This window comes from Ptychodera flava, chromosome 17 (assembly GCF_041260155.1).
Source record: "Ptychodera flava strain L36383 chromosome 17, AS_Pfla_20210202, whole genome shotgun sequence".
Taxonomy (NCBI): Eukaryota; Metazoa; Hemichordata; class Enteropneusta; family Ptychoderidae; genus Ptychodera; species Ptychodera flava.
Window position 1 is genome coordinate 27,983,128 of NC_091944.1, and position 121,896 is coordinate 28,105,023.

A 121,896-nucleotide genomic window follows, 5' to 3' on the forward strand; every position below is an offset into this window, starting at 1 on the left:
TAGGTTTATAAAAAGTTGCCCTCCCCCTTGGATGTTATCTAAAACGTGGCCCTCTCCCAATCTCCCGGCCCACCCCCTGTTATTAGTTAAGGATCCCTAAAACGAATATGGCCCTGAGGAAATTTTGCGAGCTCGAAGGGGACATGATAAAGAATTCCCTAGCCTAGTGGATAGTAGATAATATGGTACAGTTCCGGGTGAGCAGGGCCTCAGGAGACATGTAAATTTTACGATCACTTGTAGACAGATGAACGCAAGCCCAATGGATCATTATGTAATACAATATGGGTCTTGGGAATTGGTTTAGGGGCAAGGGTAAGTCAACCGTTTGAGCCCATATCGAGACCTAGTGATGATGATTGGCGTGGACCTGAGCCCAGGTGGAGACGTGCAGTAGTGGAGACAAGAAGCTCAACAGAACACTACAAAAATGGGCAAAGGGTCCTTCAGTTAAGCTGCGGAGTGACATGGCAATTGCTGGCCTATAGCCAAGGTCAGACAACTGCTCGAAGCATGGATCCACTCTGGGAGGCCGAAAGTGTGTGAACCAAGGAAGATTACCGAGGCCCAAACAATAAATACTGAATGGATGTGCAGTGACAGAACAAAGCCTGATTGAGGCTAAGTGCCGTCTGCTTAGGAGGAGCTGGTTGACTGAGAAAATCTGGAAGGATCATGTTACAGCTGATGGTGACCTGGAATAAGACGAAAACAATGTGGACAGTTCCCAACCCATCGGTACTGAACATAGATTGCAGGCCAGGAGGTGAAGGAGGCGAGGGAGGGCGTCCTACACGTGAATTCCGCTGTATTTTTTGGCATTAAAATAAGACGCTGTCGTCCTTATATTGTAACTGGTCAAATTAAACCATATGATTTAAGTCCATATACACTAAGACTCATGCATTTGAGAGTATATTTCCTTTTGCCACGCAAAGTTTAACATGATGGTTTACAATGAAAATGGGCAATTAATGCAAGTAACTGTCCCTACGAACGCAGTTGCCACCAATAACATTTGCATCTTTTGACCATGGCACCAATTTATCTTGGCCGTCAGTCCTCAACTTACCTCGGCAAACTCCCTGCCCACCTGAATACGACCTTCTAATTAAATCTATCAGGCTAAAGTTCGATATACCAAATGAACATTTGGTTAAACCAGTCATACTTCCAAAGTATGTGATTCACATGTTAATCAAAGCCAAAAAGAATGAACGAAATAGTAACCGTTTTATGTTAAGCGAAGAAGTGGAATCTTGAAACTCTGCAAGCGGTGTCGTTGTGGCTAATTGATTGTAGGGAAAGTAATAAGTAATAATCACATCGATATCGTTTGGGCAAAAACAGTCTCTGAACGATTATTAGAAACATGGAAAAAGCTCATTTCCTGAAGTACAGCTGATCCGAATGATTCGAAATCGGCATGTCAGATTGTAGTTAGCTGCTCAATAACCCTAACCTCATACCGGTAATAATATTTTCATTTATATCCTGTCTTAGATAAATGTGATTTTTATCAACACACTAAAGGTAATGTTACATAATAAATCAAATAATATTATGAGGTAGATGAACAGTGAATCAATTCTGAAAACATTAAAAAGCAGAAAACACCAGAAATGTCATGAACAGAACTTTAATGCTAAATTTAAAATGTAAAACTTCGAACTAACGATGAATAAAGAGAAAATTACACTGCGAATATACCGATAAAGTGATAGCATTAAATCAATAATTCAAAGAACTGCCTGTAACAGGTTTCTTTATTGTATTTGAAAACAGAAAATTATTTTCTCGTCATTTGAATTTTCATTTTTGTGTGATATTGCTAGCAGTTATATACAGGACAGCTCGTAAGCAGTTAGTTGTTGTTTTGTTGCTGTATTTCAGTAAAGACTAAAATCATTCTCTTTTCCTCGATCATTACTGGTCGCTCGATTTACAGCACACTGCAACAGCCCACACGCCACGTGTGTTGTTATCCATGCTAGCTTCCCCGCCATTTATCGCTTTGCACATTCCATCGTCTGCAAAAAGAGAAACGCCACATTTACCTTCTCTAGGTAGAAGAAGTAGAGGTAGATGTCATTGTAACCACAAAGATCCGCAGGCACTCAGCTCATTGCTAAGTCCACCGACTATGCGCATGGTATCCCTCTTTGTTCTACGACAAGATAGATGCTCGGCCGTTTGGCTCAGTTCTCTCCATAACCGCTCGGCTCTTTCACTAAGTATTATTTAGTGACCGAGCCGTGTGAAGATTTTGTAAAACGAAAATGTGAAATTGGTAGGCAGATATTTCTTTTGTTCTACTACTTCTAGCCTACTACTCATCAGGTTTGGTTCTACATGTCCAAATGCCATTTTAGATTTGAACTCTATGTAAATCAAATTCGGCTCTCATTGTCTTTTGAGCGCTTTCGATAAAATCTCTTTTGGAATGTCTCATTTTTTTAAAATACCAATCAGCTTTAGTGAAGATTCTTACTAGTGACATAGGCTCCATCAGTAACGCCCCAGTACGTGAAAACACTACATCCGGTCATAACCCAGCCCTCTTCACACTGGACATGCGCAACAGCACCGGATGCACCGTCGCTCTTGTCAGAGTAAATGTGTTGACACTGCAGACCTGGTGCACTGCAGCATGAAGCCTCAGACCACACACCTGAAACATTTTATAGAAAGAGATCACCTTATCATATAGAAGGACGAAATCTGTACAGCTGTAAATCAAAACAGAACTATGAAGAATAGATAGAAAGGCAAACGATATCGCGCAATGTTACTTTTCTCTCAGCTTGGTCTTCCACTGTGGCTCTTCGATTGCGCAACCAAAGTGGCTCCCGAGTAGCATCCTCTGATCACAGCCTTCTCTTCATTGTTATTAACAGCCTTTAAATTAAAATTGACCGCATAAAATGATCTTTCTTTATGTTGTCAGGCCTGAACATAAACATGAGTTAAGAGGACACAATCATATAATGTCGGACTCTGTTTTCATCAGAATAATTTCGTGCTTTTTATCTATGAATTTGCTATAAGTATAAGATGTTCTGTTATAACGATATAAGGTTTCAGTTGGTTTGAGATGAAAGAAAAACTTGCAGTATGCCAACTCAGACCATTAGCACTTACAGATTATACATATCAAACGGCCCTGTCTCACGTTTCTACTATGACAGAAACATTACATTAACACGGTTACTACCGTGCACGAACTGACCATTGCCGTAATTGCCATTCTGTGCTAAACACCCACTCCTCACGAAGTCCAATTGGAAATTTGTCAAAAGGTCTTCAGAGTCAGTCCATGGCCGGGCTCCGTCAAGCCACTGCCCGTAAGTATACGCCATGCAACCTGTAAGAGTTCAAAATGTGGAATCAGCGAATCTTTCCTAGACTTGGTCTCTAATAGTAAATAGTAGATTTGGATGGACCAAAGAAGATCTTTGTTATACATGTTTAATGAACTTGCAGTAAAAATATATTTCAACCCCTAGAGAATGCAGAAAAGTCTTCTAAGCTCAAATAGGAGACAAGATTGGGGAGTAGATTGATTGACAGATTTGTGTCTGAATGGGCCTGATAATGTGAAAGATTCAGGATTTGATATATTTTTTTAATTTTAGTTTTACCTCGAGCCTGTACTGTGTCGATAAAAAGTGGCCATTGATAGTCCGGGTCAGAGTGTGATAACTGAAAATAATTATTTTCTTTGTAACGCTTGCTGCATATTTTAATTCCAAACTCTTTCCATGTTTCTGGAGTACAGGGATGTAACAAAGCACATCTTGTCAAATCTACCATGATGACCCAGCGAAATTTCTACTTATGGGAAAGAAACCGAAGGAACTTTCATCATGTCCCACACATTCTAACTTCCTCAAAGTATGTCGCAGTGTAACCATACTTCAAAAATAGCCAGCTGGTTTCAAACATTGAAGAATATTTGTTATGTAGCTATAAGTGACTCTTACCTAGAGTGCTGGCGGGCAAGTCGTTGACAGACATATCACACATGGCTTCTGCTACGTCGTCATCCCCAGTGCCAGACTTCCACACAGACTCGGTGTAGCGACATTGAAGACCCGACCACTTACAACACCTTGCCACAGCATATACACCTAGAAGTGAAAAGAAATCAATATTTGCTAACGTGTACGCTTAGTCTGTCTTCCAGAGTTTTACAGCCAGTGCCATTAATAAGAGCACAAGGTAATCTTTAAGTCGATATGGATGTCCTTGTAACATTCCTCTGAGGACTTTATCAACTTTTAAAAGTTTGCTCCTCTGGATGTCCTTAGGCAATTTATTGAAAGTTTAAAACTTTACATTTTTAGGGTACATCTTATGTACATCTCAATATTAGACTGTGGATTTTCTTAGGCAGATTTTATATACGATGCAATCAGTCTGATATTTGTCCCCTTTTGCTTTAATATCGTCGTCTTTTGTTTACATGCTACTGGGGTGGCCTTAATCGAAATTGCTCAAATTACCGTAAAATGAGTTGATGTTTGACGGTTTGTAATCTTCTGGTCAAAATATTTCTTATTCCTATCTTAATTATTAATTGATTAATTAGTGATTAATTAATAATAATAAACAAATAAGAAATAAATAAATAAATTTATTCATTAATATTTCATTTGGTGTACAGACCAGTCATAACAAGACTTCCATTTCATAGAATATTCTTTAAAAAAATTAAGTGTAGAATTGCTGACTTGATAACTTTAATCCCATCAAAAATATGCTGAATTTCTATCCTGGGTTGATAGCTCTGCTGATTGTCCCGAAGCTGTCCTTCTCCAAGTAAAGTGATGTATCCATTGCTTTGACAGAGTTTGTAAGCGAAGTGTGATGGCGAGTATGTGAGTGAGAGTGCTTCATTAACTCTACAGTGTGTCGAGGAATTGCAGTCGGAAAAATTGTAACAACTGAGCTCGGTCATTGAACCACAGTTTTTAGAGTGGGGATTTGGCCGAGCAGCTTTGACTGTGATGTATTCGCTAGGTGACGGTGCCGTAAATTGTGAGTTTGAATCTGATCAAAATCTGCTGACTTGAACCATGATGTCATATAAGAGTCTGATTTCGGGATTCATGTTTGTTTGTGACTTCAGGGATTCGTGTTTGTGTAGTGATCAATGCTTTGAAAAAGTACCCACTTTGAATTTAACCGTCGTTAGAGCTGTTCATTGTATCGTCACATGTTATCTTCTGACTTGATTGATTGATTGATTGATTGATTAACTTTATTACCTGAAAAATTATTTTTCCAAATCATGTTTAGAACAAAGAAAGGTATACAAATCATTCATAAGCTTACAGGTAATAGGAGTCAGAAAATAGCAATAATGCTAATCAAAGTCTGACCCCTCGATTCAGCTTAATAGTACATTCATGGATGTTAAAGAAATTAAAATATACAAAAATTCATCACATCTAAAACCCAGCTTCTATTGTTTAAAGTAAGTGGTGAGAAAAGTGTCTATATTATATATTCAGTCAGCAAATCCCTTTTAAGTGACTGTGAAAAACTATGTCTGTCAGTTCCTTTTCTTGTATTAAGTGTGATATTGTTCCATGTAATTGCACCTGTGTATGTTATTGATTGTTTTCCTATTGATGTCTTAACAGGTGGGATACATAAATTCCCTTGCTCTTTTTGTCGTGTATTGTATTTGTAATCTAACAACATGCAGTAATCTGTAATCGAATGTGGTAAATTATTGTGTAATAAATCATAAACAAAGATACCAATCAAAAACCTGTGTAACTTAAATACATCAAGGAGTTCCAAACTATTAAAGAGTGGAGACGAACTGTCCCTGAATGAGCATATGAGATTGCCCGCACAACCATTTTCTGGGACAAAAAATACAATTCATATAGGAAGTAAATGTATTTCCCCATACTTCTAATCCATATGATATGTGGGGTTGAATAAACGTCTTGTACAATAAAATAAGTACTGGTTTTGGAATAAAGCCTCTAAGTTTAAAAATAGCACCTTCTGACTTAACAGATGTTTTATTCACACAAGGAACAATATTGAACAAAATGGTCGATAAAATGACCAACGATGAGCAATAAAGGTCAGCGATAGTGGTCTACTTCAGCAAGGTAGCCAATTTGTATATCTGGAGCAGCTGCTGCCCTAACTTCTTTGGGGACGAAAATAAGACTGTCAGAATTGTTTCAGTCACCAATGACTTACCGAGTCCACCTTCTCCATTCTGAGCGACGCACTTTGGTTTGGATGTCACTTGGATGATTCTTTCTCCGTCCCTGGTGCCGTGCGATTCACTTCCATCCGTTACACTGTTGCATGACGTCATCACTTCGCCTTCTTCGCATTCGATCTCTACCTGAACGTCATCGCCAGGGCCGGATATTTCAGACCAGCGACTGACACAACTGGGGGCTATCCCAAATGATTACAAGTAAGTAAATAAACCTTTTCAGTAGAATATTGTGTCACAAAGAATTTCAGAGGTCGAAATTTCGGTCTTTTTAGTAGGCCTTTCTGCATATTATTCCATTTAATTTGTCGACGTTTGAGCACTGGAATGGCTAAGATTATTCAAAGTTGTGCGAGAATTATATGAAGCAAAACGCACTGGCGCAACTTCACCAGAAACTATCCGTTGATAATTGCATCATAAAACACATAAACTTCATTTTTACTTTCGAATGCAAGCATGGAGTGGAAACTGGTGTAAAACTAATGTCGTGATCGTTAATGTTCAGTAAACTTAACTACAACCTCTAGCGCACTGAACGGTAATATTACTACTTAAATAAAGAGCGAAACATTCTTGGTGTACCGGATCAATGTGTGCGTTAGTCTGACAGTGGTTTTCAAAATATCCCATGAATATATTTGACACCGAGTGTAGCAAAGTGATCTCCTGGGCACAGCCTACCTTCTGTAATGGTTGTGACCTCAAAATGAATGCCCAAATCAAGTCCGCTAACGAACTTTGCCCACAATGTTGAGCCAATATCCGTATCTGTGGTAATAGTCGGCAATGCACTGCTTTTGTATATCAAGATGACGTTCTCGTCAAACGCCTCGGCAATTAGGGTGAAATTTGGTTCAGGATGGGGCCATAGTATGTGCCACCATGTCGCCCTTTAAAATTATTGTTTGTGACACTTATGGCAAAATTGAAATAAAGGATATTTAAGCAATAATGCACCCCCTCCCAGCCCATAATGGACGAAAGCAAACTTTGCGCGACATAATGTACGAGGCGAAGCCGAATACATTATGGAGTGCAAAGTTTGCTTATGAGTCCATTATGGCCGGGAGGGTGTGCATTATTGCTATTATTTTATAGTTTTGGCAATGCCAGTGAATTTGTAGTTGTAGAAAACGAATAAAAAGGGAACTTTAAACTGAGTTTGAAGCCAGTGAGCGTCCTGACTCTGCACACATCACATGCACTCCACACTGCTCTGCACTGAACACGCACGTTCAGCACAAAAAATGACCAACACTTTCACGGTTCAATTTTGAATTGAAAGACGATGTATTTTCGAAGGAAATGAAAAGGAACTGCATCCCTACCGTCTATATCAAACTTGAAACATCATCTTTAAATATCATGCCATTCAAAAAGCCGACACGGTAAAATGCCAGAGATGAAGAAAACGGAATGTTCATGCATCCACATCATGATCAGCGAGCTGCACGCAATGGTATCAGCTGATCAATACGATCATTATTATGTCGCTAGTAGTACAGCATTCATTGCAAACGATATCAACAGAGTTCAACATTGTTATTCAAATGTTTATATTTCAATAATAATGGTGTCTATAAATTTAATTTTCGATGGCTTCTTGAGAAGAGCTATTTTATTTCGGCGAACGAGAAAACTTGACGTAAACGGGTGCTTGAAAGGTACAGTTGACAAACATACTGGAGGGTTTCCGTACCGTCGCGATATCGAGAACAAGGCAAGGTAAAACCACAGACAAGGAGAAAAAAACGATGAATGAAAGTTGTCTCCGATTACAGTCAGTGCATCAGAATTAGGTTGCCGAGATGTTAGATCAACGGAGAGTCCACGGTCGTCATGATTGTTGGTAGTAGCTGACCTTGGACCGAGACTTTGAATGGCTCCGTAGTAATTTCCGTAGACACTTCCGGTCAAGGTTGATGACAGCAAGCTGCCGTTGTTGGCCCGTTTACGGCTGGTTCGAGTAGCCTTTCACGCTTGCATTGTTTACATGGCCACTGACATACATAATATGTCATGTGTCAAACCCAGTATCGTCTAGGAGTTTGCAAACGTACTGATATCTGTTTCACCTATACGGCAACGAAGCGAACCATGTTGTAAGTTATAGTAATTGCACGAAGTAGGTGTGCTGTTACAGTTGTAATCACCACACTTATGGTCAGGAACTTGTAAACATCACGAGGCCGAAGGCCGAGTGATGTTTACACGTTCCTGACCATAAGTGTGGTGATTACAACTGTAACAGCTCACCTACGAGGTGCGATTAACGACTTATACCACGAAAAACAGGCCAATCTTCTCTAAAATTTGAAAATTACTGTCAATAAATAGTCTACTGTTGATTTGAATACCCACGATGGAATGGAGTGACCCATTGTACGTCGAAAGGTTCACAGAGGTCATTATGCACCTGGCATGCGAGTTTGGGAGAATGACCTATCCCAGACAAGTAGGACAAGGGCTCTGATCAACTGCAAATCTGCATTTGAATAAGGGCTACAGAGTGGTATAATGCACCTGTGTAGAAGGAAACTATTTTAGTCTGATTGGTTAAATAAAATGGCTTGCCTTACTCTATCTTTTTGGCTATTGGCTAGCGAGAAGGAATTCAATCTGTAGATGCATGTGATTGCCTCGTGGATGCATCAGGCTTTCAATACTATTTTCGTGTTTTCGACTGGTCAAGATGGACCTTGTCAACTTGTCTGATCTGATGACCCAAGAGACTTCCTAGAGTTCCATGGACGGCCATGTAAAAACAACCAAAGTGGATTTACACGGGCAAACTGCCCTATAAGAGCAGCCGCTACTACGGAGCGCATAAAATCCACGATGTGTACTTCAACTTATAAAAAAGTACTTGGCGATGATAACACCGGACGGGATTGTACTATCGATGACCCTTGCCAAGGGATAATCAAGTTCTCCTGCCAGAAAATATACGTCTTTACACAAAGCAAATGTGCAAGATGGCTTGGCCAGACTGCCAGCACACTGGATATTCTGGCAAGGTAATTTATTCTTTTACTAAAATATTTATACACAAAACGAATTCTGTAAGGTTATAAAATTGAATTCATTGACCAAAACAATTTGTTGTGTGTGCGGCAGTATCACAGAATTTCTTTCGACTATTCCACAAACGTTACTAAAAGGCTGTACTCATTTCCATGATATTTGTCACATATGTCTTGTGTTTGATACGTTCAGGTGAATGCGGCAACATCTCTGTACCATCAGGGATTCGATGAGCAGCTTATCAAAGAACAAACAGGTCACAGATCAGATGACGGTATACGCGCCTCAAATGTATGTCTACTGCACAACAAAAGCATGTGTCGAATGTATAACTACCACCTTCATCTAGTGTTAAATCAGAGGAATCTGTAAGTAAACCAGTTTCTCAAGTTACGACAAAACAATGTAACAAAACAGACAAGATTGGTCCAACCCAAGAAGACGCCGAATCTAAAGATGGACAGTCTTCATCAACAAATCATGTTGCTTACATTGAGCATGGTCCAAAGAAAGTTAAAATTGAATTATAAAATGTGATGCTGTAACATATCAGTTGAACAAATTGTCTTCATTTTGTTATTGAATGTGTGTGAATGCTTTAGACATCTCGACTTGACCTATTGTTCTCTTGCAAATTAGTAATCAGTCACACTTTTTTTCGTATTTAAATAAGTAATCACTACACTTTTATTGATATGATAATAATTTTCTTTCATTAAAGTGTGGTGATTACTTATTTACATATGAATAAAAGTATGACTGATTACTTATTTTGCATAAGAACAATAGGTGTCAGTCGTGTTTTCAGGGATAAATGTATGGCAAGAACAATAGGTCACATGACCTGGAGTGGTATAAACAAACGTAGAATACAACCAGCGTATCGGCGGGGACTGATGCTGAGGCACCAGCCAGCCAGACGACAAGTGCATGCGTGAGGACTCAAAAAATGTGATAAATCATACAGTAAGACATTATTATCAATATTGTGCACCATTATCAAGATTTATATTTTTGTGTATTACATGGTTTTATCCGATACTTTCCCTCCTTTGAAATGCGCAGTCCTTTTTTTTTCGTTTTCAAAAGAAAAACTTGCTCGCTGTGGGGCCCGCAATGCTGAATAAGGAATACATATCAGTAATGATGTATGGATATGACGTCACAAAATTCACTGGTATTGACAAAGCTATAATATAATAAAATATAATGGATTGAGAAGCATAGAGTCCCTACAGTATAGTGGTAACTTTACCAGACATTCTTTAAATCCCTTCAGAATAATTTAGTATGCAATTTAATTTGAGCTTGGTGATGAGGACAAACTTGAGTATGCCTGAGTATTTGAGGTGATACCACATTGCTTGTGACAAGCATTGTGCTGACATTGAAAAAATACAGAAACTTACGTCTTGACTTTGGCTTCAATGTAATGCTGAAGCCTTCACCTCTTTGGACTTGGCTGGAAGAACTGACAAACTGAATCCATACTTTGTTTGACTCCGCAACCGTCGATGTCGTCATCGTGTTGGTGATAGTGAATAACTCATTGCGTCTGAGAGTATCACCTGTTCCAATATAGACATTCGCACTGCATGTCTCGAGATCGACCTTGTTTACAGTAACCTGCGAGAAATATTGTTAATGCAATTGTCCGCTTTAATTGGAATTAGTTTCAATGTATATCATGGACATTAGGCCATGTTTGGTCCACTTTTAAAATATTTTTTTTACGTTAAATAGCGAACAAGGATGTTAGAGGAGCACACAATTGAGGAAATAGCATACACGAACGGTAGTGTGTTAGGATTTTAAGAAACACGATTAAGACTGCTAAGGAAAATAAACCAACCATATTTCAAATCCATCAAACGAGAGCATGTCGGCGAAAGATGGCATGATTTACCCGTTAAAACAAAACACAAAAAGCTGATACTTCATGTCTCTTTTCTAGCTGGTATACTTGTTGATTATGTATATTAATGATTTCACGTTGGATGTATAAACACATCTCCATACACATGAGTACACTTACACAGATATTTTCGGAGATAGATAACATGGTGGGCAGACAGATTAAGTAAATGGAAAGGTAGACGAAAGGATATATATATATATATATATATATATATATATATATATATATATATATATATATATATATATATATGTATGTATGTATGCATGCATGCATGCATATACATTGATATCGTATTGAGTACGGTGTTTATCACGTTATACATGGCAGCTATTAACAGCGCATACGAATCTCTGTTTTAGTTTAATTTCACTATCAATTTAAATGGTGAGAATGGCAAGAATGCAAATTCCGCTATACTATGTCACCGGTCTTGCAATGCGTCTACAAAATTCACTCGTTTAACAAAAGAGACCTGTACACCATATTACACCTTCTCTTTCTTTCAGGCAATATGTCCCGCCTTCACAAACAAATCGTAATTGCATAATTTCGGCCAGAAAATACATTACCTCTATATCCAAATCAGGATTAGCTGCTATGAACCACCGACAGTTTGCATAACTGGGATACAAATTTGGATACGCAGGTGACGTCACAGTCACCTCGCCATCGTCTGGAATGGTGATTCTTTTCGGTGCAGAACACGCATCTACTGGCGATTCGGTCACTATATTATGGAATACAAGACAGGGACTTTATCATATGTGAAGTTGTAAAGGCACATCGATGTAAATGCCTGGCTTAATTGACAGACATTATGAACAAAAACATTACAACGACAAACCACAAGATATGTTGTACAGAGTACAAGTTGTATACATAAGCAGTCAGTTTCTTTGATGCAAAATTTAGACATTTCTGAATGCAGGGTCAACCTCTTACACTTTTGTGCGATCAATCTATCCTTAGAATTTACAAGGAGCATCATGATACAATATAAATTGGACGGGAAAAGCAGTGGTTTATTCCCTGAGCATTAATATCTCCAACAGACAAACCAAATTTTAGTAGATGTTACGTAGGAAATTAACGTGTTATTGTAAGTAAATAACTAGATAAATTGGCCATGAAATATGAATAGGCGAAAATCTGGTTCTAAAACTGAAACATAAATTCAGCAATACGGTGAGGTTAGGCCTGCTAGTGCAATATATAGAGATATAATCGTTGCTTTTCCATGCCCCTATTATGAGAAAATTTCGGTTCGACAATTTACTCACCTCCATAGACTTCCCTGTAGTCAATGCATCCGTCACATTTACAATGATCATCGCTGATACCACACCAGTTGGCTGTTGAACAGCAGGGATAAATACCGTGTGGGTCACATTCTGCTGGTGACACACCATTTGGTGCCGTGAATCCTGGACCACACTGTACGTCCTCTCGCCATGCGTTGCCTTTGGAAGAATCACAAAGACCAAAAATCTTATTTTGCATATTTTGCTGTCTTTCGAATTGATATGCCAATATTTATGCTTTCAAGGTACCTTAAGAAAAGTACAATTTTGACATTAAATGAAGTTTTTCACACCAGGACACAGTTATCCAATACAGAAAGAAACAGTCGCTGTAAACAAGTGTAAATGGCAAGGAACATGACATATTGGTTCAAGTGTACAACAAATTTAGAAATCCTCCAATTAAAATATTTGATTGACGTTTTTAATCCTGCGAGTTTATGTCCTTAAGGCAAAATGAAAATAAAGGATTGTAGAATATAATGGATTGACAAGCATCGAGTCTTCCATAGTAGAATGGCAAGTTTATCATACATTCTTTAAATTCAATTTGCGGTGGATGGTCAGTTTGAACTGTTAAGCATGGCTGACCATTCACAGTGATACCCCATTGCTTTCTATAATTATTGTACTGACATTAAAAAACTAACAGCTACTTACCCCTTGGTTTTGCCTTCAGTGTGATGCTGAAGCCTGCACCTCTTTGGACTTGACTGGCAGAACTGATAAATTGAATCCACACTTTGTTTGACTCCGCAACCGTCGATGTCGTCATCATGTTGGTGATAGTGAATAACTCATTGAGTCTAAGAGTATCGCCTGTTCCAATGTAGACATTCGCGCAGCATGTCTCGAGGTCGACCTCGTTTACAGTAACCTGAGAGAAGAAATTACTAATGAAATTGTCCCAATTTAATAGAATTTGGTGTAACAATGTGTTACTTTGTAAGTATATCAGAGGCATTAGGTTGTTTGTGGTTCATTTCAAAACATTTCCGAAAACATGATATATTTAAATGTATATGCATATACAAAACCATTTTCTACGGTCTTAACAACCACAATTAATAATATATGTATGAATCTTGGTTCTTAATTGACTTTTGATTTTCCTCAGACAGTTTCTGTTTGGATGCAAATTAGATTACACTACATCGCCAGTCTGGCAACACAATTATAAGATTTATATGTTTAAGAATCTTGACTTCAATATGACAGTTACTCAACTCTTCCAGCCATGCCTACCTCCACCAACAAGCCAACATACGAACGATAAAAAGACAGAAGCTTCTTTTACCTCTATATCCAATTCAGAGTCAGCTGTTATAAACCACCGACAGTTTGCATAGCTGGGATACAAATTTGGATACGCAGGTGACGTCACATTCAACTCGCCATCGTCTGGAATGGTGATTCTTTTTAGACCAGAACATGCATCTACTGGCGATTCTGTCACTGTCATGTAAATTGATAAAATAAATTTCGTGGACTTTATTATTTTTGAAAATGTCAGTATACGTTAATTGAACATTCTTGTCCAAATAGAACTTTTAAACACAAACATCATAACGAGAAACCACAAAACTGGTTATAAAGGGTACGAGTGATAATCAGGAAACCACTTCAATTTCTTTGATGCAAAAAAAGGTTCATGCCTTTTCTGTAGGCATGGACAACTCTCATACGTATTTTTTCAATCAATGTATAATTAACATTTACAACAGGAATTGCTTACACCGAACGATTGCATTGGGAAAAGAACGATTTATTCCACATACTCTGCGGCTGACACATCGTATTAGGTTTGGGTATATAACAGTTAGATTTTGAAATTATAAATGACGTCAATTACTAAATATATAGGCAATAAAATGCCAATAGGCAAAAAACCTGACAAGTTTGACATTTTCTGCGGCTGACACATCGTATTAGGTTTGGGTTTATAACAATTAGATTTTGGATTTACAAATGACGTCAATTACTAAATATATAGGCAATACAATGCCAATAGGCAAAAGCCTTGTTTGACAAGTATGTGAAAATAATCGATGTGATGAAGGGAGGCCAGAGAGGGCAATAGGTACAGATATCACCATGGCTTTTCCTCTGTCTATAACATCAATCAATTTCAGTTCGCCGATTAACTCACCTCCATAGACTTCCCTGTAATCAATGCAGCCATAACATTTACAATGATCATCGCTGATACCACACCAGTTGGCTGTTGAACAGCAGGGATAAATACCGTGTGGGTTACATTCTGCTGGTGACACACCATTTGGTGCCGTGAATCCTGGACCACACTGCACGTCCTCTCGCCATGCGTTGCCTTTGCAAGAATCACAGTTATCAAAAATCTGATTTTGCATAGTCTTGCTGTCTTTCGAATTTATATGCTAATATGCATGCTTACAAGGTGGTATAGGTAAAAGTACAATTTTGACATTGTTTCAACTTTTAGACAAAAGGACAGGACTCATTAAACACTATACAGAAAGTAATGGCAATTGAAAACAAATGCAAATAGTAAGGAATGAGGAATAGTTCACGTGTACTAAACTTTAGATATCCTCCGTTGGAAGTGTTTGTTTGAAGTTTTCAAAGTTGCAAGTATGTCTCTTTTAGTCAAAATTAAAATAAATTACAGGATATTAAAATATGATGGATTGTTTTTGAAAAGCATCGAGTCTCCCACAGTATAATACAATTTATCAGACATTCTTTAAATCCCTTCAGAATATTTCAGTGTAAAATTGAATGTGAGGCTGGTGATCATTTTGAACTGTCGAGCATAGCGCTGACTTTTCGAGTTGTTACCACATTGCTTGTTATAAGAATTGTATTTTCACTGAAAAAAGCCACTTACCTGTTGACTTTGGTTTCAATGTGATGCTGAAGCCTTCACCTCTATGGACTTGGCCGGCAGAACTGACAAACTGAATCCACACTTTGTTTGATTCCGCAACCGTCGATGTCGTCGTCATGTTGGTGATAGTGAATAACTCGTTCTGTCTGAGAGTATCGCCTGTTCCGATGTAAACATTGGCGCAGCACGTCTCCAGATCGACCTCGTTTACAGTAACCTGAGATAAAACAATTACTGTTGTGATTGTGCCTTCTCGAATTTGGTGTGAATATTGTGTGACTTTGTATCGTATATAAGAGGAATAAGTCCTGCATGGTTCACTTTAAAATTCATATCTGAGTTAAATCGGTAGGGAAAGTATTAGATTTGCAAATAATTGATGAAATAACATGTCATTTGTCGTCTGTCATGATTTTTAGAAAACTAAAAAGATAGATAGTGAAAATATTCAAACTGTACTCCAAATCTATCAAACGCTAATGGCCGAATATCACATGATAACTCCGGTGGGAAAATGTTGCTTCTTATTTTTGTCTCTTGTCTATTATGCATATTTCACTGATAACGTCATTATTTCTTCTAAGTCAGGTGTATAATTAGATATTATTCCCTAATATTTTTCTTCGTTCAGCGAAGGAAAATACGAGTGACGTAATGACCGTGTCACTACGAGTCGAAGACGAGTGGTGACACGGTCATTACGTCACCGTGACGAGTATTTTCCGAGCTGAACGAAGAAAAATATTAGGGAATAATATACTTATCACATGCACAAGCCAAGAATTCGTTATTTTTTTGCAAAATAAAAGTAAGTGTTCCATTACGATTCCGCGTTAAACTTTTGAACTACTTTAGAATAATGTCAGTACGCCGTGCACAAGTGTCAATCATTTCCAGTCGTCCTCGTGCGGCCACTGGCGTTGGCGCTGACGTTCGTTCGTGTGTGGAGCAAATGACAGTTGTCGGTCTACACGTAGGCTACCTCCCGCAAAGTTATACTCTATTTCAAAGATAGCATAGTCCTAGAAATTTATCACAGACGAAGATACACTTTTTTTCGGGAACAAATATCGACTGAATCTCGACGGCGCGAACACTGTAAACGTCGCGCCTGGGCAGATCGTCCATGTAGCCGACACGAACACGAAGTGTCTGATACCGGCTACCAAAAACTATGAAAAATAGTAAAGAATGAGCTACAAAATCACTATCAGTTTTAAGTTGCAGGTGGAATAAGTCTGTGCCTTTGTATAAAATACTATAAAAAATAGTAGAAAGTGAGCAACCAGCTGAAAGTTAGTCGAGGAGACCTTAACCGCATATCATTTGCATCTCATTGTCGGCTACATGGACTGTGTGCCCGCGCCCTGACCCTGCAATGTGTACGGAACCCACGGTATACGCGACCAGCTTCGAGTTCGTTGTTTCCGCAAATTATTCACTTCATTCCTTCGGAATATACAGGTGGTACACTCTTGTGTTTACATTGTTCGGATTAGTAATGTCGTGGTCTGTGAAAATAGCGATTTCATAACATGACTTTTCAAAAGTCATGTTATGAAATCGATCGTTGGAGAAACATGGGCCGCCATGTTTTTGTTTACATATTTACGAGCACACCGAAGATCGACAAAAAAAGGTCCGACGCACCAAAAATTGATGACATAGACGCGGATTGTCGTGACGTAGAACGACCAGAGAATAAATCCCGTATTTTTTGTTCGGAGACGACAAACTGGCTTGTGCATGTGATAAATATAGCTACACAGAGACGAGTAACCTTTACGCATGTATTTTCCTTAGATAAATTGCTCCATAGACACATAAATGGGTATATAGATACATACGTACGTATGTATCTATACACATGCATGCATGTATTCATGAATGTATTCTCGCATCCATCCATCCCTCCATTCATCCATCCTTACGTCCATCCATCCATTCATAGATCTATCCATGCGCGCCAACATACATACATACATACATACATACATACATACATACATACATACATACATACATACATACATACATACATACATACATACATACATACATACATACATACATACATACATACAGACAGACAGACAGACAGGCAGACAGACAGACAGACAGACAGACAGACAGACAGACAGACAGGCACACAAAGGAATACCTACCTATCTACATACATACACACATATAGACATGCATACACACGAATACAGAGCTATAAAATTAGAGCTGAATATGACTTTCCTTTTTAACAAGGGAATCGGCAGGTATTGAAAGTGCATAGGATCTTTGTCGATTGGTTATTAATCTTATTTGCAAAAAGACGACTCAATAAACCTAGCTTGTAAAACAACTAGTAGATTGACAATCACATGAGAGCTACTCTATCTTTCGAGACATTCATTCACAAATAAGCCAAAATTAGTTCGATGAAAAAAGATAGAATTTTTCTTTACCTCTATATCCAAATCAGAATTAGCTGTTATGAACCACTGACAGTTTGCATAACTAGGATACAAATTCGGATATGCAGGTGACGTCACATTTACCTCGCCATCATCTGGAATAGTGAGCCGTTTTGGTTCAGAACACGCATCTACTGGCGAATCGGCCACTGTTTAATGGAATAAATTACATTGACTTTATTAATTTTGAAAGTGTAAAAGTATACCTTAAAATGCTTAGCTAAATAGTTAGAAATGTAAAACACATGGAGACATCACAAAACTGGTTTTATACCCTACCAGTGATAATCGTGGTCAGCGATCAATTTCTTTGCTTCAAGGTCTGATCATGACATTTCTGTATTCAACATCAACCTGCTCTAACGCTTTTATCCAATTAATGTCCCCTTAAAATTCCAAATGAGCATCGCTGATACCCAAAAGATTGGATGGAGAGGGCAATGGTATGTCCCTCGTAGGTTTTCTTCTTTCCCTGACACACTACCTTTGTTTCGATGATGAGTACACATTAGATTAATATCAAATATTCGGTTTATTATTAAATATCGGGGTAATAAACTCTGCCGGTTATAATTGTAAGTGTCAAATGATCGACGTATGGAACAGTATTATTATGGTTTTGAACTACTCCTGTTATCAATAACTTCCTTTGCCCCAATCAACTCACCTTTATATACTTCCCTATAATCAATGCATCCGTCACATTTACAATGATCATCGCTGATACCACACCAGTTGGCTGTTGAACAGCAGGGATAAATGCCGTGCGGGTTACACTGTGCAGGCGATACACCATTTGGTGCCGTGAATCGTGGACCACACTGCATGTCTTCCCACCAAGAATCGCCTTCAAATGATTATATTGCATTTTATGAAATTGGAAAATTCTCCCGCAGATGTACGTAGCATTATACACATATCGACTGACCATGAGGGCAACAGCATACGTGCGTTTCCCGAGGCCGAACGCCCGAGGGGTTAAAGACGTATGCTGTTGCCATCATGACCAGTCAATATGTGTTTTATAACACACCTCATCCACAGTCATGCATAAGAACGTACCATACACAAAACTTGTCGCATGTAATATGTTGGATTTGTTCGGCAAGAAAAAGTTTTTTCCGACATTGTCGCAATACCTCTGCAGAACGTTCAATGCACCTTTGGTTATCGTTTTCGTCCGTTTCGAGTCCTTGTTGGCAAACAGAGCATTCGGTTCTTCTTCAGAAAGTAGGATAAACCGAAAACTTTCTCGACTATCGTTTCGCTCAGCCGCGGACGACATGTTATTTACATTCCAGCTGGCGCATGCGCGAGTGTCGTTTTTGACGTCAGCGGGCATCATTTTTCGGAACTGATTCTTGGCAGGCAACAGTTCCGACAAATGATGCCTGATGACGTCGTTTATGTAGATCAGCACAAAAAGAACGCATCCCAAGTGACTATCAACAGACTGCGGATGAGGTGTGTTATAATTTAATCTGAACCACGTCTGACCAATCCCTCTCATAGTTGTGTATAGTCTGATGAATTGCGTGCCTTGATCCTTTAGTGAAGATAAAAGTGAAGCTTGGTGAAAATAATCAGCAGGATTTTTATGCTGTTCTATTGTAAAATGGAACATCTGGTATGGTATAAAGGGCGGTATCACTTCTGTTTCAGTGTTTGTCTTCTTAGGCATGACTGTATTGCTTGCAGCGTTACCTTCACGTTTGTAAACTTCAACTTCACAGAGAGTCAGGTGGTCCCTTCGTCCTTCAAGCTGTACACTGACAACGTTACCGGTCACGCCATAGCACTTAAAAATGATCGGTGTGTGATAGGCATCGCCAACACTGAGAGTATCGCCACATTTGCTGTTTCGTGTGATGTTCTGTTCTGTACCAACACGCACAACGGCCCCCTGTAGTCGATACTCTGAAAGATCAATGAGGATATTTCAAGTAATAGCAATATTTCATTTTACTGACAATTTTCGATTGCACGCGATCATTTTAATGGGCAGGTTTTCTTGTGATAAGCCCAATCATTTTATGTTCTTTCACCTTAAAAATTCCTCGATCTCCACTTTTCTCCTGCTATGTTGAAGCCATGTTTTCGATCCCGGATCTACAATTCTATCAATGAGTTCGCTTTCATGCAGTTTACATGCAGTTTAATCGTGTGCTGGTAAGATGCATAAATCATAACCGAAGAAAACAAATGGATGACAAAATCCCTCCATACCTGCTTTATTTAAAGAAACGAGAGCTTAAGTGGTGATTTCGTAACTTACGGTAATAGTCTGCCCTGTTCGTGATAACTACTCGGTCGATTGGGTTGACATCACCAAGGTCAACCTTCCACCATGCGTCATCTTCCCTTAAAGTGTGTGTACACGATTTACCATCCCAGGCTCTGTTTTTGCGACCGTCAACTGCATTTGATGCTACCCCAATCTCAAAGACGCTACTTTGAGTGGCTTCCTTGAGAAGAGCAAGATTTGTCTCGACTGGAACAAAGAGAATATTTTCGAATTGTCACACAGCCTCAGCAAGAAAGTCAGATGAAGCAACGGTGCTAAGTATTTGCTCCTACTTCTAAAATGGCTGCTATGCAACTTCATAAAATCCCAATTCAATCAATTCAATTATATCTCAAGCGTTTGTAATTCCTTGAGGAGAGAGATATTTATGTCACAGCCCCTGGAGGAGGGACTGTATTTATATCGACAAAATAAAAGAAGATAAAAAACATCATGGACGGTAGTATGCTGGACAGAGACAGACAGAGACAGAGAGACAGAGACAGAGAGACGGAGACAATGAGTATAAGTCTACATTTTGGATTTCTTGATGGGCTTTAAGGTTTAATTTCAATGAAAGTCGGTGCCGCAGTCCCAGTCAGTCCCGCTGCCTCTGTAATTTTGTTTTGCTGTTTGGCTGTCTATCTCTGTCTGTCATTCTTCGCGTCCAACCGTTTGTGTTAATTTATACATCTCTGTTTGCCTCCACATCTCTTTACCTGCTTCCTCCTCTTCCTCCTCGGAGTCATCTTTCCCATAGACTTCTCTGTAATCAATGCAGTCAAAGCATCCACAATGATATGTCGAGCTGCCACACCATCCAAACTGCGAGCAGCAAGGAAAACCATCTGCTGGATTACACTCCCCGTCTATATTGGATAAGGTAGGATACTCGGGACCACAACGTTGGTCCGGTCTCCAGAGCATTGCTAATAAGAAATGGAATGGAACATTAAAAATGTTGTAAAAATCAAAAAAGAAGAGCCAGTCTGGTTTAGGAGGGAAAAGACAGCAAAGATGTAAAGATACGAACAAGCAGTATTTCTGAACTCTGATGCCAATTCAAGATCGAAATCGCCATGAGTGATGTCTTCGCTTTCAGAACTTTATCAAAATATTTTCGCACAATCGAATAACACATTTCAAACAGAAAGCTCATTACATAACAATACTCCATCTTCGCAACTGCGATGACTCACGACACTTTACACGGATGTAAATATAAACATATACAGTCACTGCTTCTTGGATTTTTCATGTAATGTAATTTTGCTAATTTGTGGTTTCCTTTTCGTTTCTTCAAACATTGAACAGCCTTGTGCTTTGAATGAGCATGTTTGTTACAATTAGACCCTTTTCCTTAAAAAATAGAATTTTGTTTGTATCTCATTGGGATGTCGTAAGATATTCTCGACCATATTCAGTGCATCTTTCTCCTTTTAGTTGTGTGAACCATCATGTTTCGTTATCAAGGCCAAATTTCGAACGCCAAATTTGGTATCGGAATAGCATTTCCAACTTTCGAACTCTCATTGTTGACTAACTTCCTCGTTTGACTAACTTCCACAGGTCCTGTAGCACTAGACAAAAGCATCTCACAGGAATAAACCGAATAATCCGATAACGTCATGTGACGTATCTATGACGCATTCTGACGTAGAATGGCCAAGAAGGAAAAACGTGCCTAAAGCATCTTAGGGTGCCTACACAAATACTGAAGACCGCTGAGAAAAACGTACGTGGTGCGACTTCCGATCAAAAAATGGGAGTTCGAAAGTTATGGGCACGAAAGTTGGGAGTTAGTCAAAAATGAGATTTCGAAAGTTGAAAATGCTATTACGAATCTAAAATGGGAGTTACGAATCCAAAATGGGAGTTCGAATTTCGGCCTTGATTACGAGTCATAGAACCACGTTAAAGTTTATTTTGCGAAGATACATTTCTACAGTATTTTTTTTACTCTATAGTTCAAGCTTAACTCGTGAGTTCTGCGCAAACGCGACAACACACAAAGCTATACTTTTTGCCTTTTACAAGATTTGCCAATACGTGCGCAAACACCTGACAGTCACATCAGATCTGTAAGATGATCGAACAAATCACGGTCTTTCTTTGATTATGTAGTTATACGTCCCCTAGCTTCTTTTTCACATGTATTTGGCTATGATTTCCTCCCAATATCTTTTTCAATCGAGTCTCGGACAGGTTTAACATATTATACTTACCACATGTTAGCGACAAACTGGATAGGGATAGCGGATAAAGATCAAAATAAGTATTTCGCGTCAAAGCCAATTTCGCTAACTGTGCACTTGGTTAACTCGATCACGGCGATATAGCGGATTAATTTACAGACTCACCTCGGCTACCATGGACTTCAACTTCGCAGAGCGAGAGATACTGGTTCTTTCCCTCCAGCTGAACACTGACATACCGACCAACAGTGTCAATAGCACACTGAAATGAAGAAGTTGTGAATTGTTTGGCCGTGTAAGGACTCACTGTCTCACCACACTGGCTGTTGCTTCCAATATCCGTGCTCATGCCAACACGTACCACAGCTCCTTTAAGACGCTCGGCTGTTTGACAAGAAATAGTTACATCACTGAACTGCCCACTTGCCTAATCAGATCAATCATGTCGTCATTCTCATAGGGGTAGTTCCATATATTGTTTTACTCGGGATATGAGAATACTGTGCCCACCAATAAAGGATGAAAATGTTAACATGAGAAAGAAATTTCGAAACAAATGCAATGGAGTCTATTGCACTGGTTGTAGTATTCATGATTTTCATCATTTTTTCTAAAAGAGATATAGATTTTCTTTGGTGAGTAGAAATCTATAGTTATCCATCATGACAATACATTGACACAAATAAGCGATTCTGAGCTATTATTTCCATTTGCTTTTATATGAAAATGTTGATTTATTTACAACTCTTTTGAAGAATACTAAATCAAAGTCATCAAACTTAAGACAGAAAAAGAAGTTAGTCTTCTCGATACTTACAGCAACAGTCTCTGCGGTTTGTAATCACAACTTCTTTAACGAAGTACGTGTATTCCAGATCCACCTTCCACCATGGGTCCTGTTCAATGTTCGTATGGGAACAAGACTCGTCTCCCCAGAAAGGGCTTGTGAATCCATCGACTGCGTTAGACGCAGGCCCTATCGCCGAATACACACTGCTTTGACTGGCACGTTTACTAAGGGCGATGTTATCACCTGTAAAGGTCTCGCCTGTGAGATGGTACATGTGTTGATCAAAGGTCTAAATATGTTCACCAAAACGCGGGTGGGCTTTTTGGACCTTACTTTTCCGACTTGCCATTGTACTCGAGAAAAGCGATAACCAAAAGGCAACAATAAAAACAAGGTCACAGTAGAGGTATCGTTAGAAATTCCATCCATAAATTTCTTTCTTATATATATAGTTCTAATCGGAAAATAAACGCACGTAAGTCATTTCGCCTATATAGATAACTACAGTTTACATCTACTAAAGAATTCTATAATCTAACATGTATCATGCACTGACGCTGCATTTCCCGAATAATTCACCTGCGTAAAGGGTTAACCATTTAAAGCTGTTCAAAGCTGTTCACGATGGTGGCCAAATTTTCAGATGAATTATTTAATGTAGCAGTTATGAACGCCTGATCAAAAATGATACAGAGCATCTCTATATATCTCTGTATCTCTGTATGTATCGACGTATCTGTCTATGTATATAACACACAGGCACATAAAGACACATACACATACTAAGCAGGAGCTAATAGAAACACTGCAGAGATATGAGATTAGCCATTATATAATTTGCAACAAAGTTAGTCGCTGGAATATGAGGATTGAAGAGCATATAATGACAATCATTTGATTTTTGCATTTTATCTGAAATATTCATTTCACTATGCATGTTTATCAACTGTTTTTATCTAGTGAGCAGTATATTTTGTCGCATTATAGTTATTTTTACATCGTCAGCACCAAGAAAAAGATTGAAAATGATCATAGATCTTCATGCCAATTTTCACAGTGATAGTGCCATTTAGAAATTTACTATGTGTGGCATTTTCGTCTAGTTTGACTGACCAACTTACAATGTCTCATGATCCAACCCCACTCCTTTTCAGTCACTAAATGTTAGCAGTATTCAAGCACATGGAATCATTCTTTAGGAGAAAATAATGACTTACCATCACCACAAACATCACAGTATTGCCATAGAATGTCAGGATCCGTTGTGTAACACCAAGGCCTGCTTGAATAATTTGGATTACGACAGTAATTATGTTCACCTAGATAGTCATCACCGCGGTATGAGTGTCGATGAGGGGTCTGTACATTCCAGCTCTGACAGGTCTTACCAGTTTCTGTTACACTGATATGACCCATGTAATCTCTTCCATCATACAGTTCAAAACATTCAATGTCATCTGAAGGAAAATTGAATTTTAAAAGCGGGGGTACACATGCATATATTGTGTTAATTTTGTTTCTGGAGGACAGAATTTGCTACTCTTCTACATAATGTCAAAAGATCGGTGTATATACAAATTTACTTATAGACTTATAGAATACGGTGGTTACAATTGCATATGTATAAAAGAAATTTGATTTTGGAATTTTACTGTAGATGTTCATCCACTTTACATTGGAATATTTTTCCCAATGTAAAACTTGCAATGTTTGCGCATATATAAACCCTGCACATGTAGACTCTGGATAATTGACATAATTGTACTTGATTAGACTAGAGTGGTTACACATGCATAAGTGTTCAAGAAATCTGATTTTGGAATTTCACCAAAAATGTTGATACATCGGAGCTTATGGAAAAACTATGAATAATATATCACAATACTAAACTACATAAATCTGTGCTTTTACAAGTGTTTGACAATTAATACAAAAGTACTTGACTCGAGGAGGGTGTTTGAGGGTTCAGATGCGGACAATAAATATGAAATTAGAATTTCAACCAAAATTATTTTTTCACTTCTCATTGTAATCTACATGCAAACTATTAAATATTTTATCTGACAAACGTTAGATTGTCTGTAATACGTGTAAGGACCGCAATTTTATTGATGACAAATTAATTCTAGTCCGGACTTGAACTAAATTTTCAACAATAGCAATGCTGACTGCACAAATATAGCTGTGCTGGACTTTTCATCATGCTTCAGTAAGTAGAACAAGTAAAACAAAACCACCTAAAAATTAGCCAAACGTTATAGCTCAAATTGACATTCTAACATATATTTCATAGCAATCAGAGACAGTTTTGTTTCTAGTCCCCCTTTCAGCTTAAGTCCTAGAAATTCTTTCAAGTGTCCCCTGCATGCAATTGATATGTTTAAGCCCCCCGGTCTATTCCCACCTTTCAGAGGCGTTTGTGAATTCAGCCTAGAAACAAAATATAACTAAAAAGTGTGCTATGATTTCCTTTTTTTATTTAGGAAAAACTTCGTATGATATGATGCAGAGAAACATCAGCATGCATCAGAATAGCCAAAATATATTCATAATAGTCAAAATAACATCAGCGGTGTAGAGTGAGTTTGTGATATATGTGATTTAATTTCATTTAAAAGCGTTACAACGCTTGTATGTATTTTTTGGCCTATGCATATATTCAAGACCAAAAGATAATTTCATGCAAATACATTCACAGTAAAAAGGTATTGCAATTTTCTATATTATATAATTAAATTTGTTTTTTGCATTTTTATTATGTCATTAATACTTAAAAACAATTTTCATATCATAATTGTTATTTTATGATTGTCATTTACAGTCGATGTACAAGGTTTTCAATAACGAGTGACGTTAACTTTATTAACGGCAATGTTTGTGATATTGCAATGGAAACATGTCAACTAACCTTTATCACATACCAACTGCGAATAACCGACTGAACAGTACTCCCATCTAGTGTCTGGATCTGTCGTGTAGCACCAAGGTTTATCACCGCTGCCGTCAGGATTGCGGCAGTAGTTGTGTCCTTTAAGGGATGGATATGGCTTGTGGCTTGTGTGGACATGCGGGGTCTGTTCTGACCAATACTGGCAGTCCAATCCCATCTCTGTAGTGGACACAGTGCCAAGGTAGTCGTGGCCATCTTCGGTTGTGTAACACCTAGAAGCAATACCTGTATTGCGAGGCAAGGTTTGGAAATTTCAACGGACATTCAGTGAAATTCTGAAAATTTTCCTACAATCTTAACCTATGCACCATTAACCCGACTAACCATTAACCACTATTCAGACATTTTAAGTTTCATTCTTCAACAATATTTGTTTAACTGTGTGCATTTGAAAGAATTAATAATGACGGTGTCTGCATCATATATATATATATATATATATATATATATATATATATATATATATATATATATATATATATATATATATATATATATATATTCGGATAGTTTTCAATCGGATTCGAACCCACAACATACGGCATCAGTCGCCTAGCTGGGGGCCACAGACAGAACCAGTCGGCTAAATCTCCACTCCCAAAAAAGAGTGGTTCAATAGCCGGCTAAGGTTGTTACATTTTCTGACTGAGACCGCTCAACACGTTGTAGAGTTCGTGAAGCACTCACGCACGCATTGCTCACTATCATACATCGCAACTACACACTTTATCGAAGCGAAGAAACGAATTTCATCGCTTTAACTGGGCGAACGATAACCTCGGGACAATTCTGTCCACCAGCAGTGTTACCTACCCAGGGTAGAAAATTCGGATAGTTTTCAATCGGATTCGAACCCACAACATACGGCATCAGTCGCCTAGCTGGGAGGCCACAGACAGAACCATATATAATTACTGCTGCTACACGTTTCCTACCTGTTTGGCAAATGAAGTAAATCTGACTCTCGCACCAATTGTCATTCCATTTAAAATACTGTCGCCTAGGAAATGAAAATTGAAGAAAATGCTGAAAAAAAGCAATCTTGAGACCAACACCCGTCAGTGACTTAATATCATGCATACAACCTTGAGTTTTAGAGTGAGCTAACTAGTGATGTTGAGCACTGTATCATGAAAGAGGACTGAAACAGTTTGACGGGCAACAATAACAAGTTTTACAGAAGTAGTTAAACAGTCTGAAGGGGCCAAGACAAATCCAGCTTACTAGGAAAATAATCGCAATCATACCAATCCATAATCCAATGACATTAGGTCAGAATTCGTACGACAATAGTTGTAAACATAGACACAAAACAGCACAGAACAGACAGTAATAGACGGTACACAAACAAAGTCATATTCGTGAAAGAAAGATATATGGACCTCTGGCCTGAAGACCAAGAAGTGATGTCAGGTGTTTCGAAAATAGTAAGCGCATCCTGCCCCACATGTGGCACCCGCCATATATCAATCTGTAAGTCAGATAGGTAGTGGTCACAAACTAAGGCCCAATGTCACCGATGCCATCAGCAATCATTTGTCGAAGACAGATATTGTATTTATCTACCAGCTTGCGATACCTGGCAAAAAAGCGTTTGAATGTAGAGACAAGTCTTGCTCTGGTGTAACCTTGTGCTTTGAATCAATGAGCTAGGAACCTTTGAATACAACTTGATTAAAGTAACATGCAGAAAGTCATACTCATTAAAGTGTTTCATAAACTTAAGAAAAAGATTATTAATTAGGCTCTTTGACCAATATTCTTTTGGGTGTATCTTGTAAATTGTCAAATTGAGCTCTCTATTGAGACCCCATCAGCTATCCAACTTTTAGTGCAGCGTAAAGTAACGATGTATTTGCACTGAATCTAGCCAGTGGATTTGTCGTCTTGAAGTTGTCGGCGTATCATAACCTGTGCTGACCCCCTAAGCAGTTTTAAAATATTAGTCACAACTGACAACTGCCGCTGTTTTTACTTAGTTTCTTTTTTTGGGGTTTGGTAGTTGCTATTAGGCCATGACGTCGTTACATCTCTGTGAAACATGTGCCTTTAAGCCATGTTTTTGCCTCACTTTTTGCCTTTTGTTTTTGCTTTTGTTTTTGTCGTTTCTGTTCCTTTTTTTTTTTCGTTTTTCCTGATTTCGTTGTAGAAATCAGGGTTCCTTTTCTTTTTTTCGTTTGTCCTTTTGTAAAACTCGGGAGCCATACAAGTTTTGAACGAGATTTGTGCATTGTAGTGTTACATTACTAACTAGTTTTGATGACTGAGAATTTCAATGTTATTTCCGTCAATGTTCGTGGTATAGCCAATTATAAGAAGAGAAAAGGGGTTTTTCAGTGGTTAAGTAAGAAAAATCCCAATATTATTTTTTTACAAGAGACCCACAGTGTCCAAAAAGACGAGTTAATGTGGCCTAGCTTATTTCCGGGCCATTTCATTTTTTCGCACGGTTCCTCTAATAGCAGAGGCGTAACCACTATTCTTAGAAATATCAACTTTTCGATTAAGAAGGTTAATACTGACGATGAGGGCAGAACTATTATTATTTCAGTTGACATTTTTGATAAGCCATTTTTGTTGATCAATTGCTATGGCCCAAATAATGAAAATGAGCATGCTTCCTACCTTTTGCACATTGGTGAAATGATTCGTGATATGAATATAGAACAAGATAGAGAGATAATATGGGGAGGGGACCACAACACAATATGGCAATAGATGTAAACGCAGATAGACAAGGAGGCAACCCCACGATATGGAAAAAGTCCGCTTCTTCTCTGACCGATATCTGTTCCAAGCACGATCTCACCGATATTTGGAGAGTCCGAAATCCTTCTATGAAGCGCTTTACTTGCGGAGACTGCGTCCTGAGTTAATACAGAGTCGCTTAGGATTACTTTCTTGTAAGTATTCTCTTCAGCTGGCTGTTATAGACACAGATATTATTTCTTGTAGTTATAGCGATCATTCTGCAATTACACTTTCCATAGGAGATAGTCGTAAAACCTTGGACGTTCTTACTGGAAGTTTAATAATAGTGTCCTTCAGGACGAGGAGTTTATAAATCTCATTTACAGTAATTTTGAAAGCTGGGTTGAAGAGTATCATTCACAAGATCCAATTCATTTATGGGAATTTATAAAATACAAAGTTAAAAAGGTTTCCTGTACGTATGGCCGGCAAAAGGCGAAAGCCAGAAAGGACAGTATTGAAGAGCTTGAGTCTAAGCTCACGCTTTTGGAGGCTGCGTTAGCGTCAGATTCTTCTAACTATTTAAGCAATGAAATCGAAGGAGTTAGAAAAGAATTACAGGTGGAATTGGATCACAGAATTGAAGGTAGTATAATCCGTTCGAGGTCAAACTGGTACGAGTTTGGAGAAAAGAACACAAAGTACTTTTTAGGTCTCGAAAAGGTAAACTCTAGAAAATCACATCTTACGCAGATTGTAAACAATGATGGCAAGGCAATTACGAATTTCCCCGACATTTTAGTAGAGCTCAAGTCCTTTTACTCCACACTTTACAGTAGCAGACAAAATAAGAATGACCTTAACTTTATTACTGACTTTTTTAACAGAATCAGTCTTCCCAAGTTAAGTGATTTTGAGAAGACATCCTGTGATGGCCCAATCACTGCTAACGAAGCCCTTCAAGCCCTGAACAGCATGCCCACAAATAAATCACCCGGTAACGATGGTCTTTCTGTAGAGTTCTATGTTAAATTATGGCCCCTGATCAGCCCGTATGTTGTCAGTGCTCTAAATATGGCATATGAAAAGGTGACCTTGGCAATAGCCAAAAACAGGGAGTAATTACTCTTATTGAAAAGAAAGGGAAAGATAAGCGTTACATTAAAAATGGAGGCCCATCACACTTTTAAATGTAGATTACAAGATTGCTGCTAAATGTATTTCAAGACGTATAGACAAGATTCTGCCCAAAATTATTAATGAAACCCAGTCAGCCTTCATCAAGGGGCGTCAAATAGGTGATTGTGTTCGAATTATTGAGGGCATAATGGATTACACACAGAGGGAGAACTTACCTGGTATTCTAATGGCAATAGACTTCGAGAAGGCTTTCGATAGTTTAGAGTGGTCCTTTCTGTATAAAGCACTCGAAGTCTTCAATTTTGGCCCCTCACTTATCAAGTGGATTCGCACTTTCTATTCACACCCTTCCAGTTGCGTCCTTAATCGCGGCCTATCTACAGGCTATTTTGAACTTGAACGGGGTGTTCGCCAAGGGGATCCCCTTTCTCCTGCGCTCTTTATTATTGGAATAGAGGTTCTTTTAGCAGCAATTCAACAAGATGACTCTATTCGTGGAATTGAGATTCTCAACAGTGTTATCAAAAACTCTGCATTTGCAGATGACTTGACGTGTTTCCTGGCAGATGAAGTGTCAGCTTCAAATCTCCTTTCTCTGCTTAACAGTTTTCATTCTGTTTCTGGTCTGTCAATAAATCGTAGCAAAACTGAAGCTTTATGGTTGGGGAAGTGGAGGTTCAGAAAGGACAAGCCTTGGGTATCAATTGGCCCAACTCTCCTATCAAGATTGTTGGTGTTTTTTTTTCGTACAACTCCGAGTGTGCCTACCATGATAATATTAGTGGCCCTCTAGATTCTATGTCCCGCTTGCTGAACCTATGGAGCTCCAGAGGTCTCTCTCTGATTGGTAAAATCCAAATAATTAAGGCATTGATTATTCCCAAGTTTTTGTATTTATTTAACCTTATTAACATTAAGATGGCTGATTTAAAAATCATTAACAGTGTCATTCATCGCTTCATTTGGAAAGGACCTGATCGTATCAGTAGAAATTCATTGATAGGCGATATCAAAGATGGGGGTTTAGGAATGGTTGACGTTTTTGCAATGTATAAGGCGTTTAAAGTTTCATGGATAAAACGTTTTTTAGCAGACGATGTACATCACCCATGGAAAGTATTTTTGAATTTTCTTTTGCTTCCAGTTGGTGGCAATCTTGTCTTTTGTTGCAATTTTTGCACCGAGCTCCTGCCTATTCATTTGCCTAAATTTTATAGAGAAGTGTTGGATTTTTGGAGCGAGATAAACCCGTGTAATTCTTTTGGTATTGCCCAACAAATTATCTGGAACAACAAAGAGATTCTTGTAAAAAGAGGTCGATTTTTGATAATTTCCTTTTCAAAAAAGGTATTGTATATGTTGCAGATATTTTCAATGAAGAAAATAAGTTTAAAACATGGAATGACTTATCAGCAATGGGTTGTAATTTAAACCACTTGTTACAATGGCAAGGTATTTTACTGTCAATACCACCGTTATGGAAGAAGTGCAAGCCAGAGTTAGTTAGACCGGAATTGCCTGTCAGTATTGTTATCAATGATAAGATAATGCCACTCAAAAATTGTACAGTAAAGAGTATCAGAAAACGTTTTACATCAGATTATTTTATCACACCGAAATGTAAATTGTTTTTTTTCACAATTTCTCGATGTAGATGAAAACGAGTGGACGGATATCTTTTTACTACCATTTAATGTAACCATGGAAACAAAACTGCAAGCTTTTCAATGGAAAGTTGTCCACAATATCCTTTATACTAATTATGTCCTATCTCGCATGAGTCCACCAAGAGTAATCAACAGCTTATGTTCATTTTGCAAGGAAGTTGATGAAACAATTCTTCATTTATTTGTGCATTGCAAATGTGTAGAATCAATATGGAAAAGCCTTTTGGGACTGTGGGGTGCTGCTCTCGAAGCACCATCCAGTTTCTCAGCTAAGCAAATTCTGCTTGGAGACAAGTCTTTCAACTTATTGTTAAATCAGGTGATCCTCATCGCCAAAAAGTCTATTTATGATTGCAAACTTAAAAATGCCATACCGTCTTTTAATCTTGTGAGAATAAATGTTAAAACCGCCAAGAAAGTTGAAATGTACATTGCCAAAAGAAATAACTGTATTGAAAGAGCTCTACTTAAGTGGGAAAATTTTGAAGTGTAATTATATTTATTAGGCATGAAATATCAGCCTTCATAAACCTTCAAAAACACTACTCAAGTTCTGTAATTGTAACATTTATGCTTTGATTGCCAATATATAAAGAGCTCATGTTTTTTTTTTGTTTTTTTTGCAAGTTATGTAATTAATATTTTGCTCGTATCTCCCGAAATAAAAAAATACATAAAAAAAAAAAAAAAAAAAAAAAAAAAAAAAAAGTCTTGCTCTGGTGTAACCTTGTGCTTTGAATCAATGAGCTAGGAACCTTTGAATACAACTTGATTAAAGTAACATGCAGAAAGTCATACTCATTAAAGTGTTTCATAAACTTAAGAAAAAGATTATTAATTAGGCTCTTTGACCAATATTCTTTTGGGTGTATCTTGTAAATTGTCAAATTGAGCTCTCTATTGAGACCCCATCAGCTATCCAACTTTTAGTGCAGCGTAAAGTAACGATGTATTTGCACTGAATCTAGCCAGTGGATTTGTCGTCTTGAAGTTGTCGGCGTATCATAACCTGTGCTGACCCCCTAAGCAGTTTTAAAATATTAGTCACAAAGGTCCCTGAAGGATAACGAGAAACCATGGACATCCCGGACATGCTTGCTAATGCTCCAGATCCATGACAATAGCATCAAAATTCGACGAATACCCCTGCTTTCCATTCAAGACACAAACCAACAACTACTTTGTGTATGATGTGTGACCTGCATTTCCCAAATTAAACAAAACCAAGTATGGCTATTAGGGCGATATTGACTGACACTTAACAACACAATGATCTTACCACAGATTTTATAGGGAGTTCTTAAATATGTGGTATCTGGATGGGCAGATTTATATCAGAAATAAGGTGAAGTACTACGAATAACGTCAAAATTAAGTTGTGGTGTCATTTTCTTGAAACTTTGCACAAACATTCTTGGAAGTTGTGCAAGTGCAAAAATAAAATAAAAAATGGGGGTCACCACGCTCGTTTCCATGGAAACGGACGTTAAAATGGCGTCGTTAGAAATAAATAAAAATGATATAATTCACTTAAACTAAAGAAAGCAATTATAAAAAGCTTAGAAAATGAATTAATTTTAATAAATACCAAGACTTAAGATCCATATCTATCGAATGTATAGTTTTCATGATGTTTGTAAAGAAATTTTTACATAAGTATCGATTACAAAATGACGATATCGAAATTATATCACTCCATAAATTTTCGAACTTTCTTCCTGTCGCTTTGAATGGTGTCATTTTGACCAAACGTGGCGAATAAAATCCTGACATAATACCATTTAGTTTACACTTTTAATAAAAGGGTGTCACCACGCTACTTTTTACAATATCTCCAGGTGAAGGTAATATGCGCCATGTAAAGGGAGAAAATCTTAATTTTTCGCTCATATTGAATAAAAACCAGCTTCCTAGGGGGTCAAAATATGACAAGGTTATAGGTCACATGTATTTCCAAGAGACTGGGTCAAAAAATTAGGTAAAAGCGCATTTCAACAATGACAGGTGATGTTAAATACATGCGCTACAAAATAACCCATTTGCGGCAGGCTGGAGTTAAAACTGCGCAGAAACGTTCTAAAGCGTGTGCGCGTCCGAATTCGTCGCCCTTTACCTTAAGGTGGCTTGCTGGTAAGAAAAAATGAAATCAGGATTTTTCTGAAACTTTGTACAGATGTCAAGCTGGGGTAGATATGTTAAATAGTAAAATAAAAAAATATGGTCCCCATGCAAATTTTGGAGATATGGCGCCCTCTATGTTGTCCCGCGAAAACATTTAGCTGAAATTGGTTAAAATGTTGTATTATTCGATTAACTAGTGTTATTGAATAATAAAACTGAAATAAAGTAAAAACAATTTGACAGATTTTATACAACACAAGTCCCCGTATTGTAATATATTAGTTTTGTGATCTACTTTTGAAAATATCAGAAAATATAGCAACGTTTCCATGAATAGTGCTTTTATAAAAAGAGCAAAGTTTGGCCAAATTTTGATATTTTCATTACAAATGTCATGATCTGAAATCTACGTTTTCTTTAAACTCTCGTAAATTAAGCCCAACAATATATAGATTTCGAATCAAACGAAAAAAATGGGGGTCACCGCACAATTTTTTAAGATATGGGCATTTTTAATACAAAAAATGCTACACTGAAGCGCCCTCTAGCGACAGATCCCTGTTTAGTTTGATATATTCGAAACTTTTTTAATAGGTATTAAATAAAGTTTAGTTCATTTAAATACTGCAAATAATCCCACATTTGTCACACTTAAAACGGGCCTGTTACACAGAGTTTGCTATCTTGGTGTGAACTGTTTTGACAAACAAGATTTGAAAGTCGCACCGCAAAGTAATTGTATGCTATATCGCGACAAAAAGACCACTTCCGGAAAGAACGCTCGCGGAAAGAACGTTCGTACGCGTGCGCAGATACGATGCGCAGTACGAATATTCGCGTTACCCGCAAGCTACGTTAATGGAAGTCTGGATGTTTTAACGTTTGTCAAAGAATGTATCCTATAATACCTTCAATCTTAGAACAGTACCAATAGGACCGTTGTGTTGAAACGTCCCTTTAAAGCACCTTATTTATAGTACACCTTGTGACAGTATAGGGCAAACCAGAAACTATAGAGAAATAGTGACCTGCCGATTGAATAACAATCGTTTGATGGAGATATAACCTTTATTCATACCAAGAGCATTTTGCGTCATATTGATCGACATCTTGAACAGAATTTCGAGTTCTACTGGAAAGTAAGCTTTGAACATCTGATCAATCTAAGCTCAAACTATGATAGTTTTACCAGATTATACCAGATATGAGCGGAAATCGCTCTTATGTTTCATTTAATATTGCAGTATATGTAAATTGAACCTTTTGCCACAGGTTTGCAACTTCATTGAAATTGTGCTTCAAAACATCATGAAAATTATCCACCGCAGATTAATTCCTATTACAAATATGTAATCAGCTTAGGAGGAAATAATTAATTTATTTGACTGCTGTTCTTGTGTCAGCCTTTTACATTGCCTTTGGTCAAGACCTTCACGCTCATATGTAAAAACTGTAAAAGCCCACTAAATATGCAAAATAAGCTAACACGAAAATGGAAAAACTTTAGTGATGTCCCTCGAGTTATCCCATTTTGAAAGTTTATTAAATATTCAATTGTCAATCACTTGACATAGCAACTTTAATAAACTTTTGTCAAATCCTTCCATTGTATGTGTTTAACTGCGAATTTTCAATGAAGTGCAAATTATCAAATACCTGACGCGAATATGCAAAACCTCTTTCACTGATACATATAATCATTGCCTTTTCATTATCCATAGAAAGTTTCATAAACTTTGGTCAAAACTTTGCAGTTTTATATTCCTTTTTTGGAAAGAACATTAAAATATGCAAATATAATAATTGTCATTGTGTTTATTACAATGTACACAGCAAGTTTTGTTAACTCTGTTGTAGTCAGTTCACATATATATCCCTTATAAGGAAATTTTGTTAGAAATGCATATTGGTAATTTGCCGAAATCAAAATGTTAACTGACTTTCAATAAAGTTATGTCGTTGTATCTTACATATTTATACCAAGTTTAGTCTATTTTGATAAAGTCAATTAAGATATATCCCTAATTAGAAACGTTTATCAAATATGCAAATTAGATATTAACTCGCATACCACCCTTTATATCTTTCACGGCCCACATATAGACAGAAACACACACAGACGTACACACAGACAGACATGAGAACGACATCAGCTCACGTGTGTGAATGTGTGAGCTAAAAAACAAATGAAAACATCCTAGCAAACATTAAAATCTGCTTTGAAAGCCACCACAAAGCACTTTTAATTTTCAATCCAACAAATATATATATATATATATATATATATATATATATAATATAATATATATATATATATATATATATATATATATATATATATATATATATATATATATATATCAATTATGGCGATAGCCAGGAGGGCACATTGTACACACACACACACACACACACACACCACACACCACACACACACACACACACATATATATATATATATATATATATATATATATATATATATATATATATATATATATATATATATATATATATATATGTATATCCTTTAGTACATTTGATAGTGATGGAAATGTTCCATATTTTTGACGAAATCGGGCTTTTTCAAAAACTTATTGGGTTGAATTGCCCCTTGTATTCTCCTAAGCCCATATAAAGGAAATGCTTTGTTGGCCGTCCTTGGATTTTTGAAAAACCTACCAGTCAGCCAGAAAAAAAACAAACACAGACAAAAACACGCATGTATTAACATAGGTTTTATTTTTGTTTTTTTGTTTCTTTTCGAACAAAAATATTTTTCTTAGCAATAGTGTTATCATTGTGTTTGTTATATTAATTTTCTCTGAAAACCTACCAGCACGCGGACGGCAAACAAATAATTTTATTTAAAATGCCTAAGTTGTTTAACTTCTAAACTATTGCTACAAGTAGGGCGAGGGTCTGGTCAATACCGAGTAAGACCATTATTAGGCATGCATTAAGCGTATAATAGTTCAAATAAAATAAACACTAACATACACTCAAACTCAGGGCATTTATGAACTTACCACCATAAATGAACACAGTTTTCGTCATGTTGCGAATAGCCGCCATTATTAGGCTCGTTCGGAGCCCAGGCTGTGTACGTCAGCTCGTTAAATTCTGAATCCACCCAAACACCCTCTTCATATTCATCATTTACGTCAATCCAGAAGGCCCCTGTGAAGCAAATTGCCATACAATTAACTTTAAATGCAATGTTTTCAAACCAAGTTCTCTGTTATTTGACAATATGATCGTTATTAGAAGTGACTATCAGACATGAAGCACAGAACCAGCATATCTCTGAAATTACCATATTTCCTGAGTTAGACATACTTTGAAAGGTTCGAAAGCAAGGGGAACACAGGGTTGGTACCCGTTTTAATTGAAAATATTCTTATATGTTATTCGAGGTCTTACCTTTTTTCAAGAGTCTGTCACTATTTAGGTGAGTGGTAATAACATCTTGAGTTTCTTGATCTGGAATCTTCGCTAAGACAGAGAGTTCCACTTTGCAAAGTGAGTATGCCTCCCGCCAGGTGACTTCATCGACAAACACGTGATATGTTATCCCATTATACTCTTGAAGAGAATATCGTATTACACATTTCTATGAAACACGCTGCAGCCTTTACAGACACGTGATCAACATGTTCTTGGACTGATTACAGTAATGCATAATTTTCTCTACATTCGTGAACGATGCAACATCTAGACACAACATTCGAATAAGACGTGCATCACATAAAACGTAAGTGTCCATCAGCACTAATGCGAAACCCATGGCTTGAATACTGACGCTTCGATGACTGAAGGAATAATTGACAGACATTCAAAACCACGAAGTTCTCGAATGTTGTAATTTGTGCATGTATGCAATAGTAAGCGTTAATTGAAATCGTACCCATATTATGATATTTATCATAAAATAAAGGTTCTGCTTAATGAAAAGCTAAAAGCAAATAATAAATAAGAAAATACAATGTAATTGTATGTACTGAATATATGGATGTCAAAGCCAACGCATAGGCAAATATTTCAAGTAATTGACAATTTCTTAATGTATCTTCTCTCGTTGAAGCACTTTTGAAGAAATTTTCGTAAGTTTCATGATATAGATTCACTTGATGTTGATTCATCTATGATGGGTGATCTATGAACTCAATTTTATTGGAAATGTGTTATCGGTCTAATATTTTCGTCATCATTTTGTATGTCCTGTGCATTTTCAAATGATTTTCTCTCCTCATCCAATTTTAAATTAACGTTTTTGATTTATTTTCTACACATACCTTTCCAAACAGTCTTTAATGTGTACAATATTTTACTTCAAGTGAAACAATAAACACTTCTTGACACCTGCATTCCTTGGCATCCTAATCAACGCCCTTCTTTAATTGTTTTTTTTTGTCTGGTTTATTGTGTTCAACCTCTCAGAGGTGCTTGAGACGAATAAAGGATCATGCTATGGCAACTCCAACAAGCTTGCAACATCTGATGATTTGCTGCTAGCCTTCAGCAATTAGTTGTATAAGTAAGTGCATCAATGTCGTTATAATGTAATCTGTGTCCTGATATTTTTAAATAGTGTTTGTACATAAAGTAGCAGTCAAAATTCCCTTGCAATTTATGCGAATGTATGTATGTGAATACTGTGCATATGTTTATGTGAATATACCAAATCAAAAAGTCTCCATCCAAACAAAGAGGATTTTTTAAGCCTAGGAAAAGATATATGACCTGTCGCCATTATCCTTAAACAGATCTGAAGGCTGAATCACGCGTGACCCTTGAAACTTGGACAACAGGACGACGACCTAGAATGCGCATACACGGACAATGATCCTATAAATATTGCTCATCTCCAGTGTTGATGGCAGACAAATCTTGTATCCCTAACTGAAATCACAGTCACTCAAAAATGATTATCGCCTATTGATCACCATAAGCTGTAAGAGTTCCGTCGACTTACCAAATGTAAGATAAGCGCTGTCACTTGTGCTGTTATCGACGACTGCAACAGATCGTGGAGTTGAAATAAGAAGGCAAAGCGCAATCAGTAAAGAAGACAAGTTATGTGGTCTCCACGCCATTATTTGTCTGGATGATAGAAAGACACAGAAAGGCAGGCAACTCAAAAAACAATGTGGAGAGAGCGTTTAGCCGCATTTACCTCAGTCGAACGATAGATAGACGGGGTAGGGAGAAGATCAGATAACTTCATCTTTTTATATATATAGAAGAGATGGGAAAAAAGCATACGGACTCACTTCATGTTAACTTTGGAATATGAGAATTATTACTGTATTACAATTGTTACCATTGGTCTCACTTCCTTCTCAACGCATGTTATAACTTAATATGTCGATATTCTATCGAAAATCTAGAAGCTCGTTATCTTTTATCGAAATACTAGTCTTACAACAAATCGGAGACTGGTTGACCAGTTACAGGCACAATGCCTTGACCCCTGAATAACCATAACCACATAATCTACCGATCACTGCAATGATTAAGCTTACAGACGGCGTTGTTGTTTATTTCCTGCGACACCCGGCTGCGACACCAACATTTCCCCCAAAATTTCGTGACTACCGCCACACGTTAACAAAGTTCATACAGAGAGTTTGCGATTTCACAAGGTGTGAGTACTAAAACTTGCCTTAAACTTGATTTTAGGAAAATTTGAACTTACCCGAGTGTTCAGTCTACTCAAGCCCTCGCACTCAGCGGTGGTAGTGGCGAGGTTATCGCAAGGTCCGCTAATGTTTATAATCGGCGTTATCTCTGAACTGCCAGCTCCATGCAAATACTTCAATGTCCGGCAATCATTTATAATTGTTGACGTATGTCAACTGGTCCTTGAGGCGCTTTCCGCTGATTAAATTTGAGATAGCAATTACAGTCATTCGACATGTTGTCGTCCTTCGTGAAAATGGGGATTTTGTGTTGACTCAACGTGTAAGCTTATCTCGTTCGGTCGTTTGCAGTTTTAGAAGCTTATCTATGCCAAAAGCCTACTACAGTTTTCTCTGCTACTACTAAAAGCGCATTGAGATATATACGAAGCATTCAGTTTTTTAATTCAGCCTCTAGTTCAGGATGCACACATTTGCAGACCGTATTGTTATTGTTGACAAATGAAATCTGGTCCAGACTGGAATTCAAATGTAAACAAAAAAACAATGCTTTCTGTATATTCACTGTTGGTAAGACAAATAATGGTGTTTCAACATGCTTTCAGGAATACAATGAGGAACTGTAGCTGACATTTGGAACAAAAACAATGAACAAAATAGCCAAAATCCATTGTCCCGTTTGTCGTTATTTTTATCACTGATTCGAAACAACGATTTCTTTGCGAAGTACTCAACACATATTTTCTTTAAAAAACTCTAGTAAGCTTCCACACACGTATGTTTACCTACAAAATGCAGTCCCGTGAGCAAGAAAGATATCTATATATTCAGTGAACTGTCATTTGTGAATACCACAACTGCAGTCAAGATAAACTGAGAATGCATTATTGCAAAATAACAAGCAACCATTGGAGAAAAAAAATGACATTGTGCAAGGAATGAAATGAAGACTTCTCTAAAATGAACCGATACATTACTAGCATTATTAAATATGGGATAGGGCTCATTCAGTCAATTTGGAAAGTGAAGGGCAGCTGATGACCTAGAGCTAAGATCAGAGAATTGACCAAGACATGGACCCATTCGAAAGTTACTGAACATAGCAGAGTACCCGAGTAATGGGGTCAGAATGGAATCCAAGGCCCAAACACAGGAAGAATGACTGAACTGACCTCCAAAAAGAAATGTGTTGAAGGGGTACAGGATATAGAATGGACTTCATGAGGCACCGGCTGATACATGCAGAGATGTAGACATGGAGATCTATCCCAGCCCAGAGGACGATACGATAATATGATGCAGATTATGAAAATGGTCCTCCATGGGGAGCTCGAGAGGGACATGACACGACAAGATAGAGTATACTGCAGCACAGTAGATATAAGAATGTATGGTACAGGCCTGGGTGAAAAGGGCCTCAAGAAACATGTTAACTTTACATTCCCAGTTGGACAGATGACGCAAGCCGAAGGGATCATTTGTAATATGATATGGGCTCGGAGAACTGGGGTTTTGCGGGGCAGGTAAACTTTGTGAGCCCATAAGGTGACATAGAGATGGCGACTTGGGTGGACCTGACCCCAAGTAAGATAGGCAGCGATCCGACGGAGACAAGAAAACTCAACAGAACACTGCAAAAGTTCGGAGAAGGCCCTTCAGTCAAGCAGTGGAGTGAAAGGGCAATTGATGGCCTGTAGAGCCAAGGTCAGGCAACTGCCCAAAGTTTTGATCTACTCTGCAAGGCCGAAAGTGTGGGAACCGAGCAAAATTTCCGAAGCCCAAACTATAAGAACTGAATGAATAAGGGTGACAGAACAAAGCCCGATTGAGGCTGTATGCATAAAGGGAAGCTACAGTAAACAAAAAACAAACAAACAAACAAACAAACAAACAAACAAACGCAAATAAAATAAACAACCACACAAACAAACAAACACACAAACGAATAAATAACCAAACAAAACAAATAAGTAATACATAACAAATAGATAAACAAATATTTGACATAAACCGAAATAAATAAATAAATAAAAAATAAAAGATACGAACAATACATGCCAGTATTTAAAATGGTCAGACGTATTACCCACTATACTCCAATAAGAGGTGTGACTTAATTGCCGCCCATGCTATCATGATACCGTGGTCGATGATAGAATCTTTCCAGCCGCATATAAAATAACTGTCTCAACACAGGTGATTAAAATCCATACCAATTGGGAAGAACATGAATGGAGCTCACGTAATTACCGTGTCAAACGAATGTGCTATCAATAGAAACGCAAATTTCCAGAGATATCTAAAGTCATATCGATACCAGTTCTAGCCGTTTCTGGTCTTTGGCATGCTTTGTTTATAACTACCGGGATGTATATCTGGCGTTGAGCGACGTCAGTCTATTGAAATCGTAAGTTGATCAATCGCGAAACCCGTTTCGCCCACTGTAACAGGGTCCTTGAAAAAATCGACTCTTAAGACTTCAACATTCTTTTTTATACATTTTTGACCATAGCACCAAATTAATATTGTCTTCTTAGCCCTCAACGCCCTTTGTCAAATCATCTGCCCAACTGAATACGACGTCGACTTCTTATGCTCAATAATATTAATATCACGAGGTAGGAGAACTGTGAACCGATTTAGTAATACAGTAAAACACAGAAAACACCAGAAATTTCATGAGAGGAACTTTAATGCTCAATTCAAAATGTAGAACTTCAAACTATAGATGAATAGACAGAAAATTACACTGCGAATAAACGATATGAAAGCAATGAAGAGACAGCATTAGATCGATAACTTAAAGCACTACCTATGATAGGTTTCTTTTATCATATTTGCATACATTGATTATATTTTCTCTGTATTTCTTATTTAGTTTCTTATGATACTGTTATCAGTTCTATGCAGGACTGGTCGCAAGCAGCTTGTCGTTTAGTATGAATCGCGTTGTTGTATGTTGGTGAAAACTGAAGACATTCTTCTCTCCTAAATCATTACTGCAGCTGGTCGCTCGATTTACAGCATACTGCAACAGCCCACACGCCACGTGTGTTGTTACCCATGCTAGCTTCCCCGCCATTTATCGCTTTGCACATTCCATCGTCTGCAAAAACAGAAACGCCACATTTACCTTCTCTCGGTAGCAGAAGTTGAGGTGGATGTCATTGTAACCACAAAGATCCGCAGGCACTCAGTTCATTGCCAAGTCCACCCACTATGCGCGTGGTTTTCCCTCTGTCCTTCGACAATAGAGATGCTCGACCGTATGGCTCAATGACCGCTCGGCTCTCTCCCTGAGTGATATGTAGTGACCTAGCCGAATGATCAGTGAGCGACTTCATCGATCTGCAACGGTCGAGCATCGCTACGCTCCCAGAACAGAGGGATACTCGACACGCTCAGTTTGTGCCTGGTCTTTTTCATTCCTCCATTTAACACGGTAAATCGACCTTCATAATATCTAAGTGCACATTTCTTGAATATAAATGCATTCGAACGGTTACGTTAAGATCGTGCACTTGGAAATCGATAAGTTCTAATGGTCACTCTCTGTTGTTAACTACACCGGTACATCAGAACAACATCAGGTCTAACCTTCGTTCTTGCAACATTTTCAATCGGCTAAATATTGCTTGTGTGTGTTGAGAAATTTTTCAAGTTTTAAAAATTTGGTATAAGGTGAAGAAATAATGTGTGTTCAACGAGCAAGATTGTTTCAAACTTGGATAGGTAGGTCGGTATTATTTTCCCCTTATATATATAGATATATATATATATATATATATATATATATATATATATATATATATATATATATATATTATATATAGATAGATGTTTACATATACATGTAGCAGTTTTATGCATTGATCTTTGTTTTCTTAAGAAGTTATAGCCGTATATTAAATTTTCGATAGCCGTCACAGACAAGCACAATAAACTGAAGTGTGGCAGAATCTACTATATTGAATATTAATGCTGACCTAGATATGGCCCTTCATTGTCCTTTAGTGCATCTGCAGTGATGAATATGGTCGGTATAATTGGATGTGTGAAGATCTTGGGAAACGAAAATGGAGAGGCCTTGGTCGGCATATATTTCTTTTGTTCTACTACTTTTATCTCATCAGTTTTGGATTCTACGTGTCCAAATGCCTTTTAGATTTTGAGTCAAATTAAAATTGATCTGAATAAATTAGATACGGCCATCGGTGCCTTTTAGGCGCTTGCAATAAAATCTTTTTAGCCATGTCTCATTTTTTAGATAGTAAGGAGTTTCACTGAAGATTCTTACCAGTGACGTAGGCGCCATCAGTAACGCCCCAGTATGTGAAAACACTACATCCTGTCATAACCCAGCCCTCTTCACACTGGACGTGCGCAACAGCACCGGATGTACCATCGCTCCTGTGAGAGTAAATGTGTTGACACTGCAGACCTGGTGCACTGCAGCATGAAGCCTCAGACAACACACCTGAAACATTTCATAGAAAATGTACGAGTTTTGTATATCAATACAGAACTGTAAAGAAGCGACAGACTGGCAAAAATATCACCCAATGATAGCTTTCTCTCAGCTCAGTCTTCAACTTTTGCATGTAGATAATGTAACAAACGTGGCTTCCAAACGGTAGCTTATCATTACAACTATTCATCGTTTTTCACAATTTTCAAATTGAAATTATCTGTGTAAAGGAATCTAGTACATGAATATGAGTTAACAGGAGCGTAAATATTTAATGTACGACTCTTTTTTATATAAGTTTAGATGATCGTACACTTGCGATGCATATATGAACTTCTTTATATATTTAATATGTTAGTAAGAACGGTATGAAGTTTTAGATGGTTTCCGATGGAAAAGGAACAAACAACCAGTATGATACTAATATCGATAGCACTTACAGATTATACATCTAAAGGCCCTATCTACTATGATAGAAACATTATATTCACTGACCATTGCCATATATGCCATTTTGCGCCACACAACCATTCCTTACGAAGTCCATTTGGGAATTGGTCAAAAAGTCATCAGATACGGTCCATGGTCGGGCTCCGTCAAGCCACTGTGAGTAAGTATGCGCCATACAACCTTCAAATATGACCAAAATCGATGAGTCCCATAGGTATATTTGGACTCTAATAGTAACAAGTAAATTTGGAAGCCTCATCAAAGTTCTTGGCTATATGTTACGTGGAATTGCAAAAACACGTATATTTCAACCCAAGCTCAAACAGGAGGAGAAAAGATTTTTGGGAGGGGTTGGTTGGTAAAACTGATCAGTTGATTTGCATGAGAATATGCGCGGCAGAGTGAAATATTTATCTCGAGTTTGTGTTGCTAAAAGTTGACATTGATAGGTAAAGCATTCTATATATGTGGAAATAATACAGTTTTGGTCAGAGTGTGTCAGGTGAGTAAATGTTCTCAAATCTACATATCGATACAGCGAAATATTAAGTTGTGGTGAACCAATTGCAGGAATTTTGATGATATTCCACGCAAGTCGACTCTCACAAAGTATACGACGCAGTGAAAGTATATTTCAAAAATAACAAGCTAGTTTAAAATGTTGAATACAATTTATTCACGGCGTTTTATTAAATGCCTCGTATAGTATATCAAACGTCGCGCGCAACATAGATTCAATGGTAACGTGTTTATGACGTCGCGGGCCGCAAAGTCATCATTTGACTGTAGGCCTAAGTGAACCGGAACTAGTTTCAACTTGACTACTTAAGAACTTTAGAAATTGTCAAATTACATGTTTTACATAGGAAATATTGTTTTAACACATTATGCAAAAACATTCGATAAACCGCATAACAGTAATTCAGATGTATCAATGCGCAATTCGATGATGAAAATCGTTCTTTTTTCAAAAGATTTTTGTCTACAATGGAAATAAAGTATATGATTGTAATTTTTATGTAAACCTAAAAATTTTGAATGAAAATTATGTAAGAGAGGTATGTATTAAATACATTGTGGCTCGTACAAGGCACTATGTACCCTCGAAGCTGGGGACCATATGTCCACCTCACGTCGGGTACATGGTCACCAACCCTCGGGTACATACTCCCGTGTTTGGGATCTAATATATAACATAGGGACTGTAACCTAGAGTGCTAGTGGGCAAATCGTTGACAGACATATCACACATGGCTTCTGCTACGTCGTCATCCTCGGTACCAGACTTCTGCACAGATTCGATGTAGAGACATTGAAGACCCGACCACTTACAGCACCTTGCCACTGCATATACACCTATAAATATGAAGATTTGCTTAAAAGTGTGAGTAATAAATCACTCTTCCAGAGTTTTAATTACTCTGAGGATTTCGTCAACTTTTAAAATTTCACTTTTCGGACCCAGTGGATGTCCTTGATAAACTTTTTTAAAATCAAAATGAAAATGGACACTTCATATCTGTGAAGGTACACCTTATGAACAGCTCAATATCAAACTGCGAATTTTCTTGGTCGGAGTTGAGCTATAACAAGGAATCGGTAGAGTAACTTTGTTTCTTTGTTTAAATACTCTAATCTTTCCTTTGGTTTGAAGACCATGAAGTGTCACATTTATCACAACTGCTCGGATATCATCAAATAGGCTGAATTCTATAACGTGTTGGCCAATATATCAGTTACTATAACGGAGCAAATAACAAAGACTTTCATTGAACGGCGTATTTTTATTATTATTTTGACCAACAAACTGTAAGTTGTAGAATGGCTGTCTGGATAACACATTCAACTATGCTGTAAAATACGATTTGACTTGGGGGATTCAGGTTTGTTTAAATATAACGAAAAAGTATCTACTTTGAACTTAACAATCGATGAAGCTGTTCCTTTGTCGTAATGTATTTATTTCGGACTCAAAAGATATACGCTGCAATTATGTTGCTTCAATTTACACACAGAAAACAATATCTAGCAAACAGATGTTCACAAAATGGCCGACAACCGACCGTAGAGGTCAGTCACCAATGACTTACCGAGTCCACCTTCTCCATTCTGAGCGACGCACGTTGGTTTGGATGTCACTTGGATGATTCTTTCTCCGTCCCTGGTGCCGTGCGATTCACTTCCCTTCGTTACACTGTTGCATGACGTCATCACTTCACCTTCATCGCATTCGATCTCCACTTGCATGTCATCACTAGAGCCTGATTTTTCAGACCAGCGACTGACACAACTGGGGGCTATCCCACCTGATATCAATTTGAAACAACAACACGATTGGAACTAATTTGGGATAATTGGACTTTCCCTATTTTTCAAATTTCTCAAAAGTGTGAGGTGCCCTATAGCTGAATGCTGCAATATTGCAAATTACTAATAAAAACAATTGTGTCATGTAAAAAGAAAAGCAGATGAGATTTCATTTGCAGATTAAATCTACATTACTTTACCATCCAATCATCCCAAATTAGTTCCAATCGTGTTCAAGTAAATTAACCTCTCTGGTTGGATGTTTTGTCACACAGAATTTCATAGTTCAAACTTTCGGTCTTCTTACGTATGTGTTAGTCGGCTTAGCCTCAGTGCAGTCATAATGTGCTTATCATTAGGAATTCTTTATTTCGTAGATCGATCAACGTGTGCGGACGTGTGCGGATGCTTCGCGCAAATTGATTTTTCCCGCAAATTTCTCACAATTTTTTTCTATATTCTACTACCTGCTGCAGCTAGGATTCAATACCTATTGCTGTACCAAAACCTACCATAGACATCGTTTAGGGTATGTCTTGGAAAAATAAGGAGGAAATGGGGTGACTTGCTTTTAAAGACGTATGCTGTTACCCTCATCGCCAGTCAAAATGTGTTTATAACACACGCCATTCACAGTCGTGCATAAGAAAATACCATATTAAAAACTTGTAGCAGGTGAACGTCATTTTCCCCGATAGCGCCGCAATACTTCTTCAAAACGTTCAATGCACCTTTGATTATCGTTTACATCTGTTTCGAGTCCTTGTTGGGAACCACAGTATTCAGTTCTTCTTCAGAAAGAAAGATAAGCTATCGTTTCACTCGGCCGCAGACGATTGCAGTGTTACATTCCCGTTCGCGCTTGCGTTAATGTCGTTTTTGAAATTAGCGGGCATCAGTTATCGAATTAATGCCTAAAGACATCGTTTACGTGGATCAGCACAAAAAGAACGCAGCCCACGTGACTATCATTTGACAAATCAGAACACAGACTGCGGATTAGGGTTGTTATAATACAAACTGTGCAGCAGATTGAGTATTAGATGTATCACAAATGTTGCGTTAAAAGCATTGCATGTGACAATGTAAGAAATGAGAGCAACTTACCCCTTGACTTTGGCTTCAATGTAATGCTGAAGCCTTCACCTTGTTTGACTTGACTGGCAGAACTGACAAACTGAATCCACATTTTGTTTGACTCCGCAACCGTCGATGTCGTCATCGTGTTGGTGATAGTGAATAACTCATTGAGTCTGAGAGTGTCACCTGTTCCAATGTAGACATTGGCGCAGCACGTCTCTAGATCGACTTTATTTACAGTAACCTGCAAGAAATGTTACTTAAAAAATTGTTTCCACTGTGAGTGGGATTGATGTAAGTATGCGTGACCTTGTAAGTACTATGAGAGATATCAGGTCAAGTATGATTCGCTTTCTAGAGTGGGAAGTATTAAATAATGCTAGATATGTTCAAAATGGACGAAATGCATTTGTGTCATCAAACGAGAGTATGTTTTGCCAAAAATGGCACAATTACACTCTTGAAAATGGCGTTGCTTACGTCTAACAAACACATATTGTTGATGAGTTCAAAGAGTTCTATTAAGTCAGTTGAACAAATGTATCCATTAAAAAACGCGAAATATATTGATTGTGATTGTTGTGGCAGTTTCTCTGTTTTGCCAACAGGGAAATCGGTAGCACTACCACTGCGAGCCGTAAACAGCCGGGTTGTCGGTCAAAATTGACGAATTTGTCACCAAACAAAAATCTATATATATATATATATATATATATATATATATATATATATTATATATATATATATATATATATATATATATATATATATATATATATATATATATATATATATATATATATATATATACAAAATGTATACAATGTGCCCTCCCGGTTATCACCATAATGGCTTTATGGCAACCTCTGAACTTAGGCACAGAGAGTACGGTATATATATATATATATATATATATATATATATATATTATATATATATATATATATATATATATATATATATATATATATATATATATATATATATATATATATATATATATATATATATATATATATATATATATATATATATATATATATATATGGACTCACCAGAGTGCTCTAACGGCAATACGTACCATGAGCGAAGCATAGTGCCAACAGTGAACGCCCCTTATATTACGCAAGAGGCTGCCCAACAATCTCAGAGTGCTCTAACTACTATTAAAGCAGTGAGCGAAAAACACAAAATTTATACAATGTGCCCTCCCGGTTATCACCATAATGGCTTTATGGCAACCTTTTAACTTGGGCACTGTATTTCATAAATTTCGTATGGTGAGTCATTTCAAATTTACGCTTCTTTGGCTTTGCATCATTCATATGATTGATCCTCATTACCAAAACCCGATTCCTAAGTTGGTGACTTGTGCGCGAGACCCTATTGAATCCTGTAGGATCTTTACGCTGAAAGGTTAAATGATGAGTTTAGCCGTCCTTTCCACTCACAAAAGAATGAAGAGTTGTCTCATCTAAGAGACAGGACCGCCCACGTTGAGCCGACTGATCCATTAGCTCAGTTAGTAGAGCAACCGAAATGTATTCGGGGGTGTGGGTTGGCGTCCCGCATGGGTCACTTTTCATTCGTCACTGTTTCGTCGACGGCTCGATTAGAGCTGCGGCCATATTCAAGTGTTTTCACAAGCAAAAGCTAAATCCAATAGACAATAAATGGCAAATGTTAAATACTTCTTGTTGCGCTTTGCTTACTGTGACTGTTTACGGTTTTTTGTGTCATTCATAATAATGACAAAGGATGATACTCTTCCTGTCATTTACAAACAGCGTTCCAGGCGCTGTGAATGTTATTTGGGTCATTTAATCTTTCTAGGTGCATTGTGGTTGCATGAAAACCTACGAGAACGATGTGAAGTACCATTCAATGATGGTTTTATTCATATTTTGTAACTGAAGTCTGGAAAACTGACGACTGCGTTGCATATTCTGCTCGGTCGTACTGTATAAACAGCGTACAAGCCCCGCTATGAATAGCAACATAGGGATTTATTTTGATGCTTTTTTACATAATCACTTTACTAAAAATGAAGAAAACACGCACTCTGTAATCGTCCTATTCATTCACGTTTTGTGCGAAGATCCGACAGACAAAGACTATGACGCATCGAATGGAACGTGCGTCAGTATGTAACCAGAACCAGCTAGAGCAAAACGACTTCATCCACCACTCTGACGTAATAAAGATCCAAATTGCATCACACGGGAAAATGAATTTTAATTAAATAAAAGAAGTGGGTCAGTCTATGCATATGATAAATGTATAATCTCCCAGTATTTCTCATTCTTTTGACGTCATCGCACTTACATACATACATACATACATACATACATACATACATACATACACGCTTGCGCGCACACACACATGACAGCTATTGGCAGCGGACACACATTTGTTTTTAACTGACGTTGAACGTGTAGTTTGAAAAATGACGGTAGATTTAATTCACCTCTCCACTGGGGAAGGTTTAAATCCGGATGCAAGTGTGATTGACACTTTGCCTTGATTGATTGATTTGCTTTTTATTGATTTCTTCAACAAAGGAGACCAACATGTTAAGGCTACTCTTTCTGTTGAGGCATACCCTTCTTCACAAACAAACCGTTATGGTACCATTCTGTCGACAAGACATTATCTTACAATACCTCTATATCCAAATCAGTTTCAGCCGTTATAAACCATCGACAGTTTGCGTAATTGGGATAGAAAATTGGATATGCAGGTGACGTCACGGTCACCTCGCCATCGTCTGGAATGGTGATTCTTTTCGGTTCAGAGCACGCATCTACTGGCGATTCGTTCACTATTGGATGCAAAACGAGAGAAGGAGTTTACAGTATTTGAACATGTCGGTGTATGGTGCCAAATAGGTTTGGCGAAATTAAATCTCAAATACAGATATAATATAGAGGAACCACAACACAGATTGAATGACGTACAAGTGCTAATCACAGTTTGGAGTCTATTTCCATCAAGCAAATAAATGACTGACGTTTTTGTATGTTAGTTCAACTTAACACTGCAATTACTGTATATCCTTAATATTTTGAGTCGCTGATACCCTAATAATTAGACGAGGATAATATTCTACTGCTGACACCCTACCCGTGCTTCGGTGATTATATATTAGCTTAGTATAACATATTGGTTTAATAAATAAACACTGAGGCAATAAACCTGCATTGGCCAAAATCTTATCCCAAAAATTGTAAAAAGAGTAGTGAAAGGATAAACTGTTGAGGCCTGAGAGACCAATATGCTTAATATATATACTCATTGTTGCTATCCTATTATTATTAGTAAAACTGTGTTCGCAAATTTACTCTCCTGTCATCAATAACTTGTTTTTCCCCAATCAACTCACCTTTATACACTTCCCTATAGTCAATGCATTCGTCACATTTACAATGATCATCGCTGATACCACACCAGTTGGCTGTTGAACAGCAGGGATAAATGCCGTGTGGGTTACATTCTGCTGGTGACACACCATTTGGTGCCGTGAATTCTGGACCACACCGCAAGTCATCCCGCCACGACCCACCTACGAAGGAAGAATAGCTTATGACGAAATGGGGAATTCTCCCGCAGACGTATATATGTAGTATTCTAATGTGAATCGCCCGAGACTGCACTTTCTTTCAGTTTTACCTAATCTGGTGTTTCAGAAAGAGGGTGGATGATGTGCCTTTTCGTGAGAATGTAATTGATCTCAGCTAAACTTTTTGGCGAGAGTTTACTGTACATGTATTCTGAATCAGACAACTGTTCATAAGCTATGAAGGGCGTTATCACTATAATTCTCTGTCTTTATAGGCTATACCGTATTGCTAACAGCGTTACCTTCAGATTTGTAAACTTCAACTTCACAGAGGGTCAGGTAGTCTCTACGTTCTTCAAGCTGTACACTGACGACGTGGCCGGTCACGCCATTGCACTCGAAAGTGATTGGTCTGTCACTAACATGATCAGCACTAAGAGTATCGCCACATTTGACGTTTCGTTTTATGTTCTCTTGTATTCCGACACGGACAACCGCCCCCTGTAGACGATCCTCTGAAAGGTGAAGAGCCGTGTCACAGATTACCAAAAATTTCTGATTGCAGTAGATGACTTTTGTCCATAGATGTGTGTTTATCGCTTTTCTACGTGCATTCATTTACAATATTTCACCGTAAAATATCACTTTACTGTATTCTTTCTGTGTTCACGGTAAGTTTTCTATACTGGATCTAATTGTGTCGAATTTATTGTATTTAATCATTATCATTTCGTATCACATGAAGGACAATACATTTTACCTACACCTTCAAGACTGAATTGTGTTATTAATGATATTTGCTTTCCTTGTATTTTAATATGTCAGATCATGAGAATTATGAATTTGTAAACATGCAGCGTCGTCGGCTTTTTTCACAATCATCTAAAAAGACCAAGTCAACTAAACGTTTAACAAATGGAGTCCTGAAGAAACAGCGACAACGCGTTCACATTGATGTTTGCAGAAATTGCTGTGGCTATCGTTTATTGGCAATAGTGGAAAGCATCACTTTCTTAGTCTGAATGATGCCGTGAAAACAAACGCCACAGTTATCCCTATACACCTAACAAATGCCTTTGTAACGAACAAAATGTGGTTGCTTCCATCGATGAACAGTGTTTTCATTTAAATTGATGATTATATGAAATGCGTTTCCGTTTTTATCCATTAAGCGATTGCATTTCAATTATTTTTGCGTACTTCATTTATTATCCAAAAGAGGAATACCTATATAGCTTTACATTGTATCCGATATTATATTTTTTACGTTTGTTTGTGGGTAGATGAATGGATGACCTCTTATCTTTTCAGTCACGGGATTATTCCCCGCAGACCGACCTATGAATGTCTACAGGATTTGTTGCACCATACAGTTAACAATATTCCGTGTGATGACTTAAAAAGAAGAGGCTGCACTGTATGATTGGCCAGTTGAAGATATGTCTATTTTCATTCATATAGCGATGAACGGGTTAACGATATTATAACATATATAATTATATAATTTGGGAACATATCATAGTTGAGATTAAAGCGTAGAAAGAAGTCCTGCGATCACTTGTGTTACACTGTTTATACATGAAATTTTGCTTATATTGTCTCTAGGATGGTAGCATCTTACCTTCGAATTTGTGTTAAAATTGAAGAATTCATACTACGTAAGGGAACCGCTGTTAATTTCCGTTGACCGTAAGAGTAAGAGTGAAACTCTTTTGACTTACTAAAATTATACCCCGATGAGATGTATAGACAACAACTAAAGGAAAGCGCAAGGACAACCTCGGCCGTAAAACCTGTACATTTGCAGATACAGTCGCTCACATGGCGATTCAGTAACTTACGGCAGCAGTCTCCCCTGTTCGTGATGACGACTCGATCTATCGGGTAAACATCACCTAGGTCAACTTTCCACCACGCGTCATCATCTTCTAAAGTGTGTGTACACGATTTGTCAACAAATGCACTGTTTTTGCGACCGTCAACTGCATTAGATGCTACCCCGGTACCAAAGAGGCTACTTTGAGTAGCTTCCTTGAGAATGGCAAGATTCTTCTCCCCTAGAATAATGAGGATATATGAGAATTGTTCGCATTATAACCATTATAACCATACGCATTATAACGCTTGCCATTCCTTCAGGATATGAGAGAGAGAGAGGAGAAAGAGAGAGAGGAGGAGAGAGAGAGAGAGAGAGAGAGAGAGAGAGAGAGAGAGAGAGAGAGAGAGAGAGAGAGGGGGGGGGGGCGTTGATGCAATAAGATACTTACTTTCAGTGATAAAGATATTTCGACCGAAATTAGAAATGCGGCCAGGAAAACGTACATACGCATATTTTACTATCATTTCGTCCTATACTAATGGAATCATTCAAAGGCAGCAACGAACCTAAAGTAAACAATCTGACCAACAGCTTTGCAGTAGAAATATTGGCTGTAAATATTTACTCATGCAAATTTCATGCATTTTGTAAAAAAAACAAGTCACTTCTCGTAATCTTCATCATACATTTGGTAGGAGTACCTATGTTGCAAAAAACAGTTGACAACGTGACTTGCCCTAACATTCACATACGCCAATTGTATCTTTTTTGAAGGATGATACTGATCGCATCGTTACCTTCATATTTGTAAACTTCAACTTCACAAAGTGTCAGGGCGTCTGTACGTCCCTCAAGCTGTACACTGACGACGTGGCCGCTGACTCCATTGCACTTGAAAATGATCGGTCTGTCATTTACATCGTCAACACTGAGAGTATCGCCACATTTGTTGTTTCGTTTGATGTTCTCTTGTATTCCAACACGCACAACGGCCCCCTGTAGACGATCCTCTGAAAGGTCAAAAGCCCTCATAGATTACCAACACTATCTGATTGGAGGCGATTGTTTTTGTCCATATTGATGTGTTTATCGTTTCTCTACAGATATTTATTTATAGTATTTGATCGTGAAAAATATCACTTTACTCTTTCTGTGTTCTACGTAAGTTTTTCGAACCCGAACGTAATTGTGTCGAATTGATCTGTGTCATTGATGATATTTGCTTCATCTGTATTTTAATGGGACAGAACATGAGAAATGTGAACTATTATACAGGAAGCGTCGTCGGCGTTTCCATAAACATCTGAAAAAAGACCAAGTCAACTGAACGTTTAGCAAATACAGTCCTAAAGAAAAAGTGACAACGCGTTCACATTGATGTTTGCAGATGTTTGTATGGAATAGTGGAAAGCGTCACTTTCTAAGTCTGAATGATGCTATGAGAACAAACACCACAAATATCCCTGTATACCTAACAAATACAAATGTTACTGAAAAAGTATGATCACTTTTCATCGATGAACAACGTCAATTATTTGCGTCTGCCTTTTTACCATCCTAATAAGGAATATACTTTTTTACATTTTAACCGTTATATGTGTATTATATCATGTAGGTCTTGTTCTTAGGTAAATGATTGTATTTTTCTCTTTTTTTTCAGTGATAGGGGTATTCCTCGCAAACTGCCCTTTCAAACTTTGTTTGCAGGATTTGTTGCATTATGCAGTCAACAATATTCAAAGAAATAACTTGAAAACTTTGTGTTTGAATTCGAATTCAATCCAGGTTAGAAAGAGTTAAACACTTTATGTGTTACTTAATTGTACACCATGAGATATGTAAACCACAACTGAAAGAAAACGCAATGACACAAACCGGCCGTTAAACAATGTGAAAGTTGAAGACACAATTTCGTAATGGTAATTCAGTAACGTACTGCAACAGTCTCCCCTGTTCGTGATGACGACTCGATCGATCGGGTAAACATCAACAAGGTCCACTTTCCACCAAGCTTCATCATCTTTTAAAGTGTGTGTACATGATTTGTCAACCCATGCACTGTTTTTGCGACCGTCAACTGCATTTGATGCTACCCCGGTACCGAAGAGGCTACTTTGAGTAGCTTCCTTGAGAATGGCAAGATTCTTCTCCCCTAGAATAATGATGATATATGAGAAATGTTACGTAGACATAACGGGGATGTCGTATGGAGCAACTCCACAAAGTGCATATGCTCAATTTTGATATAAATAATGGCCGTCTTGAAACTGCAGAAAATGCCAGTATAGCGGGTGTATTGTATCCCGAGCGCTTGCCATTCCTTTGCACAGACAGACAGACATAAAGATAGACAGACAGACAGACTGACAGACAGGTAGGCAGTCAGGCCGACAGGCCGACAGGCAGGCAGGCAGGCAGGCAAACAAACAAACAAACAGACAGACAGGCTGGGAAGTGGATGGTTATACAGACAGAGAGAGACGTAGATAGTCCGGCCTGTCCACGTCGTTGATTTGTTGATGATACTATCAATGAGATTTAGTGTCGCAGTCATCCTCAGTAGTTTTGTCTCTGTACTTTCGTCTTGTTGTCTATCTCTGCTGTTATTCTTCCAATTTGTTGGCTCTGTTAGTTTATGCCTCTCTCTTTGTCTCCATCGCTCCACTTACCTGGTTCCTCCTCTTCTCCTTGGGAATCATCTTTTTTATAGACTTTCCTGTAGTCAATGCAGGTAGGACATTTACAATGAGCAGACGACCGGCCGCACCATCCAAACGGTGAACAGCAAGGAAAGGAACTCCCTGGATTACATTCCCCATCAATGCTTGATATGATTTTATATCGTGGACCACAACGTTGGTCCCATCTCGACAGTTTCGCTGAAGTGAAACGAAAAGTAAACTGTATTAAAATTGGCGTAGAATAGCCAGTCTGTTTGTAGATAGGATGACCATTTGTAAGGAAGGCGGTAACGATGTTAGGGTAGAATGCGCCTCGGGGACAGATATTTGGACCCACAAACTTTTCCAATTCTTTTCTGTGAAACCCTTTGAAAAATAAAAACTTTAAGCGTCTCAGTTTTCTGATAATCGAACATTTAATTTCCCTCCATTGAGTTAACACAGGGATGGCGGCGATTTCGAATTTTAATAATCGGGAAATCTAGGGTGCTTTTTTTCTCTAGTACCAAACTTTGCTCGCTGACTCTCGATTCTTATTCTTTATTTTGAATGACGAATGTGAATGGTTGAAAGATTCCTTGGGGAAAATTTGAGCAAAAGTTTGAGTCTTTCACTTTCGAGGCAAATAATACCGTAAGCCCCAATCAAGTGGTAAAGTATTTGCTCTATTGCCTTACGCGAGGCAGCATTCAAGCTCAGCTGACAAATTTCCAATGAAAAGTCCAATATTATAGTAATAGTACATCTTTATACTGACCATAACATTAATCGATGACAATTGTAAAACATAAACATTAAGTTACCGCCTCCTAGATTTTTCCCGTAGCCTTTAAGATTCAATATCTAAAGTCCAATGCAATTGCGCAAATTACGAGTATAATATTCTGGTTGTACACTCAATCATGAAATTACCTTCAGATTTTGACTAAGTATTCTGTCAAACGTGTTTGTAACAGTTTACCATTTTTCATCGAATCTGACCTCGCCAGATATTGACGCCCAGACGTTTAACACCTCGGTTTCTTGTGGTGTGAAAAACGTAGGTGTTTATTTTTCTGTGGTGTATTTATATAGTTTAATACCTTTGTGAAATCGCAACACCACACCAACATGTACTATTTAGCTTGTCTGGCGATGAGCGCCCATTCGTGACAACACGACAGCCACATCAAATCTGCAAGTCCATCAAACAAATAACTGTCTTTCTGTTTCTTTGTCATAATACGTTTGCCAGCTTCTTTTTTCTGTGCATTTGATCAGGACTCCCACTACATAGGTCGTCATGCGTGTATTTTTCGAAAGCGGGGTTTCTCATATCATATTTATCACAATTGAGCAGCAAAGCGGGTGAAGTTAGGAGAAATTTATTCACTTTGAGATGATAAAAATCGACATTTTACCTCTCACCTCAAAGATAATTTTACCTGACAGTGTATTCGCTTTGTTAACTCAAGGGGATATGATGGACACATTTTGAGACTTACCTCGTTTGCCATGAACCTCAACTTCACACAACGTGAGGACCTGGTTCTTTCCTTCCAGTTGCACACTGATGTACCGACCAACAGTGCCACTAGCACATTTAAATGAAATAGATGCTAATTCGTTGGCCGTATACGGACTCACTGTCCCACCGCACTGCCTGTTACTTCCTATATCGATGCTCGAGCCAACGCGTACTACGGCTCCTTCAAGACGCACGGCTATTTTATGACAAAGAATTGAACCAACAAGTTTGTAACACAGAGAAATAGTGACGTCATTCATATATGGATAATTCTTTAGATGGGTATTCGAGAAATGAGAATACTGAGCCAAGCAGTGAAAAAGGTGGGACAAACAGTGAAACCATAAGAGATAAATATCGAACAAATGTAACATTGTCTACTGCACTATATAACTGTAGTATATGGACCTCTATTTTCATTCTTGATTCTAAAGAACAAATAGTCTAAAGTTACGTTTATGATAAAAGGTTTAAAGTTCGAATGGTCACATGTTGCCCAGAACGAGAATTTTTGGGTCGACAAACTTGAACATCATTTCGGAATTGATTTTCTCTGAAACAAAAATGTTCGGCTTTATTTTCTGAATGCAAATTATCAATATGAAACTGACCGCAAAGTAAATGAGAAATAGGTACTCTGGATGCTTACAGCAACAGTCTCTGCGGTTCGTAATTACAACTTCTGTAACGAAGTACGTGTATTCAAGATCCACCTGCCACCATGGGTCCTGCTCAATGTTCGTATGCGTGCAAGACTCGTCTCCCCAGAAGGTGCTGGCGAATCCGTCGACGGCGTTAGACGCTACTCCCCTCTCCGAAAATAAACTGCTTTGACTCGCATGTTTATTAAGGGCGATGTTATCACTAGTAAATGTCTTACCTGTAGGGACGTAGAAGCTGATCAAAAGCGTACCAAAATTGTCACCAAAATTCGCATGGGCAACTCTGAGTTCGTCGGCTTGCAGTTATTATTAATAACAGTGAAACTAAGGTAAAATCAATATATATACTAAACGTAGGCTTTTCTTTAAACCATCTTTCCATGATACGTCATAAAAACGCACCTGTAGTATTACACTTCAAGAAGAATGAACATGGCATTGATGAAGTTTTAATCACAGGTATCATACAAGTCAATAAACTCGACGATAAATTTCGCAAAGAACTTGAAACCTTCTGGATACATAAACTAAAGACCATCACACCACAAGGTTAAAACATCAGAAAATAACGTTTTCCCACACTCCTTTGCGTTTACATGTAGAGCGCCCTCTATACACCCCGCCAAAATGATTGAATTTGGGTTTTCCTTTGTTCTCACATACCTTTTTCTATCAATCGGTATCATCAATATAAGTACCATACTTATTAGGTACGTCTTTTCAGTATGTTAGACATTTCTTTCCAATCCACACTCGATTGCAATGCAATGTTTTTCTAGTCTAATCAACCTCTTTTCCGCATCACTCAATATATTTTCAAGTCTTCTAAACAAGGGATGTCATTTTCTTGCAACTTAAAAGTATACTGAGATCTGTACATTTCATTACTCTCTTTAGATGTACCTTAAGAAGCTCTAGCTAAAGAGCAAAACGTTGTACACAAGATATTCATCTTAGTCTAGACAAATGACTAGTGTGTCAGCGTGCTTTTTTTCAACGTTGTTTTTCGTTTATTAATTTATTAATCCATTGCACAATCCACTTGGGATCTCCTGCTCTACTATATATATATATATATATATATATATATATATATATATATATATATATATATATATATATATATATATATATATATATATATATATATATATATATATATATATAGGAGTAGTCATACAGTTTAAATTTACTCGGACGGAAATAAGTACAACGATGGTGTATAGTAACGTCATGCAAATGCAAATAATGGATCACTATGTGTTTCCTAAGATGGCGTCAGATGAATAATGAAGATATGACATCAACAGGATTAGTTTATAACAGTTATCATGTAGCAAAGAATGAACATCCTAAAAAAATCCACACCAGACTTAATTCGTGGGCGCCGCCATGTTTATTAGAGTGCTCGGATATAAAAAAATACGAAACGTGCAAGGTATTATTTTATAACATGCCATTAATAAAATATATCTCTTTTATTAGCTAATAAGTATTATTAATCCCCTTGTGATTGATATAAAATATCATTAATATCACGCTCAAAAAATAGAAAAAGAGAGAAAACTGTCGTGTATATGTAGGAGAGCATACGCAAAAAATGCTTAGATTGAATTTTAGAAAAGAGCCCCCTGTGTCAATACCTAATGCAAAAATTGCCAGTTTTTGTATACCTAAGGACAATCTGCTAGGTGAGAATGCACTTGCCTTGCAGAATCATCATGCGTTAGTGGTCACAAGACGTCAAAAGAAAGTACAAAACCAGCGCCGGGTTACAGATAAACAGGCCGTTTTCAACTTTAGACCATGGTACAAGCGGTTTTCAGGATAAAACTGACAATGGTGTCGATCAATCCTGGGATAGCTGCAGCACTTTTTGCAGCCAGTCCCATCAGTTGTCTAGTTGCTTGCCTGACCGCTCCTTTTGCCACATCGTATGCTTTCCCCACTGGGCCATCACCTGGGCTACAGCCTTTTTGCACCTGGTGGACCACCGACCTTTTGTAGACCGGAGCGAGTGCTGTGATCACCAGTCCTGTGTTAGTAAGCAATGATGTGCCCTTTCCGTTTGAACAGCTCTATCAACTTCGTTTTCAGTTCTAGTTCTTGACTCTTGAGAGCTTCATTCAGTGGCCATTTTCAAGTCATTCTTTCATAAACTCTCCGGTTCTTGCCATGGAGCCACTTGATGTGGTCGTCGATTTTCGCTTGTTGGGCTTCAAGCTCAGGCGTCAACTCGAGGGGGTTTGTATTTTGTCTCTCTAGGCATACAGCTCCCCCAGAGATTTTTTTTGCAACTGTATGGCTAGCTCTTCTTCGTAAACTATATATTCGGGATTGAGGTCATTCCATTCAGCAATTCTTTTCTTTATGGCCAGTATCTTTTCTGTATTGCCACTGGCGTCCTCTCTGAGCTCGATCAGATGATCTCACAACTAGCAAATGTCATCAGGGATGAGTCTATCGGCTTCTATTTCCAGATTGAGGAGTTGCCTTTCGTGGGGATACTGGCTAAAAAGTCATCGTCGCCAGGTGGGGTCTCACCCTCTGAGGCCTCTCCCAGAACAACTAATAAATTCTGTCCCGCCCCTTGCTCTCTTTAATGTCGAGTCTGCCTATTGTTCCCTTCCTTTGCTGTATGTAAGCCTCAAGTTCCTGTAGTAGAGCTCTCCATTTCTAATCCTTGCAATGATCCTTAAGACAATTACACCTGCTGGGCTGATGCCCATTTGCTTAGTGTAAGCATCAACCACCTGTTGTTCGAGATCTACCCACTGTCTTATTAGTCTTTCTAAGACCTCCACCAACTCCACTTACAGACAATCAATGTTCAACAAAACTGAAATTCTGGCAAACCATAAGTCATTGGATAATTTTAATTTTACAATGATGGATGACCACAATAAGTTGCCAAGCTTATACTGGATACCAATGCTCCACAAAACTCCACACAAAGCCAGCTTTATCGCAGGGTCTTCAAAATGTTTGACAACAGAGTTATAGAAGATACTTCTGTTCTTTTTACCGTTAAACGGTACCACATGATAAATTGAAAGAACGCTTGGAAAACATCATCAACCAAGCATTTTCTACAAATGGTTAATGCCGTTACAAATATGTAGTATTACGGTATAATTCTATTTATTTTGTTAAAAATACTACTGATGCTAAAGTTTTTATACAAAGAAAGACATCAGTATGCTTGATTTCCTCATCGACAACATATTTGTTGAATTCGGAGGATACATTTTCCAACAGTGTATAGGAATTTCTATGGTTACTAACTGTGCTCACTTGCTTGTCGACTTATTTCTCCTCTCATACGACGCAGAATTTATCTGAAACCTTATCAAATAGAAAAAGGTATCTGTAGCCAGAATTTTCAACGTAATATTAAGATACATAGATGATGTTATTTCAATGAATAACTCCGAATTCAGTGACTATCTCGCCATGATTTATCCTCCAGAATTGGAGATTAAAGAAACTACAGAAACGGCCTCTTCTGCTTCATATCTGGGTTTTTCCTTGAATTTGACTCTAATGGTCACATTTCTACAAGGTTATATGACAAGAGAGATGAATTCAACTTTAGTATCATCAATTCCCCACATTGCATCAGTAATAATCCACTTTCACCAGCTTATTGGGTATACATTTTCCAGCTTAATCGATATGCAAGAGCATGCAGTTCATATGGTGATTTTGAAGGGAGACATATAACCATCTCTCTTACAAATTGTTAAATCAGTGTTACACCAGAGAAAGGCTTGTCTCTACGTTGAAACGCTTTTATGGCTTGTATCAAAAGTTGGTAGATAAATCCAATATCTCTTCTTCGACAAATGATCACTGATGGTATCAGTGACATTGGGCCTTAGTTGGTGACCGCTGCCTATTTGACTTACAGACTGATATATGGCGGGTGACACATGTGGGGCAGGATGCGCTTACCATTTTTGAAACACCTGAATCACTTCTTGTCTTTTGGTCAGAGGTCCATATATCTTTCTTTCATGAATTTGACTTTGTTGTGCGTACTAGTGATTTACTGTCTGTTCTGTGCTGTTTTGTGTCTATGTTTATAACTATTGTATTACGAATTATGACCTGGTGTTGTTGGATTATGGATGGGTATGATTGCGATTATTTTTCCACAGAAGTAGCCATAGCAAAAGGAACCCCCAAAAGTAGTCTCTTCCTCCAATGTCTCGTTTGGGTCATCATACACATCCTCCTTCCCGGTCCTGATAATTCGACATTTTTGACGGCAATTTTATCATATATATTATATGCAAAAATGCCACACAACAAATCTCTGTTCCCGCTTATAGCGACAAGATTCCTCAAGGAACAAAAGCAGCGAGGACTCGTCATGTGGTCACTGATAAACCCAGCCAAGCGCAGCTGGGTGAGACACTGTACATCTGGTGCCCAAAATTGGGATCTGGTGTTGTTCTCATGCCCAATTATTTCGACCTGCTGTTTGACCTGGAGATAAAAAAGGCCATGCAAACAACACATTGGTGCAGAATGTGTCCAAAAACATGTACAGTCAGCCGGCTGGTCCTAAAATTCGAAGGCAAGATCCTGCTCGATTTGTCACAATACCACACAATTGAGACATACAGAGATCTTTACAGACATTAGAAAGCCAGAAAGAACATGACCCTTTATGGCATCAAGGTCCTGAACCTTCGAAAGCTGAGAAGCGGTGCTGGCTATGTCAACGCCCAAGATGATGAGGACAACCGCTTGTATGGCGTTTGTCAGAAGAAGTATGCTATCAAACTCTGTCAACTGCTCATGAGTGGCCATGGTGCCAAATTGAGTGGGAAATCTCCCTGGCGCTGGCAGCTCAACTGATAGTCTATAAGGACACCACTGATTTGGGGTACTTACTGATGAATGTCCAGATAGAGTACAAAACGATCAAAGACAAGGGCTTGTCCCAAGACGTTGCTGGCTACTGTGTCAGTGGCAAGAGCTTCTTTATACGAGCATGTCCACCATTTTCGGCCCGCCGATACTTTGCAGAGGGCATCAAAGACCAGGACCTCCTTTTTGGTGAGATCAATTTCTTGAAAAACAAGTTTTGCCTGTTCGTGGACTTGAGAAGCTTTAAGCATGACATGTTCCATGGCAATGGCCTGAGAATGAGGAACACAAAGGATTGGTTGCAGCCGGAAATCCGATGAGAAAAGCACAGCAGATAGCGATGACAGGCTGCTGATGCGAGTCTACTTACAAGCCGATGCGTAGGTTTCATTGGAACAAAACTGTCTCACCAGTATCCTCTTATAAGTAAAGGCACACGCAGCTCGCAGCAGATAGAAGAGAGATGGACGATGGTTTATGGGGTAGAGCCACCCTTCAATATGATCATAACAGGGCCCACCTGTAGTGGTAAGACTGAGTACTTGTTGAGCCTGTTGACAGGGCCCTATTGTCGGAAGTTTGAGTATATCATTTTCTTGTGCCCTACTTACCTGAACAACAAAACCTATGACAAGAGCTTCCTGTTTATAGACGATGATGTCATCATCCTTTCGATCTCCTGCATAGGCATGAGTGAGTGGCTAAAAATGATCCAAAAAATATATACAGGGATGCAGTTGTTGATTGTTTTAGATGACTGCACCGCGTCTAAAGACAAGATGTGGAACAATGAGGTAGTCAACTTGGGGTTCAGTGCCTGACATGACTGCTTTAGTGTCTGGGTCATGACGCAGTAATAACACTTAGCATCAGCAAGGGGTTTAGATAGATATCGGGATGCTCGTGCTTTTCTACACTTCAAGCTAGACTGACAATGAGAGCATCATCAAAGAATACAGGATGGAGCTGGACCAAAAAGGAGTGGAACAGCTGCTTAGCCAGCTGAAGAAGCAGGAACACTGTAAGCTAGTCTTCAGGCTGAGGCACCCTTACAAGATCGCGTCGTGCTAAGGACCCATGCTCGTTAGCGCTGCAACTTCCTTTTTGAATCGAGCAAAACCACTTTCTCTTTGGGCTCCAATGAGTTAAAGCTGGTTGGGTAGCCCTCCCACTTGATCCAAAAGAACTTTTTGCCCTTCACTTTCTTCATCTTGCGCACCTTTTCAACCCTATAGACGTTGTCGTCATGAACAATCACCTTCTGCAGCTCATCCTCGTAAAACATGCCAAGGACCTCTTCACCTTGCTGGTCGGTGATGTTGTACACAGGGGGACTCGAATCTAAAGGGGTCCTGGAGACGGTGAAGATCTCCTCTGTCCAGTTTGGTAGGTATCCTTTGGTGAAGATGCGCGCCCCTGTACTTCGAAAGTTGCACTTTTTCCCCAACATGGAACTTGGGCTTTGCCCCTCTGGCTGTGAACTCTTGCCTGTACAGGACTTTGAAGGCTATATAGTCATCCACAGCTGTCAAGTGCTTTGGTTTCATGAGAATCCTGCCATGCTTGGTGCCGTTATAGTTTGCGACCAGCTCGAGCAAGACGTCGACCCAGGTGTGATCGTTTTTGTGGGTGAAGTAATTCCACATCAGCACTTTAAAGGTCCAGTTGCGGCACTGCATGAAGCTAGCCTTCTTGGCACTGTATGTGTGGAACAAGCAGATGTCTTCAGCCATGAGCCAGTCTTCCATCTTTCTGTTTGTGAATTTGTGCCCTTCATCTGTCTGCAGCTTTCCAGGCCCTCAGCCGCTCTTACTGATGATGATTTGGAGTGCTGAAAGACAGTCTTTACCAATCTTTTTCTTTATAGGCTTGGCCCATGCAAACCTCCTGAGCACGTCGATGGCGGTCAGCATGTAGCGATACCCTCCATTGTCCCAGGAGTATATCTTCATTTCTACAAGGGCCGTCTGCCACTGTTCATCTCTTCTGGTAACAAACACTTTGTTGGAGAAAGTGCTTCACCTGGCTGATAGATTAGCTGCCACAATTAGCTAGTCTTTCACTTGTTTATAACTGACCTTCACCTCATGTTCTTTTGCGCTTCTCCAAAGAGCCCCCACACCCCAAAACCCCTCACAATAGATCTCTCTTAGGTGCTGCTTGGCCTCAAGCACTACCTCAGCATCGCTCTCGCCATCATGCTCTACCAACTCTAGACAAAAGGTGCAATAGGAATCATTGAAGTCGACGAGCTGGCCCTCCTGATCTGTAATCCATAGCTTGATACTGCTAACATTGTTACCCTGCTTGAAGGGCATTGTGAGGGGGTTGCTGATGTCATAGACCACTTTTTCGCAGATTTTTTTGGTGCACTTCAGGTACGGATATGCAGATAATCTTTTGGGGAGGTGCAGGAATCGACCCATAGCCCTGCAGTAGAGGTCAGCCTCACTGCATAAAAAATTGTTGGCCCTATCGACAGAGTTGCAGTGGCTCATATACTCCTTGACATTTACGAAATCTGCCCTCCTGTGGTGCTCTCTGCTTTTGTCCACAATCGTCTTTTTAAACCAAGGAGGGGTGCAAACCTTTTTTTGGCACTAAAGCCAATCTTCCATTCTTTGGCCAGATCTAGGTCGACTTTGCCTGTTGGCTTTTATATTTTGAAAGGGGATGTTGTCTGGCAGCTCGATGCCCTCAGTTAGGGTGTCGATATTGTAGTTGCCAGGTCGCAGTGTCCTTTCTTTACATTGCCCAGTTGTAATGCAATAGCAGATGGTGTTGTTTTCATCTGTCACATTGTACCAAGAGTTGTACAGCATGCAGCACTGCAGCTGTATGGTGTTGAATCCCAATATATCGTTGCTGGGTCAAAGTGGACCATTCCGGTTGCCTCGTACTTATTAATAGCCTAGATTATCATTTAGCTATTTACATATATAAATATATATATATATATATATTATATATATATATATATATATATATATATATATATATATATATATATATATATATATATATATATATAAGTATACAGATGTCCTCGTGGGAAATTACTGTGCTCAATGCCAAAGCAGAGCATTATAAATAAACAGATACTTTATATATATATATATATATATATATATATATATATATATATATATATATATATATATAAAACATGGCATGCAACTACAGGTTTGGAGTGGTGGTGTCGCCCTTGATCGTCGAGCTTTAGAACATAAGAGATGTCAGTGTGGTTAGGCTGCTAAGAGACAAAGAAAAACAACGTCAAAGACTTTGTCTTGCAATATAATGTGCCAGCCTGTCTTTTGTTCTTGCTCCGGCTGCTGTCCAGCAGCATAGACATCAGACTTCTTTAACGGACCTGTCCGATGTCGCTGACTCGGTTACTTGGCAAACTGCTAGAAACTCAACCCCTTTGTCTTGAACTTCAGCAACACTGCAAAAAAATTATTCTGCACGAGGAGGATGTGGAGGATGTGCCATCAGAACTCCCACTAAAGGTACCTCATGTCTTGATATATGATGACAGCTTTAAAATGTTCGAGAGCTCTACTAAGGAACTTGAGGCTTACATACAGCAAAGAAAGGGAACAATAGGCAGACTCGACAGCGTTAAGTTGTTCGAGCTGCAGGATCCTGACCGCCCAGATGTTCACTGGCTTCTCACCCAAATACCCTACACATGAAACTTGCTCTAGAGAAAACAATCATGAATTCTAACAATGAGCTAAAACAGTGGCGACTGGTATTGTTATTACAATACTACAGGGGCACGGCCAATCTGTTCTATGATGCAGAGGAAGCTGTTTTGTGGTTGAAACCATCAGATGAAGCCACCCTCCACCTGCAGATCCTAGACGGCTATGCAAGCAATGACAGACAAGCTGGCGATCCTTAATAGTGGGACACTTGTTATCAAGCTGGTCACTGAAAACGAGTTTGATCTATTACTGGAGGATGTTTTGCTGAAAGCAGCAAAGAAACTCCGAATTGGAGTTTCCATCAGATATATTGGTGATGGTTTTCATTCATAGACTTTTTTGGTGATGACAATGAACACATTACGACAGAAATTGGCTACAGGGCAAATTGAGTGTAAATATTGAGACGATTCACCTCAAGCGAATCATCCTGCTGGATGTTAAATATTTCTCACAAAGTCTGAAGAATTATGAAGTCAGAGATGTTCTGTCTCCGTATAGATAGGCGCCAGCATGGAACACCTTCTGTGAATCCACAGAATTTTGTTCTCTCAGACATCAAAGATGTCAAGGGCGTGTAAAGAGCAAAGACCAAAAAACCTTGGGAATGCCTTTAACCAAGATGAGTCTAGGGGTATGATGACCTTGAGGCCGGTGGTGCCTCGGAAGCCTGGTGCAGCCAAAAAATGTCCTTGTCCCTGAAAGAACGACAATAAAGGCTTATGAGCCGTTCATTAGGCTTGATTCTCTACATGGCATGGAAAGCAAAATGTATGACATATATTCTGCTTTCTACAAATACAAAGGTCCAGTTCTTCCACCAGTGGCGTGTGCCAATGGAGTCCTTTCAAAGCTCTTTCAGCAAGCCCTCTGGACAGAGATGATGTCATCAAGATTAACCTGCAAATAACAAATACAAGCGATTCTGAAGTATCCTACCAGCCATCCTTCCTTCTTTGGCTTTATTTCATACCCAATGTGATCGTAAACTACCATGACTCATTGCCTTACCTTCCCAGTTCAATCCACTCTTATATTAGATTTGGTCTTGTGACAAGTCTCAGAAAAAAGGGAATATTACCCCTCATTTGCACCAGTGGTTGTCGCAGCTGAACTAACAAATTTGAAGTTTTTGCCTCCATACACAGATGCCAGCGGCACAATACACAGAGTGGGAGGGATTTCTACGGCACGGAGGGGGTTCCAGTGGATCCCTTGCCAATCTCGAGGTGCATCTGGGTTTCATCGCTTGTTGGCAGACAGTAGAGGTAGTGATCATTTTTCTACGGGCCCTCTTGCTGGAAGGCCCAGCATGTGTCCTCCAGGATCTTGGCCAGGCCTTTTGTCGCCCAATTGTAGTGCACTATTGCACAGCCAAAGTTATGCAGCAAGAGGATCTGCAATGTGACCCAAAGGCCTTGTGGCTCCCATCCATTGTGCTTTGTGGCAAAGGCCTTAACCCGGGCCTGCTTGCCAAAGATGTGTCCAATCTTTTTGACAGGGCTGCACAGTGCTGCAGTCTTTCCTTGGTATCTGTCATCGTGCATTGAGGCAGGTCCCCATATAAATTTTAGCCGGTACCAAAATTGTGTTGGGAACCCTTCTTGGTGAAATGGGCTTAAAGAGGGAGGTCGTTCTCGCCATAATATAAGAACCGGCAGTTTATATACTACTCAGCGTTTTGGCGAGATTTGCGTGTTTTGAGCTTGCTAAGTGAAATGAAGGCTTAGAGATGGGGTGTGTGCCTAAACCTGCAGTTTGTATACTACTGTCATATATATCTGTCCTAGCCTCATGTGTACTGGCCAGTCTCCAGCTAATCATCACCCTAGTACTTTAGCATAAGGTAAAGTGGAATAAAGTAGCATTTTAGATTATAGTAGTCGCTGCCTCCAGTCTTCCTTACACCCCTTTAACATCGGAATACTAGCCTTGCCAGCCCCGACATGCTACCAAGTTATTGACAATACCGCCATAACCCTGGCCACATAACATTTGCGGCAGCGGTTGAGTTGGTTTCAAAATGTCATCAGTTGAAGAAACATTATTTATCGAATGATAACACCACCTGCAAATACAATGGTACGTCCCAAACCTATAAATGAGATTAGAGCTAAGAAAACTTTCCCTTCTGTCCGAAGATTGCAGGATTCATGAAACTTCCTATGTAGTTGAAGTAATTATATATATATATAATATATATATATATATATATATATATATATATATATATATATATATATATATATATATATATATATATATATATATATATATATATATATATATATATATATATATATATATATATATATATATATATATATATATATATATATATATATATATATATATATATATATATACATACATCTTAAGTTCAATTTATGCCAGATTATGCTCCTGTGTTATTTTCACCTCTACTCTTAGAGAATGGTAACCGAAAATCTCGGATCAATTTTTTCGAAACGGCACTGCATTTATATCAAAAAACGTAATTAACTGTGTTTTACTAAAGAGGTTATTTCTATAACATATAGCATCCCTGACAATGTAGTCCCATGTGATCAGAGTAGAAAAAAAGTTTGACATACTCAATATGGATGCTATCAGACCCTAACTGTAAGTTAGAGATAGAGAGATTTTGGCCAAACCTAGAAAATTGGTCATGAAAATTTACAAGTGCAAAATTTACGATCAGCAAGTCCTATCTTATCGAAATCATTTTAGGGCACCTGCAAACCAAATTTGGGAACTATCTGACAACTAACTTCGCTAAAATACTGGCGATTTTTTTGGAACATGATTACTTGTAGAAATATTGACTGACGAGCAGTTGGTTTGATTTGATTGAGGTAGTTACTTGCGATTGGGCTCATTTTTACTTTTCATGCGCAACAAAAGTACATAAAATGCTGATGCATTTTCATACCCAATGCCGAGGAAATAGGTAAATTTCTTTGCAACTTATCTCAGTGAGTATTTTTGCTATTTTGAGCAACCTAAAGACATAGTTTCAGCCTGATTTCAGTCTGTTTTTCAACTACTCAACCTCAACAATATGTGACAAGATCATTCTGTAAGAAAAGATAATGACTCACCATCACCACAAACATCACAGAATTGCCACAGAATGCCAGGGTCCATCGTGTAACACCAAGGCCTCCTTGAATTATTTGGATTTCGGCAGTAATTGTGTTCACCAATATAGTTGTCAATGCGGAATCGGTGTCGATGGGGGGTCTGTGCACTCCACATCTGACAGGTCTTACCAGTTACTGTTACATTAACATGACCCCTGTAATCTCTTCCGTCATCCCGCTCATAACATTCAATATCGTCTGAAGAAAAATTGAATGATAAAGGTTGGGTTGTACTGGACAGCAGATGCAACTTTGTGTATTTCGTTATGTGTCAAATCAATCATTATATTACATCATGGTACCGTGCGCATTTGATGAACTTTCCTAATTAGGGATATATATCTGAATTGACTCAATCAAAATTGACGAAACTTGATGTCTGGTTTGAAGATACGATTAAAGTCACAGGCAACTGCAATTTATACTGAAACACATGAGCATTCCCAGTTCATATCTGGTCTTTGACTGCAGCAGGAAATTTTAACAAGTAGAGTGTTCGCGTTGCATATAAATAAAATGAAATGTTGATGAAGGTAATGCATGTCTCAGACGTCCGTTTTCTGCATTTGGGGCTTAAAGTGACGAAAATATCCAAGTAAGACAACAAAGGTATACAAGTTGATGTAATATAATAGCAATAATCCCCGCCGCAGGAGGGTGTACACTCAATTTTGGTACAATGCGCTCAATATAGCACTCGCTTATATGTCGCGAAGTGTACCAGGTGTCTACCCTCCCTCGGCGGGGGTTAATGCTTAATTCTACTTCATCTAACAGCGTGTAAAATGAACTCAAAACTCTACCGATCCATCAAAAATAAATTTTATTATCGTGTCCCATCCGTCGCATTTTAATTTGTCAAGCTGAACCACGTGACTGCCCACAAATAAACAGTAATGGTTTGTTTAAATGAATATGAATAATATCGTAAACATCGTAACTTTACAGTTAAAACCTTAAATACGGCTAGTGTTCAATCGGGTTCGAACCCACAACATACGGCATCAGTCGCCTAGCGGAGAGGCCACAGAGAGAACCGCTCGGCTAAATCTCCACTCCCAAAAAAGAGTGGTTCAATAGCCGGCTAAGTTGTTACATTTTTCTGACTGAGACCGCTCCACACGTTGTAGAGTTCGTGAAGCACTCACGCACGTATACTCACTATCATACATCGCACATACACACTTTATCGAAGCGAAGGAACGAATTTCATCGCTATAACCGGGCGAACGATAACCTCGGGGACAATTCTGTCCACCAGCAGTGTTACCAACCCAGGGTAGAAAATACGGCTACTTTTCAATCGGGTTCGAACCCACAACATACGGCATCAGTCACCTAACGGAGAGGCCACAGAGAGAACCGCTCGGCTAAATCTCCACTCCCAAAAAAGAGTGGTTCAATAGCCGGCTAAGTTGTTACATTTTTCTGACTGAGACCGCTCCACACGTTGTAGAGTTCATGAAGTCCTCACGCACGCATGCTCACTATCATACATCGCACATGTAATTTGTACAAAAGTCATAACCAACCACAAAATAAAATAGAGCACTTGTGGGCCAAGTTTAGACACTTTTTTAAAAATCTCCGGATTTGCAAACTTTTTACACTGAGCGCACTACTTGCTCACAAATTCTGGGACTCTGTTGTCTTTAGCTTGGGAAATGTTCGTAAGTTTTGACGGTTTTCTTGGGTTCGTCGATAATATAATGGAAATAACAGACTCCGCGCTGACCATTAATGTTTATTTATGGGCGCGGGCTCGAAGAAAGCCAAAATTAACGGGCTCCCCAAGCCTCGCTCATTCATTTTTGGCTTTCCTCCCGTCCTTGCCCATAAATAAACGTTTATGTTCAGCGCGTCGTCCTTTATTGCTATAATATTATGCCAATGTCGGCCCATAGATTGTTTTTTTTATAGATAATCCCTACAGATACCCTGCCTCCATTGAACTAAATGATTCAAAACATTTGATGTATCTGAAGTTACCATGAAAATTAGAACCAATGATGATTATGCAGAAATCCCCTCTAGCCCTAGATCACCATTAACTGAACGAATGATGAAAAAATTGTAAAGGAGGGGGTTATTGCGTGCTTCGCTATCAAAATTTTAAATTAAGAACTTGGGGAAAGAATACTTAAGAGTTTCTTATTTTAGAGTAACTACAAGAAAAACATATTTCCTTGAGATAAGTTTACTATATCAGGCGTGTTAGTCAACGGTCGAAAACACTTCGGAAGTGTCAACAACAACGTTTGATATGGGTAACTAATAATATTGAGTGACGTCCCAATACAGTGACGTATTTTTTGAGTATTTTAAAGGGTAAAGAATGATTCCAGCGAATACAATAACTATGTTCCCTAATCACCTTCTGTTATAAATGCTTCAAAATCAATTCCTTTTTCTGAATCTTTGTGATTTGCCAGTTATTCGTAATTTTACATTGATTTGTTACATTAATGGTAATTGATATCGACTGTATTTTCAATTCTGCTATAGTTATGATTTTGAAAACAAAAAAGACAGACAAACCTTTATTACACATCGGCTGCCTATTACCGACTGCACATTTCTCCCATCTTGTATCTGGATCGGTCGTATAGCACCAAGGTCTATTTGAACCCCCCAAATTGCGGCAGTAGTTGTGTCCTTTCAGGAATGGGTATGCCTTTGGAGTCCTGTGGGGGTGCGGGGTCTGTTCTGACCAATACTGGCACTCCAATCCTGTCTCTGTGGTGGACACAGTGCCACGGTAGTCGTAGCCATTATCTGTTGCATAACACCCTGTCTTGCCTGTATTAAGAGAAAAGTTACCTTTTTTTGCGAATTTTCGCCGGGCATTCAATGATATTCTTACAGTATGGCTCACAACCTTGCTTCACGCCAATAACTGTGTATTGTATTGAGTTTATACAATCGTTGATCAGATAATATGGAAGATGATCTTTACCAGGGGAAGAAAGATTTCGATATCTTTATGATATTTTATCCTTCATCGATGTTTGTTTGTAAGTTTGTTTATTTGTCGAATTAGAAACGACACGATAGTCCATGCTGAATTGTCAACCCTTGGAACAATTATATATCCGGTTGGGTACCCTTGGTACACGTTTCCTACCTGTTTGGCAAATGAAGTAAATGTGACTCTCGCACCACTTGTCATTCCATTTAAAGTCGTGTTCCCTGGAAATAAAATTTAACTGACTAGGTATTCACCAAACTCAAAATTAAAATCGATTGTTCTCGAAACTATATATTATCAATGTATTATCATTTCAACATAACACCACAACAACAGTTTTAGGAACGTAAACTGTCAATTTCAAAGCATAAGTGATTGGTTTCATAAATCAAATATCTTACAAAAAACGATGAAAATTTTTCATTTCAGTTTTTAGGTTTTCTTGACGGACAGACAAACAGACACGTGTACGCATAAACACTCACTAACACACGACTCACACTGACTGATTCGATATGCTCCTACTGTAATATTTATATAGTTGAGCAAAAAAAAAAAATAAAGATATACGTTTCATAACTTACCTCGCCATTTTGTGCCCTATTAGGTTCACTATCCTCCATGTTAAAATACCTTTTGAACAATTTTCACATCCAAAACTCACAGTATTTCACGAAAGTGTTTTTGCATCAACTAATCGGCCACTCTCCTTGTTGTTTCTCCCATGTTCTTTCACTCGTATTGTTACAGGTAGGGCGAAGGTACCTGACTACCAGGAAATCATAAAGTTCTAGGCGATTGAACGTACGAATTACCAGTTCAACTAACAGTATCAAACATGCACTCAACGCACTCATGAACTTACCACCATAAATGAGCACAGTTTTCTCTAGTGTCGGCATTATTAGGCTCGCCCGGAGCCCAGGCTGTGTACGTCAGCTCGTTACTTTCTGAGTCCACCCAAACACCCTCTTCATTATCATCCTTTGCGTCGATCCAGAAACTCCCTTCGAGGCAGATTAAAATACCGATAAACCTTGGATACGATGATTTCAGCAAATGACTTAGGTACAAAACACCATATGGTGAAGTTTATTTCAATACTTTAGTCAGAAGGTAAATGAAAAATGTGTTACATGTTTTACCATAACATATATATTACTGCATGCATATCAATTATTAAACATCTTACCTGTTGCCAAGACCCCGTCATTGTTTAGGTGGGTGGTGATAACATCTTGAGTTTCTTGATCTGGAATCTTCGCTAAGACAGAAAGTTCTGCTTTGCAAAGTGAGTATGCTTCCTGCCACGTGACTTCATCAGCATACACATGATATGTAATCCCATTGTGTTCTTGAAGAGAGATTTTCATTAAATAAGTTTATAGGTAATCTGACTCGTGATTAACGTTAGTACCACTGGGTAATGTTCGTGAACTCGTTACAGCAGTGCGTGGACAAGGGTTGCAGTTATGATGTTAACGTTTTCTGATTTATCTATGGACATTTCATTAACTAGACACAACATCGGAATGAGAGCAAACTTACATCACTTCAAAATTAATTGTAAACAAGTAATGATGCCAAAACCTGTCGTTGAAGACTGACAATTTTGCAACTGAAGGGATTATGATTGACAGATATCCAGTACAACAAGGTACTCAAATGACGTACATTTGCTCATGTATGCAAAATATATGTAATACTAAGACTAAATTTATAATTTATGGGGATCGCATCCGCATATTTGAATGCTGATTATGAAATAAAATTTAAACTTTCAGCTAAACGAAAGCTAACAAACAAATGAATTTATAATAAAAGATACAGTACAAATGCATGTAATGAATATATGGATGATTATGGAAAGGTCAATACTATAGACTATATATATATATATATATATATATATATATATATATATATATATATATATATATATATATATATATATATATATATATATATATATATGGTGGTTTCAACAGGGTTCTCACTCACAACATACGGTACCCAGTCACCTAGTAGAGAGGCCACAGACATTATATATATATATATATATATATATATATATATATATATATATATATATATTATATATTATATTATATATATATATTATATAATATATACATACACACATATGAGAGAGAGAGAGAGAGAGAGAGAGAGAGAGAGAGAGAGAGAGAGAGAGAGAGAGAGGACCCGATCAGTATGGTGCTACTCTTTGTATATCATGCGTTATACACAAAGCCCTCCCCTTCATCTGTGCACATAAGTCCCTTAAGCGTGAGAACAATATTTTATTTTTGCATGCTTTTCTCATAGTGTTTTCTTCTATCATTGTGAATATCTTGTCGCCTTCATGCCATCAGTAATAGTTATGGGCCACCGATCAGTATGATGCTAGTACTTGTATATATTGCGCTGTATACAAAACCGTGCCCCTTTGTCAAATAGATAAGTACCTTAAGAGTAAGGACAATTTTTCGTTTTTGCACATTGTTATTAAAGTGTTCTCTACTAACACAGTGAATATCATGTCCCCCTACATAGTATCAGTGATAGTTATAGGCCCCCATCAGGTTGGTGCTAGTGCTTCTATATATTGTATTGTGCATAAAGCACCCCTCCTCCTTCGTCTACAAACATAAGTCCCTTAAGCGTGAGGATAATATTTCATTTTTGCATATTTTTATCAAAATCAGGACAATATTCCAATTTTGCATAGTGTTATCTAAGTTTTATCTACTTACAACGAGAATATCATAACCTTTCGTATTCCCCTTCCCTTCGTCTTAGTTTTTCCTAGGATAACTAAAATAACGATGACCCAGTGCAAGAGGGGCGTATTCGTTTAAATATGATTATAAGATTGAGCTCATAAGCTCATAAAGAGTAAGATTTGAAAGGCATTGTCAACTGAAAGTTGCGGTTTATTGTTTATAGAAAATGTAGTTTGTTTTAAAAAGCCTACTGCGTACAGAATGTTAAATTTGTGACGTATTGGAACTTGTTTTGCAATTTTACACGGCAGAACAATGTGGTTTTCATGTAGTGTGGAAGACGAGCAATTTGCGTCGTTAACATGTGGTGTATTTGGTGAAAACATCCTTCGTGTCAACAGCCATAGTTTTCTTCTGACAGGCGCTTGTCAATAACCACCGGATTTTGTCCATTGACAGGAGCCTGTCAATGGACCCACCGTATAAAAACATTTATTTAAGATACTCTTCTTCGTCTTAGGTGCTGATTGGCTCATACGTAGTCGTTCAGGCAATTGATTTATTGCTCGAGCCATAAATCAACGTATTGCTCGCCAGTCCCTGTGCTCAGACAGGATATATGACCCAACACAAGTTTACTTATATAGGCCTGAAGGCTTTGGGAATCACGCGAGACCCTTGACACTTAGGCAACAGAACGACGACCTAGAATGCCCAAACACAGTCAATGTCCTATAAAAGCTTATCTCCGACCAGTGTTTATACCGACAGACTAACTGATATTAAGGTTAACCATAATTGCCTTTTATACTTAATCTCTAATCCGAACAGTTTATCGAAGTTTACCCTTCCCTCTACTGGTATTTCATTATCAGTGCATTTTTTTCGAGTCTCCGAATAGTGTAAACTGGAAGATCCTTTGCTCTCCTGGCAGGGCTGCAGACTGACCCTTCCTCTCGAATATGCCATGAAGAGTAAAAAGAGCTGAAGTCAAGCTTTTGGCAGCTTATTGACAGCTAAAGCGTGCGTGCTTTATTGAAATATCTGTGTAATATTCAGCTGCAGTAAACTGAGTCTCAAACCTGATTAGTACGTCAATGGGTACCAATGGGTCATTGCTAATCTAGACCATTACTTACAATGAAATAACATACCTCGCTAATGAGAATACAGCAGTATAGATCGTACAAAATCGTACAAAAGTACAAAATCGTAGCCGAAAATATAGAAATAACGGGCGACGCGCTGACCATTAACGTTTATTTATTGGCAACGGTGAGAGGAACGCCAAAAATTAACGGGCGAGGCTTGCCGAGCCCGTTAATTTTGGCTTTCCTCGAGTCCGCGCCCATAAATAAACGTTAATGGTCAGGGCGGAGTCTGTTATTTCCATTATATTATCAACGAACCGAAGAAAACCGTCAAAATTTGCGAAAATTTCACAAGCGAACGGCAACTGGCCCCCAAAACTGAGCAATACGCGACGCACTGCCACGCGCGCTGTAAAAAATTGGTAGATCCGGAGATGTTTTCAGAAAAAAAGTATCTCATCTTGGCCCACAAGTGCTCCATTTTATTTTGTGATTGATTATGATTTACGTTTCAGCTGTAAAGTTACGATACTTTGAGTTGTTAATCTTATTATTCATATTCACGGGCATGTAAACAAACCATTACTGTGTATTTGTGGTCAGTCACATGGTTCAGCTCGACCTATCAAAATGCGACAGGCAGGGCATGGTAATATAATGAATAGTATTCACATTGTGCTCTCTTAGAGAAACATCTCTAATTTAATTGGGGGACATGCATCAGTGTTATTTTTAAAGGTTGTGTATTGAAAGATAGAACAACATTAAATCAGAGTTCTCAAAATATATTGGTAAATAATAAACCGATAGAAACGAAAACAACAACGACCACATTACTAATTTCTTGTGATGTTAACCTAATTTGAGGGAGGCCTATAAGCATTGTAACAAAGGTATGGTCGATATCGATAGACTGTAACATGTTTAGTTAACATGTAATATTCTAAGATATTTCACCAGAAATGAAGTGTTTTAGGAGAATTGAAGACGTTTGCCAATGCAAAATATCCTACTTATCCTACCCATGAATCCTCTGTTCTGAAAATTTGTCAACCTGACAGCTTTAATCTCTGTCGGAAACGGATACGCGGCAGAGTTGTTTACATTGGTCACAGTAACAATGGCCTATTGACCTTTATCAATTGATTTATGTTTAGCGTGTTTGTTTGCCATCTCTGTTATTTCAAAAACAAAACACTTGTCGCATGAGTAGAAGGCGGAGAGTCGGGGATCTCGCAACGTATCTAGAGACAGAGGCAGGGTTTTTATCGGCTTACTTTCACAAGCGACTTACCAATTCTAAGATATCCACTATCATTCGCCGTGCTGTTATCGACTGCTGCAACAGATCGAGATGTTGAAAGCAGCAGGCAAAACAGGAGCACTACAGTAAACGAGTTGTGTCGTCCCCACGCCATTGTTGGTGAACTGGTTGAAAGAGAGACACAGCAAAGCAGGCAATTCACAATCATGAACAGGGAATATAAAGGATATGCACAATGATACAGCTGCATCTGACGCAGCCGAACAACAGGCAGATAGGCAGAAGATTTGACACATTAATCCTCCTAGATGGATTGAAAAAGCGAGAAATTGATTCCTTCTAGGAATTGCGCACAATGCATCACACGAGCTCGAGAATTTTGCAAAAGAAATTTTAAACACTTGTGTAGTAACATTAATCCGTTTGCTATTGCGAATGTTGGTCTTACTTTCCTCTCCATGCATGTTATAACTTCTTCGTTAATGTGCCATCAAGAATCTAAATCACATAATCCCTCACATAATCAACCGAACAAAGATTAAAGTCACTGACGTCGCTGTTGTGTTCTTACTATAATAATATGTTTTATGACTGTCCGCAAAGCCTGCCATTTGTTCTCAAGTTCAGACATTGAGTCTGAGATTTTACAAAGTGCGTGTTCTGCAAGTAATGAAGTGAATGTGGCTGTTATAGCCTACTAGGTGTCTGGAAATGTGCACATACCTGGGTGTTCACGTAATCGTCCTCGGCGGCGGTAGCTGCCAGATTATCCCTCTGGTGCACCTGTCCACTGTTTATAATCGGCGTTATCTCTGAGTGACCCCTTAATGTAACTGCTACAATTTCCGGCGATCATTCTTAATTGTTGACGTGTCGGAACCGGTAGTGCTTATTTGTCAATTTTATCAGAAACTTGAGGCGTTGTCCGCTGATAAAATTTGCGATAACAATTAACCCTGACATGTTATTGTTCTTTGTTCTTCGTGAAAATTTACGGGAGTTTTTTTTGTTTGTTTACTCGTTTATATGGCTTCGCATTTCCGTTGTAGCAGTTCATCCATCTGTCAAAGGGTAGGGGTCACCTCAATATATGAACAATGACAGTGAATTAGGTCCGAAAAGCCAAAATGTTTTCCTCAAAACGTACCACGGTTCTGCCATCTGTGTGTCATTCAACTAAGTCAACAAGTTCTATTTTCAATGTTTGGCTTCAAATCTGCCAGCCCATACACATGTGAACCTCACGTAAAATAATCCTTTTCCAATCTTTGATTGGCTAGTAGCCGTAACGTTCGATGAGATTTCACAATTTTTGTGTTGCTACAGGTTCGTGTTCTACACGTCAGAGCATGTTGAGATACATTGTATTCAGCTTTTCAACTCAGCTAGTACTTGTATTGTACACATTTCATAGTAATTGTTGATAAGTAAGTTGTTATTCGGACTAGAATACAACATTTGAGTGTAAACGTAACAGTGAGTTTTCTATGTATGGACGTTATGTTGACATGCAGAAAAGGAAATATTTCAACACGCTTAGGGAAGGAGAACAATAAACTTTGGTTGAAATTAAAGAAAAGTGAGAGATAATCAAATGTTACAACAACTGGTCATCTAATCGTCACTCTCTCGCTAGTTCGAAACAGCGATTTCTGGCCAAGGCACTTGATGCACGGTTCTTTTTTTCGGAACTTTCAAATTATATACACACGTATTTCGTTTCAACGTTTCTTTGAGTCTCCTGTGTACGCTCAAGGATTCCACAAGGTCAAAGGTGATGAATGTAAGCCTTTAATCTACGATAGTGGCAGCCAATAAAACTGCTAGATTTCTTGGTGGGGCAAAATTTTTCCTTTTTTCAGAATATTTCGTTCTCATGCTGAGCGGACAACTTTTAAAAGGCCTAACGAGTTGGCAGGGAGTGTTGTCACTGTTAACCTTTGGTCGATGAGAAACTTGCGTTTTCAGTATATGTTCACTATGTGTGAGCAGCAAAGTGGATTAGGTTAGCAGAAACTCATTCGCTTTTAGAAGACGAAAGTTAGTGTTTAACCCCGAAGATAATTTTCGCTTATTGTATACCTGCTTGGTTAACTCGATCATGGCGATATGATGGATTAATTTACAGACTCACCTCGGCTACCATGCACTTCAAATTCGTACAGCGTGAGATACTGGTTCTTTCCCTTCAGCTGAACGCTGACGTAGCGACCAACAGTGTCACTTGGACACTTAAAGGAAATAGTTGCTAATTCTTTAGTCATGTATGGACTCACTGCCTTACCACCGTGACACTGTCGTGTATGGACTCACTGCCTTACCACTGTGACACTGGCTGTTCCGTCCAATATCGATGCTCATGCCAAGGCGTACCGTAGCTCCTCGAAAAGGCCCGACTGCTTGACAAGAAATTGCTACATCACTGAACTGCCAAATTACCAATCTGACAGCAGAAAAATCAGTATGTCATTCTTGCAATGATAGTTCCATATATTGGTTTTCGACGTAGGAGAATACCGTACTCACCAATGAAATGAAAGGATAAACATGCGAATATATCAAAACAAATGCAAAACGATGTTTTTCTGTGACATTTTTGAATTATTTAACTAATTAAAACCAATACAGAAAGTAGGCTGAGCCCAGGAGGTCAATTTCATACTTTCGGTGACAAATATATTCATCAGATATGTTGAGAACAATCACTGTCAGTCTCATGCATACATTGCTCCGGTACACCAAAAATTTCCTGGTCGACACATTCGTTTACACCATCACTAGTTCCAACTCCATGTATGAAGAAATGCCTAATACAGAAAAGCCTAATAAAAAGCATATTGTCATTATAGTCGAGCATAGACTACTCTGATCATTTACCCACATACACAAATAATGAAACCGAAATTACGAAATTCTCTGACATAGCATCGTACCAAAAAGACTGATTGACTTACTTGTTACTTTGTGGGATAGCCCCAAGTTGTGTCAGTTGCTGGTCTGAAATATTGGATTCGGATGATGTCGTTCAGGTAGAGATCGAATGTGAAAAAGGCGAAGTGATAAAGTCATGCAACATTGTAACGGATGGAAGTGGATCGCACGGCACCAGGGACGGAGAAAGATTTGTCCAAGTGACATCCAAACCAAAGTGCGTCGCTCAGAATGGAGAAGGTGGACTCGGTATGTCATTAGTGACTATGACTGCAGCTATTCTGCATCTGTGAGTCTCATTTTCCCCTAAAAGACAATTGGAAGTAGGAGGAGCAACACCTACCGATATGCATATTTGCCACTTATCGACGCTTTTGTGCTAGATATTTTTCCCGTGAGAGAGTAAAAGCATCTAATTGTGAGCAGATATCTTTGAATTTGGGAAATTAATAAATGATGAATCAAGGAACACATCTTTCGATGGTTATGTTCTGAGTAGGTACTTTTCTATACATTTCTTAATAAACATGAAACCCTGAAGTGAAACTCTAATGTGACATCATGATTGTACAATGTCATCCAGCCGGCCATTCTATACCTCAAAGTCTTTAAAAGAATTAACATTTAAAAATACCCCATAAAGTGAAACCCTTTTAGGGGAAAAACATTATTGACCACAATGTTTTCAATTATCAAACGTCAGCTCATTTTCCGGCGTTAAATTTGAGCAATTGTGATAGAGGTCACCCTCAGTAGCTTATAAAAGGGCGACGATACTAAAACAAAATAAGACAAATATGTCACTATTTCATCGCTATATAAAACCTATAACCAAGAAAATCTACAGACTAATATTGAGCTGTACATTAGAAGTACCCTGAAATATAGAGTTTAAAACTTCAATAAATGGCCGAAGGACAACAAGAGGGACCAACATTTAAAAGTTGATTAAGTAATCAGAGGAATGTAAAGAAAATTCGATATGGACTTTGGAATTCTAATCTGAGCTGACTATGTAATTTGCCCATTTTAAGTGATTTTACATGGTTAACTTTAGTGCTTGGCACTTCCAAGCACAGTTTAGTTGCCGAAAGGTATTGTCATTTTTTGAAAAATTGTCATGTAATTTTTTATAAATACATTGAAGGTAATGTTGAATAATAAATCAAATAATGTCATGAGCTAAAATATATTTGAATCAATTCCAAAAATAGTCAACAGCAGTAAACACCACGAATGTCATGAGAGAAACTTTATTGCCCAATTTAAAATGTAAACCTTCAAACTATCGATGAATTAAAAGAAAGTACACTGCGAATAAACGTTATGACAATGGTCAAGAAAGAACGTTAGATCAACAATTCAAAGAAGTATATAATAGTTTTCTTTAATGTATAGTATTTGGGGACAGGAAATATTTCCTCGTCAATTTTGACTTCCTCATGATACTGTTGAGAGTTATATGCAGGACAGGTCGCAAGCATCTTGTCGTTTAGTATGAATCGCGTCGTTGTATGTTGGTAAAGACTGAAGTTATTCTTCTCTCCTCAATCATTACTGGTCGCTCGATTTACAGCACACTGCAACAGCCCATACGCCACGTGTGTTGTTACCCATGCTAGCTTTCCCGCCATTTATTGCTTTGCATATTCCATCGTCTGCAAAACGAAGAAATACCATGATTACCTTCTATATGTAACAGGAGTAGTGATGTGTGTCATTGCAACCGCAAAGATTCACAGGCGCTCAGCTAATTGCTAAGTCCACCAATTGTGCGCAGGGTATCCCCTGTGTCCTACGACAAGAGAGATGCTCGGCCGTTTGGCTTAGTCTGCTCAATGACCATTCGGCTCTCTCACTATTTTAGTCACGTTGATCGAGCCGAATGACCAGTGAGGGACTTGATCGACCTGCAACAAACTACCGAGCAACGCTACACTCACAGAACGGAGGGATATTCGGCACGCCATTATGCGCACCTGCCCCTTTCATGCCGTAATTTAAAATAGTAAATCGAACTTTGTAGTTTCCAACTGCATGTTCCAAGAGCACGTTTCTATGATTGCAAATGTGGTCGAACGGTGGAATTAAGACCGTGCACTTGGAAATCGGCAGATTTTGAGCGACGGAGTACGATGTTTACTTTCTATTGTTCCTAAACCGGCACATCAGAACAATATCATGTCTAACCTTCCTTCATTAACTACCGGCTAAGTATTCCTGTTGTAATCAGAATGTTAAGTTTAAAATTTAGTACAAGGTGAAGAAATAATTTGTGTTCAACGAGAAAGATTGTTTCAAACTTGCATAGGTAGATTGTACAGTTTGCTGCTAACGATACGTTGTTTCAAGTTGGGGGTTGTTTGTAAGCGATGATTGGTCTTCCTGTTATGCATCTTCGTAGAGTGTTGTCTTCATCTATGATGGGTTGAAGGTCGTTAATTATTCTCTGCAGACACTTTAGTTGTGGGTTGTAGGTGACGACCAATGGGACTCTGCTGACATTTGTCTTCGGCCCATATTGCAATAGATCACCACGGTTGATATGGCTGGCCAGCTTACAAACAACCCCCAGCAAACTGTACACCACCAGCAACCAACCAGTTGGCACTTTTCCCTGTCAGAAATCAAGATGTAAGCTATGTCCCAATATCAACACAGCTACAACCATAACCGGACCCAACGGAAAAACCTACAAAATACAAGGATCCTTCAACTGTGACTCATCCAATATCATCTATGCCATAACATGTAAGAAATGCCCCACAGCTGTATATGTAGGCCAAACCGGACAACCATTGAGGAAACGAATGAACAACCATAAATTTCACATACATAGTGGCAGCATTTACAAATCAGTCAGCGAACATTTCAACCAACCAGGACATAACATGCAAGACTTCAGCGTGGCAGTTTTGAAGCAGAGCAATTTCAAAAATAGCCTCGAGAGAGAAATTGAAGAACTTAAAATTATCACCAATTTTGACTGTGTTAATACTGGACTTAACCGGGACTATGGCTTCATGTCACATTACAAATAACTGCCATCTTACTGGCTTTTAGCAGTTCAGATTTGCTTAGAGTTTTCATTTTGACACTCTTTTGTCAGTTTTTCACACCTCCCACTCCTTTTGTTGCTTCTTTCACACATTTGTTTTGACCCCTAATATATTGTGACTTTTGCTTCGCCTGCTCATTCCATCTCAGCATCTGATGAAGGAGACTGTATTCTTCGAAAGCTCATGCTATCAAAAAACTTAGTTGATCTCACTGTGCTACCAAACTCCAAGTATACATAGGTTTGAAGATCAACACGGCTACACCTACTATCATTATTTCTGAAATGTTACGTTATGCCAGCAAAAGAATGTGTGCAACTTTATGCTGTAGGGTACCATTGAAGCATGAGAAAGTATGTAAATCACTAAAGTTTGGTTTAAGCTTCCTCTCCGCTCTGCGGTACGTAGAAAGTCACTGGACGCCTATAGGTGACACTTGAAACAACCTTTATATCAATTTTCAATAACCTCTATAGACTAGCACAACAGACTAAAAAGTGGTTTAATATATTATGTCAAATATTAATGCTAACCTAGATGTGGCCCTTTATTGTGCACTTCTATTGTCGTCTGCAGTGATAAATATGGTCGGTATAATTTGACGTGTGAAGATTTTGTGAAACGAAAATGTAGAATGGAACAAATCTTGGTTAGTCGGTCTGTTGATTAGATATTTATTCTGTTCTACCACTTCTAGCCTACTACTCATCAGTTTTTGATTCGACGCGTCAAGGTGCCAGTTTAGATTTAGACTCATTTCAAATAAATTTAAACAAATTAAACACGGTCATCAGCGCCTTCTGCTTGAGATAAGGTCTCTTTAGCCATGTCTAATTTTTTCAGATGGCAATGAGTTTTAGTAAAGATTCTTACCGGTGATGTAGGCGCCATCAGTAACGCCCCAGTATGTGAAAACACTACATCCGGTCATCACCCAGCCCTCTTCACACTGGACATGCGCAACAGCACCGGATGTACCGTCGCTCCTGTCAGAGTAAATGTGTTGACACTGCAGACCTGGTGCACTGCAGCATGAAGCCTCAGACCACACACCTGAAACATTTCATAGAAAAAGGTCACCTTATCATGTACAAGGACGGAATATGTACCGTTGTATATCCAAACAGCACGTAGAGAAACGGCTGACTAGCAAACACTATCACGCAATATTAGTTTTCACTCAGCCCAGTTTGCAACTTTGGCTTATTGATTATTTAATGAAACTGGTTTCTGAACGGCAGCTTATAATCAAAACAACTCTCTATTTATTGTTATTCATAATTTACCAATTAAAGCTGGTCGTGTTAAGGAATCTACATGAATATGAGTAACATGAAATTACACATATAATATAGGACTGTGCTTTATATGAGTTCATGATGGTTGTACTTTTTGATACATCTACGAACTTCTTCATCTGTTTTCTAAGTAAATTAGAACAATATTAGGTTCCAAACTGTTTCGAATGAAAGAGGAGCAGCCAGAATGTCTAGCTCAGGGTTCCCATGACGATATCACTTACGGAGTACTTACGGAGTATACATCTAAAGGCCCTACTACTATGATAGAAACATTATATTCACTGACCATTGCCGTATATGCCATTCTGCGCCACACAACCATTCCTTACGAAGTCTTCTTGAGAATTGGTCAAAAAGTCATCAGAAACGGTCCATGGCCGAGCTCCATCAAGCCACTGCCCGTAAGTATAACGCATACAACCTTGAAATATGACCAGAATCAGTAAGACCTAAGTAAATTTGGACTGTAATAGTAACAAGTAGGTTTGGATGCACCACCTAAGTTCTTGGTTATATGTTATATGAAATTACAACTAAAATATTTCAACCCCTAGCGAATGCAGGGGAGTGTTGTAAGCTCATACTCATAGATTGATTCACTGCTTTGTATGCAATTATGCGCGGCAGTGTGAAAGATTCAGGTTGATCTCTTTTACCTTTTGTTACTAAAAGGGGCCATTGATAGTCAAAGCATTCTACATATGGGGAAATAATATAGTTTAGGTAAGAGTGTGTTAATGCTCGCTGCATAATTCCCTACTCTTTTCATGTTTCTTGAATACAGAAAATGAAAGAAAGTAAGCTCTCAAATTTACCATTCACAGTGAAATATTTACTTTTGGAGAACCAATCGCAGGAATTTTGATCATGTTCCACGAAAGTTGATTTCCAAAAAGTATGTCAGCCAGTGTAAGCATATTTCAAAGATATCAAGCCGGTTTACAATGTTGAAGAAAATTTGTTCACAGCGTTATAAAGGTAACTGTTACCTAGAGTGCTTGCGGGCAAGTCATTGACAGATGTATCGCACATGGCTTCTGCTACGTCGTCATCCCCAGTGCCAGATTTCCACACAGATTCGGTGTAGATACATTGAAGACCCGACCACTTGCAGCACCTTGCCACAGCATATACACCTAGAAGTATGAAGATTCGCTTAAAATGTGAATGCGAAATCTCTTTTCATGAGGTTGAATTCCTCTCAGGATTTCGTCAACTTTTAAAATTTCACTTTTCGGTCCCTATTGATGCCCTTGGTCAAATTTCGTAAAAGTAAAATGGAAATTTGAACTTTATATCTTTGAAAGTACATCTTATGAGAAGCTCAATATTTACCTGTTCATTTTCTTTGCCCGGGTTTTGCTTAAACAATAAAATCAGTCGAATGATTTTCTTTATTTGTTTAAATATCTTCGTCTTGGGTTTGCAGACCACAAATAATCATCAAATGGATTGAATTAAAATTAATTAATTTATTATTTAATTGATATATTAGTTAACATACTTGAGCAAATAACAAAGATTTTCAATTAGCATCGTATTTTTAATATTATTCAGGTCAAACTTTGATAAATAGAAGGTCTGGCTGGATAACATGTAACTATTCTGTCAAAATAACATTTTAATGTCAGGGAGTCATGTTTGTTTAGATATTACGGGAAAGTACACACTTTGAAGTTAATCATCGATAGAGCTCTTCTTTTCTTCTTCAAACATTCCTTTCGGACTCAAAAATCATAGCTGCTGCAGATATGTTGCTTTACTTCACACACGGCAAAAATTACTAGCTCAAAAAATGTTGATAAAATGGCCGATGACGAACAGTAGAAGTCATGATAGTCGTATGCCGCAACAAGCGTTGCCATTGTACGTTTCTGGTAGCAGCTGCTTCCCTAACTTCTTTGAGGACGAAAATAAGACTGGCAGAATTGTTTCAGTTAACAATGACTCACCGAGTCCACCTTCTCCATTCTGGGCGACGCACTTTGGTTTTGATGTCACTTGGACGATTCTTTCTCCGTCCCTAGTGCCATGCGATTCACTCCCATTGGTCACACTGTTGCATGACGTCATCACTTCGCCTTCTTCGCATTCGATCTCTACCTGTACGTCATTACCAGAGCCAGATTTTTCAGACCAGCGACTGGCACAACTGGGGGCTTTCTCACCTGCTAACAAACAAGTCAATTGACCTCTTCGGTAGAACCTTTTGTCACAAGGAACTTCACAGGTCAAAATTTCGGTCTTACTATTTATGTACGTCGTAAAGGATCGGGGCCGTCTTAGCTTCAGTACAGTCAAAATACTAGTAAGCTTTTCATCAGGCATTTCTTGTTATTTCATGAAATTATAAATTTTGCTAGAGCACTTGAATGGCAGGGTTATACGTTCGAATGATAAATGACATATATGCTCTCATCACTGAAACACATTAACTTCGTAGAGTGTCCATTCAAATGCAATCATGATGTGGAAAGGAGATCTTTTGTAAAACGAATGCCTTGAAAATCCATGTTCGGTAAGTTGAACTACAACTAGAGATAGGGCAATGAACGCACCTTCTGCAATGGTCGTGACCTGAAACTGAAAGCCCCAATCTGCCTGACTGCCATCGCTGACGAACTTTGCCCACAGCTTGGAGCCAGTATCCGTATCTGGGGTAATAGTCGGCAATTCACTGCCTTTGCCTATCACGATGACGTTCTCACCAAAAACCTCGCCAGTCCCGATCTGCAATTCATCGCAACACCTTTCGGTGTTGAATGTTGAGAACTCGACCTGCATAAACGTGATCAATGCTTATGTTTAATAACTACAAAATGACCGACAGGCAAGTACAGTGTTTCAGACGCCAGGGCTTGTAATATATCCTTTCACATTGGCAGTTAAGCTCTTTTGTAACTTTTGTCATTTTTATGGGTAATTTCCTGGTCTATTAAACAATGTTGAAATATGAATCGAAGTATTGGGTTTGCATGAAATAGTAAAACATGAACTGCTCATTTTTCAAAGCAATCTTAAAATTACCTTAAGTTTGCTACTCGGGTTGACTGTCGAAATGAGCCATTTGCATGAAGCGTCGTCGGGGTATACGTCTGGATAATTTGGCGAATTCACGAGCACGGTATCGCCATCTGCAAGTTCAATATTCTGAACGGACTCACAAGCGTTAGTGGCTTCTATGACCGTTGTGCTCGGACCTGTACAATATAAATATGAAATATTCATAAATTTGTGCCCTTTATAATAGAATCCAGTTTGAAATTCTCATGGGATATTGCATGCAAGCAAGTCATTTACAAATTATATGAACATGTTAACTGATTTAAGGCCACATATGCTCCCATTTGTATATGGTCGGAATGGTTGTAAAGTTACACACCTGTTATTTTTTCTCTCAAAGTCAGCTGGAAGCCCCTATATGTGTAAGTTGCGTCAGTAGTAAAGTGGACCCAAACTGTTGACGAGGGTGATGTGACAGAGTCCACATCGGTGTCTCTGATTGTTAACAGGACGTTGTCATCGAAGCTGTCACCGGAACCGACGGTTGCGTGGTCACAGCAACTTTCAATGTTGACGTCATCGACCGTAATCTGAAACAAAGTAACATTTTTATTGTAACAGTAACATATTATATTATCAAGATCAGTCATGGCAAGCATCTCTGAGGATATCCTTTTGTATGCCCAGGAGAATCACCTTCACAAGGAATCTTGAAGATTTTCCTTACACCAAATGGCGCTTTGGCAATGAAAAATCGAAAAAATAACACACGTAGTTATACTTTATGTCAAATGTGACTTAGTGTTGGCATTATCTTTACTCCTTGCATAGTATGCTGGCAAGTTGTGTGTGCGGTCGATTAAAACCTGCACTTGTAAAGAGGTCTGTATATCAGAACAACCTATTACAGGGATAAGGATGTACTGCTACAGTTTTGAGCGACTCTTTTGCTAAGCGAGTAGATACCACAGGTTGTTAGTTTGCAACCTAATCAAATTTTACAATATCAACTTCATGTTGAGGTAGTTGCATTCCCCCATATCTTGACACCAATGAGATATGTTAGTTCTTGGACGCGATATATATGCCTGAAGTGATTTGGTGTTAGTACTTTTCCTTTGAAGCGACATATGTTGGGATCCCCAACAGGTCAAAATAAGACAAAAGTGAAGTAGGTTTTTGTAGCAATATCCATTCACCTCGATCTGGTGGTTCGGGTTTGTTGTCGACACTATCCATCTACAGTTCGCATAGTTTGGATAAGTATCAGGGTAAGCAGGTGACGTCACAGTCACCTCTCCACTACTGGGAATGGTTATGCGTTTTGTGTCAGTACAGGCATCCACTGGAGATTCGTCAGTAACTGGTTAAAAAAACATGGAAAGTTTCCCCATTAAATCACTCTGTTCATCCACATTAATAAGGCTATTGGTATTGTGCTATTTGTAGATGTGTTTCTCTGTTTTACTTATTTTTTTAAATCATTACATTTCTGCGCCATGGATCGTGTAAGCTAACCATCGTAAGTTAAAGTCGCGAGGCAAACAATGCATCCTTTGAAGTCATAAATGTCACTAGTGGTTTTGTATAACTTGGTATGTTCAATAAGACTTAACTGAATATCTTCAGGAAAGTGATTATGACGAACATTGGATGCAATCATTAGTACATGGTTTCAAATTCAATCTAATACATCGTTTCAAATTCAATCTATATGTCTACCTCCGTATACTTCTCTGTAGTCAATGCATCCGACACATTTACAATGATCATCGCTGATACCACACCAGTTGGCTGTTGAACAGCAGGGATAAATGCCGTGTGGGTCACATTCTGCTGGTGACACACCATTTGGTGCCGTGAATCCTGGACCACACTGCACGTCCTCTCGCCATGCATTGCCTTTACGAAGAGAGCAAGAGAGAGCAGAGAAAGTTGTTGAATGCTCTCAAAGAAACTCAGTGATGGTGGAGCTCCCGAAGATATCTCTCTCGCTACGTTATTCCGTGACTTCACGTTTCTGTGAAGCCAAATTTCGATTTGGCTAGATAATTTTGTGTAGGAATGTGTCTTGAAAATGATAATTTGACATTTCGACAGATGCGTTCTGATCAGGTGAAAGTACAAGTGCATATTCAGAGGCTGGACAAACACAAGAAAACTTAACATTTGTGCCCGAGCAGTTGAAAATTTCTCACTCAAATATTCAGCATTCATTTTCTTCGATAATTGTAAAATATTTAAATAATGATTCTTGTTGTGTAGATGCACAAACGATAATTTGAGAGTTTTATACCTCCTGACTGGGCCTTGAGTGTGATGCTGAAACCGTGACCATTTTCGATACGTGTGGCAGAACTGGCGAATCGAATCCACACTTTGTTTGACTCTGCAACCGATGACGTCGTCGTGCCGCTGCTGAGACTCAACAACTGGTTGTAGTTGACGTCATCGCCCGTTCCGATGTAAACATTCGCACAACAAGATTCTAAGTCCACGTCATTCACGTTAATCTAGAGATTTATTTATCATAATCAATTACGTGTAGTAATTATACATTCACCTTATGAAATCGCTACCACATTACGGAGAAAGAATTTGCATGCAAAGGACATACCAACAAAATTATCCCCGAAGTCAAGCGAAACTGACTTTTTGGCCTAGACAGAATGATGTGAACTGTCCTGCATTTGTTTAAAAATTGTGATACTGGTTAGTAAGCGCAATACGTATTAAGGTATGGATAGCCACTACCACGAAGCAGCAAAGCATGCTTTACAATTCATGTGTTCAAATCACAATGCACATTTGCATCGAAAACATTTTAAAAGTATGAAAGTTGTTCAACCATTTGCATTTTAGTTTATCGAATAAGTGATAAGAATAACAGTAAAAATCTATGTGGTCAACGATTTTTAATAGCATTTTAGCAATGTCGATCATAGTGGAATCAACTTCGTCTGCAAAAGTTGAAACATTTCTAGCAGGAGGTCAGTTGCTGGTGCCGGTGTGTGGATCGGGTGGACAGGTGTTGTTTTGACTTCGTCTGGCCTTCTGCTAGACAATGTTTCCAGTAGACTTTTTCTCTATCTAGTTGATTCCCTTGTCGTTTAATGTAACGCAGTCTTTCCTCATAAACTTCAATTAAACACCTCGCTGTACCACAGCGAATTAACTGTTGTTCTTATCAGTTTTTTCGATACACTAAAATGCAAATGGTTGTAGTACACAAAATCATTGTGATCCTAGTTTGTGATTCAACTTTCGGCAGCTCTTCGTAGGTATAAAAGAGTACAAATCGGCCCTAAATTAAACCTACAAGCGTCTTAAATGTGGCACTAAGAAAACGTCATACATAAAAATAGTCCGTGTAAACTATAAGAACAAGAAAATGAAAGCATATCATACCTGTATTTCAGAATCGCTCTCAGCCGTTACATACCAACGACAATTCGCATAACTGGGGTAAAAAATGGGGTAGTTTGGTGATGTCACTGTCACTTCGCCATTGCGTGGAATTGTGATTCTCTTGGGCTCAGAGCACGCATCCACGGGTGATTCGGTTACTGAATAAAAAGTAAAAGACAATGAAGAACTTGGGCGACATCTTGAAGTCGATTTGTTTGATATTATTAGAATGAATTGTGTCGCAATGAAGTATTTGCAAGTGTTACATAATTTCGTGATATTAAATCTGCATTGTCTTTGCATAACTGGTTTAGGGTTACTACGTATTGTGTTAATATTAAATACTGAATTGATTCCCCATGTTTAAGGCAAGACACTGTACAAGCAAAGATCTTTCTTGGCTGGTTGAAAATGAAAGTGTCCCATACTCTGAGGGGATATTAATTGAAGGTCTGGTAAGGCAATGTCAACAGATCTAAATCTTAGTCCAACCTTTGTCCCTAAACATCAATGAATGTCTGTTTTCTGACTGACCTCCATAGACTTCCCTGTAATCAATGCATCCATAACATTTACAATGATCATCGCTGATACCACACCAGTTGGCTGTTGAACAGCAGGGATAAATACCGTGTGGGTCACATTCTGCTGGTGACACACCATTTGGTGCCGTGAATCCTGGACCACACTGCACGTCCTCTCGCCAGGCGTTGCCTTTGCAAGAAACTCAATGGTTAGATTTCGTATTTGTTGCTGTTAATATAACTTCATGCAATAATTTGATCGGAAATCAACAGGATTTTCTACCCCTGGTTTGATAGCTCTGCTGGTGGACAGAATTGTCCCCGAGGCTGTCTCAATAAAGCGATGTATTCATCGCTCTGATAAAGTTTGTGTGCGATGTGCGATAGCGAGTATGTGTGAGTGTGAATGCTTGCTTCATGAACTCTACAGCATGTGGAGGGGTCGCAGTCAGAATAATTGTAACAACTTAGCTCGGTTATTGAACCACTCTTTTTAAGAATGGAGATTTGACCGAGAGGTTTTGACGTTGATGTCTTCGCTAGGTGTTTGGGTGCCGTACAGACCGATCGAAAATCTACTGAGTTGTATATTACAAGAAACAAGAAAATGTGTAATGTTCTATGATTCATTGATATTTTATGACATTTTACACAACACGATACAATCTATTGCTCAGAGAAACGAAATTTCAATGTATTAGCTGATGTAACCTGTAAATGGCAAGGGAATTGTCACACATGTTACAATTGTAGATTCCTGCAACCGAAATGTCCGACTGAAGATTTCAAACCAATACAAAACGCTTTACTTCATTGTATAAAATACAAAGAATTAATCCGTGGCTTATTAGTGTATCCCTTGAAAGTCCAAATAATACTAAGACAGCGAAATATAATGGACCCTTTAAGAATAGCATCGGATTGTCTACAGTTGTAAATTTTAAACACAACCCTAAAATGACTTTGATTAGAAATCTCAGTACGAAATTTGACTTCGGATGGTTGACCATTACAAACTGTTCGGTAGGATGAGTATTTGAGGTGTCACCTTGCTGCGCATCAAAAGTATTGCATGTGACATTGGAAGAAATGAGAGCAACTTACCCCTTGACTTTGGTTTCAATGTGATGCTGAAGCCTTCGCCTCTTTGGACTTGACTGGCAGAACTGACAAACTGAATCCACACTTTGTTTGACTCCGCAACCGTCGATGTCGTCATCGTGTTGGTGACAGTGAATAACTCGTTCTGTCTGAGAGTGTCGCCTGTTCCGATGTAGACATTCGCACAGCACGTCTCCAGATCGACCTCGTTTACAGTAACCTGTACAAAATATTACTTAGGAGATTGTTCTCCTTTTGGCTGGGATTGATGTAAGTAGGCATGAGTGTGTAAGTCTATCAGAGACATCAGATTTAGTGTGGTTCACTTTCTTAGGTGGGATAAAATTAGATCTGCTCATAATCGGCGAAATACATTTGTGTCATGAAGCAAGTGTATGCTTGGCCAAAGTGGCACAATTACACTCTTGTAAAAACAACGTTGCTAGTATTGTATATCTCAGGTCTAAAAGGTACATTTTGTCAATTAGTTCAAAGACTTCAGCTTCTGTCCACGAGAGAGTATTTCAATCTTGATACAATTTTAGTAAATACTTTGGCTTGATTAATTGATTGATTTGTTCAACAAATGCATCCATAATTTTATAACTATTCTTTATGTCGAGCCATACCCTTCTTCAAAATCAAACCGCAATTATACAATTTTGTTGGCATAATCTTACAATACCTCTATTTCCATATCGGAATCAGCCGTTATGAACCACCGACAGTTTGCATAACTGGGATAAAAATTTGGATATGTCGGTGAGGTCACAGTCACCTCGCCATCGTCTGGAATGGTGATTCTTTTCGGTTCAGAACACGCATCTACGGGCGATTCTGTCACTGTTTGATGGAATAAATTACATTGACTTCATCATATGATCATGGGATTATAGGGTGCCAAAAAAATTGCGGAATTAAATATTAAATACAGACATCATAAGAGAAACCATAATAAAGGTTGTATGCTATTCATAGTCAGGAGTCCATTTCTAGGCAACAAACAAATGATCGATATTTTTATGCAAGGTTAACTCCAAACTGCAATCGATGTACTTTTAACATTCACAGTCGTTGATGCCCAGACGATTAGACAAGAACAGCAGGGGTATATTCCATGTGGGTTATATTCTGAAGCTGGCACACTACGGTGACTTTACATACTAACTCAGTACATGTTGGTTTCATTACTAAATATTGAATCATTAAACTCTGGATCGACGAAGATCTTATCCTACCGACTGTAAATGAAAGTGATCGATGTAGTCAAGGGATAAAATTGAGGCCCGACTGGAGTAATACGCACAGATATAATCATGGTTTTCTGTCCCTATTACCGGTAAATTTCAGTTCGCCGATTACTCACCTCCATAGACTTCCCTGTAATCAATGCATCCATAACATTTACAATGATCATTGCTGATACCACACCAGTTGGCAGTTGAACAGCAGGGATAAATACCGTGTGGGTCACATTCTGCTGGTGACACACCATTTGGTGCCGTGAACCCTGGACCACACTGTACGTCCTCTCGCCAAGACTCACCTAAAATAAATAATAGCTTCTAATGAAATGGGGAAATCTCCCGCTGACGTATGTAGTATTATAATGCATCGCCCTTGACCGCACTCTCTCGCAGTATTACACAGTCCGACGTTTTCGAAAGAGGATCGATTATGTGCCTTTGATGATGATAAAAATTATCAGAAAGATTTTTCTATATTTTTTTTTCGAATCCGACAACTGTTCATAAGCTATGAAGGGCGTTATCAATGTTGTATGTCTTTGCAGGCGGGACCGTATTGCTTTCATCGTTACCTTCAGACTTGTAAACTTCAACTTCACAGAGAGTCAGGTAGTCTCTACGTCCTTCAAGCTGTACACTGACGACGTGGCCGCTGACTCCATTGCACTTGAAAATGATCGGTCTGTCATTGACATCATCAACACTGAGAGTATCACCACATTTGCTGTTTCGTTTGATGTTCTCTTCTATTCCAACACGCACAACCGCCCCCTGTAGACGATCCTCTGAAAGGTCAATAGCAATGTCATAGAGTACGAACAATTTCTGTCCAGGATGGCAGTATCTTACCTTCCAATTCGCTGTTTTTAAATTTGTATTCACATAAGGGCCCTGCTATTAATTTCCGGTGACCGTCACTATTAGAGAGAGCTGCGAATTTAATGCATTATTTTCATGATTTTATTTTCAAACCAAAGTTGGTTCGTGTAAATATGCTAACTGAAGGACGTGTACAGAAGTATCACTGCTTGCTGATTTGGATCATGCCTACACGTTTTAACAGATCGAATAATAAACGGGTGTCGCATTCATACAAAGGCGCCTGCATGGAAAAGTAAAAAAAAAAACAGTTCTTCATGCACATACACATATCGTGATCATACCAGAAACAAGCATGATGCCATGTACTTGAATGCACAACACACGATGGCCAACATTTTGTTCCTCTAATCTTTATTTTCTCTGTCATATGATTAGTTTTTGAAAATGGCGGGAAATCTAAAATAATGTTAAAACATTTGAATTTACATGCCTCTTTCGACACTTATGAAGTGTTATACACTTTTTCAGTCTTTAATGTGTCTTGGAAAATTGAGGATGTTTTGAGATCGGTTTATTGCACTTTAAACACTTTACGGGCTTTAAACACTTTACATGTACTTAAATTATGCGTCGATATGTATAAACCACAACGGACAGAAAACCCAACGACACAAACTATTAGTTATTTGACTACAAAATAGCTTTAATGGCGATTCAGTAACTTACGGCAGCACTCTCCCCTGTTTGTGATCACGACTCGATCTATCGGGTAAACATCACCTAGGTCAACTTTCCACCACGCGTCATCATCTTCTAAAGTGTGTGTACACGATTTGTCAACCCAGGCACTGTTTTTGCGACCGTCAACGGCATTTGACGGTACTCCAATCTCGAACAGGCTACTTTGAGTGGCTTCCTTGAGCAGAGCAAGATTTGTCTCCCCTAGAGCCATAAAAATACATGGGGATTGTTACGCAGAAAAAACAGTGATGTTGGATGAAGCAACTGAACTATGCTCAGTGCATGCCCTATTTTGATACAGAATATGACCGCCTTGAAACTGCAGAAAATGTCACTGTAGCTTGAGCATTATATCCCCGAGCGCTTGCCATTCCATGAGAGAGAGAGAGAGAGAGAGAGAGAGAGAGAGAGAGAGACAGAGGAGACAGAGAGAGAGAGAGAGAGGAGAGAGAGAGAGATCTCCGAGAGAGAGAGAGAGACAGAGACAGAGACAGAGACAGAGACAGACAGACAGACAGACATACAGACAGACGGACAGAGACAGAGAGATACAGAGACATACAGAGACAGAGATAGACAGACAGACAGACAGAGACAGACAGACAGACAGACAGACAGACAGACAGACAAAAAGACAGACAGACAGACAGACAGACAAAAAGACAGACAGAGAGAGTGTGTGTGCATGACAGAGATAGACAAACAGACGGACAGACAGGTTGAGAGAGGCAGAGAAGCTGGTGCAGACAGAGACAGACAGACAGACAGACAGACAGACAGATGGAGAGAGTGCGGCGTCGTAGATTTGCTGATGAACCCCTGCTATCGATGAGATTTAGTGTCGCAGCCCCCTAAGCCCTCTGTAGTTTTGTTTTGTTTCTATTTCTGCCAGTCATTCTTCCCATTAGATCGTGTCTGTTAATTTATGCCTCTCTTTTAGTCTCCATCGCTTGCTTTACCTGATTGCTCCTCTTCCTTTGAGTCGTTTTTTTTATAGACTTCCCTGTAGTCAATGCAGTTAAAGCAATTACAATGGTCGTTCGAAATGCCGCACCATCCAAACGGCGAGCAGCAAGGAAAACCACCCTTTGGATCACATTCTCCATTTATGTTGGATATGGTGGGATACCGTGGACCACAACGTTGGTCCGGTCTCCAGAGTGTTGCTAATGTAAAATAAGAATTAAACAGTATTAAAAATTGGCGTAGAAGAGTCAGTTTGTTTGCAAAGTTGAAGTTGATGGATTTTTGTAAGGAATGCGGTAATGATATTGAACCACAATCAAGTAGTATAATATTTCCTCTAATTTAAGTTCCAAAAACAAACTTCCAATGCAAAGCTCAACATAAAATCATTTCATCTTTCAACTGACCATAACATTAATCCATGATACATTGCAAAAGTATAAATATTAGGTCACTGGCTCTTGGATCGTTCCTGTAGCCTTTGAGATTGAATATCTCCTGTCCCATGAAGTTTCGAAAATTTTGTTTGATCATGACATTGCCTTAAGCTCTTCATTGAGTATTCTTTCAAAGATGCTTGTTACATTTTACCATTTTCCTCCACTATAGAATTTTCTTGGTATCGTAAGCTTCTTGGCGATATATCGCCAGATATTGTCGCCCAGGTGTTCAATGCAGCTGTTTGTTTCTAGTTTTGTGAAACACATACAAGCTGCTTATTTGGCAGTGTTGTATTTGTATAGTTTAAGCTAAACTAATGACTTTTGTGTAGTCGCATCTCCACATTGAGGTATAGTACTCAGCTTGTCTAAAGATGAGCGCCTCCTCATGCACACATAAGATCTGCAAGCCCATCAATAAAATCACTGCCTTTCTTTTTTCTTGTTATTATTAGTTTCCCAACTTCATTTTGGTACATTTGCTTAGGACTCTTACGACCTCTGTCGTCACAGGTGGATTTCACACGAAAGTGGGGCTTTAAATATATCGTTTTCACCACATTTGAGCAGCAAAATGGATGGAGTTAGCAAAAACTCATTCTCTTTGAGGAGATTAAAAAATCATTATTTCTCTCCGAAGATAAATTTCTCTAACCGTGTACTGGTTTGGTTAACTCACGGCGATGTGATTGACTCATTTACAGACTCACCTCGGCTACCATGGACTTCAACTTCGCACAGCGTGAGATACTGGTTCTTTCCCTCTAGTTGAACACTGACGTAGCGACCAACAGTGTCACTGGCACACTTAAAGGAAATAGTTGCCGATTCTTCGGCTGTGTATGGACTCACTGCCTCGCCACACTGGCTGTTACTTGTAATATCCATGCTCGAGCCAACGCGTACCACGGCTCCTTCAAGACGCTCGGCTGTTTTATGACAAGAAATTTGTTACATCATTGAACTGCCGAGGAATCGTCACGTCATTCTTATATGGATATTTCGATAGATGGGTATTCTAGATATGAGAATAGTGTGCCCACCAGTAAAAAGGCAGGAAAACTGTGAAAATATTAGAGAGAAATATCGAAAACCTGTACCAATGTCTATAACATTAGCTGTGGTATATGAACCTTCATTTCCATACTTGATTCTGAATAACAACTGGTCTAAAATTTTCTTTGAAAAGAAAAATTCTAAATTTATAATTTATTTTCCAGGTTAGAATGGTAATATATTGAGTCAAACAAACTTGTGCAGCATTTCTGAATTGTTTGTTTTTCCTGAAAGTTTAATTCTTTGGATTTATTTTCTGAATGCAAATTATCAGGATGAAAGTAAAAAAAGAGATCAGAGAGAAATTGGTCGTAAAGATACTTACAGCAACAATCTCTGCGGTTCGTAATTACAATTTCTGTAACGAAGTACGTGTATTCAAGATCGACCTCCCACCATGGATCCACCTCAATGTTCGTATGCGTGCAAGACCCGTCTCCCCAGAAGGTGCTGGCGAATCCATCAACGGCCTTAGACGCCGTTCCCCCCGACATCACACTAGTTTGCCAGGCACGTTTATTGAGGGCGATGTTATCACCAGTAAAGGTCTGACCTGTAGGGAGGCATATGTCTTGATCAAGAGCGAACTTAAATGGTCACCAAAGTGCGGACAAGTACCTGTGAGTTCGTCGGCTTGCATTTGTTATTCAGAACAGCGAAAACAAAAAGGCAATAAATAAAAATGGCAACGCATCTAGTCACTCTGACATAAGCCAGCGATGTAATCTTTTTATTCCAGAAAAGCTACCCATCATCAATGCCAATAAAGTTACGTTGTCATGCAAACGCTCTGTGTGTGTGTGTATATATATATATATATATATATATATATATATATATATATATATATATATATATATATATATATATATATATATATATATATATATATATATTCGGGCTAACATTCACGTTTTGACCCTCACAATGCACCTACTTGAACGTCAAATCACCGTCCCTCCACACCGTGTGGAGGGACGGTGGTCTAATGTTTTAAAGCTGTTCTGCTTCTTGACTTTCACCATGGCTCTTACAGAATGGTAACCGAAAATTTAAGATCAATTATTCGATATGGTAGTGAATGATATCGAAATTCATAAATTGCACATTGCTTAGGAGGAGAGAATTATAAAAATAGCATCACTGATACACGGTCCCCGTTGATAAGAATGGGAAAATGTTTGACATACTCGATATGGATGCTATGAGACACTAACTCTTAAAGATAACGGTTTGGGGGCAAAAAAATAGAAATTTGGCCAAGAAAATTTATTTTTAAATTTTACTATCATTTTATCCTATCGTAATGGATGTATTCCATGGCATCATCAAACCAAAAGTTGGAAACTATCTGACAATACTCGTTAAATTAAAAATGTCAATATTGGCTGCACGTATTTACTCATGCAAATATAATGCATTTAGTAAAAAGATAAAGCAAGTAATTCTTAGAAATTTTCATCATACACGTATGAGTACTTATGTAGCAAACATTTTTGACAAAGTGGTTTGCCCTAGAATTTACACATGCCAATTTCATAATTTTTGAAGGATATTGTAATGAGGTAATGTCTCGGACCAATAACCGAACCTTAAATGTTTCGGGTTACTGATTTTTGAGAGTATGGTTCCAGTAAAAAGTGCGTAATCTGCCCTGAAATGTATCATGCTGTCATCCTTGGGACCTAAAAACAAATTTCAAAGCTCTCAAACTTGCGGCTTCAAGTTAGGAGGCATCTGATCGAAGTTTTGTCAACGAAACAAGAGGATAAATCTCAAATTTACATATGCAAATGTTATGTTAATTTTAGCAAAAATATGTCTTTTGCTATCCACAGACCTGTTTACTAGTAGAAATGTTGACTAACGGGCAACCTGTTTGGTTTGTTTTGGGGTATTAATTTACAATTTAGTCCATTTGCATATTTCAAGCACAATCAAAAAGACAAAAAGCTGAAACATTTTTGCGTACGAGATTTCAAGGTAATAGGTACATCGCTTTCCAATCCATCTCAGTGTAATTATCCTTTCTTGAGCATCCAATAGACATGGTCTAACCCTGTTTTTCAATGAGCCAACGTTAGCAATATATGACCAAATAAAACCATTCGGCAAGAAAAGATAATGACTCACCATTACCACAAACATCACAGTATTGCCACAGAATGTCAGGATCCATTGTGTAACACCAAGGCCTGCTTGAATAATTTGGATTTCGGCAGTAATTATGTTCACCTAGATAGTCATCACCGCGGTATGAGTGTCGATGAGGGGTCTGTACATTCCAGCTCTGACATGTCTTACCAGTTTCTGTTACACTGATATGACCCATGTAATCTCTTCCGTCATACCGCTCAAAACATTCAATGTCATCTGAAAGAAAGTTGAATGATAGAGGCTTGGTTATGTTTAAGAGACAGCAGATGCAACTTTGCATGTTTTCATTAATTTTGCTTTCTTTGTCAAATCAACCATTTTGCTACATTTAACAGGCGTGCAAAATGAGGTGTACACTCTACCATTCCATCGAAAATGAATGTTATGCCAAAGTCGGATCACTGCATATTGTTCATTTATACATTATCTCTGAAAACATACTGCCTTCTGTAAACTAAACTATTTAAAACATTGAATGTATTTGAAGTTACCACGAATATTGACCAATCGCTTTAGCCTTATACCACCGTAAGCTGAACGAATGATTAAAATTAGATTAAGAAAAGAGATATTGTATGCTTCGCCACCAAAATTATAAATTAAGAACTTCACAAAAAAGAATACTTTAAGAATTTCGCCTTTTACAAGTAACTAGATAATAGCACGTTCATGAAACATCTATTATTGAGATAGGCTTGGTATGACAAGTGCGTTAGTCAAAAAGTCGAAATAACATCAGGGGTGTCGATTACAGCATTAGATATGCCAAATTAATGATATACAGTTCCAGTACAGCTATTGAATATTTTCAAGGGTAAAGATAATTCATGCGAATACAATGAAAGCCAAAATACTAATGACAATTTTCTGTGTTCCTTAATCACTTTCTGTATAAATGCTTTAAAATAATTTCCGTTTTTGAACGTTTGTTGTTTGACTATTATTCGGAATTATGCATCGATTTGTTACGGCAAATGATATTAATTGTATTTTCAAATCCTCTAATAGAGACAAACCTTCATCACACATCCACTGGCTATTACCAACAGCACAGTATTCCCATCGAGTGTCTGGATCTGTCGTGTAGCACCACGGTTTGTCACCGCTGCCGTCAGGATTGCGGCAGTAGTTGTGTCCTTTAAGGGATGGATATGGCTTGTGGCTCGTGTGGGCGTGCGGGGACTGTTCTGACCAATATTGGCACTCCAATCCTGTCTCTGTGGTGGACACTGAGCCAAGGTAGTCATGGCCGTCTTCCGTTGTGTAACACTCAGATGCCATGCCTGTATCGAGAAAAAGTTAACCTCTTTGCGAATTTTCGCCGGGCATTCAATGATGTTCTTACAGTATGGCTCATAACCTTGCTTCACACCAATAACTTTATATTGTATTGAGTTTACGCCATCGTTGATAAGACAGTGTTGGAGATGATCTTTATCAGAGGAAGAAAAGATCGATATCTTTACCATATTTCTTCCTTCATCGATTTTTGTTTGTCAGTTTTTTGTTTGTCGAATTAGTAACGACAGTCCATGCCAAATTGTCAACCCTTGAAACAATTATATATCCGTTGAGTACTCCTGGTACATGTTTCCTACCTGTTTGGCAAATGAAGTAAATGTGACTCTTGCACCAATTGTCATTCCATTTGAAGTCGTGTTCCCTAGAAAATGAAAATTAATTAACTTACTAGGTATTCAAGAAAATCAAAGTTGTTTTCAAATTCTTATGTTATCAAGTAATTATAATTTTAACATATGAGCACAACAATAGTTGTAGGAACGTAACATTTGAATGTCAAAGCAATGCAGTGATTGGTTCCAGAGATAAAAATATTTTACCAAAAACTGTGAAGAAGGGAAAAATTTCTTATAAACGCTATATAATCATATTTATGACTACAGAAACATAAAAACTACAACACGATAGGAACTAATTTGGGATAATTGGATTTTGATATTTTTCAAATTTCTCAAAATGTTAGGTGCCCTATAGCTGAATGTTGCAATATCACAAATTACTCATAAAAACAAGTGTATAACTTAAAAAGAGAAGCAGATGAGCTTACATTTGCAGATCAAATAGACATTACTTCACCATCCAATTATCCCAAATTAGTTCCAATCGTGTTCTACATAATGTATGCCATATGTACCTCAAACGGTATATAACGACCACAATATCATGTATATTACTTTACTATTTTAGGTAGGAAAATGTGATAAAGTATGCAAAATACACAATTAAAGATATCGGAGTTTCTAACATTTTCAAGGTCACACGCACACGTTAATTTCTGGATATGCATTTTCTTTTGAACAAATTCTACACCATAAGATGCAGATCAAATATTACATTGATTTTCCTTTTTGATTTTTTTTTTGACGGCTTAACAGACAGACAGCCACACACACAAACACACACATACACACAAAACTGACAGTGGGTCCATATACTCCCACTGTTATACATCATAGTAAATTGGAGCGAAAAAGACAAATTTATGATGTATGTTTAATAATGTACCTTGCCATTTCTCTGCCCCATTATGTTGGTTATCTTCAATGTTAAAATGCCTTTTGAACCATTTGTAAATCGAAAATTTAATATTTGTACTAGAGTGCTTGTTATAAACTAATCGGCCCTGCCCATTGTAGTTTCTCCCATTTTCCTTCACTCGTATTGTTACAGGTAGTGCAAAGGTATTGAGCGTACGAAGAAGTAGTACCTGTAGTACAACCACAGGTGCCTGGGCTTGCCTGTGTACACGTGTACTATTCTCTCTATTCATGTACACAGGCAAGTCCAGACACCTGTGGTACAACTAACACTATCAACCACACACTCGATGCACTCATAAACTTACCACCACAAATGGGCACAATCTTCTGTGTGCTGTCCAAGGCCGCCATTATTAGGCTCGTCCGGAGCCCAGGCTGTGTACGTCAGCTCGTTACTTTCCGAGTCCACCCAAACACCCTCTTCATTATCATCCTTTGCGTCGATCCAGAAACTCCCTTCGAGGCAAATTAAAATGCGGATAAATTTTGAATGCTATGATTTTAGGAAATGATATAGAGTACTGGACGCCACGTGTTGAAGTTAATTAGAATACTTTAGTCAGAAGTTAAGTGAAAAACAATGTTGTTACATGTTTTGCCTCAAAATATATAACTACATTTCATTAAACATCTTACCTGTTGCCAAGACCTCGTCATTATTAAGGTGAGTTGTAATAACATCTTGAGTTTCTTGATCTGAAATCTTCGCTAAGACAGAAAGTTCTGCCTTGCAAAGTGAGTATGCCTCCCGCCACGTGACTTCATCAGCATACACATGATATGTAATCCCGTTGTGCTCTTGAAGAGAGATTTTCATTCAATAAGTTTATAGGTCATCTGACTCGTGATTAATGTTAAACCAATAGACAATGTTAGTGGAATGATAACAGCAGTGTGTGGTTAAGTGATCAAGGGTTGCAATTAAGATGTTAATTTTCAGCTTTATCTGTGATCCTGTACACAGCATTCCAATGAGAGGAAACTTACATCACGTCAAATTTAAGGTAGTATGCGCCTCGAAAGTGAAAGATTTAAACTTTTGTTCATACTTTCCTACATAAAACTTTCAACCATTCTCTTACCAAATCAACAATAAAAATCATGCTTCACCGTGCAAATTTTGGAACTAGCGAAACAAATTAACAAACATTTTGCGACATTTATAATTCAAAATGGCCGCCATCCCAGTGTTAACTCTATGGGGTAAAGACGAAATTTTGGATTTTCGAAAAACTAAGGCCGTGAAAGTTTTTCTTTCTGCAAGAGCTTTGAAATAAGCCCCCACAAGTGGTGGATCGCAAAAGAATGGTTGAAATTTGCGAGTCCGAGTGTCCCCGACGTTTGTTCTACCTTGAGTGACAACAAGCAATGATGCGAGAACCAGGGGTTGAGGACTGACGTTTTTACGACTGAGGGAATTGACAGATATCCAGTACAAGGAAGCACTCGAATGACGTACATGTACATTTACTCACGTATGGAATATATGTAATATAACTACTATGTTTATTAGGATCATACCGCTATATTTGAATACTAATTACAAAATAAAATAAAGGTTCCGCTAAATAAAAGCTAACACAAAATTAAAAATAACAAACGATACAGTACAAGTGCATATAATTCATATGTGGATGATCATATTATACACAAGTCAATATTTCAGATAAGTGTCCTTTTCTTAATTTTCTCTTCCTCACTTTAGAGTTTGTTTATATATATATATATATATATATATATATATATATATATATATATATATATATATATATATATATATATATATATATATATATATATATATATATATATATATATATATATATATATATATATATATATATATATATATATATATATATATATATATATATATATATATATAATATTTCCAAAACCTTATCGCCTCCATCAGTTATTTCTCACCACCGCAGATGATTATCACCTGACCCTGACTGAAACACTGCCTAACAGCTCAACAGAGATGGACCGTTTCCTTTAGAATACACCAGAGATTGTGAGGGTAGCTACCTACATATACCCACACTATTCAAACATGGAGATATCACAAGGACCTCTGTTTGTTGTAGAAATGTTTATTATCCAAAAATTAGGCCAAGAAAAATAAAAAGTTTGTTTCTCATCCTAGACATATTGCAAAAATGGTGCGGTGACACGTTTTTTTTTTCTTCTCATTTTTTTATCCTTCAACTACACGAGAACGCGCAAAAACATGAAAACATAGGAATGAACGCAGAGATAAATGTACAGCAGTGTTGCTGTAGTATTTTTGTATCGCGTCAGTTCTGTGGTTTGACTTTTAGCGAAGCAATGCACAGTTTTGACAGCTTAATATAACATTGACATATGTGTACAGTTCTGAATGTAATGTTAGTGTCAGGTATTTTGTGTACGGTTCTGTTTTATACAGCAGTATGTTATGCACTATCGTCACGCATTTTTGCGGGTTTTGTTATTATAATTTTATTTCCTCGTTAGCAGAAAAAAGGGTTGACGCGGAAGGTCTGAATTCACGCGCGCAATAATGCGACACAAACTTTTTATTTTTCTTGGCCTTATTTATCATACATGTATTTAAATATAACGATTGGGCTAAGCCTATAAGCTCATGAAGAGTAAGAATGGAAATTAAATTCCAATTGAAAATGGCAGTTTACTGTTTATCGAAGATATGGCTTTTTTAATAAAAAAACATCTTTTCAGAGACTTTTCTTCGGCACAGGTGCAGATAGTATCTAGCTACGCGTTTAGGCAGTTGATCCATTGCTCGAGCTATAAATCTATACGTTGCTTTCTAGCCCTTGTGCTCAGACTTGATCTAAGACACAACACCATTTTATTTATATAGACCTGAAGGCTGTAAGAATCACGCGTGATCCTTGACACTTGGACGACAGGACGACGACCTAGAATGCGCATACGCGGACAATAGTCCCATAAAATATGCTTATCTTCAACTAGTGTTGATACGGATAAACTGGCTGATAATAAGGTTTACCATAATGGCCTTTTTCAACCTTAATCTCTGATCTGAACATTTTGTCGAACTACATACCCCTTCCTCTCTGGCTTTTTTATTATCAGTGCATTTTTCTTGTCTCCAAAAAGTGCAAACTGCAAGATCCGTTGCTCTCGTGGCAGGGCTACAGACGGACCCTTCCTCTCGCATATACCACGCAAAGATCAAAGAACTCAAGTCAAGCTTATGACAGCATATTGACAGCTGAAGAGTGCGAGGTCTATTGAGATATCTGAGTAAAATTCAGCCGCGTCAAACTGAGTCCTAAACCTGAATAAGAAGTTTGGTGGTAATTCCAACATAAGCCAATAGGTCATTGCTTATCTAAATCATTATTAATAATGGAATAACATACCTTGCTACTGAGAATACAGTAACAGTCACGTACAGAAACATGGCCAAAAAGAAACATTACTCACATTTCACATTATGCTTTCTCACAGAAATATCATGAAGTAAATTTATTTAAGGGGGAACACGCATAAGTGTAATTTCTGCATGTTGTGTAGTGGCAAATGAAACAACATTAAATCTGAGTTCTTTTACTTCACTTTTTAGAAGTAATAGCCATTTGCAATTGATTTCCAACTTAAATGTGAAAATTTCCTCCTCCTCATATTACCTTCCACCGAATAAAATCTCTCTCTCTCTCTCTCTCTCTCTCTCTCTCTCTCTCTCTCTCTCTCTCTCTCTCTCTCTCTCTCTCTCTCTCTCTCTCTCTCTCTCCCCGATCCTCTAATCATCATGTTCCGAAATTGGCCGTCTGTTTTTTTCCTTGCACTCTGATACCGAAGAAAACGGCGGCTATCCCGTCAAGTAAGTGCCTGCGAATGTGCTGCCCACGATTCCATGTTTTGAAATTCGTAACCCTAAGAGCTGCACACGGATAGTGACAGAATTGTTTACATCGGTCACTAACAATGGCCTACCAACGTTTATCAATTGATTGATTTTAATCGTGTTTATTTGCCTGCTCGGTTATTTCAAGAATAAATTGTTAGCATAAATGATGATGTGGCGGGACGACTGCAAGATGGATATCAAGTCAATGGTGAAAACTCTATCTCACAGTGCACCATGACACCATTTTCATTCAATAAGACCAAACCAGTAGCGAAAAGAAGCACAAAACATTTGTCAGAGTAGTTGAAGATGGCGGGTCGTGGATCTCGACGTGTCTCCAGACAGATTGCAATTTTTATCGGCTTATATCACGAGAGGTTGTCACCATCGACTTACCAATCATAAGATATCCGCTATCACTCGCCGTGCTGTTATCAACTTCTGCATAAGATCGAGATATTGAAAGCAGCAGGCAAAACCGTCAGTACAAAAGTAAACGAGTTGAGCCGTTCCCACGCCATTATTGGTGAACTGGATGAGAGAAAGACACAGAAAGGCGAGCAACTAACAATCATCAACAGGGAATATGCAGAAAGATACCGCTGCATCTGACTCCGACCGAACGACAGACAGAGAGGCAGAAGCATAAATGTTCCTAGAGAGTTTTTGAAAAGGCGGGAAAACCATGCCTTGGATTCGTTACACAGAGCTTTACACGAGTTCACGAAATTTGGAAATGATGCATTCGCATATCGTCACCAATGGTCCTACTTCTCTGTGTATGCATGTTATAACTACGTTGATGTGCTATCTAGAATCTAGTTCCTTCACATAATCTACCGACCAAAGATTAAAGTTACTGACGACGTTGTTGTGATCTTACAATACTGAAGTGTTTTTCGTAAAGTCCACAAAGCCTGTCACTCGTTCACATAGTTCAAAACATCATCGCGATCGAGATTTCACAAGCCCGCAATTTCTACAAGCTGGCATTGCAATGCAAGTTCTAAAAACTTGCACTGAAGCCGGTTTTAGCCTATTGGATGTTTGGAAACGGGCACCTACCTTGGTGTTCAACTGGTATCGTCCTCTTGCACTCGGCAGAGGTAGTGCCAGGTTATCGCACTGGAGCACCGCTGTTAATAACCGGGGTTATCTCTGAGTGGCTAGCTCCATGCAAATGCCTCGATTTCCTGCGATCATTTGTAATTGTTGACGTGACGGAAATGATAGGGCCAATCTGGTAATGTTATCAGATACTTGAAGCGCTGTTCGCCGATAACATTTGACATAGCAATTAACAATCATTTGACAAGTTATTGTCCTTCGTGAAACTTTACCGGAGTTTTGTGTTTACTCCCGTATATGGTTTCGTCGTTTCCGTTGTAGCAGATCATCATTATGCCGAAAGGTTGCCTCAATATCCGAACAATGATATCTAATTATTTCTGAAAGGCCAAAAGGTTATCCTTGAAAACACGGTCCCTTCAACTGTGTCATTGAACTAAGTGAACAAGTTCTACATTTGATGTTTGGCAAATCTGTCAGCTTATACATATGTTAGCCCCGCGTAAAATAATCGTTCTGCAATCTTTGATTGGCTGGTAGCCATAACGTTCGATGGGATTACTTGTTTTTTTATGTTTAAAATCAACAACATTTTTTTGTTCTAGACCTCAAAGTATGTTGAGATACACATTCATTTTCCATGTACTGGTGCTGTGTTGACAAGCTAAATAGAAAGTGTTTTAAATTCAACATGTTTCGGGAAGGAGAACAAGAAACTGTAGTTGACATTTAAAATATCACAGCTTCTGGTCCTTTAATCTTCATATTACCATGCCCTGTCCATCGCATTTTAATTGGTCGCGCTGAACCACGTGACTGTGCGCACTGCTCACTGACAAGTTCTTGGGCCTGTTGTCGTTCGCACGGGAAATTTTCGTAGCGTTTGAGGGTATTGGGGGTTCGTTGATAATATAATGCAAATAACAGACTCCAGTTGACCAATAACGTTTATTTCTGGGCGCGGGCGAGAGGAAAGCCAAAAATTAACGGGGGAGGCTTGCCTCCCCCGTGGATTGTAAGCAGCACTTTAGATCTTTTTTATAAATTTTTCTGAACCTATAACTACAAACAGTGTAAAATTTTGGTCATCTCGTGGAAATTACCGTCATTATTTGTCTTTGAGATCACACCATTATGATTGAATATCCTAAGTTCGATTGTGTGACAGTCTTAATGAATCGTACTACAATGTAAATACTTTTACCCTGACTATTGCGGGTGGTTTTGTGGTTCTTTTTACCCAACAACCGTGTTCTCGTGTACTTCAGCAATCAACCAATTTAAAAAAAACCGCACACTCGACTTTCATTGCACCAATCACATCCATCAATACAAGGCGAATGTATACATTCGACCATTCGAAAGGTACCTACGTTTGCTTGGCTTTCAGTCTGATCTTGCAGACAGCACGGACACTGTTTGTTGAAGACTAGTCCTATACACTGTGCAGAATAAAGCCAACATACGGCTATCACAGCTGTCGACACAGCCACCAGTGTTAAAAGTTTCACTATGATGGCGAACCAGTCGTGAAAATAAATTAAATGTATATATTGCCTTAAAACGCCTTGGCCAAGGGTGGGATGTATCGACATAAGTTTGTTTTGTTTTTTTGTTTGTTGCTTTTCTTTGCGAGAATTCTTATGAAATTGAGCTTAAAACATATCACATGGATACGGAATCGTGAGGGGGCTACAGTATGATTTGGTTGTCTTCAAGATTTCGCCAACGGAGGCCTGTGTCAAAAGAGATGCGTTGCACGGAAGACTAGTGAGGCCTGAGGAGTGGCCGCCGAGAAGGGAAGTTTGGAGAATTAGAGATTTTCCTCTTGGGGTTAAGATAATTGAAAGCTAATGGGAGGCAGATGAAGTTTTCAAATCGTGGTGGTGAGAGTTATTTACTCTAAAATAACTCAGTCCACCAATGTTTATTAAAATATCATATTTACATGTATAAAAGAACCCCTGCTTACAATTCCGCAAAATTAGTCGTTAAGCTGCCCCTCCTTCGAGTAGTAGTAATGGTGCTAATTTCCCCACATCAACTTTAGCATATAGTGCAACCCTGATATAAACCTGCTAATACGCAGACACTTAACACTCTGAATCTGTATAAACCTGACCTCTAGTTAAAGTCGTAGATTGACGGACATTGTACTTAGTTGATACAGACTTTGACTATTTTCGACAAATTTAAGGAGAAGCGTGGCATTAGACACGGGCAAATCGACGCCTTCAGGCCCAGACGTGAGATCTTCTCTTGTAGGAGAACATAATCGATTGGTTCTTGGCAATTTTTTTTATGGCAAGCAGCATTTTTCTTAGAAAATTACTCAACTCATACTACCTATATCAAATAATTTATTAACAATGAACAAGTTCAAAAATAAACGGTGACACTTTCTTGCATCTTCTGGGTGATATGATGAGACAGCCAAAGTGTCAGTTCGAGTCCAAGGAACCATATTTCAATACTTTTATCTGACCCTTGGACCTATGTGAAATTATGCATCAGGGCAACGTGGCGTTCCTCTTTCTGTTACTAGGGCGTCTCGTTTGACGTTTCGATCTAACGTTGGGCTCCCCAAGGAAACAGAAAAACAGAAAAAAAAACATCTACGAATCACCGATAACTTCCTAGCGCTGCAGACAATAATGTTTAATTGCTATAATTCAAAAATGGCGAGCTATTGACATTTGAATTTAGATTGCGCAAAATTCACTTATTGAGCAGGCCACCGATTAATCGAACAAAACAGTCATTCGTGAACGATACTTTATCATAATCCATCAAAATTTACAATTTCACACGATCATATTAAATGCAAATATAAGTAAATAGCTACAGGTTTCGTCTACTAATCGAGCAGGGGCTGTGATGTCATGCAATGGTCAGAGACAGTCCCTGTGAGCCTCGGGTCGGTTTAGAACGCCTTGTGGTAATAACCATACGCATCCGATTGGTAATATGACAGGAATGTCATCCATTTCATTATGGGATAAATGTAAAAGCGAACAGCCCATACTTATCTTCAGAGCTAGTTGTGTTTCACCGTGACTGCAAATCATTCCACACTTTATTACATTTTACGTTGATCGTTCACTTTGACCTCAACTTCGCTATAATTGCATAATGCCTGCACTCGCTACCTTTCGCCTAGTGACCAATAAGTCAAGAACTTGTAAACAAGGCCGTAAAATGGTAATGGCATTGGCGTAGCAGTGTGAGAGGGTTTGATCATGCATGATATCCACATGTACAGACGTTGATATGACGAGTGTAAATTTCATTTGTATGTAAATAACCACTGTAAAGATTGTATAAAGGAGGTGTCTCCACGAAGACAAGCACAGGTCTGGAGAAGGGACAACACTTGGCAATATGTACATCCATGTGTAAGAAATAGACGGTGTTATCTTTGAAGAATTCGAGCCATTACTCTGCTTCTGTATCCATACGTCCACACGCTAGCTATTCTTCGAAGGGAGAGAGTGAGCGGTAATAACATATACTTCTTTGTTGTATTACAATTAAAGTCAATTCTAAATGTAAATTTCCGAAAGGGTCAACTGTATTCTATGATATAAATCATAGATATTATCTTTCAGGATAGAGGATAATTGCGAATGCAATCAACATATTATTAAGTAAATAAGTCAAAGGGACGCTTTAGGCTTGCATTATTGTTAAATTCTAAAATTTGGAATGTAAATGTAAAAGACGAACTACATACAGGATAATTTTTATCTAGATAAGCATACAAAATAATTTTATGACATAATTGCATATTACATATTCTGTAATATTGACTGGTTTAAGATGTCTCTTTCTGCATATTCAATTGCAGCCATAAGAGGCATTGGATGATCAAATGATTTTCAAAACCCTCTCTACTCGACCTTTAACCTCCTCGTCTATGGCAGCGATCGCCTCGAGGAGTTCTGTCAATGTGGGACGCTCTCCTGATGATTTTCGTTGCTTAATCCACATTTTCAACATTTTCTGAACCGGTGAAGCGTCCTCGTCGATGTCACTTGCGCTTTCATCAGCATCATCTTCTTCTTTCGTTTCATCACTAACCTCTTCTTTGTTGTCATCGTCTGGATCTTCTGTGATATTAAGTTTGGTTTTGACATCGTCTGCAATGTCTGCTTCGATCAGTATGGCGGCTACATCCGGGATATCCTCTTTCCTCAAAATCGTAACGCCCTCAACGATGTCTGCAGCCTCTGCGGTTTGTATCTTGAGACACAGTTGCCATAGGTCTTCCCTAATCTGCAAAGTCGACTTTTCCTCTCTGAATTCCTCTCCGATAATGAAGTTGCAGATCACTCTAGTTGGACTGATGTTAAACTGGCGTTCCACCCACGGAATAATGTGCAACAATTCCAAATTGTAAGCAAGGGCCAATCCCCGCCAATCTGGAGGAATAGCCGTTCGTCTGCTGTCGTCTTTCGTGTCCAAGATGTCGCACAATTTTTGGTAAACGTCTTCGGGTATCACTTGATATAACTCCCTTCTGAGCGAAATCTTTAAATGGGTTTCCAACTCTGATTCCTCGGCTGAATTACCATCCTTACCATCAATGTTTGTCATTTCCTCGGATACCTAATAACAAAGAACACATACAATTTTCCCATCACGTTTATTCAATATACGATTTTTTGTTGTCGTTTCAAGGGCGTACAATATCTTTCCTTGTGCATATACGTACATACGCGCCGGCATACTATCATATGTATGTATGTATGTATGTATGTATGTATGTATGTATGTATGTATGTATGTATGTATGTATGTATGTATGTATGTAGACGCATCTAAAAATGACAATAAGTGTTTTCTCTCCACGTTATCTAATTAGTAAGTCGTAACCACTCACCGTATTTCCTGATTCAGCATGTTTAAGTAAGAGTGGTGTAGCTGGTAATGGCGTCTTGTCTTGGTTTACGACAAGATACGCCCGCCGATCATCCATTCTCAAGTCGCCGGACAAATTCTTGACACGGAACACCTGGTGGAATCCAGATGTATCAGACAGTGGCCAAATTTTGGACAGAGCGAACTTCTGAAAAATGTGAAAATCGAAAACGACCAGTTATCTAAAGGCAGAATGCGTCTCAGAGGCAAATTTTCGGAATCTAAATATCAAAACATTTTTCTGCTATACCGCTTGTGTTTACTGATTTTGCAACTTGTGGAGTAAATAAAGTATTCGTCGTCTTGTAATGGTGATAATAAAAAATATGATAATAAAAAAATGAATTAAGTTAGAGAAGACAAATTGTTGCCATGGTGATTGCACCCATTTCGAATTTCAAATATCGGTGAAGTTTAGGTAATTTGCTTCTCGAGTACCAAACTTTGCGCGGAGACCCAAATTTTCATTTTTGATTTTGAAAGAAAGTGCTTTGAATTTTACTTCAGAAAAGTTTTCACAAGGGTTAAAATATTTTAGTTTCGAGGCCTTTACTATTCTCATACCTTGTTTTTCTCAAGTGTGAACACCAGAAAGCATTTCAACCACTAAACGAATATACAACCAGTTGATGTTTTAAAGAATGGTGCCTTCCGAAGCGGATGGACAATTTTTTTTTGCTTGCATATATTTGTAGTAACGCTAACACAACGTTATATGTATGCCGATAAAATCAAGCGCGTTTCTTGTTTTTGCTCATCTGTGTCAATTATACTTTTGGATTATCTAATCTACTCCAATCCATATATTCGCGATTGATGTTAGGTAAATCCCTGAGAAGTTCACCGCAGTTGTACATGACACAGTTTTGTCTGCAACAGTTCCACACATGTCACTCGTATAAATCGACAATTGTAATAAAGTCTCACCCTATTTCTGCTATCATCACACACATCCCAGCCGGCAGACGTGCCGGTAATGGCTGCAGTTACGTCACTTCCTTTCGAGTACAGCAAGATATGCCCAGAATGAGACAAGATTCCTCCGAATTGTTGTCTCTCTAAATATTTAACAATCTAGGGAGGAATCACACAGTAAGGATTTCGATGTTAAAATATCTCTCTCTCTCTCTCTCTCTCTCTCTCTCTCTCTCTCTCTCTCTCTCTCTCTCTCGTGACTTTATTTTCTAGTCACAGCACAATAATACAGAGGTAAGTAAACGTGACTGAATATCCTCAAATTTGAGCTGTAACTACTGGTTTGTTTAAAGAGTTGGCATACCATATATCACTTTAAATATGGCAGAATAATACTGGTAAGAAAATTCAGATTAATGAAATGCCTTTTTCAAATGGAAAATTCTTCTCTATGCGTGGCTAAGTTCCTTTGTAATTCAAAATAGAATGCTTATTTTCCAATAGTCTCTTAAAAGTAATGTAAGCGGTTACAGTGAAAACTAAAATTCTCCTTTTAGTTGTGTATTTTATTTTGCATTTGAACGTTGCATAACTTTTGTAAGATTTTTAAAGCAAAGTACTTTAACATCGGAAAGAGAAGATTATTTGACAGTGCTCTTCATATTAGCATTGAGATTTGCCGCCTTCACATTTGAACTGTCACATTTGAACTGTATTTTTATTCCAGTCCTGACAGAGAGGAAATATGCAAATCACAAAAGATTCATAGATGTTTATAGTGACGCTACCTTTACAGTCGCTGGTGAATCATTCCACACGTGGAGACGAAACTCTGAAATGTCCGTGTCTTGGTTACGCTGCTTTGGAGAAAAGAAAGTCCCAACACACATAGATTTTATCGGACAGCCGCTAAAGACGGTGGGTTCGGCGACGATTTTGAAACTTCCCGGTCTGTCGATGAAAATTACCGCGTCATGGGCTCTGACAAGGATCTGGATGTTGTCACCGTTCGCTAATTCCCATTTTTTATCACCCTCGGCGTTTTCTTCCTTCGTTTTGACGAACAGTTTCCATCTCGACGGCTCCGGTAAGCAGTGCGGTATGGTCAAAATGGCCGCCTCGTCCAACTTCAGTCCCCGCGGTCCAACGCATACGACAGGCGACACGTCGATTTGAGCGAGCGGTGACAACTTCGTCGGCATGGCAGCGTCTAAAGCAGATTCGGTGTCCAAGGAAAGATGAATTTCTTGGTTGCTTCCGAAGTGGTCGTGCGGAGGAATGAAAACGCTGACCCCGCCATCGTCGATACTCAAAAATCCCCCGTCACGATCCATCAATGACACTGCTGAGAGCTCAGTTTTGTAAACTTTGCTGTTCTTCTCGGATCCCTTTTTCACGGTTTTCCTTACGTCAGCAAGAACTCTGTTTAAGGCTTCGGCGACGTATTCTGTATGCAAATAAAATAATTGACTTCTCATACTCAATAACAATCACAATGGGGAGGGACCGTGCGCACATACATACATATATACAGACAGACAGACAGACAGACAGACAGACAAGTGCATCTGTAAATAAGATTAAAGGCTTGGGAAGACATCACACGATCAGTAATGAAAGTCAAGAAAATTACCTTTTGCACATGTTAAACTGATGTATACATCTGATTGATATTGGGAAGCTAGCTATTACAACAATTTACATTGGATTTTGTGTTAAGGCTACGCCATTAATAATTAATACAAGATCATTTTTCAACGAAGAAGAAGACGGGTAAGGTCGTTTGTTGCCGCAATGTCGTAGCAAGTAACTTTCCCCATCGATTTTCGGTACAGTGGCACCTTTCCCAATCACCCACAGACGCTGCAGTGCAGGGACCGTGTTGCAGGCTAGTACGGTCGTCGCTCAAGGAACCACTATAGATAGCGCCCTCTAACGATGCTTCTTTCCGTTCTATGTAGCCGTGGATTATGAAAAACACCTACCATTCCTCATTTGTCTCGGAAAGAATGCAGCCAGAGACCAGACCGTAGAAATATGTTCCAGTATTTTCCTTGCATTCTCCATGGAAGACGACACCACGCTGAGTATGCCTCCACACTTGCCTTTGCCGACAGCCACGGATTCTTTGATCTGGGAGTGAAGAATCACGACCTGTCTATTTCTCTTACTGTATTTGATCATTTTCGTCCAATCGTCCAGTTCTTTCATTATTTTCTTGTACTCTGCATGTTTTTCCAAGTCGTTTTTCATCGGTGAGAGTTCCTTCTTCAAGTCTTCCCGCATCTCGAAGATGTCAAGGTAGATCTTCTCGAAAGTCTTCAACTGCGTCGCTCTCTTGTCTTTTATCTTCTTCAAGTATCCTCTGCACTTCGCCACTTCCCAGACGGCTTCAACGCGTTTTCCAAGGATCATCCTTCTCTTTGCCTGTATCGCTGTCTTCATTCCCGACAAAAATTCCTCCACATCCTCTGCTAGAAAGTCCTCCCACTTTTCCTTGAGCTCGTCCAGTCTCGATTGCTTTCGCTGCACCAGTCTCAGTATCGTCTGACGGTGCTTCTCGTACGCTTTAGATTTCTGAACCGTGTCGTCTTTCTTTCTTCTCCAAGGCAGTCTGTTAATCTTCATCGGAAGCGCCACCTCGCGATTGCCAACGTCTATCCACTTTTCGGAATCGGTGTGTCTGGGATGGATTTCTTGGTAAAGTCCGGGAAATTCAGCCTGCCCCTCAGTCAGGAAAAAGCGGTTCACTTCGCCCGAACTTGGCTGACCCCGGTATTTCTGACCGGGGTCGATAGTTGACAGCATCATTTGCAGTTTCTCTCCCATCTTAATGTAGTCTTCGTCGGTCAGTCGAACAGAACCGCTGAATTCAAGTGGAGTATCATTTCGCCAACGGCTTGGGACGACGGTGGGCTCGAAATTCGCTGACGCCATTTTCATTTACTTAGGTGGACCCAGATGATGTTTCATTCAAAATCCATTAAAACTTACTGTACGGCTAAGAATCACCTGCAAAATTGAACAGAGAAACACGTATTTTAAAAAATCGTGTCGATCGGATTAATGCTTTGCAGTAGTCGGTTTTCCTGTCTTTGACACGGACACAAATGAACGGGTTGAGTTATCTGACAATACGAACACTGTCTGTTGCCAGGACACGCACTGATTCCTCAAGTCCAATAAAACTACCACGTCTATCGTACCTGACCCATCGCAAAGCTAGGATTATGATCATCAAATAGTTATAGCGACACCTAACGTAGCTACCCAGGTGATTGTAGCATATGCTTTGAGTGCCGAGTGATTTAATGTCAGCGTATTGTGAAGTTTAATATTATAATAACGTTTATTGGCTAGAAACTAGCGCTCATGTTTTCAACACGAAGCTTTAAAGAGGGCGTTACGGATCAATAAACACGTCCCCACCGGTGTATATATGCAAATATACGTCTTACTATGTGATTTCGTTATCCTTCACGTAAACAAATTTGAACTAACCATTTGTTCTAATCGGTGTGATGTTTTTAAAAAAATTAAAAACCTGTGATAACTCTGCGTTTTGTATACGTTTCCCTGCGTGATCCTAATTCCCCCTTGTGACAATAGTACTTTTGAGTGAATGCCTTTCAATGGATATTACCCTTTCAAACCATTGGGTACTGTGAACAGTTATCTATTGTGCGCTATGATTGTTGTCCTTCACAACGGGCGTGGACACAAAGAACTAAGACGTTGTGTTGTATGTACATAAAATTATATGGCCGATATAACGCTGGTTTTTTACATTTGCTGGTGTTTCCACTTAAGTTGGTGACTTGTCAGTTTGTTGAACGACTTACATGACTTATAGAAGTCAATCGGCAAAGATTAACCCGTGAGCACGGACACAGCTCGTCCCATTGGATTGTTTCCCTTATGTATAGACGAATATATCATGTGTTGTTGCTCGAATTATCAAACAAAATATTGGTATGACGAGACATGATTTTCTAAACCGGGGCCGAGTTGAAAAGGAAATGTTATATGAAGTGTTTAACTGATTTCTTTCTGGTTATTTTATACGCGTAGAAGACATCAACATGACCGTCTTCAAAACAGGTTTTCTGATGTGCTTGTCAGTGCGGACTCTAGGGAAGAGGCCTACAAAGATATGTCTCGCTGGAATCCAGTATGTGGTTGAGAAAAGATCTGAAAAAGTGTTTTCGAACATTTTGTGAATGGTATTACGACTCAACTCACGGCAATGTAAAGTAAATGTAAAGTAAATGACGGGAATCACAATTCGGTCACATTCTCCCGTGAAACTAGTCATTTTTAGGGGAAAATGTGAGCAGTCGAATATAACCCATTTTCCGCTGAAAGACCTAACACAGTTTGATTTTGTCTAACTAGAGAATCAAAACAGAAGAGCGACGGAAGTCGGAAAGGTTACCGATATTAAATGTTAGCTGTACTTACGAAAAAAAAATTGCAACGGCCATTTCTCAGAGTTTCCAATCCCATTACTTGTATGTAGGTTGTCAAAATAACAACAGACGTGGCTCAAGTGGAGTACAAGTTTACGATGACTTCATTAGCGGTGTAAATAGCATTGACCATGGCATGGAGAAACGATGAGTTCACGATATAAACGCTGACAAACTGTTATCCAAGTGCTCCTTTTTTTCGATATAATCCAAGACAGGAGTTCGGTCTTTGCGGACCTAACAACCAGTCGAGTTGTTTATGGGAAGCGATTATATTTATGATAGCGCTGACCGATGTCAGTGGGGGCGAGGTGTCTTTTATCATATACTCGCAGATCCTTAGCTGCTATTCATTACTCCCGCCGTCGCTGGGAGAACACGATTAGCTTGACAAAAAACGTCAGCACACCGTTAACGGTGTCCATTCAAGGACACACAGGGTCATGACCTAAAAAGCCTCTGGTATACATATCTACCGCATGCAGATTCAACTGCTCAGGTCTGCGACGTAAACGGGCATAAGCTCAGCTAAGCCCAGCACAGACACTTTGTTTCGGCACGACTTCTCCTGGTTTATCAGATCCGGGCAACTTTTAATACAACGAAAAGCGGATGTAAGGCCTGTGAAATTTTGTGTCCTTTTAAGTTACATTGAACAATCAAACGCAGATTTGCTCTAAGTCTCTGGGCATATAACTATCAAAACGTATGATAAATTGAAGGACTAAACATCAGCAGACTGTCACCCCAAGGGAGCCTTCAGTAGTTACAGGGGGTAGGCCGGGCGAATGGGGGTCAGTTTTTAGAAAACTGTCAAAGGAGGAGGGTCACTTTTTATGAACCTATCTTTGGGGGGATCACTTTCAACAGAAGATGATTTAGGCCTACGGCCAAATCTTCGAATGTATTGGTGATAAAATACATTGATTCTTTTAAACACATTTACACATTATCGACAAGCTTCACGAGCAAAGAAGATGCAGTGGTATCCTTTATTATACACCTTGAGCCGTTAAAACTGATGAAAGACAAGAGACAAAAACATATGGGACAGATGGTAAAGAGCATATCAATTAAAAAATGTCTATAAAAGCACAGATATTGTTAGTTTTATGTTTTATTTTGGCAAAAATTGATAATAGTTCTCTCATAGACTATGTATAGTGAATCAACATTTCGTTGAAATTCCAAAATCCAATTTCTTGTACACATATCCATTTATTCTATTGAAATGTAATTTTGATGTTGATTTATCAGATAAGAAAATAACACTTTTTTTTCTATAGTACGTTAAAAACACGGTCAGAGTTGCAAAACGAGATTCCTTTGGCAGACTCTGATAGGAAGATAATTATTTGGAAAAACAAAATATTTTAATTGTGAGTAAATCAATTTTTATAGTGAATTTGCCAATGTAGGAATTAATTTTGTAGATCAACTATACAGGCAAGATGGGCATAAAATTACTTGAAACTGTATTAAAAACAGAAGAGTTCCCAATACCTCGATTAGCAGATGATTTGGGTGATGAATGTCATTCCTGTAAGAATTGTAAATAAAACAGACTTTCAGAGGAAGCAACAATGTATTTAATGAATGATCCTGTTACCTTAAGTTAATATACAATCGAAATAGTTAGCCAGAAAATAACAGAAAATATGTTCAGCTAGCCTCGAAAAGAATCTTATTTTTCACTTGTCTTTAATATGCAGATTAACTTATGGCGAGAGTAGTATCAGTAACCATTTGAAATAACTGTTGATACAAAACGGCGAAATTTTCAATCGAAGATTCTGCATAATATTATGGTCACAAACGGTAACCTGTATGAAATAGAAATACTAAGTTTTCACAACTCTTTCAACATGTAACTATATTTTGGATAAAGATGTTATATAACAACATGGGGTTGTAAATTAGATTTGTATAGTAGACTGGAATCATGGAAAATAATCCTTGGAGACCAAACTCTTTCATGTCTTGCCAACTTCCTTATTCTTCTCGGTAAGAGATTTATCCACATCGGTTGTTATACAAATACGTATGTAGAATTTATGAATTTATTGCATACAAAACATCTGTACAAGTTTATACAGAGAAACGAATATAATATCGCAAACAGAAATAACAAGCATAATTTGCATATTCAGAAATGGAGAAGTTTCTTGAGACTTGACGTAGGCCCGATGAAAAGGTGATGTGTATTTACTTTTTCTCTTGATTTAATGAGTGAATTTTAAGCTTTTTAGACTCCTATTTAATAAATCTAGTTTTTGTGTGTGTAATTTCCTGTTAGACTCTAATATAAAGTTTGCAAACAAGTGCGGATGCTCTGCCTCTTAAAAATTATATATGTAATCTCACAATGCGAGTATAGTCCGATCGCCATTCTTACTATCCCATCAAATAGTCTAGGAATTAGTATTTATTTAAGAAAATGTAAGACATATACTAGGGTAGACCTATTACTGTATAGACTGTATTCGTCATTTACAATGGCGCGAACAAATTGTTGTTTATTTTTTATGTCGTCTGAAGCAGTGTCTTACAGTCACCGATGCGCATGCACAGAAAACATCTCAGTTGTGCATGATTTCGATCAACTACTGTTATTTATTTGTGGGGCTCATTTACAAGCATCGCACAAACATTATTTTGCATTTTTAGTCAACAAAAAATTTTTTCAAAATTTTTACACCAAATTTAAAGTGATCCTCATTATTGTTAGCAACAAAGGAACATCTCAGCGAGTGTATTTTGACCAGTTTTGCGCCCTTTTTGTAAAACCTCTTTTGCCGGCTGCAGGCAGATTGGTTTTCAAGCAATACGATGAAAATCAAACTGTTTACGGTAGCATAAATCAAAAGCAGTATTTTCTTTAAACCCTCCCTCGAAAACGATAGGAATAAATTGCGAGCGCATTTACATTGCATATTTTTGTGTGGTTTTTTACCTGGTTGGAGGTGAAGTGTAAGGAAAATTCAAGGACATCGAATACGTTTTGAAGGTGCCTTAACTCAATGCATGCTTTCGTATATGACGTGAACTGGTCAAATGTGGTCTTATAGCCATCAATCTTCGTTGAACGATTGATTTGTTTGACGTAATTCATATCAATATGGCCTTCATTTTGAACGATGTAATACGCAGTGACGCTTCTATAATTTTTCACACGGTCCGGCACTATTTAATGGAGAATAATGTACACTCGGGACTGAAGTGCCATTCTTGTCTTAGTACGCTGAAATATATCAATAAAAGATGGAATGCAACCAAGAGAAAATATCATTTAGGCGGATATTTTCCTGCCAATGCCATTAGAAACATGACTGAAGCTTGGAAATTGGAGTCAAAAACGCAGCGTGTACACTTCACTTCACTTCTGAAAGTGAAATTTCTTGCCAATTGTTGTGAGTGATAAGAAAGCTATAATAACTTCTACGCCCACGAGTGCGGTGTTCTTTGCAGACATTTTACTAGCAGACAGAAAAGACTTAGTGCAAGTTTGTATTCGAATACAGGTCTAGGGTGTCTTGAACAACTTTCAGAACCAGTTTTCCTTTATGCCTCCTTCCTAAAAGGTCGCATGGTCCATATCTACAGGTATTTGAAGTACTGGCGGATTTCGACACGGAGTAGTATCTGTTTAAATTCCTTCAGGTAGGTTTTCAGCAACTGTATTACCGATGTAT

The 121,896-nt window shown here is 38.5% G+C and overlaps 3 protein-coding genes across 7 annotated transcripts; all 3 read right to left on the reverse strand.

The window, feature by feature from the left end:
- Nucleotides 1-1,623: 1,623 nt before the first annotated feature.
- Nucleotides 1,624-40,233, reverse strand: LOC139115965 (uncharacterized). The gene is made up of 26 exons (XM_070678442.1): nucleotides 39,370-40,233; nucleotides 38,647-38,774; nucleotides 37,095-37,256; nucleotides 36,701-36,851; nucleotides 26,988-27,052; nucleotides 26,011-26,277; nucleotides 24,320-24,559; nucleotides 23,130-23,360; nucleotides 22,478-22,696; nucleotides 20,837-21,046; nucleotides 20,109-20,324; nucleotides 19,538-19,750; nucleotides 18,501-18,680; nucleotides 17,825-17,982; nucleotides 15,369-15,585; nucleotides 14,652-14,831; nucleotides 13,800-13,957; nucleotides 13,163-13,379; nucleotides 12,482-12,661; nucleotides 11,771-11,928; nucleotides 10,690-10,906; nucleotides 6,229-6,435; nucleotides 3,984-4,130; nucleotides 3,230-3,364; nucleotides 2,492-2,671; nucleotides 1,624-2,030 (listed from the first exon to the last, which is right to left on the reverse strand). The coding sequence occupies exons 2-26, from the start codon at nucleotides 38,765-38,767 to the stop codon at nucleotides 1,927-1,929; spliced, it is 4,533 nt and encodes a 1,510-aa protein (XP_070534543.1). The 5' UTR covers nucleotides 38,768-38,774; nucleotides 39,370-40,233; the 3' UTR covers nucleotides 1,624-1,926.
- A 1,754-nt stretch (nucleotides 40,234-41,987) lies between these two features.
- LOC139115963 (uncharacterized) lies at nucleotides 41,988-108,039 on the reverse strand. 5 transcript variants are annotated; one of them, XM_070678434.1, is made up of 28 exons: nucleotides 107,898-108,037; nucleotides 107,229-107,363; nucleotides 103,586-103,747; nucleotides 103,255-103,405; nucleotides 101,987-102,051; nucleotides 101,405-101,671; nucleotides 100,365-100,604; nucleotides 98,557-98,784; nucleotides 97,886-98,104; nucleotides 96,729-96,935; nucleotides 95,755-95,970; nucleotides 94,779-94,991; nucleotides 94,326-94,505; nucleotides 93,645-93,802; nucleotides 92,963-93,179; nucleotides 91,869-92,048; nucleotides 91,335-91,492; nucleotides 90,223-90,439; nucleotides 89,649-89,828; nucleotides 89,126-89,289; nucleotides 88,306-88,516; nucleotides 87,951-88,123; nucleotides 87,482-87,701; nucleotides 86,876-87,091; nucleotides 85,913-86,059; nucleotides 44,277-44,411; nucleotides 43,611-43,790; nucleotides 41,988-42,419 (listed from the first exon to the last, which is right to left on the reverse strand). In XM_070678434.1, the coding sequence occupies exons 2-28, from the start codon at nucleotides 107,233-107,235 to the stop codon at nucleotides 42,310-42,312; spliced, it is 4,821 nt and encodes a 1,606-aa protein (XP_070534535.1). In that variant the 5' UTR covers nucleotides 107,236-107,363; nucleotides 107,898-108,037; the 3' UTR covers nucleotides 41,988-42,309. The 5 variants fall into 5 exon arrangements, with proteins under 5 accessions (XP_070534535.1, XP_070534534.1, XP_070534538.1 ...); XM_070678433.1 differs by having other exon boundaries at nucleotides 86,876-87,094; XM_070678436.1 differs by lacking the exons at nucleotides 41,988-42,419; nucleotides 43,611-43,790; nucleotides 44,277-44,411 and adding exons at nucleotides 81,801-82,221; nucleotides 84,496-84,675; nucleotides 85,210-85,344 and having other exon boundaries at nucleotides 107,898-108,039.
- A 1,727-nt stretch (nucleotides 108,040-109,766) lies between these two features.
- On the reverse strand, nucleotides 109,767-118,596 carry LOC139115966 (uncharacterized). Its single transcript, XM_070678443.1, has 6 exons — nucleotides 118,197-118,596; nucleotides 115,721-116,747; nucleotides 114,524-115,182; nucleotides 113,748-113,894; nucleotides 112,783-112,968; nucleotides 109,767-112,508 (listed from the first exon to the last, which is right to left on the reverse strand). Exons 2-6 carry the CDS (start codon nucleotides 116,676-116,678, stop codon nucleotides 111,768-111,770), a joined length of 2,691 nt encoding a protein of 896 aa, XP_070534544.1. The 5' UTR covers nucleotides 116,679-116,747; nucleotides 118,197-118,596; the 3' UTR covers nucleotides 109,767-111,767.
- Nucleotides 118,597-121,896: the final 3,300 nt, after the last annotated feature.

Excerpts from the sequence above, each read along its gene's own strand:
- LOC139115965 (XM_070678442.1), bottom strand. The coding sequence starts at position 38,767 with ATGGCGTGGAGACCACATAACTTGTCTTCTTTACTGATTGCGCTTTGC. Across the intron at positions 21,047-22,477 it reads TGAAGTCCATGGTAGCCGAG|CAATGCTCTGGAGACCGGAC; the intron begins GTGAGTCTGTAA and ends ATTTCTTATTAG. Across the intron at positions 18,681-19,537 it reads TGAAGTTTACAAACGTGAAG|GCGATTCTTGGTGGGAAGAC; the intron begins GTAACGCTGCAA and ends AATCATTTGAAG.
- LOC139115963 (XM_070678433.1), bottom strand. Across the intron at positions 96,936-97,885 it reads TGAAGTCCATGGTAGCCGAG|CAACACTCTGGAGACCGGAC; the intron begins GTGAGTCTGTAA and ends ATTTTACATTAG. Across the intron at positions 86,060-86,875 it reads GAATGGAGAAGGTGGACTCG|GTGTATATGCTGTGGCAAGG; the intron begins GTGAGTCATTGT and ends TCATACTTCTAG.
- LOC139115966 (XM_070678443.1), bottom strand. The coding sequence starts at position 116,678 with ATGAAAATGGCGTCAGCGAATTTCGAGCCCACCGTCGTCCCAAGCCGT. Across the intron at positions 113,895-114,523 it reads ATTCACCAGCGACTGTAAAG|ATTGTTAAATATTTAGAGAG; the intron begins GTAGCGTCACTA and ends ATTCCTCCCTAG. Across the intron at positions 112,509-112,782 it reads ATGCTGAATCAGGAAATACG|GTATCCGAGGAAATGACAAA; the intron begins GTGAGTGGTTAC and ends CTTTGTTATTAG.